General features: G+C 46.0%; 5 protein-coding genes across 9 annotated transcripts; 3 read left to right on the forward strand and 2 right to left on the reverse strand.

Moving 5' to 3' along the window:
• Positions 1-11286: 11286 nt before the first annotated feature.
• LOC146009969 (gastrula zinc finger protein XlCGF66.1-like) lies at positions 11287-19441 on the forward strand. Its single transcript, XM_083150664.1, has 5 exons — positions 11287-11491; positions 14162-14304; positions 15388-15570; positions 16955-17081; positions 17377-19441. The coding sequence occupies exons 2-5, from the start codon at positions 14233-14235 to the stop codon at positions 18387-18389; spliced, it is 1395 nt and encodes a 464-aa protein (XP_083006790.1). The 5' UTR covers positions 11287-11491; positions 14162-14232; the 3' UTR covers positions 18390-19441.
• Positions 19442-25469: 6028 nt separating this feature from the next.
• On the forward strand, positions 25470-37412 carry LOC146009916 (uncharacterized). Of its 4 annotated transcripts, none has more exons than XM_083150543.1 (5): positions 25470-25676; positions 26451-26568; positions 27119-27280; positions 30593-30671; positions 35283-37410. In XM_083150543.1, exons 2-5 carry the CDS (start codon positions 26491-26493, stop codon positions 37115-37117), a joined length of 2154 nt encoding a protein of 717 aa, XP_083006669.1. In that variant the 5' UTR covers positions 25470-25676; positions 26451-26490; the 3' UTR covers positions 37118-37410. The 4 variants fall into 4 exon arrangements, with proteins under 4 accessions (XP_083006669.1, XP_083006668.1, XP_083006670.1 ...); XM_083150542.1 differs by having other exon boundaries at positions 25586-25704; XM_083150544.1 differs by having other exon boundaries at positions 25617-25728.
• A 3081-nt stretch (positions 37413-40493) lies between these two features.
• Positions 40494-77075, forward strand: LOC146009515 (uncharacterized). Its single transcript, XM_083149958.1, is given in 9 exon segments — positions 40494-41103; positions 43018-43135; positions 45804-45992; positions 49199-49274; positions 60155-61623; positions 66210-66380; positions 70039-70206; positions 70291-70372; positions 73231-77075. Coding segments are annotated over 8 exon segments (3315 nt in total). The 5' UTR covers positions 40494-41103; positions 43018-43057; the 3' UTR covers positions 74313-77075.
• Positions 77076-85962: 8887 nt separating this feature from the next.
• Positions 85963-126578, reverse strand: LOC146007444 (uncharacterized). 2 transcript variants are annotated; one of them, XM_083145795.1, is made up of 3 exons: positions 126448-126578; positions 121612-121814; positions 85963-89547 (listed from the first exon to the last, which is right to left on the reverse strand). In XM_083145795.1, exons 2-3 carry the CDS (start codon positions 121640-121642, stop codon positions 87725-87727), a joined length of 1854 nt encoding a protein of 617 aa, XP_083001921.1. In that variant the 5' UTR covers positions 121643-121814; positions 126448-126578; the 3' UTR covers positions 85963-87724. The 2 variants fall into 2 exon arrangements, with proteins under 2 accessions (XP_083001921.1, XP_083001920.1); XM_083145794.1 differs by lacking the exon at positions 85963-89547 and adding an exon at positions 103438-106801.
• A 7598-nt stretch (positions 126579-134176) lies between these two features.
• On the reverse strand, positions 134177-139914 carry LOC146007450 (uncharacterized). The gene is made up of 3 exons (XM_083145806.1): positions 139775-139914; positions 137689-137892; positions 134177-136284 (listed from the first exon to the last, which is right to left on the reverse strand). Exons 2-3 carry the CDS (start codon positions 137717-137719, stop codon positions 135356-135358), a joined length of 960 nt encoding a protein of 319 aa, XP_083001932.1. The 5' UTR covers positions 137720-137892; positions 139775-139914; the 3' UTR covers positions 134177-135355.
• Positions 139915-144179: the final 4265 nt, after the last annotated feature.

Raw genomic sequence — 144179 nt, forward strand, 5'->3', positions numbered from 1 at the left:
TCGCACCCAGATTGCGCCGTGCAGCAATCTCCACCAGACCTGCTTCCAGGAGATGCAACCTTTCCCTCAAGGTCTTCAGAAAGATGGAGCTTGCACAGGTGATAGCCAGGACTCTTTCATTGCATGCCAGAATGTCATTACCATACTCTAGATAAGCGTACTTACAGCATGGCATTTTAGACTCTTCTATGTCAGCTTAGTTCTATAATTGCCATTAAATTCTCCCAAAGGTCCTCTAACGGGATGCAGTCAAAATCCGACAGGCAAAATCCCGACAAGGACAAAATCCCGACAAGGACAAAATCCCGACAAGGTCAAAATCCCGACATTTAAAAATCCCGACAAGGACAAAATCCTGACAAGGTCAAAATCCCGACATTTAAAATCCCGACAAGGACAAAATCCCGACAAGGTCAAAATCCCGACATTTAAAAATCCCGACAAGGACAAAATCCCGACAAGGTCAAAATCCCGACATTTAAAATCCCGACAAGATCAAAATACCGACGTATAGGTGAAACAGTCAACATGACTTTCGGTCGGGTTTTTTCACGTGTGCCGACAGGTGGTATTTCATGCCCTACCATCCACTAGGGCGTGGTGGGAGAATATAATAGTGTGCCCGAAGCATTGAGAGCGAAGCGAGGGGCTGCGGTTCAGTTCCAACTGTGTCCATGTCGACTGTGTCGACATTCGGGTCAAAATACAGTGAAAAAACCGTTGTTGACCTCGCGACCTGTCGACCGAAAGTCATGTTGACTTTTCACCTGTACATTCTATATGTCGGGATTTTGTCCTTTTAGGGATTTTCAATGTCGGGATTTTGTCCTTGTCGGTATTTTGATCCAGTCGGGATTTTGACCGTCGGTATTTCATACCGAATCCCCACTATTAGAGAAATCTTCTCCTGGACTTCAGGGCCCCCAGAAAGACTTTCAGAAAGTTTGTTGGCAGGCTACTACAGATGGCGCCGGCCTTATTATTGCTGGCGGAGCGCCAGGACCGTGTCCCTGGCGATCCGCCAGCAATCTGGCGCTCTGGCTGAATGAGACGCTCGTGCGTCTCCCACGCACGAGCGTCTCAATAGCCGGGCGGCGAGGCGGCGCGGCGGGTGCAGTCCTGCCCGTCTCCAGCTTCAGGGAGACGGGCAGGGCTGCGGGGGGCTGCGGGGGGGCGGTGTGGACCGGCGGGGACCCGGGGAAGCCAGCGGGGACCCGGCGAAAAGCACCGTCGGAACGGGACGCGCGTGCACCTCGTGCACGCGCGTCCCCTTCCGACATACAGATGGCGCGGGGCGGGGGATGGCGGGTGGCGAGTCCTCCGCCATCCCCAGCAAAGACAAGCCCGGCGCCATCTGTATTAAGCAGTTCCCCAGTTCCACCGGGGATTGTTATCAGGCCCATCTCCACCATTGGGAACCGGATTTGAGCTTAACAAGTAAGTTAGCCATCAAGTCTCAGGATTTAAGCTTAGCCCTTAACCTGATGGTGTGGCTTGGTGGCAACGATGGTGCTCCAATCCCGATGTGGTGACCACAATAGCACTGTGCTAGTTCCTGGCTGTGGGTAGCTGGCGGATACAAGCACTGTGTTAGTTCCTGGCTGTGGGTAGCTGGCGGATACAGGCACTGTGCTAGTTCCTGGCTGTGGTAGCTGGCGGATACAGACACTGTGCTAGTTCCTGGCTGTGGGTAGCTGGCGGATACAGGCACTGTGCTAGTTCCTGGCTGTGGGTAGCTGGCGGATACAGGCGCTGTGCTAGTTCCTGGCTGTGGGTAGCTGGCGGATACAGGCGCTGTGCTAGTTCCTGGCTGTGGGTAGCTGGCGGATACAGGCGCTGTGCTCGTTCCTGGCTGTGGGTAGCTGGCGGATACAGGCGCTGTGCTAGTTCCTGGCTGTGGGTAGCTGGCGGATACAGGCACTGTGCTAGTTCCTGGCTGTGGGTAGCTGGCGGATACAGGCGCTGTGCTAGTTCCTGGCTGTGGGCAGCTGGCGGATACAGGCGCTAAGCTAGTTCCTGGCTGTGGGTAGCTGGCGGATACAGGCGCTGTGCTAGTTCCTGGCTGTGGGTAGCTGGCGGATACAGGCACTGTGCTAGTTCCTGGCTGTGGGTAGCTGGCGGATACAGGCACTGTGCTAGTTTCTGGCTGTGGGTAGCTGGCGGATTCAGACACTGTGCTAGTTCCTGGCTGTGGGTAGCTGGCAGATACAGACACTGTGCTAGTTCCTGGCTGTGGTAGCTGGCGGATACAGACACTGTGCTAGTTCCTGGCTGTGGGTAGCTGGCGGATACAGGCACTGTGCTAGTTCCTGGCTGTGGGTAGCTGGCGGATAAAGGCACTGTGCTAGTTCCTGGCTGTGGGTAGCTGGCGGATACAGGCGCTGTGCTAGTTCCTGGCTGTGGGTAGCTGGCGGATAAAGGCACTGTGCTAGTTCCTGGCTGTGGGTAGCTGGCGGATACAGGCGCTGTGCTAGTTCCTGGCTGTGGGTAGCTGGCGGATACAGGCGCTGTGCTAGTTCCTGGCTGTGGGTAGCTGGCGGATACAGGCGCTGTGCTAGTTCCTGGCTGTGGTAGCTGGCAGATACAGGCGCTGTGCTAGTTCGTGGCTGTGGGTAGCTGGCGGATACAGGCGCTGTGCTAGTTCCTGGCTGTGGGTAGCTGGCGGATACAGGCGCTGTGCTAGTTCCTGGCTGTGGGTAGCTGACGGATACAGGCACTGTGCTAGTTCCTGGCTGTGGGTAGCTGACGGATACAGGCACTGTGCTAGTTTCTGGCTGTGGGTAGCTGGCGGATACAGGCACTGTGCTAGTTCCTGGCTGTGGGTAGCTGGCAGATATAGGCACTGTGCTAGTTCCTGGCTGTGGTAGCTGGCGGATACAGGCACTGTGCTAGTTCCTGGCTGTGGGTAGCTGGCGGATACAGGCACTGTGCTAGTTCCTGGCTGTGGTAGCTGGCAGATACAGACACTGTGCTAGTTCCTGGCTGTGGGTAGCTGGCGGATACAGGCACTGTGCTAGTTCCTGGCTGTGGGTAGCTGGCGGATACAGGCACTGTGCTAGTTCCTGGCTGTAGTAGCTGGCGGATACAGGCACTGTGCTAGTTCCTGGCTGTGGGTAGCTGGCGGATACAGGCGCTGTGCTAGTTAATGGCTGTGGGTAGCTGGCAGATACAGGCACTGTGCTAGTTCCTGGCTGTGGGTAGCCGGCGGATAAAGGCACTGTGCTAGTTCCTGGCTGTAGGTAGCTGGAAGATAGAGGCACTGTGCTAGTTCCTGGCTGTGGGTAGCCGGCGGATACAGGCACTGTGCTAGTTCCTGGCTGTGGGTAGCTGGCGGATACAGGCACTGTGCTAGTTCCTGGCTGTGGGTAGCCGGCAGATACAGGCACTGTGCTAGTTCCTGGCTGTGGTAGCTGGCGGATACAGGCACTGTGCTAGTTCCTGGCTGTGGGTAGCTGGCGGATACAGGCGCTGTGCTAGTTAATGGCTGTGGGTAGCTGGCAGATACAGGCACTGTGCTAGTTGCTGGCTGTGGGTAGCCGGCGGATACAGGCACTGTGCTAGTTCCTGGCTGTGGGTAGCTGGCGGATAGAGGCACTGTGCTAGTTCCTGGCTGTGGGTAGCCGGCGGATACAGGCACTGTGCTAGTTCCTGGCTGTGGGTAGCTGGCGGATACAGGCGCTGTGCTAGTTCCTGGCTGTGGGTAGCTGGCGGATACAGGCACTGTGCTAGTTCCTGGCTGTGGGTAGCTGGCGGATACAGGCGCTGTGCTAGTTCCTGGCTGTGGGCAGCTGGCGGATACAGGCACTGTGCTAGTTCGTGGCTGTGGGTAGCTGGCGGAAACAGGTGCTGTGCTAGTTCCTGGCTGTGGGTAGCTGGCAGATACAAGCATTGTGTTAGTTCCTGGCTGTGGGTAGCTGGTGGATACAGGCACTGTGCTAGTTCCTGGCTGTGGGTAGCTGGCGGATACAGGCGCTGTGCTAGTTCCTGGCTGTGGGTAGCTGGTGGATACAGGCGCTGTGCTAGTTCCTGGCTTTGGACAGCTGGCGGATACAGGAGCTGTGCTAGTTCCTGGCTGTGGGTAGCTGGTGGATACAGGCACTGCAGTGGCGTAACTATAGCTCCGCAGCCCCCACGGTGGCGGGGGGGCGCAGAGAAATTGGGGGCGCCGCCGGGGGGGCTGCGGGGCTATAGTTACCCGCGGTCTGCGTCTCGCCCGGCTCTCTGTCGGGACTTTCCTGACGTCACGGTCCCGGCCGGCTCCTGCTGCAATGAAAACTGACAATTAGAGAATGGCTGCCCCCATACTGCAGACAGTTTTCTGTCTGTAGTATGGGGGCAGCCACTTTCTAAGAGTCCGTTTTCATTGTAGCAGCAGGAGCCGTCCGGGACCGTGACGTCAGGAAGGTCCCGACAGAGAGCCGGGCGAGAGTCGGACGCAGACCGCAGGTAAGAAGGGGGGGCAGGTTAGGTGGGGGGCGCCGAATAAACGTGCGGCGGGGGGGAGATAAATAGTTAGTTACGCCCCTGAGGCACTGTGCTAGTTCCTGGCTTTGGACAGCTGGCGGATACAGGCGCTGTGCTAGTTCCTGGCTGTGGGTAGCTGGCGGATACAGGCACTGTGCTAGTTCCTGGCTGTGGTAGCTGGCAGATACAGGCACTGTGCTAGTTCCTGGCTGTGGGTAGCTGGCGGATACAGGCACTGTGCTAGTTCCTGGCTGTGGTAGCTGGCGGATACAGGCACTGTGCTAGTTCCTGGCTGTGGGTAGCTGGCGGATACAGGCACTGTGCTAGTTCCTGGCTGTGGTAGCTGGCAGATACAGGCACTGTGCTAGTTCCTGGCTGTGGGTAGCTGGCGGATACAGGCACTGTGCTAGTTCCTGGCTGTGGGTAGCTGGCGGATACAGGCACTGTGCTAGTTCCTGGCTGTGGTAGCTGGCGGATACAGGCACTGTGCTAGTTCCTGGCTGTGGGTAGCTGGCGTATACAGGCACTGTGCTAGTTCCTGGCTGTGGTAGCTGGCAGATACAGGCACTGTGCTAGTTCCTGGCTGTGGGTAGCTGGCGGATACAGGCACTGTGCTAGTTCCTGGCTGTGGGTAGCTGGCGGATACAGGCACTGTGCTAGTTCCTGGCTGTGGTAGCTGGCGGATACAGGCACTGTGCTAGTTCCTGGCTGTGGGTAGCTGGCGGATACAGGCACTGTGCTAGTTCCTGGCTGTGGTAGCTGGCAGATACAGGCACTGTGCTAGTTCCTGGCTGTGGGTAGCTGGCGGATACAGGCACTGTGCTAGTTCCTGGCTGTAGGTAGCTGGCGGATACAGGCACTGTGCTAGTTCCTGGCTGTGGTAGCTGGCGGATACAGGCACTGTGCTAGTTCCTGGCTGTGGTAGCTGCCGGATACAGGCGCTGTGCTAGTTAATGGCTGTGGGTAGCTGGCAGATACAGGCACTGTGCTAGTTCCTGGCTGTGGGTAGCTGGCGGATACAGGCACTGTGCTAGTTCCTGGCTGTGGGTAGCTGGCGGATACAGGCACTGTGCTAGTTCCTGGCTGTGGGTAGCTGGCGGATACAGGCGCTGTGCTTGTTCCTGGCTGTGGGCAGCTGGCGGATACAGGCGCTAAGCTAGTTCCTGGCTGTGGGCAGCTGGCGGATACAGGCGCTGCGCTAGTTCCTGGCTGTGGGTAGCTGGCGGATACAGGTGCTGTGCTAGTTCCTGGCTGTGGGTAGCTGGCAGATACAGGCGCTGTGCTAGGTCCTGGCTGTGTGTAGCTGGCGGATACAGGCGCTGTGCTAGTTCCTGGCTGTGGGTAGCTGGCGGATACAGGCGCTGTGCTAGTTCCTGGCTGTGGGTAGCTGGCGGATACAGGCACTGTGCTAGTTCCTGGCTGTGGGTAGCCGGCGGATACAGGCACTGTGCTAGTTCCTGGCTGTGGTAGCTGGGGGATACAGGCACTGTGCTAGTTCCTGGCTGTGGGTAGCTGGTGGATACAGGCACTGTGCTAGTTCCTGGCTGTGGGTAGCTGGCGGATACAGGCACTGTGCAAGTTCCTGGCTGTGGTAGCTGGCGGATACAGTCACTGTGCTAGTTCCTGGCTGTGGGTAGCTGGCGGATACAGGCGCTGTGCTAGTTAATGGCTGTGGGTAGCTGGCAGATACAGGCACTGTGCTAGTTCCTGGCTGTGGGTAGCTGGCGGATACAGGCACTGTGCTAGTTCCTGGCTGTGGGTAGCTGGCGGATACAGGCACTGTGCTAGTTCCTGGCTTTGGACAGCTGGCGCATACAGGCGCTGTGCTAGTTCCTGGCTGTGGGCAGCTGGCGGATACAGGCACTGTGCTAGTTCGTGGCTGTGGTTAGCTGGCGGAAACAGGTGCTGTGCTAGTTCCTGGCTGTGGGTAGCTGGCAGATACAAGCGTTGTGTTAGTTCCTGGCTGTGGGTAGCTGGTGGATACAGGCACTGTGCTAGTTCCTGGCTGTGGGTAGCTGGCGGATACAGGAGCTGTGCTAGTTCCTGGCTGTGGGTAGCTGGTGGATACAGGCGCTGTGCTAGTTCCTGGCTTTGGACAGCTGGCGGATACAGGCGCTGTGCTAGTTCCTGGCTGTGGGTAGCTGGCAGATACAGGCACTGTGCTAGGTCCTGGCTGTGGGTATCTGGCGGATACAGGCGCTGTGCTAGTTCCTGGCTGTGGGTAGCTGGCGGATACAGGTGCTGTGCTAGGTCCTGGCTGTGGGTAGCTGGCGGATGCAGGTGCTGTGCTAGGTCCTGGCTGTGGGTATCTGGTGGATACAGGTGCTGTGCTAGATCCTGGCTGTGGGTATCTGGTGGATACAGGTGCTGTGCTAGTTCCTGGCTGTGGGTATCTGGTGGATACAGGTGTTGTGCTAGTTCTTGGCTGTGGGTATCTGGTGGTTACAGGTGCTGTGCTAGTTCCTGGCTGTGGGTATCTGGTGGATACAGGTGCTGTGCTAGTTCCTGGCTGTGGGTATCTGGTGGATACAGGTGCTGTGCTAGTTCCTGGCTGTGGGTATCTGGTGGATACAGGTGCTGTGCTAGTTCCTGGCTGTGGGTATCTGGTGGATACAGGTGCTGTGCTAGGTCCTGGCTGTGGGTACCTGGTGGATACAGGTGCTGTGCTAGTTCCTGGCTGTGGGTATCTGGTGGATACAGGTGCTGTGCTAGTTCCTGGCTGTGGGTATCTGGTGGATACAGGTGCTGTGCTAGTTCCTGGCTGTGGGTATCTGGTGGATACAGGCACTGTGCTAGTTCCTGGCTTTGAACAGCTGGCGGATACAGGCGCTGTGCTAGTTCCTGGCTGTGGGTAGCTGGCAGATACAGGCACTGTGCTAGGTCCTGGCTGTGGGTATCTGGCGGATACAGGCGCTGTGCTAGTTCCTGGCTGTGGGTAGCTGGCGGATACAGGTGCTGTGCTAGGTCCTGGCTGTGGGTAGCTGGCGGATGCAGGTGCTGTGCTAGGTCCTGGCTGTGGGTATCTGGTGGATACAGGTGCTGTGCTAGATCCTGGCTGTGGGTATCTGGTGGATACAGGTGCTGTGCTAGTTCCTGGCTGTGGGTATCTGGTGGATACAGGTGTTGTGCTAGTTCTTGGCTGTGGGTATCTGGTGGTTACAGGTGCTGTGCTAGTTCCTGGCTGTGGGTATCTGGTGGATACAGGTGCTGTGCTAGTTCCTGGCTGTGGGTATCTGGTGGATACAGGTGCTGTGCTAGTTCCTGGCTGTGGGTATCTGGCGGATACAGGCGCTGTGCTAGTTCCTGGCTGTGGGTAGCTGGTGAATACAGGTGCTGTGCTAGGTCCTGGCTGTGGGTAGCTGGCGGATGCAGGTGCTGTGCTAGGTCCTGGCTGTGGGTATCTGGCGGATACAGGTGCTGTGCTAGATCCTGGCTGTGGGTATCTGGTGGATACAGGTGCTGTGCTAGTTCCTGGCTGTGGGTATCTGGTGGATACAGGTGCTGTGCTAGATCCTGGCTGTGGGTATCTGGTGGATACAGGCGCTGTGCTAGTTCCTGGCTATGGGTAGCTGGTGGATACAGACGCTGTGCTAGTTCCTGGCTGTGGGTATCTGGTGGATACAGGTGCTGTGCTAGATCCTGGCTGTGGGTATCTGGTGGATACAGGTGTTGTGCTAGTTCTTGGCTGTGGGTATCTGGTGGTTACAGGTGCTGTGCTAGTTCCTGGCTGTGGGTATCTGGTGGATACAGGTGCTGTGCTAGTTCCTGGCTGTGGGTATCTGGTGGATACAGGTGCTGTGCTAGTTCCTGGCTGTGGGTATCTGGCGGATACAGGCGCTGTGCTAGTTCCTGGCTGTGGGTAGCTGGCGAATACAGGTGCTGTGCTAGGTCCTGGCTGTGGGTAGCAGGCGGATGCAGGTGCTGTGCTAGGTCCTGGCTGTGGGTATCTGGCGGATACAGGTGCTGTGCTAGATCCTGGCTGTGGGTATCTGGTGGATACAGGTGCTGTGCTAGTTCCTGGCTGTGGGTATCTGGTGGATACAGGTGCTGTGCTAGATCCTGGCTGTGGGTATCTGGTGGATACAGGCGCTGTGCTAGTTCCTGGCTATGGGTAGCTGGTGGATACAGACGCTGTGCTAGTTCCTGGCTGTGGGTATCTGGTGGATACAGGTGCTGTGCTAGGTCCTGGCTGTGGGTACCTGGTGGATACAGGTGCTGTGCTAGTTCCTGGCTGTGGGTATCTGGTGGATGCAGGTGCTGTGCTAGGTCCTGGCTGTGGGTACCTGGTGGATACAGGTGCTGTGCTAGTTCCTGGCTGTGGGTATCTGGTGGATGCAGGTGCTGTGCTAGGTCCTGGCTGTGGGTACCTGGTGGATAGCTAACACCCTTGAAGGGTTGATACGAAAACTCTGTTGTCACTTTACCTGTCAACATTCAGACTGTATACCCTAAGCAATCCTGTGCCACATCAGCGATATACTTCACATTTGCCATGAGCAGGAAATCTAAAGGAGCCCATACACGGTCCGTTGTGGACCGGCTCCGTTCTGTACTATGCGATGCGCGCTCCCGCGCATCACATAGTACGGTACAAAAAGTATGTGCTGCACACACCTTTTGTACTAGGTACACATCGTATCGGATCGCAGTGCATGCACACTGCACGCACTAGGGATGCGATCCGATACGATGTGTGCTGTTTAAGTCCCAAACGGATCCGTTAAACGGACCGTGTATGAGCAGCTTAAGAGGAGTGATGTATGTCTCAACTCATCCTAACAGGATACAGATAATCTGGGTCCTAGTGACAGCCGTATATTCCTATGTTCCTCCCAGTAAAGTGAGAAAATCTCTCCACATCCCACTCACGGGCTGAGGGGCAGGATGTGGGTCTTGAAAATGCAGTTCGTTAAGAATTAACTTAGAGTTATATGATGGAAGGAGCAGAGTCCCCCAGCAGCACAGAGTAGTGATGTGAGGAGGGGAATGAGGACAGGAGGAAGCCACAGACTGGGAGTTATATGATGGAAGGAGCAGAGTCCCCCAGCAGCACAGAGTAGTGATGTGAGGAGGGGAATGAGGACAGGAGGAAGCCACAGACTGGGAGTTATATGATGGAAGGAGCAGAGTCCCCCAGCAGCACAGAGTAGTGATGTGAGAAGGGGAATGAGAACAGGAGGAAGCCACAGACTGGGAGTTATATGATGGAAGGAGCAGAGTCCCCCAGCAGCACAGAGTAGTGATGTGAGGAGGGGAATAGAGGCAGCAGGAAGCCACAGACTGGGAGTTATATGATGGAAGGAGCAGAGTCCCCCAGCAGCACAGAGTAGTGATGTGAGGAGGGGAATAGAGGCAGCAGGAAGCCACAGACTGCGAGTTATAAGATGGAAGGAGCAGAGTCCCCCAGCAGCACAGAGTAGTGATGTGAGGAGGGGAATGAGGACAGGAGGAAGCCACAGACTGGGAGTTATATGATGGAAGGAGCAGAGTCCCCCAGCAGCACAGAGTAGTGATGTGAGGAGGGGAATGAGGACAGGAGGAAGCCACAGACTGGGAGTTATATGATGGAAGGAGCAGAGTCCCCCAGCAGCACAGAGTAGTGATGTGAGGAGGGGAATGAAGACAGGAGGAAGCCACAGACTGGGAGTTATATGATGGAAGGAGCAGAGTTCCCCAGCAGCACAGAGTAGTGATGTGAGGAGGGGAATAGAGGCAGCAGGATGCCACAGACTGGGAGTTATATGATGGAAGGAGCAGAGTCCCCCAGCAGCACAGAGTAGTGATGTGAGGCGGGGAATAGAGGCAGCAGGAAGCCACAGACTGGGAGTTATATGATGGAAGGAGCAGAGTCCCCCAGCAGCACAGAGTAGTGATGTGAGGAGGGGAATAGAGGCAGCAGGAAGCCACAGACTGGGAGTTATATGATGGAAGGAGCAGAGTCCCCCAGCAGCACAGAGTAGTGATGTGAGGAGGGGAATAGAGGCAGCAGGAAGCCACAGACTGGGAGTTATATGATGGAAGGAGCAGAGTCCCCCAGCAGCACAGAGTAGTGATGTGAGGAGGGGAATGAAGACAGGAGGAAGCCACAGACTGGGAGTTATATGATGAAAGGAGCAGAGTCCCCCAGCAGCACAGAGTAGTGATGTGAGGAGGGGAATGAAGACAGGAGGAAGCCACAGACTGGGAGTTATATGATGGAAGGAGCAGAGTCCCCCAGCAGCACTCAGTAGTGATGTGAGGAAGGGAATGAAGACAGGAGGAAGCCACAGACTGGGAGTTATATGATGGAAGGAGCAGAGTCCCCCAGCAGCACAGAGTAGTGATGTGAGGAGGGGAATAGAGGCAGCAGGAAGCCACAGACTGGGAGTTATATGATGGAAGGAGCAGAGTCCCCCAGCAGCACAGAGTAGTGATGTGAGGAGGGGAATAGAGGCATACAAACATGGGCAGCCGAGGCTTAGAATTTCTAAGCCTCGGCTGCCCATGCATAACTCCCAACATGACCCTCTCCAGGAGGGACACACATTGCTCTATTCCTGGAGTTCCCTCTTAATTTACAATTATCCTCACCTGTGGTGAAACACCTTTGTTATCAATAAACCTGATTAAAACAGGTGATGGAATTCATTAATTAGAAGGATGTCCAGAAACAGGGCATTGTGTCCCTCCTGGAATGGGTCATGTTGGGAGGTATGCCGTGTTTGTATATACTGTAGTCCCACAGAGCCCACGGTGACACTCCCCCCACCCCCTTTCTGTTTGGTCATGTGACACTTTCTGTAACTAGAACGCTGCCGGGAGCAGAGCAATGGAACGCAAGACCAGAAAGTGGGCGTGGTCTCCGCCATGCATCTGGCGCCCTGGGCTCATACAACCTTATGCGGGAGACGGGAAGATGGCGGCCGCCGCGCAGTGAGGACAGATGTTATGGAGAGGCTACTGGAGGCTGTTAGGAGCAGAATGATTCCGGGGGATGGTTTCCGCTCGTTGTGTCTGCCCGGTGATCAGAGGAGAGGAGCGGCTGCAGGTCAGTGCGGGCTACCGGGTCCCTGTGTGTGCTGTGTCCTGTCCTGCAGAGCCCAGGGGTCCTGTAGCCTGGGCTCATAGATACGGGGGAGGCTTGTACCCGGCTGACACGGGCTCTCCCAACAGCTGTCATGGAGTCCTCACAGTCCTGCCCCCTTTGTGTTGACATTGTACACCCCCCACCCTCTCCTCACACATGTCATCTCCCAGTCCCCCAACCTGCTGACAGAGGGTCTCTGGTTTCCCCCCTGCTGCTGACATGAGACCTCGCCTGCCCCTCATACTGAGATGGTGTCCCCCCCCTCTGCTGACATGTATTCCCCCACCCCCCTGCCGACATGTATCCCCCCCCCTCTGCCGACATGTATCCCCCCCCTCTGCCGACATGTATCCCCCCCTCTGCCGACATGTATCCCCCCCTCTGCCGACATGTATCCCTCCCTCTGCCGACATGTATCCCCCCCTCTGCCGACATGTATCCCCCCCTCTGCCGACATGTATCCCCCCCTCTGCCGACATGTATCCCCCCCTCTGCCGACATGTATCCCCCCCTCTGCTGACATGTATCCCCCCTCTGCTGACATGTATCCCCCCCCTCTGCCGACATGTATCCCCCTCTGCCGACATGTATCCCTCCCCCTCCTCTGCCGAAATGTATCCCTCCCCCTCCTCTGCCGAAATGTATCCCTCCCCCTCCTCTGCCGAAATGTATCCCTCCCCCTCCTCTGCCGAAATGTATCCCTCCCCCTCCTCTGCCGACATGTATCCCTCCCCCTCCTCTGCCGACATGTGTCCTTCCCCCTCCTCTGCCGACATGTGTCCCTCCTCTGCCGACATGTGTCCCTCCTCTGCCGACATGTATCCCTCCCCTGCCGACATGTATCCCTCCCCTCCTCTGCCGACATGTGTCCCTCCCCCTCCTCTGCCGACATGTGTCCCTCCCCCTCCTCTGCCGACATGTGTCCCTCCCTCTCCTCTGCCGACATGTGTCCCTCCCCCTCCTCTGCCGACATGTGTCCCTCCTCTGCCGACATGTGTCCCTCCTCTGCCGACATGTGTCCCTCCTCTGCCGACATGTGTCCCTCCTCTGCCGACATGTGTCCCTCCTCTGCCGACATGTGTCCCTCCTCTGCCGACATGTGCCCCTTCCTCTGCCGACATGTGTCCCTCCTCTGCCGACATGTGTCCCTCCTCTGCCGACATGTGTCCCTCCTCTGCCGACATGTGTCCCTCCTCTGCCGACATGTGTCCCTCCTCTGCCGACATGTATCCCTCCTCTGCCGACATGTATCCCTCCCCCTCTGCCGACATGTATCCCTCCCCCTCTGCCGACATGTATCCCTCCCCCTCTGCCGACATGTATCCCTCCCCCTCTGCCGACATGTATCCCTCCCCCTCTGCCGACATGTATCCCTCCCCCTCTGCCGACATGTATCCCTCCCTCTCTCTGCCGACATGTATCCCTCCCTCTCTCTGCCGACATGTATCCCTCCCCTTCCTCTGCCGAAATGTATCCCTCCCCTTCCTCTGCTGACATGTGTCCCTCCCCCTCCTCTGCCGACATGTATCCCCCCTCTGCCGACATGTGTCCCTCCCCCTCCTCTGCCGACATGTGTCCCTCCCCTGCCGACATGTGTCCCTCCCCTGCCGACATGTGTCCCTCCCCTGCCGACATGTGTCCCTCCCCTGCCGACATGTGTCCCTCCCCTGCCGACATGTATCCACCCTCTGCCGACATAGTTATTATTAGAAGAGCATGCATACAAATAAATATGATTATAATGTCAATTAAAAAAATGACAATATGGATTTTAAACACACATGGGGCCTTATTCTGGTTCACTCGCAGAGGCAAGTTCCTTCTCAGATGGACAAAACCATGTGCACTGCAGGGGAGGGGTAGATGTAACATGTGCAGAGAGAGTTAGATTTGGGTATTACTTTAAAGTAAAGACCCATACACACTGGGCGACTTTGAGTTGAAAGTCGCTTAAAACAGCAGGTTCCTGAGCCGCCGCTTGGAGATTACATCATCTCCGCCGCCGGGACCCGTACCACTAAGTTAATCTGCTGGGCTGCCCAAGCCCCTGTCCGGGAGGTGAATGGATGCCGCACACAGGCATCTATTTACCTCCTCCGCTGCTGCTGTTTGCAGAGAATAGCAGACAGCAGCGCAGGCTGTGTGTGCCCCTCCGTCCAACCTGCAGACGCTGGCTTACCCATTTACACCACCCTCTAGGTCCTAGCCGTGTTCTACCCAGGTCAGGACCTGGGTAGAAGTCCTGTGTAAAGGGACAGGCGTGACCCATTTATACTGCCGCTGACCTGGGTCTGACTCGCCGATGACCTGGAATTTTGTGGCGGTAATAGCCTACATCACATATCACCCTGCAATGGTAACTGGTCTCGTACCCTGCCCACCCTAGAGTCCATTTCATGTCCTGCCCGCACCATGTGTATATAACCATATAAGTCCCTCTGCTTGCTGAGTACAATGATGGTTCATGGGAGCGGCAGCCTGTATATTGGTGTGGTTGAAGCGACCAACAGAGTTGTCTCCTAAGCTCTTGGTACCAGTCACCAATGGAGCTGCAGAGCGATCAGGTGTGGATCCGTTATAGGAAATTATTTTGTAATTTGTATTAAATTCATGTATTTTCTATTACTGCAGGTGGGAGACACAAAAGTATCAGATACCTCAAGGGAAACATCAATTAGGGGGGTCCTACTGATTTACTAAGGATGGACAAAAATCAAATTCCTGAGAGGATATTAAACCTCACCCTGGAGATCATCTACCTGCTGACTGGGGAGGTGAGGTCACAGTGACATCACTCTTATCTCTATTACTGACACAGGGACCTGACTGGGGAGGTGAGGGGGTCTGGGAGCGTCACAGTGACATCACTCTTATCTCTATTACTGACACAGGGACCTGACCCGGGGAGGTGACGGGGTCTGGGAGCGTCACAGTGACATCACTCTTATCTCTATTACTGACACAGGGACCTGACTGGGGAGGTGAGGGGGTCTGGGAGTGTCACAGTGACATCACTCTTATCTCTATTACTGACACAGGGACCTGACTGGGGAGGTGAGGGGGTCTGGGAGCGTCACAGTGACATCACTCTTATCTCTATTACTGACACAGGGACCTGACTGGGGAGGTGAGGGGGTCTGGGAGCGTCACAGTGACATCACTCTTATCTCTATTACTGACACAGGGTCCTGACCGGGGAGGTGAGGGGGTCTGAGAGCGTCACAGAGACATCACTCTTATCTCTATTACTGACACAGGGACCTGACCGGGGAGGTGAGGGGGTCTGGGAGCGTCACAGTGACATCACTTATCTCTATTACTGACACAGGGACCTGACCGGGGAAGTGAGGGGGTCTGGGAGCGTCACAGTGACATCACTCTTATCTCTATCACTGACAAAGTGACCTGACCGGGGAGGTGAGGGGGTCTGGGAGCGTCACAGTGACATCACTCTTATCTCTATTACTGACACAGGGACCTGACCGTGGAGGTGAGGGGGTCTGGGAGCATCACAGTGACATCACTCTTATCTCTATTACTGACACAGGGACCTGACTGGGGAGGTGAGGTCACAGTGACATCACTCTTATCTCTATTACTGACACAGGACCTGACTGGGGAGGTGAGGGGGTCTGGGAGTGTCACAGTGACATCACTCTTATCTCTATTACTGACACAGGGGCCTGACTGGGGAGGTGAGGGGGTCTGGGAGCGTCACAGTGACATCACTCTTATCTCTATTACTGACACAGGGACCTGACTGGGGAGGTGAGGGGCTCTGGGAGCGTCACATTGACATCACTCTGTTGTTTCTCTTTTTGCACAGTTTATGTTTACTATTCTATTTCATTCCGTAGGATTATATTGTTGTGAAGAAGTTTGGTGACAGTGTCACACCGAGTAATTGTCCCCGTGTGTCAGGAGGACTAAGCAGGACCCAGAGCCCCATCACAGTGCCTCCGTCTTACTCACATGAGAGGCACAATGAGCAGAAGATCCTGGAACTCACCAACAAGATCATTCAGCTGCTGACCGGAGAGGTGACTGCTGGGAATGGGATGTTATACAGTAACACCGGGGGATGTGACCGGAGAGGTGACTGCTGGGAATGGGACATTATACAGTAACACGGGGGGATGTGACCGGAGAGGTGACTGATGGGAATGGGATGTTATACAGTAACACCTAGGATGTGACCGGAGAGGTGACTGCTAGGAATGGGACGTTATACAGTAACACCAGGGGATGTGACCGGAGAGGTGACTGCTGGGAATGGGGCGTTATACAGTAACACTGGGGGGATGTGACTGGAGAGGTGACTGCTGGGAATGGGGCATTATACAGTGACAGGAGAGGTGACTGCTGGGAATGGGATGTTATACAGTAACACCGGGGGATGTGACCGGAGAGGTGACTGCTGGGAATGGGATGTTATACAGTAACACCGGGGGATGTGACCGGAGAGGTGACCGCTGGGAATGAGACGTTATACAGTAACACCGGGGGATGTGACCGGAGAGGTGGCTGCTGGGAATGGGACGTTATACAGTAACACCGGGGAATGTGAACGGAGAGGTGGCTGCTGTGAATGGGACGTTATACAGTAACACCGGGGTATGTGACAGGAGAGGTGACTGTTGGGAATGGGGCGTTATACAGTAACACCGGGGGATGTGACCGGAGAGGTGACTGCTGGGAATGGGGCGTTATACAGTAACACCGGGGGATGTGACCGGAGAGGTGACTGCTGGGAATGGGACGTTATACAGTAACACCGGGGGATGTGACCGGAGAGGTGACTGCTGGGAATGGGGCATTATACAGTAACACGGGGGGATGTGACCGGAGAGGTGACTGCTGGGAATGGGACGTTATACAGTAACACTGGGGGATGTGACCGGAGAGGTGACTGCTGGGAATGGGACATTATACAGTAACACCGGGGGATGTGACCGGAGAGGTGACTGCTGGGAATGGGACGTTATACAGTAACACCGGGGGATGTGACCGGAGAGGTGGCTGCTGGGAATGGGACGTTATACAGTAACACCGGGGAATGTGACCGGAGAGGTGGCCGCTGGGAATGGGACGTTATACAGTAACACCGGGGGATGTGACTGGAGAGGTGGCCGCTGGGAATGGGACGTTATACAGTAACACCGGGGGATGTGACTGGAGAGGTGACTGCTGGGAATGGGACATTATACAGTAACACCGGGGGATGTGACCGGAGAGGTGACTGCTGGGAATGGGACGTTATACAGTAACACCGGGGGATGTGACCGGAGAGGTTACTGCTGGGAATGGGACATTATACAGTAACACCGGGGGATGTGACCGGAGAGGTGACTGCTGGGAATGGGACATTATACAGTAACATCTGTGGAGGTGTCTGACTGATAACTGAATCATTTTTCATTTCAGGTTCCCAAGGGAAATGAAGACGTCACTCTAAATTTTTCAATGGAGGAATGGGAGCGACTGGGGAGAGACACTGTACATAACCTGGATGACTTGATGATGGAGAATCACCAGTCTCTGAGATCACTGGGTAAGACCCGATTACATGTAATAAGTCTGTGGACAGGACGATATTCACCATCTCCATAGTCTGTGTAATGTAAAAATCTTAATAGTTAACCTTTTGCGTGCCAAGTGAATTTGTCGAAATTGATGTGACAATTGCCCATCAAACATTTATATTCATCATATGATCTGTAACGTTACCTTATATAGGAAATATTCTCTTTTATTACACAACATTTTATTATTTGCGTTTATATAACAAATGTGAGCGGTTGCCCCTTTGTGTTGTAACTATTGTTGTGTTGTGTGTCTCTCGGCAGATTTAAGGCAGTCCCTCAATGCAGAAGCTTGTGACCCGAAAAGTCTCCTCGACCTCACTCAAGGGGGACAGTGTGCCACAATCTGCAAGACCAGAAAGAGAAAGGGTCAACCGGTGAGATACGTGGCGGAGAACTCCGGTTCCGGCGAAGAAGTCGGGGTCTTTGCGGACTCCGACACACGTACGGAGCACACGCAGACGGAAAGCAGCTCCGATTACATCAAGAATGACGACCGCCCCAAGATCTACACCCGCTCCGAGCACACCCAGACAGACTTCCCATCGGTCCAAGTTAAAGGAGAACCGGCAGGAGACGGCGCCAAAGGTCCACAGACAGACTTCACGCGTATCGACTATGACTCGATATTTGTCAGCAATTCCGGCTCCGCCCCTCAAGAGTCCACACGGAAGTTGTACGATTGCACCCTGTGCGGGAAAACCTTCACCAGCAAGTCGGGCATCGTCAAGCATCGGCGGATGCACTCCGGCAGGGTGGTGACGTGTGCCGACTGTGGCAAGGAGTTCACCTGCAACTCGGAATTGGTGGCTCACCAGAGGACGCACACCGGGGAGAAACCGTTTCCCTGCTCTTCCTGCGGGAAGTGTTTTTCCACCAACACCAATCTGGTGGCGCACCAGAGGATCCACACCGGCGAGAAACCGTATTCCTGCACGGAGTGTGGGAAATGTTTTACCAGCAGCTCGGACCTTGTCAAACACCAAATCATCCACACCGGGGAGAAACCGTTCTGCTGTTCAGACTGCGGGAAAGGTTTCACCAGCAAATCAAATCTGGTCAAGCACCAGAGGATCCACACCGGGGAGAAGCCTTTCCTGTGCTCCGAATGCGGCAAGGGTTTCGCCATCAAGTCCAACCTCATCAAACACCAAGTGGTCCACACCGGGGAGAAGCCTTATCCTTGTCCCGAGTGTGGGAAATGTTTTTCCAATCAGTCAAACGTCTCGAAACACCAGAGGATTCACTATGGGGCAAAGAGGTTACTCGTCGACTAAATAAGAACCCCCAAGAACCCGTTTGCACATCGGTGGTTGGTCTTCGGGAGTTGGTTGTCAATCCTTGTGGTTCTTTCTCTGTTTTAAATGAATTTTGTGAAACTACAAAGTCTTATTCCCTCACTGACGTGTCATAATATTGTAGCTTATCCCAGGCCGATATTGTACAATATCAACATTTATTGGGTTTTCATTTAAACACCAGAGATGTGAATCATGTGAAGGCTTTAATTCTTGGGTGGAGACTCGTTGTAAATTATAGGAAATGTCGTTTGTTCTATGATGTCATTGAACACGTTGCGGATATGTCACATGTAAGACCTCCCCCTGATATTTGAATGAAGTCATATCCTGTTGAAGCTTCCTGAAAGGCAACAGAGACCAGGGAAGTGGTACTGTGCCTCCGAACGATGGTTATTACGGGACCAGAGACTGTCCTGCAAAATGAATTTTGTGGATCCCGACCAATGATCTGTTAGCCCCCCCAGTCCGCATCTGTTCAGACATTCGTGGTCGTTGGTGTGAAATCATGTGAGGTTCCACTGCCGCGGTGGTCTGTGGGTGTCTTTGGTTCCTGGGCATTGACGTGTTGCTACTCCGATAGATTGGCATCTCATTCTACGTTCCTGCTGTCCGTGTACTATATCACGCGCCCTAATCTACAATGACACTGGTTATCTTGAGCTTTCTTTGTTGTGGTGCTTCTAGCACATGTCTAGTCTGTATATCAGTGCTGAGATATAGACCACACTGTGTTAGAAGCGTCACAGCAAAGTGCAACACCTTCAGGAACTTCATGGGTTTTGAAAGATGTAGTGTGCTACAATGAACACTAGGTGTCGCTCTTAATACATGTCCATACGTTATTTGGGGTATAAAACAGGATTCTAGTGAATTTGGTGTGTTCCTCCCATGTCTCTCTCTCTCGTATCTGAAACTACTGTCGCAACCCCTCTGATCATTGTACATTTTCAATATTACGGAACATTATACAGAATGCCAACTCAGCTTACGCGTGCAACATTCAGTAATAAATAATGCATGAATCATGATTACATCTAATTTATATGTTACAGTCGGGTACAAATCTGGTATATCACTAGTGATCATTCTAGCACCCGCCATATTAAAAAACCCATGCAGTTCCTCTTCCCTGCCTGGGGTGTCGCTGTCTGCTGTAGTGCTTCTAGCACAGTTTGGATGGTATATCAGCACTGATATGCAAACCAGACCCGTGCTAGAAACACCACAGCAGACAGAGACACCCCAGGCAGGGAAAAGGAACTGCAGGGGTTTTCAAAGATGGCGGGTGCTAGAATGAACACTATATCACGAACTATCTGATTACACGTGGTTAGCTAATTATCGAAATATCTGTACTTTGACAAATGGTTGAGTAAATTCCACTAGTGACATCATAGGTACGTGACAACAGGGGGAGGAGCAAGGTGGGAACATGTGACAACAGGGGTAGGATCAAGGTGGGAATATTGCACCCCATATGCACCATTGTGGCTAACTTCTCTCCCCACGATTTGTGTATGGCACCTTGCTTCACTTCGCTCGCCACCTGGTTACTAAGGGGAATAGATGTTGACGTGGATAGCCACTGATCATGCTCCTCCCCCTTTTATCGCGTTTCACAGGTTTGTGACATCACTGGTCCTTTAGCCCACTAGGATCTGACGGCTACAAAAGAGGCAGTCTGGTGTTTATGTTCCCGCGCTGCCTATGCTGCAATGTTGAATGTAAACAGGAATGGGCGATGCAGTAACCAACGCGTTTCGAGTGCACCCTAACTTTTATGTTTGAGAAGGAGAAAGTGGAACCTGCAAATAAGTATCAAATTAAGTGTGCGGGCCAGGCATGGATACACAGCAATATGCGTACACTTGTCCGATTTTGGTGAAATAAGCCCAAATCGGATGTGTTACACATGTGATCCAGTGCGTGTGGAGACGGCAGACCATAAAATGGGTCATAATAGCACCCATCAAGGTGCTTTTTACCACCCGTAATGTATCGCATCCAATCAGGTCCACCTAGGGAACATTCTGTGCTATGGTAGCGGTGGGCGGCCAGGAGATCTCAAAACTCCCAATCAAATGAGTATGTAGCTGCTGATTGGCTGAGAGAGATATCTAACTTTTATCCAAAAGGGGTAACCATCGATGGTTACCCCCTTTGACGAAGATGGTTTGGGCATCCGATTGCGATGGTTTCCAACCCTGCTTCTGATGGCTGGTGATGTAATACACAAACTCATACGCTGACATAGGAGGTGCAGTCAGCGGCAGCCTTCTCGTCTCCTGTATGTATGAGGGTAACATGGGGTAAATTATTATATATCACACTAATATTATTACATGGGAGTTACCACTATGACATGCGCCATTCTCTATTGTACAGAGATTATTATGCAATATACCAAAGTTACATGGGAAATGTTTTACAGTGTATTGTGTTACACAGAGGTTGGTACATGGGGTAAGTTATTATATATCACACTAAGATTATTACATGGGAGTTACCACTATGACAGGCGCCATTCTCTATTGTACAGAGATTATTATGCAATATACTAAAGTTACATGGGAAATGTTTTACAGTATATTGTGCTACACCGAGGTTGGTACATGGGGTAAGTTATTATATATCACACTAATATTATTATATGGTAGTTACCACTATGACATGTGCCATTCTATATTGTACAGAGATTATTATGCAATATACCAATGTTACATGGGAAATGTTTTACAGTATATTGTGCTGCACAGAGGTTGGTAAGTTATTATACTGTATATCACACTAATATTATTACATGGGAGTTACCACTATGATATGCGCCATTCTATATTGTACAGAGATTATTATGCAATATACCAATGTTACATGGGAAATGTTTTACAGTATATTGTGTTACACAGAGGTTGGTACATGGGGTACGTTATTATATATCACACTAAGATTATTACATGGGAGTTACCACTATGACAGGCGCCATTCTATATTGTACAGAGATTATTATGCAATATACCAAAGTTATATGGGAAATGTTTTACAGTATATTGTGCTACACAGAGGTTGGTACATGGGGTAAGTTGTTATATATCACACTAATTTTATTACATGGGAGTTACCACTATGACATGCGCCATTCTATATTGTACAGAGATTGTTATGCAATATACCAGTTACATGGGAAATGTTTTACAGTATATTGTGCTACACAGAGGTTGGTACATGGGGTAAGTTATTATATATGACACTAATATTATTACATGGGAGTTACTACTATGACATGTGCCATTCTCTATTGTACAGAGATTATTATGCAATATACCAAAGTTACATGGGAAATGTTTTACAGTATATTGTGCTACACAGAGGGTTGGTACATGGGGTAAGTTATTATATATGACAATAAGATTATTACATGGGAGTTACCACTATGACATGCGCCATTCTATATTGTACAGAGATTATTATGCAATACAGGTCGAGTATCCCGTATCCGAATATCCGTTATCCGAATTATTCCGAAATACGGACATTCCAGAAAGTGAAAAAAAAATTTTTTTTTGCTAAAAACTCACTGGAGACATTTGTAACAGCATCACTGGGGACATGATATGTAACTGGCACTATATATGTGCAAGACAATGATTGCTTGGCATTCAAATTCAGTGCTGAGATAGTACACACATTTTGTTTCACGTTTTGAAACCTTGTTTTTTGAACAATTAAAATATATTTGTGTGTATTTTATGTGGTAATAAAATATATTTGTGTGTATATTATGTGTTTATACAGCATAAATGCAAGATACTTCAAAATACATCATTGAAATATTAAAATATTCCGAAATACAGAATAATCCGTTATCCAAAATTCTCCTGGTCCCGAGCATTTTGGATAAGGGATACTCAACCTGTATACCAAAGTTACATGGGAAATGTTTTACAGTATATTGTGCTACACAGAGGTTGGTACATGGGGTAAGTTATTATATATGACAATAAGATTATTACATGGGTGTTGTGGTTGCTTATTACAGTGACTACCGCGCAGGCGATATTAGATTTCATGTAGATTATTACATGGGAGATAAAATATGTTTAGGAGATTATTACATAAGAGTTATTGTTGTATATCACAAATGATTATATTATGTAGCCATTATTAGGGTAGTTATGTATTACACAGAGGTGATTTTGGTACTCTTTACCTAGCACGGCGCCCACGATGTCCATCGCGGTCATCGGGGGTAAAAAATCGCGGCCATCGCATGCACTAAAAAAAGGGTGCGACGCGATGCCCGAGATTTCCCATAGGGATCAATGTTAAAAATGTGTTCAATGCCTCAATGCCCACGATTTTTCCATAGGAAACAATGTTAAATGGGCCACAGAGCCCTAATAGTCCCCCTGAAGTCTTAAATGGCCCCCATAATTGTTAACGCCACCCCACGATCAACGTGAACGCGGTACGCGTCCTCCAACCTTTTCATACCCCCACTATCCACGTCGGCGTGGAGTTGAGAATAGAATAGTGTGGCGAGCGCACGCGGATACCTGTGAAGCCCGCGAAGGGATGCGTTTACCTGTGAAGGTATCCGCGTCCCCTCGCGGGGCTCGCTGCGCTCGCCACACTATTCTATTCTCAACGCCACGCCGACGTGGATAGTGGGGGTATGATAAGGTCGGAGGACGCGTACCGCGCCGCTCGCCACGCTTCGGGTTCACGTTGAGCGTGGGGTGGCGTTAACAATTGTGGGGGCCATTTCAGACTTCAGGGGTACTATTTGGGCTCTGTGGCCCATTTAACATTGTTTCCTATGGAAAAATCGCGGGCATTGAACAGTAAAATCGCGTCCAATCACACTTTTAACATTGTTCCCTATGGGAAATCGCGGGCATCGCGTCGCACCCGTTTTTTAGTGCATTTGATGGCCGCGATGGGCGCCTTGCTAGGTAAAGAGTACCGTGATTTTTTTCATTTGTGATTGGGCCCGAACTACATTAAATGCTGCAGTTCGGGAAACACTGATGTAATCTGTGTGTGTGTGCGCAGCGCACATGATGACGTTTTTCTCCATACACGAAACGCGTTGGGCCTGTTATCCTGTGCGTATGGTTCTGTCTATGGTCAGGTAAGTGCATACCATCTTTTATCACTTTCATATCTCATAACATCGGCCAGGCATGGAGAGGTGTACCCATGTGTGGGGGGCGTGGCTTAGCAGGACAGGGCATGGTCTATTCCCAACAGGCCACACACCCATTTTAGCTGCTGTGGAGGCATGGCTAGTGGCTCTCTGAGCTGCTGGCTATTTCCCCAGCCCCTCAGGCCGTGAATACGCAGCACAGCGTCTATTCACAGGTGACAGGGGGGACTCCCCTGCCACGGGACACTCCCGGCCCCGGGCGGGATGTGGGGAAGTCCTCATAAAACAGGACATTCCTGCAACATGTGGGACAGTTGGGAGCTATGAGTTGTACTTATGTTACTTACTGTTTGGGGTTTTTGAATACCCTGTTACAATGTAGGACCGGTTGAATACCGAGTGTCGGAAAATCCATAAATTGTCAGAAACGGCGGAGTGAATTTGACAATCCGCGGTGGTTTAAGACAAATAGGATATTTTCCATGTCGGGAAGTGACACAGATTGAATACCCCGCTAATCTTTGGGAAGTTTCCAGTGTGCAGATTATATCGTGGTTAAAGCCAGCCTAAAATAGTCATCTCTTGGTATTGCCCCCCCCCCCCCCCCAACCAGCGCACTGACAGGGTATAAGTGTAATCTAGGCACACACCGGGCAATTCCCAGCACCGCCAATAATGCCAACTTTATATCAGCGGTGTCGCGGGAGAATAGAGAGAACGATATCAGTCAGTGATGTCCGCTCCGTACATGGACTTGCTATTGATATCATCAGATAGATTTGCATGGACAGTTATAGTGGGAAATTGCATTGGTAACCAGCATAGGCACTGACCAATGTACCTGATGTATCCTTAATGATTTTAGTATTGTGCCTCATGGTGATGGTGGGTCCTTATTACCCTGGTACAGCTCTCTCCTCCCGTCCTCCTTATCTGGATATGGCTCTCTCATCTATCTATACTGTCCCTTTACACTGTGATACTCATGAACTACACAGGTGCTGGGGGGGCTGGTTATATCCCAGGTAAAATGCAGTTTCATTTAGCTACATCATAAGTGGACTGGATTATGAGGCAATTATCCCAATCTTAGCTGTGTTATAGGTCAGGTTACCAGCACTGGGTATTACTATAGAGCTGAATTGTCAGGATTTCAATTCGAGTTTCTAATCCTGGGATTCGGGGATTATATTGCGCATTTCATGTTTTTTTGTGGGCAGTGCTGCGCACCACCAGTGCTCGGGTCAGACGTTGCCTGGCAACCAGGTTGCGTGGTTAAGGTCCATACACATTGGGTGACCATGCCCGGCGTGTATGGACAGCGATGATAGCGTTCATTGCTGGGAGGAAAGCAGCTCAGTGCATACACACTGAGAGGCTTTCCCCCTTGCCGGCACCGTCAGTGGGGGAAGGACAGCTTTGCGTAGCACAGAGCTATGCAAAGCCATCCTCAGAGTCGCTCATCTGCTGGTAATACCAGCAGATGAGCGGCTTTCCTAGTAATGTTGCGGGAGCGCGCAGCAGCAGCGCTCATCACTGGGCGGCTTTGAGATAAAAGATGCTCAAACCTGTTGTTTTGATTGACTTTCAGCTCAGTCGCCCAGTATGTATGGACCTTTACACACATGGACTGATTAAAGGTTGCAGCCGCTCTAGGCTAATACAGAAGTGGACTTTACAATAGCGATAAGATGTAGGCGGCCATTTTGTAAACAATACTTATATTAACTTCATAATGCAGCCTGCAGAGAGAGAGAATGTGTGTGTGTCTCCTGTGCTTGCTGGGTCTAGTAGTGCATTAGTTCTTCCTCTTATTCACAGTGGAACCAGTGAATGAGAGGTACAGTAGTGTGGCTGGTGGAAATTGACAGCAGCTTCCTAGAGTCCACAAAGCAGGTCATAAACGCGTGGAACGCACAAACAGGAAGTAGGAAAGGGGAATAAAGTGTAAGTGGCACGCAAACTCGGAAGTCTCGCTGCTGGAACGCACAACGCGGAAATAACGCTCTTGGAGCGCACAACGCGGAAGTTATGCTGTTGGAACGCACAGACAGGAAGTGGCGCTGTATTATTTCCGGGGAAACATTGCTACTTGATGTATCCGATTTATTCTGGTGGTGAGCTAATGTGATACAATTACTGCAGGTGCCTGAGATGTATCAGTAGCTGGTGGGATATTACATTAATGATTCTATGTTACTATATTCTATATATCAGTGGGAAATGAGACTGGGGAACAGTTATAGAGGCTATTATTAATTATATAACGGTGTCATTATGTGTGGGATTGTCATCCATTGTCATGGTAACATTATTTATATATTGCTATGTCAATTATTCCTAATTTTCTTCATGCACTAGTATATCAGTAACTGTATAGTGATTAATGCTTTAATGGTGGGAATGTGTACTGATGGATATTACATCATGAATACTGTATCCATGGATTGTACATTTATTTATTAGCAGTTACTGTATATCGCTCCAGGATATTCAGTTTTAGTATTTTAAGCAAGACTACATAAGAAGCAATACCAATAAATTAGTGTTCATTTGCTGTCTTCTGTAGTGCTTCTAGCACAGTGTGGTCTGTATATCAGCACTGAAATGCAAACCAGACTTGTGCTAGAAACACCACAGCAGACAGCGACACCCCAGGCAGGGAACAGGAACTGCAGGGTTTTTTAAAGATGACAGGTGCTAGAATGAACACTAATAATTGCCTATTCAGTTTCTCCGCTTTGGATTGTATCACAGTTATATAATGAGTTTTGTTCTGCATTGGATATACTAGTACTGAGTCACCCTGGGTTCTTGTTGGTGCAGATAGATTTATAGGAAATATGTAAAATTGTATGTTCTCTTTCCCACTATGCCTATTCCATGTTTAGGCTGGAATCCTGAATACATAATCTGACTGAGTCACAGAGGATGGGGAGGAACAAGAAATACCGGACTGAGAGGATAATAAATCTCACTGTGGAGATCATCTGCCTGCTGACTGGGGAGGTGAGGTCACAGTGACATCACTCTTATCTCTATTACTGACACAGGTACCTGACCGGGGAGATGAGGGGGTCTGGGAGTGTCACAGTGACATCACTCTTATCTCTATTACTGACAGAGGGACCTGACTAGTGAGGTGAGGGGTCTGGGAGCGTCACAGTGACATCACTCTTATCTCCATTACTGACACCGGGACCTGACTGGGGAGGTGAGGGGGTCTGGGAGCATCACAGTGACATCTCTTATCTCTATTACTGACACAGGGACCTGATCGGGTAGGTGAGGGGGTCTGGGAGCATCACAGTGACATCACTCTTATCTCTATTACTGACACAGGGACCTGACTAGGGAGGTGACGGTTCTGGGAGTGTCACAGTGACATAAATGTAATATCTTTGAATAAAACCAGGTATTATTATTGGTTATATTGAAGTAAAAGATTGTTTTTGTTTATAGAGACCCTCAGAAATCATGATTTGTATGTTATGATATGTTTGTTGTGGGGTCTTGGTCTTTTTCTTTTTGTTATTCTTTAATATGTCCTTATATGTAGGATGAAATTGTTTTGAAAAAATCTGGTCAGATCATATCACCCAGCAGCCAATCCCGAGGGCTGAGCAGGACACTGAACAATAATTCACTGATACATGAGAAAGACAATGACCAGAAGATCCTGGAACTCACCAACAAGATTATTCAGCTGCTGACCGGAGAGGTGACTGCTGGGAATGGGACGTTATACAGTAACACCGGGGGATGTGACCGGAGAGGTGACTGCTGGGAATGGGACGTTATACAGTAACACCGGGGGGATGTGACCGGAGAGGTGACTGCTGGGAATGGGACATTATACAGTAACACCGGGGGATGTGACCGGAGAGGTGACTGCTGGGAATGGGACGTTATACAGTAACACCGGGGATGTGACCAGAGAGGTGACTGCTGGGAATGGGGCATTATACAGTAACACCGGGGGATGTGACCGGAGAGGTGACTGATGGGAATGGGACATTATACAGTAACACCGGGGGATGTGACCGGAGAGGTGAATGCTGGGAATGGGACATTATACAGTAACAACGGGGGGGGTGTGACCGGAGAGGTGACTGCTGGGAATGGGACATTATACAGTAACACCGGGGGATGTGACAGGAGAGGTGACTGCTGGGAATGGGACATTCGATAGTAACAACAGGGGGTGTGACCGGAGAGGTGATTGCTGGGAATGGGACATTCGATAGTAACAACGGGGGGTGTGACCGGAGAGGTGATTGCTGGGAATGGGACGTTATACAGTAACACCGGGGGATGTGACCGGAGAGGTGATTGCTGGGAATGGGACATTCGATAGTAACAACGGGGGGTGTGACCGGAGAGGTGATTGCTGGGAATGGGACGTTATACAGTAACACCGGGGGATGTGACCGTAGAGGTGACTGCTGGGAATGGGACATTATACAGTAATACCGGGGGATGTGACCAGAGAGGTGACTGCTGGGAATGGGACGTTATACAGTAACACCGGGGGATGTGACCGGAGAGGTGACTGCTGGGAATGGGATGTTATACAGTAACACCGGGGGAGGTGACTGGAGAGGTGACTGCTGGAATGGGACGTTATACAGTAACAACGGGGGATCTGACCGGACAGGTGACTGCTGGGAATGGGTCGTTATACAGTAACACCGGGGGATGTGACCAGAGAGGTGACCGCTGGGAATGGGACGTTATACAGTAACACCGGGGGATGTGACAGGAGAGGTGACTGCTGGGAATGGGACATTATACAGTAACACCGGGGGATGTGACATGAGAGGTGACTGCTGGGAATGGGGCATTATACAGTAACACAGGGGGATGTGACCGGAGAGGTGACTGCTGGGAATGGGGCGTTATACAGTAACACTGGGGGGGATTTAACCGGAGAGGTGACTGCTGGGAATGGGACATTATGCAGTAACACCGGGGGATGTGACCGGAGAGGTGACTGCTGGGAATGGGATGTTATACAGTAACACAGGGGGGAGGTGACTGGAGAGGTGACTGCTGGGATGGGACTTTATACAGTAACACCGGGGGGATGTGACTAGAGAGGTGACTGCTGGGAATGGGACATTATACAGTAACACCGGGGTGTGTGACCGGAGAGGTGACTGCTGGGAATGGGACGTTATACAGTAACACCAGGGGATGTGACCGGAGAGGTGAATGCTGGGAATGAGACATTATACAGTAACAACGGGGGGTGTGACCGGAGAGGTGACTGCTGGGAATGGGACATTATACAGTAACACCGGGGGATGTGACAGGAGAGGTGACTGCTGGGAATGGGACATTCGATAGTAACAACGGGGGGTGTGACCGGAGAGGTGATTGCTGGGAATGGGACATTCGATAGTAACATCGGGGGGTGTGACCGGAGAGGTGATTGCTGGGAATGGGACGTTATACAGTAACACCGGGGGATGTGACCGGAGAGGTGATTGCTGGGAATGGGACATTCGATAGTAACAACGGGGGGTGTGACCGGAGAGGTGACTGCTGGGAATGGGACGTTATACAGTAACACCGGGGGATGTGACCGGAGAGGTGACTGCTGGGAATAGGATGTTATACAGTAACACCGGGGGAGGTGACTGGAGAGGTGACTGCTGGAATGGGACGTTATACAGTAACAACGGGGGATCTGACCGGACAGGTGACTGCTGGGAATGGGTCGTTATACAGTAACACCGGGGGATGTGACCAGAGAGGTGACCGCTGGGAATGGGACGTTATACAGTAACACCGGGGGATGTGACATGAGAGGTGACTGCTGGGAATGGGGCATTATACAGTAACACCGGGGGATGTGACCGGAGAGGTGACTGCTGGGAATGGGGCGTTATACAGTAACACTGGGGGGGATGTAACCGGAGAGGTGACTGCTGGGAATGGGACATTATGCAGTAACACCGGGGGATGTGACCGGAGAGGTGACTGCTGGGAATGGGATGTTATACAGTAACACAGGGGGGAGGTGACTGGAGAGGTGACTGCTGGGATGGGACTTTATACAGTAACACCGGGGGGATGTCACCGGAGAGGTGACTGCTGGGAATGGGACGTTATACAGTAACACCGGGGGATGTGACAGGAGAGGTGACTGCTGGGAATGGGGCGTTATACAGTAACACCGGGGGATGTCACAGGAGAGGTGACTGCTGGGAATGGGGCGTTATACAGTAACACCGGGGGATGTCACAGGAGAGGTGACTGCTGGGAATGGGACATTATACAGTAACACCGGGGGATGTGACATGAGAGGTGACTGCTGGGAATGGGGCGTTATAAAGTAACACTGGGGGATGTGACATGAGAGGTGACTGCTGGGAATGGGACGTTATACAGTAACACCGGGGAATGTGACCGGAGAGGTGGCTGCTGGGAATGGGATGTTATACAGTAACACCGGGGGATGTCACAGGAGAGGTGACTGCTGGGAATGGGGTGTTATACAGTAACACCGGGGGATGTGACCGGAGAGGTGCCTGCTGGGAAGGGGCCGTTATACAGTAACACCGGGGGATGTGACAGGAGAGGTGACTGCTGGGAATGGGACGTTATACAGTAACACCGGGGGATGTGACCGGAGAGGTGACTGCTGGTAATGGGACGTTATACAGTAACACCAGGGGATGTGACCATAGAGGTGACTGCTGGGGATGGGACGTTATACAGTAACACCGGGGAATGTGACCGGAGAGGTGGCTGCTGGGAATGGGATGTTATACAGTAACACCGGGGGATGTCACAGGAGAGGTGACTGCTGGGAATGGGACGTTATACAGTAACACCGGGGGATGTGACTGGAGAGGTGACTGCTGGGAGTGGGACGTTATACAGTAACACCATGGGGATGTGACCGGAGAGGTGACTGCTGGGAATGGGGCGTTATACAGTAACACACGGGGGATGTGTCTGGGTGATGACTGTATCATTGTGTGTCAGGTTCCTATAAGGTGTCACTGTCTATTTGCTTATATAGGAGGAGCTGGACTATATAGGACACAAGGGACTGTATGAAGATATAATGATTAAGAATCACCAGACCTATGTATCGCTGGGTAAGTGTTACTTCTAAATAAGTCTTTGCTAGTGATTGGAATGGATTGGTCTAGATCAGGAAGAGCCACTCTCACTCTCACTGCAGAATTAATTTGAATAAGGATAACTTTATTTAATGTCAAATAGCAGGACATATTAGCAAGAGACGTTATCTTAAAATTGTCTGATGTGATCATTTTGAGATTTTATTGTGGAAGTCACTTTAACAGGCTTGGAAGCAGGGAACTGGCACACCTCTTGTCATATATATATATAGGTGTACAGGCTTCCCTTTTATCGCCATCTTCTGATACACAGAATACCTAGGCGCGCCTCCCACTTCCCTCACCGTGGAGCTGAGAGCTTACACCTACTTGGATAATAACCAGCAGTTCCCCTAACCTTCATCAGCCTGGTGTCCTCATGTGGGTGTGGATCGTATTGTTGTCCAAACTTACGTCGACAGGCAGCAAGGTCGACAGGTGTCTCTGTCAACATGGGACAAGGTCGACAAGGGTTGGGTTAGTTTTTTGACCCAAATGTCGACATGGACACAGTTGGAAGTCAACCACAGCCCCTCGCTTCACTCGCGATGCTTCGGGCACGGTGCCTCGCTGCGCTCGGCAAACTATGTTATCCTCCCACCACGCCATAGTGGATGGTAGGGCATGAAATACCGCCTGTCGGCACATGTCGGCTCAAAAAACAGTGAAAAAACCCATGTCGACCTCAGTCGTTCCCACCATCACCTTGAGTGTTGTCCACCTCCGGATTGATGAATCGTTCTCTCCTTGGGTCACAGTCTACCCTCTGTAACCTCCTGTCTTGGCCTGTTCCAATGGTGGCCACTTCCTCTATCTCATCGTGATGGCCACTGCCTTGTTCCTCTCTTCTCTATTCCTTTGTCAACTTACTCATTTGTAAAACGCTCCATTCCCTGACTCATTCCATCAATGTATACCCACAATTCTTTGCTCCACAGCCTCGCAGTCTATGTCAACGGAGACTTGAGATGTCTGCAGATATATCTTGCTTAGGGCTTTGTCATCCACACCCAGGAGCGTAGCCTCATTGTGGGAGTGCTAGATGTAGTTCAGCTCTTGAATAATGTAGGTGGTGGAGTTACGGTTCCACCATCTTGGAATTGGCCAGGATGAGCACCTCCCAGGTCTGAGGTTCCACCATCTTGGGGTTGGCCAGGATGAGCACATCCCAGGTCTTGGTGTCAGTGAGTCACTAGCTACTTCACAACGAAAAATACCTAGAATGTGACGGTATATAGTCTGCTCTTTTTTCTAACCATATTTGTTACCTTGATCCCTATTTGATCCTTATTTCTCTGTAAGGATATCCTCATGTCTATCCCATGCATGTATAAGTTGTTCTACTGTCCTATCCTCTACCACCTCTGTTGGGAGGCTGTTCCGTGTGACCACTACCCTTTCTGTGAAGTCATTTTTCCTCAGATTTCCCCTGAGCCTCCCCTCAGTATCAGTGCATGTCCTCGTGTTCTCATACTTCTCTTCCTCTGAAGAATGTTTCCCTCCTGCACCTTGGTAATTCCCCGATATATGTTATAGTATCGATCATATCCCCCCTTTTCATTCTTTGCTCCACACTATACCTAATGAGATTTTGGGGGGAGTGGTTAACAACCAGCTCTTAACTGTCATTGTTTTCAAATCCAGAGTGTAACATGGCAGTTAGGAGCTGATCGCAGTTTTATATACTAGTTAAAAGCTTGTCAAAATGATGGCTTCTGCTATGTACTTTCACTTTGAGCTGTGACAGTTTTTATTTTCAATTTGAGCTGTGTTTTTATCCCACACTCTCCACCCCCACCCCCAGTCCCTATCTGCTCCTATCTCCCATCTCTGTCATCACAGCTCCCTCTCTCCACATCTAGTGATTTTCAAACAGATCAGTGTGCCTGCAAAAATTGCTTTCACTTTCTGTTATGACCTCTTTTAGCGCACAAAAGGAGTAATTTGGTCCATTGAGTGTTCACTGGGCGATACTTCACCTCATAGAGGCGAGGAGTAGTTAACCTTTTATATAAAGAGAGAGGTTTCATATTTTCTCTTGCAGCAAGGAAGGGGGACACTGGTCCATGGTGGTATTGATTGGGACTGCTGGAGCTGGAGATTAGGTTGTAGCTTTAGTTGTAAGCTCCTCCCCCTTGCAACCTCCGCATGCCTGCGTACTTTAAGTGGTGGGTGGGGATGGGTGACGGTGGTGCAGTTATGTCATCATTTCCTCTCTTCTTCAGCGGTTATTTAAGTATTGGAGACTTATTGTCTTTTCTTGCCTTTTGATTTCTCCAGCGATTGCGCACTTGCTCAGTGATCTGTGTTTAAGGTTTGAGTTTTTTTGTTCTGCCTGCATCTGCCACAAACAGCGGGAACAAGTCAGGACTATGACGAGCAAATCAAACCCCATCAAAGCAAAAAGTTTTTCTGTAGCACCATTTTTCACTGTATGTAGTATCAACTTACAAAGTGGAAAGGTGGACCCTAGGGTGTTGCGTGTGTACAACCTGTCAGACGTGGTCTATCATTTGCTGCATCATTTGTCGATATTGTTGTGCATGAAGTTGTTGGGTATGATGGTCTCCACCTTAGGGACCAATCAGTATGTAGGAATTCCAGAGGGAAATTCTCAAAAAATTTAATGGAACATTTCATCAATCTCGCCACTGATGGCTGGTTTCTAATCATCTCCAGGTATGAGATCCTTGGTCCTCAAGATTGGGTTATTGTGAGCGTGGATGCGAGTCTCCAGGACGGATGGTCGCTGCTCTGCCATCTTTATGCTCTCTTGAGGAACCAGTCCATCCTGGCTGGCCAGTTTGTATTCAGTTGGACAACACCATGGTGGTAGATTATGAAAATGTTCAGAAAGGTACAATGAGCTCAGAAGTGATGATAGAGACAGCCCAAATCCTCGTGAGCATAAACCTTTGTTCCGGCACTCTCAGAGCGTATACAATTGGGAAGAAGGCTTCCTCAGTAGAACCTGGTTTCTCCCAGAGGAGTGGCCTCTCAATCCAGAAGTCTTCCAACAGTTTGTGTGGAAGAGGAGCTTTCCACAGAGGATCACATGGCCTCACAACGGACGTTTGAGGATTTCCAATGTTTTGTGCAAGATTCAGATAACTGCTAGCTTTCCCAGTGGATGCCATGACAGTTGTAAGGGTTGTCCATCTGGCATATCTGTTTCCACTGATCCCAATGTCAACTTGGGTATTCAAGTGCATGAAGGATCAATGAGTGATGGAGATCTTAATGACTACAGATTGGTCGCACAGGTTGCAGTCGGCCAACATTCTCAAAATGTCAGTAGATCTTGGGTGGTGTCTTCCACTTGATCCAGACCTGCTGTTATAAGGTCCATCTCTCTCTATTGGAAATAACAGCTTGGCTTTTGAGACTGTGCTTTTGAAAGCAAAAGGTTTTTTCCCTCTGTAGCCTGTACTATGCTGCGGGCCAGGAAACAAGTCTAGTTACTCAATTACCACAGGATATGAAGCATCTTGAGAGACCCTTCTTCCAAGTGTTGTCGCTCTTGCTTCTTGGCCTTTCTTCAGGGGTTTGAAGGACAATTAAAATCTTAGTTCTTTGAAAGTACATATTTCAGCCCTGTCAATTTATTTCCAGTTGCATCAGAGATCCCAACCTTGTGCATATTCAACCAGCTGCCTGTCTGTTGGTAGAACCATAGGATTTTAATCTGGTCCTACCAGCTCTCAAGCCTCTGGATTCAGGAGATCTTCAGTTCGTTACTTGGAAGGTAGTTTTCCTTGTGGCTATTGCCTTAGCTCAGCATATTTCTGAGGTTGGTGGCTTTGTCTAGACGTACGGTTCCTTGGTTTTTCCTTTCCACAAACCAGGAAATTGTCCTTCCGTTTTCCTCCTTTGGCGACTTTTTTGGGACTGGAATGATCAACCTTGGCTAGACATACAGTAGTCGGATCTCTGCTGATTTACTTGGACTTTCTGTCACACAGATTATTGGCATGTTCTTTACAATACATATAAACGTGGTTGGCCAGCTACAAGGCAAGACCATTGTATGTTGGATCCATTCTGTCATCACTAAAGTCTATTCTAGTGCTGGACAACTGGTTGTCACTGTATTCCACTAGGGTGGTGGTGATCTCCTGGGCATCGTAACTCTGGGCTTCAGCAGAACAAGTAATTTGTGCGGTGGCCTGGTCCTCTGTTCACACTTTTGCTTGTTTATAATCGTCTTTCTGTTTTTTCCCACTGGTGACACCAACTTGGGGAATACGGTTCTCCATTCAGACAGCCTAATGTTCCTATGCCTAGAGGTGGCTGTTGTGCTGGGTTTTGGTTCTGGCCTGTCTTGATCTGCTGGTTTGTGTTGTTGATCTAACAGTTTCACTGGGTTACTGCTTATTGGACTTTTTTAAGTAGTCCTGGCCTCCTGGGGTTGCAGGGGGGATGAGCTTACAATTAAATCTAGAGTTTCAGAAGTCCCAACCTAACAATCCCCATTGTCAAGTGTCCCCGATCCTGCTTAAGCGAAAAGGATTATACGGTAAGTGACCAAAATCTTTAGGTTTTAAACTTTAGTGACTAAAATCCTGTTATTCTTGATTATTTCAACAGATTTATCGGAGACCTGCAATAATCCTGTACAGTTCAATGCTACCATTTCCCGTGTTAAGGAGGAACTGGGCTCGTGTCATGGTGAAGAATCCACAGACGTTGACCATTATACACCCACAGATCATACACCGTATACAGCTACTCATATTAAGGAGGAACCAGCCTCACTTGATGGAGGAGACCTCAGACAGATTGATAATTATAGTCCCACAGGTCATACACAGTATAAAGCTACTCATATTAAGGAGGAACCAGTTTCATGTGATGGAGAAGACCTCACAGACACTGACATGTATACACCCACAGGTCATACACATTATACATCTCATATTAAGAAGGGATTGGTCTTATGTGATGGAGGAGACCTCACAGACACTGACATGTATATACCCACAGGTCCTACGCAGTATATATCTACTCATATTAAGGAGGGATCGGTCTTATATGATGAGGAAGACATCACAGACACTGACACATATACGCCCAAAGGTCATACACCGTATACATCTACTCATACTAAGGAGGAACCAGCCTCATGTGATGAAGGAGACCTCACAGACACTGACATGTATACAGCCACAGGTCATACACAGGATACATCTACTCATAATAAGGAGGAGCCAGTCTCCTGTGATGGAGGAGACCTCACAGACACTGACACATATACACCCACAGGTCATACACAGTATAATTCTACTCATATTAAGGAGGAACCAGTCTCATGTGATGAAGGAGACCTCACAGAGATTGACAATTATAGACCCACAGATCAAACACAGTATACAACTATTTATATTAAGGAGGAAAGTGTCTTTCACGATGAAGAAAAAATCTCAGTTCGTCCAAAATGCAGAGAGAATCTCAATATGAGTCCAACTTATATCAATCATCGGATAATTGACACAGGATTACCACCATTTTGTTCTTCGGGAAGTGGTGGTGGTTTTGGACAGCCTGAGGACCATGATGTGAATTCTCGACGTAATATGCGTGAGAGGCCATTTTCGTGCTCTGAATGCGGTAAATGTTTCACCCAGGAAATACATCTTACCCGACACCGGATAACTCATACCGTCGAGAAACGTTATCCGTGCTTGAAATGCGGGAAACATTTTGCACAGAAGATGCATCTTACGCAGCATATGAAGATTCACACAAGCCAGAAAAAACATTTGTGTCCTGAATGTGGAAAATACTTCAGACAAAAGACAGATCTGGAACGTCATATACTAACCCATACGGGAGAGAAGCCATTTTGTTGCACAGAGTGTGGGAAATGTTTTAACAACAAGGCTTACCTCACCATTCATCTGAAAAACCACAGAGGAGAGAAACCGTATTCCTGTGTCGAATGCGGAAAATGTTTTAGTCAAAGATGCCGCCTAATTGAGCATTTCAACAGACACACGGGGGAGCGGCCATTTCCTTGCCCCGTGTGTGGTAAAGGATTTACACGGAAGTCTCACCTGGTCCGACACCAGACCATTCACACAGGGGAGAAGCCGTTTCCTTGCTCTGAGTGTGGGCGATGTTTCAGACATAGCCACGCTCTTAAGCAGCATTTATCATCTCACAAGGATGAAAAGCCGTTCCCTTGTTCATTTTGTGGGAAATGTTTTCCCCGTAGGTCAGAACTCTGCAAACATGTTAAAGAACACAATGGAAAGAAGCCCTACTCTTGCTCTGAATGTGGGAAATGTTTTCCGCAGCCGTCGTTGCTCACCCGACACCAGACCATTCACACAGGGGAGAGACGGTATTGCTGCTCAGTATGTGGTAAGAGTTTTCAAAGGAAAGATGTATTGATTCGTCATTCACGATCTCACACGGAATAGAAGCCTCTTTATTGTGGGAAATGTTTTACCGCGATTCCAATTTTTAGATGAAAGCAAATATTCATGAATTAAATATATAAAACCAATTTACAATTATGCGTTTCACAGATCTCTGATAGGAAATAAATGTGGGTACTGGAGGTAAATGATCGTGGAAACTGTATAAATATGGAGTTCGCCCCCCATCTACCAAGTTGTACAAAGTGAATCGATTACTGTCTAATAAACTGTTGCGTGCGTTGGAAATGTATTATGTTCTGTATATGGATGATTAAGTTTTGTGATAAACCTGGGGAATATTGAAGTCTGCCTCTTACATACAGACAGTGGAGTAGGTAATGAAGTGTTTCACTCTGTGAAATGCGTTGGTGGTGTGGAATCTGAGGGGCAGATTTATTAAGCTCTGTGAAGTGATAAACTGTTTTTTATCACCGGCCAATCAGCTCCTAACTGTGAAGTTACAGGCTGGGTTTGAACAATGACAGGTAGAAGCTGATTGGCCGGTGATAAAAACCAGACACAATGGGGTATATTCAATCAGTGTTGAAACTGCCGTCTTGCAGAAAAGATGGCAGTTTTCGACATGAATACATCGGAAGGGGTTCCAATCTATTCAATCTTAGTTGTTTTTTTTGACATGCCGAAAAGCAGGTGGATTGACGGAAGAGCCGCTAATGCACCTGCTTTTGATGGAAACACAGCCAAAACTGCTGTGTTTCCGTCATTCTAAATCCGGCATAACAAAATGCCGGATTGAGGCAGGGAGGACCGTGCCAGGTGAGCAGCAGGAGCTTACACGGCACCGTCCTGTCTGCCGCACCCTCACACCGCCGCCCGCACCCTCCTGTACATACACGCTGCCGAGCCGTGTGGAAGCAGCTCACCCAGCTCCATCCAGGCTCCCTCTCAGTCTCCCGCTGCCGCGCTCACCCGGTCCGAGCGCCGGCCGGTTGAGTGTCAATCATCGGCCAAATCCAACATCCGGATTTGGCCGATGAATTGAATAATGGATGCCGGATCCATTTCGGCAAAATGGATCCGGCATCAATTGAATATTGCCCTTTATCACTTCACTGAGCTTAATAAATCTGCCCCTCAGTGAGGACGCCAGAGCTCCAAGCTTCCCTCACAGGCCTCCGTAAGGACACGTTGCATCTCGGTGTGCAGGAAGCTCTAAGAAGCATAGGATGAGACAAAGGGGGGGATTCTGTGTTAAATGCAAGTTTGGCCGCCATTGCTTCGGAGTTCAGCCTTTCCACTGAGTACATCCGCACCTCGATCTGTGCAAGAACTGAGATGTCTGCTGCCAATGGACGTACACACTGACATACAACCTAGTGCATCTATAGACACACCACTGAACCTGGCACCGGCCCTCCCTCTGGTAGGCGCAGATCCTCCGTCTCTATATGTCACCCTATAAGCAGCTGAGTCTTTGTACACCCATAAGGTACAATATCTCTGCGCATCTGCTTATCCCCCCGCTATTATTGGCCAAGGACACCCCATACATCTCTGCTACCATGCGTCTGAATGTCTTCTGCGTCTCGGATGGGAGACTATTCCGCGTGTCCACTACCCTTTCTGTGAGGGAATTTTTCCTCAGACTTCCCCTGAACCTCCCCCCAGTGTCAGTGCATGTCCTCATGTTCTAATTCTTCTCCTTGTGGAACAGATTTAGGGGCAGATTTATTAAGCTTGGAGAAGAGATAAAGCGGAGAAAAGGTAAAAGGAGATAAAGCACCAGCCAATCAGCTCCCAACTGTCTTTTTCAAACACAGCCGATTGGCTGGTGCTTGATCTCCTTTTACCTTTTCTCCGCTTTATCTCCAGTTTATCTCTTCTCCAAGCTTAATAAATCTGCCCCATAGACTGGAGATGAGGTAAAAGGAGATAATGCACCCGCCAATCAGCTGTGTTTGAAAATGACAGTTGGCAGTTGATTGGCTGGTGCTTTATCTCCAGTCTATCTCTTCTCCAGGCTTAATACATCTGCCCCACTTTAGAGGAATGTTTCCCTCCTGGACCTTGGTAAAACCCTGTGTATGGTTGAAAGTTTCAGTCATGTTGCCCCTTGTCTTCTCGGTGCCAAACTATACATATTGGGATGTTTTAGTCTTTCCGGGTCATTTTTGTGATGTAGGCTCACATTCAACAGCATACATTGCCTTTAGATCTGGTTTGTACCCACATAAATGAACTGCTAAAGTCCCAGCAATATAAGGCTTCAATCCAGGTCGGCCATTTTGAGGTCCAGATGATCCGCAGCAGTTTTGGCTGTGGATCTTTGGTACTGGTGTGTCTGGACAAGATGAAGGACTAATTCATGGCATACTTTTCCTACTCTCCTGGAATGCCCGTGACAAAAACTGGTCCCCCTCCCGTCCCCCAGGAAGAGTGGGAAAGCATCCCTCATTTACCACACCAGCTCCCTCTGCCGGTCAAATACCGGCATTCGCTGGACTTTTTGGAGGGGGGGGCAGAGCTAAATGGCGCAAATCACATCATTTAGTGCTATCCCCTCCCTGAACTGCGGTGAATTACAGCATTTACAGGGCTAGGGGTGGGGCTTAATGGAGGAGGGGCTTAATAATTGCAAACCCCACCCCCTGGAAAAGCTGCAGAGAGTCTGCAAGTCTGCTTTTTTTTCTTTTATCTGTTTTTATTGTTTTTGTTATAACATTTTATTTCGCCGGACAAAGACATGTCTGTTGCATATGTCTCAGGATACTGGGCCTGATTCAGGGTCGCAATGCCCATTTTAACGCAGTGGAGCGATTATCAGCCGATTGATGGCACATGTGCTCAAGGTACTTTTGCCTTGCTGCTGACAAGAACTGGCCATTTGGGGGAGGCAATGGGGTGCGGAGACCTAAACGCAGGTGCGTTGCCTGTTGGGGTGTAATTTTTTTTTTTTATTCATCACAATATTTTTTATTACTGACTATTTTCTGTAGATTGTTTTATTTTATTAACCAGCTACTTCTGGCCGATCCCCTATAATACACAATATTTATCACATGTTATCTAGCCTCACACATCACTGACAAAAGGGACTGTATACACCTTACGTCCGTGCACACAACATAAGTGCCCTACCTCTCGTGAATAGATGATGGGAGCACATTTGCACCACTGCAGCAAAGGTCTTTGCGGGTAATACCCACAACCACTGGGGTGCTATTGTAACCGGGCGAGGGTTAAGAAGCTGTAAGGCACCCTTAATGGAGCCGTGTAATACATAATAACAGTTACACCCTTATTCAGGCATGTCCAAACTGTGGCCCTCCAGCTGTTGTGAAACTACACATCCCAGCATGCCTTGCCATAGTTTTATAATTCCCTAATAGCAAACTGGCAAGGCATGATGGGACTTGTAGTTTTGCAACAGCTGGACGGCCATAGTTTAATCAGCGTCTCATTCAGGAGAACTGCAAAATCATGAGCACCCCCTTCTGAAAAGAAAGAAAAGCAAATAAAGTGTGCACTCCACACCCAATATGGCTTCCCCCTCTATAGAGACACGGGAGCAGCACTGTATATGATTGGTGTAATGCATTGGGTAAACTCGGATTTTACTGGAGCTTGCTCTTATTCACAGTGGAAACCTTAAAAATATGCTCAGCAATCAGTAATAGCCCCTTCTTAGTAACAGCAATTCTGTGCTCAAGCAAGGAGACCCCGCAGGACTGTAAACACTCGTGGAACGCAAAAACAGGAAATGGAACCGGGGAAAATCTGGGTGGAACGCAAACTCCGTTAGCTATTCAAGTGGAAAGCAAGGAAACGAAGAGCAGATGGAACGCACACCGCGCAGGTGACGTACATGGAACAACGCGGAAGTGATGCAGCTGGCCTGGAACGCACAACACGGAAGTGATGCAGCTGGAACGCACAACACGGAAGTGATGCAGGTGGAACCCACAGACAGAGACAGGAAATAAGAAGCTATTCTTTTCGGAGTAACCTCGGTATCCTGGTGAGAGGTGATGTGAATCAAATAGGATACTATGATTTCTAAGCAGATGATGGGATTTTATATTATTAAACAGTAATGCATTATAGATATAATTATATATGCAATCTATATCAATGTACAGATATCTATTGTATAGTCATGGGTTATTTTACTTGTGGGTATACCAATGACACAATGTCACTACCTCTGTGGTTATCGATGGCATTATTTGTAGGAATGCAGATAATGCTAAATTTGAATTTATAGATTGCTATATCATTCATCATGTATTATGTAGATGCTGCAATGTTATATTAATGGCATAGTCAGGATTGTATATTGGTAGGAACACAGGTTATGGGATATTATCATTTTAATCGGTACTTGTTTCCTAGAACGGCCACAATCGCGGGCATCGTGTACCTTAAAGTTAAGGTACACGATGCCCGCGATGGACCCGATTTCCTTTGAAATCAGGTCCATTTTGCCGGCAAAGGCAAAATCAGTTGCGTGCATTAACATGGCCCCCGACGCGATGCCCGCGATTTTGCCATAGGCTTCAATGTTAAAATATTTTTAACATTGAAATCGGGAGCGTCGCGTCGGTCTTGTGCCATTATAATGGCACAAGATGAGATGGACTTGATTAAGTCCATCTCACATAGGAAACAATGTGAAATGGGCCAATATGACCCATTTCACATTGTATATGGCCCCGTCGTACCCCACGATTGACGCCAACCCGAAGCGTGGCGAGCGGCGGCGGTGCGCGTCCTCCGACCTTTTCATACCCCTACTATCCACGTCGGCGTGGAGTTGAGAATAAGTGTGGCGAGCCACCGAGCCCGAAGCGTGGCGAGCGGACGCGTATACCTGTGAAGTTATACGCGTCCCCTCGCGGGGCTCGCTGCGCTCGGCACGCTTCAGGCTCGCTTTATATTCTCAACTCCACGCCGATGTGGATAGTAGGGATATGAAAAGGTCGGAGGACGCGCACCGCCGCCCCTCGCGGGCTTGCTGCGCTCGCCACGCTTCAGGTTGGCGTCAATCGTGGGGTGGGGTTGAGGGGGTAAAATTGGGGGTCTGGGGAATAGTTTACATTCAATCCAATGTAAAATAGGGTCCCAGGGACCCTATTCACATTTGATTCAATGTAAAACTCGGGTCGATCGCGTGGGTCGCATCGCATGCGACCGACGCGATTTTTTCCGACACGATCACCCTGATGCAAATCGGTGTGGCCGTGCTAGGAAACAAGTACCTTTTAATCCTATAGTTACAGATCACATGTTGGTAGGAGAACACATTATAGACTTTACGTTGATGAATATCTTGTTGGCAGGAATATGCATTGTGAGACATTATACTATGATTGTACATTGATAGGGATGCTAAGTATAGTCCGTTACAAATGTGTCCTCGTAATTCAGCCTCTATACGCCATGTAGTGCGATATTCCAGGTGACGGTGAGCGGGAAGGCCCTGTGCAACTCTGCTAATGTTTGGCGTCTTTTTTTTTTTTTTTTCAATACTGTATCTTTATTACAACATAACACAATCATAAAGCACAAACGATTGCACAGAGCAATGTGATCTCATGACCCCTGTATACTGTGCATTGCTGAGGCTGTATACGGAGCAGAAGAGATCTATTGGGATAAAGATGTCTAGCACAGTCTCCTCCTGCATCCTAGTCACATTGATGTTAGAAGGTTCTCACGTTACTTGGCATCGCCAGGAGGAGCTGTTAGGCTTCTCTGCATGTGTGTAGATTACTATTATATTTAGGTTTTATTACAATTAGGCATTGGGTCTTTGTCCAGAGTTGGATATACTAGTACTGTGTCCCCTTGGGTTGTAATATGTGCAGATAGCTTTATAGGAAAAATATCTATGAATGAAGATGTATGTTCTCTTCCCTCTTTGGCCCTTCCATATTTAGGCCGGTATCCTGAGTACATAATCTGAGTGAGTCACGGAGGATGGGGAGGAACAAGAATTACCGGACTGAGCGGATATTAAACCTCACCCTGGAGATCATCTGCCTGCTGACCGGGGAGGTGAGGTCACAGTGACATCACTCTTATCTCTATTACTGACACAGGGACCTGACTGGGGAGGTGAGGGGGTCTGGGAGTGTCACAGTGACATCACTCTTATCTCTATTACTGACACAGGGACCTGACCGGGGAGGTGAGGGGGTCTGGGAGCGTCACAGTGACATCACTCTTATCTCTATTATGGCACAGGGACCTGACCGGGGAGGTGAGGGGGTCTGGGAGCGTCACAGTGACATCACTCTTATCTCTATTACTGACACAGGGACCTGACTGGGGAGGTGAGGGGGTCTGGGAGCGTCACAGTGACATCACTCTTATCTCTATTACTGACACAGGGACCTGACTGGGGAGGTGAGGGGGTCTGGGAGCGTCACAGTGACATCACTCTTATATCTATTACTGACACAGGGACCTGACAGGGGAGGTGAGGGGGTCTGGGTGCGTCACAGTGACATCACTCTTATCTCTATCACTGACACAGGGACCTGACCGGGGAGGTGAGGGGGTCTGGGAGCGTCACAGTGACGTCACTCTTATCTCTATTACTGACACAGGGACCTGACCGGGGAGGTGACGGGGTCTGGGAGCGTCACAGTGACATCACTGTTATCTCTACTACTAACACAGGGACCTGACTGGGGAGGTGAGGGGGTCTGGGAGCATCACACTGACATCACTCTTATCTCTATTACTGACACAGGGACCTGACTGGGGAGGCGAGGGGGTCTGGGAGCATCACACTGACATCACTCTTATCTCTATTACTGACACAGGGACCTGACTGGGGAGGTGAGGGGGTCTGGGAGCATCACACTGACATCACTCTTATCTCTATTACTGACACCGGGACCTGACTGGGGAGGCGAGGGGGTCTGGGAGTGTCACAGTGACATCACTATTATCTCTATTACTGACACAGGGACCTGACCGGGGAGGTGAGGGGGTCTGGGAGCATCACAGTGACGTCACTCTTATCTCTATTACTGACACAGGGACCTGACTGGGGAGGTGAGGGGGTCTGGGAGCATCACACTGACATCACTCTTATCTCTATTACTGACACCGGGACCTGACTGGGGAGGCGAGGGGGTCTGGGAGCATCACACTGACATCACTCTTATCTCTATTACTGACACGGGGACCTGACCGGGGAGGTGAGGGGGTCTGGGAGCGTCACAGTGACATCACTCTTATCTCTATGACTGACACAGGGACCTGACCGGGGAGGCGAGGTGGTCTGGGAGCGTCACAGTGACATCACTCTTATCTCTATTACTGACACGGGGACCTGACTGGGGAGGTGAGGGGGTCTGGGAGTGTCACAGTGACATCACTCTTATCTCTATTACTGACACAGGGACCTGACCGGGGAGGTGAGGGGGTCTGGGAGCATCACAGTGACGTCACTCTTATCTCTATTACTGACACAGGGACCTGACCGGGGAGGTGAGGAGGTGAGGGGGTCTGGGAGCATCACAGTGACATCACTCTTATCTCTATTACTGACAAAGGGACCTGACCGGGAGGCGAGGGGGTCTGGGAGCGTCACAGTGACATCACTATTATCTCTAGTACTGACACAGGGACCTGACTGGGGAGGTGAGGGGGTCTGGGAGCGTCACAGTGACATCACTCTTATCTCTAGTACTGACACAGGGACCTGACCGGGGAGGTGAGGTCACAGTGATATCACTCTTATCTCCAGTACTGACATAGGGACCTGACTGGGGAGGTGAGGGGGTCTGGGAGCGTCACAGTGACATCACTCTTATCTCTATTACTGACACAGGAACCAGACTGGGGAGGTGAGGGGGTCTGGGAGCGTCACAGTGACATCACTCTTATCTCTATTACTGACACAGGGACCTGACTGGGGAGGTGAGGGGGTCTGGGAGCGTCACAGTGACGTCACTCTTATCTCTAGTACTGACATAGGGACCTGACTGGGGAGGTGAGGGGGTCTGGGAGCGTCACAGTGACATCACTATTATCTCTTACTGACACAGGGACCTGACCGGGGAGGTGAGGGGGTCTGGGAGCGTCACAGTGACATCACTCTTATCTCTATTACTGACACAGGGACCTGACCGGGGAGGTGAGGGGGTCTGGGAGCGTCACAGTGACATCACTATTATCTCTTACTGACACAGGGACCTGACTGGGGAGGTGAGGGGGTCTGGGAGCGTCACAGTGACATCACTATTATCTCTTACTGACACAGGGACCTGACCGGGGAGGTGAGGGGGTCTGGGAGCGTCACAGTGACATCACTCTTATCTCTATTACTAACACAGGGACCTGACTGGGGAGGTGAGGGGGTCTGGGAGCGTCACAGTGACATCACTCTTATCTCTATTACTGACACAGGGACCTGACCGGGGAGGCGAGGGTGGGTCTGGGAGCATCACAGTGACATCACTCTTATCTCTATTACTGACACAGAGACCTGACCGGGGAGGTGAGGGGGTCTATGAGCTACAGTTACGTCCATAATTATTATCAATGTTAGTGGTGGTCCGCAAATTGTCAAGACTCACTCTTCGCAGATCTGAAAAAAAAGAAAAAATCAACTAGAGAAATAGTACATTTTAAGTATTGTACTTGTGTCCAGGAAGGCATGTTTTTCTTTTTGCACGGGTTATATATACTATTGTTTTTCTATACTTAGGATTATATTGTTGTGAAGAAGTTTGGTGACCATGTCGAATCGAGTAAAAGTTCCCATATGTCAGGAGGACAGAGCAGGACCCAGCGCTCCATCACGGTGCCTCCACCTCGCTCACTAATGCATGAGCTGCACAATGACCAGAAGATCCTGGAACTCACCAATAAGATCATTCAGCTGCTGACCGGAGAGGTGACTGCTGGGAATGGGGCTTTATACAGTAACACCGGGGGATGTGACCGGAGAGGTGACTGCTGGGAACTGGATGTTATACAGTAACACCGGGGGATGTGACCGGAGAGGTGACTGCTGGGAATGGGACGTTACCCAGTAACACCGGGGGATGTGACCGGAGAGGTGACTGCTGGGAATGGGACATTATACAGTAACACCGGGGGGATGTGACAGGATAGGTGACTGCTGGGAATGGGATGTTGTACAGTAACACTGGGGGGATGTGACAGGAGAGGTGACTGCTGGGAATGGGGCGTTATACAGTAACACCGGGGGATGTGACCGGAGAGGTGACTGCTGGGTATGGGACGTTATACAGTAACACCAGGGGATGTGACCGGAGAGGTGACTGCTGGGAATGGGGCATTATACAGTAACACCTGGGGATGTGACCGGAGAGGTGACTGCTGGGAATGGGAGATTATACAGTAACACCGGGGGATGTGACCAGAGAGGTGACTGCTGGGAATGGGGCATTATACAGTAACACCTGGGGATGTGACCGGAGAGGTGACTGCTGGGAATGGGACGTTATACAGTAACACCGGGGGATGTGACCGGAGAGGTGACTGCTGGGAATGGGATGTTGTACAGTAACACTGGGGGGATGTGACAGGAGAGGTGACTGCTGGGAATGGGGCGTTATACAGTAACACTGGGGGATGTGACCGGAGAGGTGACTGCTGGGAATGGGACATTATACAGTAACACTGGGGGATGTGACTGGAGAGGTGACTGCTGGGAATGGGACGTTATACAGTAACACCGGGGGATGTGACCGGAGAGGTGACTGCTGGGAATGGGACATTATACAGTAACACTGGGGGATGTGACTGGAGAGGTGACTGCTGGGAATGGGATGTTATACAGTAACACCGGGGGGATGTGACCATAGAGGTGACTGCTGGGAATAGGACATTATACAGTAACACCGGGGGATGTGACCGGAGAGGTGACTGCTGGGAATGGGACATTATACAGTAACACCGGGGGATGTGACCGGAGAGGTGACTGCTGGGAATGGGATGTTATACAGTAACACCGGAGGATGTGACCGGAGAGGTGACTGCTGGGAATGGGACATTATACAGTAACACTGGGGGATGTGACTGGAGAGGTGACTGCTGGGAATGGGATGTTATACAGTAACACCGGGGGATGTGACCGGAGAGGTGACTGCTGGGAATGGGATGTTATACAGTAACACCGGGGGATGTGACCGGAGAGGTGACTGCTGGGAATGGGACGTTATACAGTAACACCGGGGGATGTGACCGGAGAGGTGACTGCTGGGAATGGGACGTTATACAGTAACACCTGGGGGATGTGACCGGAGAGGTGACTGCTGGGAATGGGATGTTATACAGTAACACCGGGGAATGTGACCGCAGAGGTGACTGCTGGGAATGGGATGTTATACAGTAACACCGGGGAATGTGACCGCAGAGGTGACTGCTGGGAATGGGACGTTATACAGTAACACCGGGGGATGTGACCAGAGAGGTGACTGCTGGGAATGGGATGTTATACAGTAACACCGGGGAATGTGACCGCAGAGGTGACTGCTGGGAATGGGACGTTATACAGTAACACCGGGGATGTGACCAGAGAGGTGACTGCTGGGAATGGGATGTTATACAGTAACACCGGGGAATGTGACCGGAGACGTGACTGCTGGGAATGGGACGTTATACAGTAACACCGGGGAATGTGACCGCAGAGGTGACTGCTGGGAATGGGACGTTATACAGTAACACCGGGGATGTGACCGGAGAGGTGACTGCTGGGAATGGGATGTTATACAGTAACACCGGGGAATGTGACCGGAGAGGTGACTGCTGGGAATGGGACGTTATACAGTAACACCGGGGGATGTGACCGGAGAGGTGACTGCTGGGAATGGGACGTTATACAGTAACACCGGGGGATGTGACCAGAGAGGTGACTGCTGGGAATGGGATGTTATACAGTAACACCGGGGAATGTGACCGCAGAGGTGACTGCTGGGAATGGGACGTTATACAGTAACACTGGGGGATGTGACCAGAGAGGTGACTGCTGGGAATGGGATGTTATACAGTAACACCGGGGAATGTGACCGCAGAGGTGACTGCTGGGAATGGGATGTTATACAGTAACACCGGGGATGTGACCGGAGAGGTGACTGCTGGGAATGGGATGTTATACAATAACACCGGGGAATGTGACCGGAGACGTGACTGCTGGGAATGGGACGTTATACAGTAACACCGGGGGATGTGACCGGAGACGTGACTGCTGGGAATGGGACGTTATACAGTAACACCGGGGGATGTGACCGGAGACGTGACTGCTGGGAATGGGACGTTATACAGTAACACCGGGGATGTGACAGGAGAGGTGACTGCTGGGAATGGGACGTTATACAGTAACACCGGGGGATGTGACCGGAGAGGTGACTGCTGGGAATGGGACGTTATACAGTAACACCGGGGGATGTGACCGGAGAGGTGACTGCTGGGAATGGGATGTTATACAGTAACACCGGGGGATGTGACCGGAGAGGTGACTGCTGGGAATGGGACGTTATACAGTAACACCGGGGGATGTGACCGGAGAGGTGACTGCTGGGAATGGGATGTTATACAGTAACACCGGGGGATGTGACCGGAGAGGTGACTGCTGGGAATGGGACGTTATACAGTAACACCTGGGGGATGTGACCGGAGAGGTGACTGCTGGGAATGGGACGTTATACAGTAACACCGGGGGATGTGACCGGAGAGGTGACTGCTGGGAATGGGACGTTATACAGTAACACCGGGGGATGTGACCGGAGAGGTGACTGCTGGGAAAGGGACGTTATACAGTAACACCGGGGGATGTGACCGGAGAGGTGACTGCTGGGAAAGGGACGTTATACAGTAACACTGGGGGATGTGACCAGAGAGGTGACTGCTGGGAATGGGACGTTATACAGTAACACCGGGGGATGTGACCGGAGAGGTGACTGCTGGGAATGGGACGTTATACAGTAACACCGGGGGATGTGACAGGAGAGGTGACTGCTGGGAATGGGATGTTATACAGTAACACCGGGGGATGTGTCTGGGTGATGACTGTATCATTGTGTGTGTCAGGTTCCTATAAGGTGTCAGGATGTCACTGTCTGTCTCTCCATGCAGGAGGGGGAGTATATAGAGGAACACAAGAGCCAGTACAAAGATATAATGAAGAATGACCAGAACTACATATCACTGGGTAAGTGAAAGTTTAACCATTCAGAGCAGGTCAATCTAAATAAGAAGACTCTAATATTTCTTAATTAAAAAGTGACCACAACACATCGGTACACACAGGGCCGTCCCTCAGTCCTCACTCACATAGCACAGGATCACCACATGGGGCACCTATCTCCATGTTATACATTCAGAGTTTTCCCATAGAGAATATCTAGGTAGGCTTTTCCCATTCTGGAAAACATCCAGCTGTTCCCTAAACCTTTGTCAGCCTGGTTCCCCCACGTTCTATCCTCTGATATTCCCATCATCACTTGTCCACCTCCAGACTGCTCATTCTCCTTCTGTCTCTATCTGCCTCTCTAGGCGTCTTCCTGCGGTGGCGGTTTTCTCTATCTCCTCAAGATGGCCGCTGCCTTGTTCCTCTGTGTCTATTGTTCTTTGTTCGGATTCTGGATTTTTAACACTCCATTCCTTCTCTCAGACCACAACCTCATTACCTCACATCTTTCCTCCACAGCCTCGCAGTATGACTCAACCAAGCCTTCATATATCTGCAGATATATATAAGATGTGCCCAAATGAAAAAGGTTGCGGGTTGTGTGTAATCGCAATGGGTTGATGTGTTTGCCGATAGATGGTGTGTCGGGTTTCCCAGTTGCGCAGGTGTAGTGAACGCTTCCCCTCAGTTTCTTCATTGCTCACACGGTGCACCATATTCCGGTGGTGTCAGCATTATGAGGCGGGATGCAAAAGCATCAAGGACTTGCCACGGCCTGGGCAGGCGGACGTTGCCACCAACACTACCACCATTCCAGCTGTGAAGGATATTATTCCCAACGTGCCAGACACTGCTCTCCGTACACCGCTTTCCTCCTGCGATAAATGCGCTGGTGGAATCCATCATGCATCTGACCGCGCGAAACACCTGTCCAGGAATGAAGAAACCGAGGAGAAGCGGCTCACTACACATGCGCAACCGGGGAGAAAAACGCTGCACCATCTATCGGCAAACACATCAACCCGCTGCGATTAGATACAGCGCCGCTACAGCAATAGTCTCCAATCCTTATATCTTCTGTTACGTTTCAACAACTTCGTACTGGTCTCCCATTTTTTTAACCGTCTCCTCTCCTGATGTGGCAGTCCCAAAATGTTATTAACACCCTTGAAACAGCCATTGATCAAGTGGTTCGAGCATTGTTCTCAGCGGTGGCACACAAAGAAAAAGCGGTTCCCTCAGGGGTTTTTCCTGCAAAATGGAATGTAGTGGATAAAAGTTTTGTCATTTTAATGACTGAACGGTTCCAGACTGTCATTCAGGACTGGGCATTGGTCTATTCCTCCCCACGTCCAACATGTCTACAAATTCTGCTAAATTTGGCACGTATAACACAAACCTCCCAACAGTCCCTATTTTAGCGGGACAGTCCCGATTATTAGGGCCTGTCCCGCTGTCCCACCCGCGGGCGGCAGTGTCCCGCGGTGTGGGGGGGCTGTGGGGAGTCCCCCCCGTCAGATGCTAAGCAGCGGGGAATAAACGCTGTGCGCATGTGCACAGCGTCTATTCCCGCAGCCAGGGGGCTGGGGGCATGGCTAGAGGCTCACAGAGCCTCTGGGTCATGCCCCCATAGCGGCAAAATGGAGGCATGACCATGTTAAATTAAGCCACGCCCTCGAAATTCCCAGCGCGCCTTCGGCGCGCACCAGCAGTGTCCCGGGTCCGGCGAGATAAAAGTTGGGAGTTATGATAACATACTACACCTACTGTATGCTCAGGATATTTTCAAATTAATATGTGTCCCCTCTCTCATCACTGTTCAACCCTTTTTAAAGCACCGCTTGTGACTTCCACCAATGACCTTAGATCAGGGGTGGCCAAAGCGGTCCTCAAGTTCTCCCAACAGGTCATGTGTTCCAGGCCACCTGTGGATCTGTAGAATGTATCGCTTAGGAATGAATGCAGCAGGTTTGAAAATGTGACGGTTAGTAATGACTACACCTGTGCCTCAGCTGGGTATTCTGGAAAAAGTGACCTGTTGGTAGGATCCAGATTGGCCAACCCAGATAAGATGTCAAGATTCAACTTGAAATGTTGCCCTGTACCACTCCTGCACCTTCTGGATCTTCTATTAGTTTGGTTCCACAAACTAAGTTGAATTTTCTGATCTTTTCTCCTTGTTACAACTAGCCCCTCACAAATGTTCATCTTGTTTTTAGCATCTGTAGTCATGGTAATTACTTTTAATCAGAACCAGATTCTACGATTAATTATGTACATTTTGAGTGATGGAATCTTTGGTAGAACTGTTTATGTGAAAAGTTGGAACAGTAATATTCTAACTTTACCTCTTTTACTGTTACCAGGCCTAGAGGTGCGTGTGAAGTGGAGACCACCATGTGACAGTGCTGTGTGAATGTGTGAGCCATGTTTCTGTTATAGCCACTAGGTTGAGGTTGTTAGAGATGAAAAAATCATGGATGGATGTTATTTGTTACCATTAGAGCATGCAATCAATAAGGCACATATTAGTGATTTGATGGGCGACGTGGCAAATGGATGGGACCTGGATTTGGTGATAATTCACCAGCTAATAAAAGCAGGAGAGATAGATTAACCCCTTCCTGACAGAGCTAGTTTTGGCGTTCCTGACAGAGCCATTTTTTTCAAATCTGACATGTCTCACTTAAGTGGGGATAACTTTTTTTTGCTTTTACTTATCCCAGTGATTTTGAGATTGTTTTTTCGTGACACATTGTACTTCAAATTAGTGGTAAATTTGGGTCGATACAGTCTGTGTTTTTTTGTGAAAAATACCAAAATGTCGTGAAAAAATGGAAAATTTAGCGATTTGCAAAATGTTAAATTTTCTGCTTGTGAGACAAATAATCATACCACTCAAAATAGTTAATAACTAACATAGACCATATGTCTACTTTATATTTCCATCATTATTTCAACTTCCTTTTCATTTTTTTGGACACTAGGAGGCTTACAATATGAATAGCAAATTCTCAAATTTTCAAGAAAATTTCAAACACTGATTTTTTTAGGGACCAGTTCAGTTCTGATGTGACTTTGAGGGACTTGTATGTGAGACACCCCCATAAATGATGCCATTTCAAAAACTGCACCCCTCACAGTATTCAAAACAGCATTTTGGAAGTTTGTTAACCCTTTAGGTGTTTCACAGGAATTAAAACAAAGTGTAGGTGAAATTTCAAAATTTCTTTTTTTTTGCAGATTTGCAATTTTAATACATTTTTCTAAGGAACACAGTACATTTTACTAGAGAAATGTGACTAAAAATTGATTCCCCCAATTCTTTTGTTTTCATAAATATCCTATATGTGGCCCTAGTGTGCACGTTGACCAAACCACAGGCTTCATAATAGAAGGAGCACCTACTTGATTTTGGAGACTCCTTTTTCTGAGATTATTTTTTAGGCACCATGTAGGTTTCTAGGCACCATAAGATGCTAAAATTTAGGAACCCCCCCACAAGTGACCCCATTTTGCAAACTACACCCCTCAGGGAATTCATCTAGGGGTATAGTGTACATTTCAAACCCCCAGGGGTTTCACCAATTGTGGTACAACTGGGCATTGAAAATGAAAAATTAAATTTTTTACACAAAAATGCAGTTCTGGCTCAAAATTTTTAATTTTCACAAGGAATGAAGGAGAAAAAGCACCCCAAAATATGTGCCCCAATTTCTCCCGAGTACGGCAATGCCTCACATGTGACCAAAAAATACCAGTTGGGTGCATGGCAGGACTCCGAAGGGAAGGAGTGATTTTTGGATTTTGCAGCTCAGATTCTGGTGGAATTTTGGTGGGTGCTATGTCGCATTAGCAAGACCCCCCAAGCACCAATACAGTGGAACCCCCCCACAAGTCACCCCATTTTGCAAACTACACCCCTCAGGGAATTCATCTAGGGGTATAGTGTACATTTCAAACCCCCAGGGGTTTCACCAATTTTGATACAAGTGGGCAGTGAAAATGAAAAATTACATTTTTTTACACAAAAATGCAGTTCAGGCTCAAAATTTTTAATTTTCAGAAGGTATGAAGGAGAAAAAGCACCCCAAAATCTGTGCCCCAATTTCTCCCGAGTACGGCAATGCCTCACATGTGACCAAAAAATACCAGTTGGGTGCATGGCAGGACTCAGAAGGGAAGGAGTGATTTTTGGATTTTGCGGCTCAGATTTTGGTGGAATGAATGGTGGGTGCTATGTTGCATCAATACAGTGGAACCCCCCCACAAGTCACCCCATTTTGCAAAGTACACCCCTCAGGGAATTCATCTAGGGGTATAGTGTACATTTCAAACCCCCAGGGGTTTCACCAATTTTGATACAAGTGGGCAGTGAACATGAAAAATTACATTTTTTTACACAAAAATGCAGTTCTGCCTCAAAATTTTTAATTTTCAGAAGGTATGAAGGAGAAAAAGCACCCCAAAATCTGTGCCCCAATTTCTCCCGAGTACGGCAATGCCTGACATGTGACCATAAAATACCAGTTGGGTGCATGGCAGGACTCAGAACGGAAGGAGTGATTTTGTGGATTTTGCAGCTCAGATTCTGGTGGAATTTTGGTGGGTGCTATGTCGCATTAGCAAGACCCCCCAAGCACCAATACAGTGGAACCCCCCCACAAGTGACCCCATTTTGCAAACTACACCCCTCAGGGAATTCATCTAGGGGTATAGTGTACATTTCAAACCCCCAGGGGTTTCACCAATTTTGATACAAGTGGGCAGTGAACATGAAAAATTACATTTTTTTACACAAAAATGCAGTTCTGGCTCAAAATTTTTCATTTTCAGAAGGTATGAAGGAGAAAAAGCACCCCAAAATCTGTGCCCCAATTTCTCCCGAGTACGGCAATGCCTGACATGTGACCAAAAAATACCAGTTGGGTGCATGGCAGGACTCAGAAGGGAAGGAGTGATTTTTGGATTTTGCAGCTCAGATTCTGGTGGAATTTTGGTGGGTGCTATGTGGCATTAGCAAGACCCCCCAAGCACCAATACAGTGGAACCCCCCCTCAAGTCACCCCATTTTGCAAACTACACCCCTCAGGGAATTCATCTAGGGGTATAGTGTACATTTCAAACCCCCAGGGGTTTCACCAATTTTGATACAAGTGGGCAGTGAACATGAAAAATTACATTTTTTTACACAAAAATGCAGTTCTGGCTCAAAATTTTTCATTTTCAGAAGGTATGAAGGAGAAAAAGCACCCCAAAATCTGTGCCCCAATTTCTCCCGAGTACGGCAATGCCTGACATGTGACCAAAAAATACCAGTTGGGTGCATGGCAGGACTCAGAAGGGAAGGAGTGATTTTTGGATTTTGCAGCTCAGATTCTGGTGGAATTTTGGTGGGTGCTATGTGGCATTAGCAAGACCCCCCAAGCACCAATACAGTGGAACCCCCCCACAAGTCACCCCATTTTGCAAACTACACCCCTCAGGGAATTCATCTAGGGGTATAGTGTACATTTCAAACCCCCAGGGGTTTCACCAATTTTGATACAAGTGGGCAGTGAACATGAAAAATTACATTTTTTTACACAAAAATGCAGTTCTGGCTCAAAATTTTTAATTTTCAGAAGGTATGAAGGAGAAAAAGCACCCCAAAATCTGTGCCCCAATTTCTCCCGAGTACGGCAATGCCTGACATGTGACCAAAAAATACCAGTTGGGTGCATGGCAGGACTCAGAACGGAAGGAGTGATTTTTTGGATTTTGCAGCTCAGATTCTGGTGGAATGAATGGTGGGTGCTATGTTGCACCAATACAGTGGAACCCCCCCACAAGTCACCCCATTTTGCGAAGTACACCCCTCAGGGAATTCATCTAGGGGTAGAGTGTACATTTCAAACCCCCAGGGGTTTCACCAATTTTGATACAAGTGGGCAGTGAAAATGAAAAATTACATTTTTTTACACAAAAATGCAGTTCTGGCTCAAAATTTTTCATTTTCAGAAGGAATGAAGGAGACAAAGCACCCCAAAATCTGTGCCCCAATTTCTCCCGAGTACGGCAATGCCTCATGTGTGACCAAAAAGTGGCAGGACTCAGAAGGGAAGGAGTGATATTTGGATTTTGCAGCACAAATTCTGGTGGAATAATGGTGGGTGCTATGTCGCATTAGCAAGACCCCCAAAGCACCAATACAGTGGAACCCCCCCACAAGTGACCCCATTTTGCAAACTACACCCCTCAGGGAATTCATCTAGGGGTATAGTGTACATTTCAAACCCCCAGGGGTTTCACCAATTTTGATACAAGTGGGCAGTGAACATGAAAAATTACATTTTTTTACACAAAAATGCAGTTCTGGCTCAAAATTTTTCAATTTCACAAGGAATGAAGGAGAAAAAGCACCCCAAAATCTGTGCCCCAATTTCTCCCAAGTATGGCAATGCCTCACATGTGACCAAAAAATACCAGTTGGGTGCATGGCAGGACTCAGAAGGGAAGGAGTGATTTTTGGATTTTGCGGCTCAGATTCTGGTGGAATGAATGGTGGGTGCTATGTGGCATTAGCAAGACCCCCGAAGCACGGTGAAATTATGAACCTAATATTCCATAGATGTGTGGTATAATTTAAAACACTCCTTTATACATAGGCCGGGTTTGTCGGGGCAAGTGTCACACTGGAAAATAGTTTGCTTTCTTATTCCCTTTTTATAGCAAACTTTGCACCTTTTTTGTGTCCTGCCCTTTTTTCCAGTGGAGGGGATTTCATCAGGAAAATGCTGCCCTGGTACAATACGGGGGCCAGTACTAGAAGTACTGGGGCCCTCTGCCTGCTGGTTCCCAAATATTAGGCCCTTTATGACTTCCTCTTGAAAGTGCATAAATGTCCCCCTCTGGCCGGTAGAACGGAATAGCACGTAAGCGTTATACAGTGCCATCTGGATGATATACACGGCCACCTTCTTGTACCAGATTTTTGTTTTCCGCAGGGCACTGTACGGCTTCAGTACCTGATCTGAAAGATCCACTCCGCCCATGTACCTATTGTAATCCAGGATACAATTAGGTTTGGAGGTGTGGGTACTAGCACCTCGTACAGGGACGGAGGTGGTACTGTCTCCGTGAATTGTTGTCAGTATAAGGACATCCCTCTTGTCCTTATATTTGACCAACAACATATTTTCGTTGCATATTCCCCTGCTTTCACCCCTTCTCATTACTTGGGCAATGTGCGTTTTTGGGAGGCCTCTTTGGTTCTTGCGCACAGTACCGCAAGCTGCTGTACCTCTTGAACCAAGGGCCTTAAACAGGGGGATGCTAGTGTAATAGTTATCCACATAGAGGTGATAACCTTTATCCAGGAAGGGGTGCACTAAATCCCAGACAATTTTCCCACTAACACCTACGAGGGAGGGGGGGCATTCTGGCGGTTCAATTCTTGAATCCTTCCCTTCATATACCCTAAACCTGTGAGTGTACCCTGAGGTGCTTTCACACAGCTTATACATTTTTATGCCATACCTTGCCCTCTTATTGGGAAGGTACTGGCGGAATTTAACCCTTCCTTTAAAATGTATAAGGGACTCGTCGATACAAATAAATTTTTCAGGGATGTACACCTCTTCAAATTTGGCACTGAAATGATCAATGACCGGCCTGACTTTGAATAGCCGGTCAAAGGTGGGATCATCTCTGGGTGGGCACTGTGCATTATCGGTGTAATGTATGAATTTAAGAATTGTCTCAAATCGAGTCCGGGGCATGGCCATACGGTAAAATGGAGTACTGTACAGAACATCTGTACTCCAATATTGCCTAATTTCTGGCTTTTTTACTATGCCCATATGAAACACCAGACCCCAAAACGTCATCATCTCTACTGCATCTACAGGGGTCCACCTAGCAAATGATGACGTGGGGTTTTGAGCAATAAACTGCTGGGCATATAAATTAGTTTGGTCCACCATTAAATTTATAAAATCATCAGAGAAAAATAATTTGAAAAAGTCAATTTCTCTGAGACCTGTGGAATCAAATTGGATTCCTGGCATGCCCAAAAACTCAGGAACCTGGGGCTCAAAATTGTCTGGTGGTGGGGTCCATACTAGATCAATTATTGGGGGGGGAATCTCAGCTGATCTACGGGGGCGTCTTTGAGGGGGTCCCTCATCAGCAGAGGAGGAAGAGGAGCTTAAGGCAAATCCTTCAAATTCCCCGCTTGCATCACTGCCTGTGTCAGAGTCAGAAGCAAGCATGGCATATGCCTCCTCCACTGAATACATTCTCCTGGATGATTGGGAGGACATTTGGGAGGACATTTGGGAGGACATTTGGGATGCCATTTGTATTTTTGTGTTACCGGTAGTGAAATGTTTCAACACGTGTATAGTGTAGGGGGGGGCACAAACTTTATTTCAATCCGGGGGGTATGTAGTGTGTAGTGTGTATGTAGTGCAGAAAAAAAAAAAAATGCTTTATACCAATAAAAAAAAAAAAAATGAAGGGGTAAAAAAAAAAAAAAAATGAAGGGGTTAAAAAAAAAAAAAGGAAGGGGTTAAAAAAAAAAAAGGTCCTGCGCCAAAAATTGAGCACAGATGTTGGTCAGTAACGTCTGTCACTGAACAGCGCTCAAAGGCAACAGGAATTTGATCAAAAAAAAAAAAAAATAGATCAACCCTGTGCCGAAAAAGATGATCAGTGATGTACGTCACTGATCAGCGCACAGCGGCCACAGGACACCCACAAAATCACAGTGTGTGTAAAAAAAAAAATTAAAAAAATACCCCACAGCACACACACAAAAAAAAAAGGTGATCAGTGATGCGACACTGATTACCAGTGAGGTGCAGCAGGTGCACAACCTTTGGTGCAACTGACAGGTATATATAAAAAAAAAAAAAACCTCTGTACCCCCAAAAAAGTTGCTGATCACCTCAGATATAGTGATCAGCACAAAAGGCGGGGACAGCAGACACAAAATTTAGCACTCTCTATCACTATCTCTCTCTATCTCTCTATCTCTCACTATCTAACACTATCTAACACTCTATGACACTGCAGCAGCAGCACTCACAGGTATATCTATATATAAAAAAAAACCTGCGCCCCCAAAAAGTTACTGATCAGTTAATTTATACTGATCAGCACAAAAGGAGGGGGCAGCAGTCAGTTATATAAAAAATATATAGCACAATCTGTCACTATCTCTCTCTATCTCTCTCTCTCTATCTCTCTCTATCTCTCTATAACTATCACACTGCAGCAGCACAAAATATAGCACTCTGTCAGTAGGCCTCTCTCTCTATCTCTCTCTCTCTATCTCTCTCTCTCTATCTATAACTATATCACACTGCAGCAGCACAAAATATAGCACTCTCTGACACTATCTCTCTCTCTATCTCTCTCTATCTCTCTCTATCTCTCTCTATCTCTCTCTCTCTATCTCTCTCTATCTCTCTCTATCTATCTCTCTATCTATCTCTCTATCTCTCTATCTATCTAGCTAATACAGTGCAGCAGCACAATTTCACAGGCACAATTATTGAACAGGATCCAGTAATCAATCAGCAGCGATCAAGTAAGTATTGCAGGCAGCAAGGTTCTGGTCAGTATGGCGGCAGGGGGGTACGGTGACCGCACTGCACGCTTTCCAGACCGGAATGGCGTCTGCAGTGCAGTCACCGTTAGTTTAAATCCCCCTCCTTGGCTGTGATTGGTCCGTCGGTCCGACGGACCAATCACGGCCTTTGGGGGCGGGCGGGGTGAGGTGGGGTGACACCAGTGTCACCCTTACACCCCGCGGTGATTGGTGCTGTACTTTACAGCACCAATCACCTCTGATCCCGTGTCACCGGCGAACGTTATTCGCCGGTGACACAGGAAAACGCTGTGAATGGCTGTTCACACTGAACAGCCAATCACAGCGATCGCCGACGGGGGGGCGGCATCGCAGCCCCCCCGGGGCATGCACGGACATGTCTGCTGTCAGGGACAGCAGACATGTTGAAACTGTCACCGCGTCTATAGACGCGGTGACAGTTTAAAGCCATGACGTACATTTACGCCATGTGTCGGAAAGTGCTTCCCGGCCATGACGTAAATGTACGTCAAATGTCGGGAAGGGGTTAATATACTTTTAGGAGGTTTGCAAATGTTTTTTTTTTTATGGTGAAAGGTTGTGGATGTTACTATTAATAAATAGAGATCAGTAAAAAGATCATGTGTTAATAAGAGGGGAGTGGATAATTGAGGCAGCAATGTGTAAAGAGGGGTGCGTTACAGGGAGAGTGACGGATGTAATAGCCTTGAAGAAAATACTGTGAAGTGATATGAAAAATAGCAATTTGTAATATATGGTGTGTTTGAAATAAAACAAATGTTTTTTTTAGAACAAAAGTTGCAATTATTAAAGTTCCAATACCAAATAACGGTTCACTGCGGTTAGTGTTAAATAATTTGTTTATTTGAAGGAACAGTTGATCAGCACAGTTGACCACAGACGACATCTATAAAAGTGAATATGGTTAATTAACACAGGCTAAAAGTTAGGCAATTATTTAGCTGTTGAATCGTTGTAAATGATATCTGCAAACTCCAGCCCAGTATGCTTCACTGGCAACATTTTCCAATACAGGTATTTCCATTTGCAAGCAAATTCTTACCTTTAAAATGTTTCACAGTGATCACAGAGAGAGAGTGTGAGTAATACAAGGTGATAGACAATCTTCCTGACTAAACAGCTTGCACTTCCATTGTAGAAGCCTCATTTCCTATAATATAGTCCTCCACTATTTTGGCATTAGCTGGAAAAATGTATTTTAAAAAAAATTATTGTTTTTCTCCTTCCGTTGGTTTAAAATTTTAGTTGGTTAATAATATCCTGTTTTCCTTGGTCCTTCCAACAGATTTATCGCAGAACTTAAATAAACCTGGACAGTTTAATGCTACCATTTCCAATAATAAGGAGGGATCTGTCTCATCTGATGGAGGAGACCTCACAGACGCTGACATATATACAGCCACAGGTCAAACACCGTATACATCTACTCATATTAAGGAGGAACCGGTCTCATGTGATGGAGAAGACCTCACAGACGCTGACATGTATACACCCACAGGTCATACACAGTATACAGCTACTCATATTCAGGAGGAAATAGTCTCATGTGATGGAGAAGACCTCACAGACGCTGACATGTATACAGCCACAGGTCATACACAGTATACAGCTACTCATATTAAGGAGGAACCGGTCTCATGTGATGGAGTAGACCTTGTGAACAATGACCTGTATACATCTACTCTTATTAAGGAGGAACCGGCCTCATGTTATGAAGGAGACCTCACAGACACTGACATGTATATTCCCACAGGCCATACACAGTATATCGCTACTCCTATAAAGGAGGAACCGGCCTCATGGGATGGAGAAGACCTCACAGACACTGACATGTATACACCCACAGGTCATTCACAGTATACATCTACTCATACTAAGGAGGGACCAGTCTCGCGTGGAGGAGACCTCACACTCAATGACATGTATTTTCCAACAGATCTGACCGTTCACACAGGAGGGAAACCATTTTCGTGTCCTGAGTGTGGAAAACGTTTTAGACAGAGGACAGATCTGGAACGACATTTACGAACCCACACTGGAGAGAAGCCATTTTGTTGTACAGAGTGTGGTAAATGTTTTAACAACAAAGCTTACCTCACCGCTCATCAGAAAAGTCACTCAGTAGAGAAGCCATTTTGTTGCACCGAATGTGGTAAATGTTTTAAGACCAAACCTTGCCTTACCATTCACCTGAAAGGCCACACTGGACAGAAGCCATACTCCTGTCCCGAATGTGGAAAAGGTTTTGTTCAAAAGTGCCGTCTTAATGAGCATTTGAGCCGACACACGGGGGAGCGGCCATTCTTGTGCCTTGTGTGTGGTAAAGGATTTACACGGAGAGCTCACTATATCCAACACCAGACGCTTCACACGGGAGAGAAGCCGTATCACTGCTCTGAGTGTGGGAGGCGTTTCAGACAGAAGAACGCTCTGAAGCTGCATTTAAAGGCTCACACAGATGGAAAGCCGTTTCTTTGTCCACTTTGTGGCAAATGTTTTACATGTAAGTCAGAACTTCGTCAACATACTAAAGAACACACTGGAAATAAGCCATATTCTTGTTCCGAATGTGGGAAATGTTTTCCACAGTGGTCGTTGCTCACACGGCACCAGACCGTTCACACAGGGGAGAGACTGTATAGCTGCTCAGAATGTGGTAAGTGTTTTCAAAGGAAAGATGTATTAATTCGTCATTCACGATCTCACACGGGATAGAAGACATTCTCTTTCAATGAATGTGGGAAATGTTTTCCAGTGGAAAAACAAAACAAAAAAAACATTTGAATGCTCCACATGTACAGGAAATTTTAGATACAAGCAAAAATTCATGAATGAAAAACAAACCGTAATAAATACTTGGCGCGTTTCCAGATTGGAAATTGGACATTGCAGCAGGAGGCAAATTAAAAGTTATTAGGTTGATGACCAGTTATCCCTCAACCCCTTTAAGTTATACAAAGAAAGACTCTGTCAATGTCTAATAAACTGTTGAGTGCTTTGGAAATGTGTTGTGTGTGTATGTGTGTGTGTATATATATATATATATGTAAAATGTTTTCAAAGAAACAAAGTAAATTTTGCCGCATTATCCAGTAGCGTGTATAGTAATCTCCAGTGATATCAACCAGTCAACTGTGTTATGATACTGGGCCGCAACTGTCCGTATAATGGGGGACTACTGAAGTCTACATGTTACATACAGACAGTCCGGGAAATAAATGAAGCGCAGGATTTACATGCTGTAAAATGTGTTCCACATGCCAATGAAGGGGTGTCCCCCTCCAGAATTTACCTGACCTGTTCGCTCCAATTTCACACACTAAGGAGAAACCAGTTTCATGTGATGGAGGAGACCTCACAGACACTGACATGTATACACCCACAGGTCATACACAGTACACATCTACTCATAATAAGGAGGAACCGGCCTCATGTGATGGAGGAGACCTCACAGACACTGACATATACACACCCACAGGTCATACACCGTATACATCTACTCATACTAAGGAGGAACCGGTCTCATGTGACAGAGGAGACCTCACAGACACTGACATGTATACACCCACAGGTCATATACAGTATTCTGTACATCTACTCATAATCAGGAGGAACCAGTCTCATGTGATGGAGGAATGTCACAAACCAAAGAATATTTGCCTCCGATGATTCTGTGTTTATACAAAATATCGCCCTTGGAATCACCCAATACATTGAAGACCAAGCACAGAACAGAATCCATTTTCTTGCTCTAAATGTGGAAAACCATTTACCCAGGAGGCTGCTTTGAATGACCATTTAAAAAGCCACAAAAAACATTCGGAGTGTGGAAAATGTTTTCGCCAAAAGACAGATTTCACCAACACACACAGGAGAAAAACCATTTGCCTAACACTCCCCTTCCGCAGCCTAACCCTAGTACTCTGCCTCCTAATCCTTTCCCTATTGGCAGAAGGCCCCCATACACTATGCGATATGGGAACGATTTCACCCGATTCGGATGAATTGGGCAGTGAAATCGTCCCAAATCGCACTTGTAGACATCCGATGCGCGGTCCCGTGCACATCGGATCGGGAGGTCGGACGGGCTGCACATAAGATTTGCCAAATCTTATGTGCAGCCCAGCCAGGGAGCTGTGCAGGGGGACAGCAGCGGGCGGGGGATGCCGGCTATAGAGAGCCAAGCAGGGGGAGGCTGCATATGGCACCGGGCTGGAGGAAGCTGTGTTGCGGTGGGGTGACAGCGGGAGGCGAGCAGGGAGAACTTGATGACATGACGCTGGCTGCCGGGCAGCGCCGCAGCGGCGGTAGCCGGGAGAAACATATAACTTAAAAAAAAAAACGCCCATAGAGATGACTAGCAAGCCATTGATTGGCCAGCGTCATGTCATCAAGTTCTCCCTGCTCGCCTCCCGCTGTCACCCCACCGCAACACAGCTTCCTCCTGCCCGGCGCCATATGTAGCCTCTCCCTGCTCGGCTCTCAATTAGCCGGCATCCCGCTGCTGTCCCCCGCACGGCTCCCTCCTCCTGCAGCTCCCCGGGGACTGCATATGATAAATCCATGAGATTTATCATATGCAAACCTTGACACATCAAGTGTCTAATCGTGCTTCCCCCTCCCGGGGAGCTGCAGGGGAAATCAGGTCCGACTTGTCCCTAGGACAAGTCGGACTAATGTATGGAGGCCTTAACACTCTCCTTCCACAGTCTAACCCTAGTGCTCCGCCTCCTAATCCTTTCCCTATTGCCTACCACTCTCCTTCCGCAGTCTAACCCTAGTGCTCCGCCTCCTAATCCTTTCCCTATTGCCTAACACTCCCCTTCCGCAGTCTAACCCTAGTGCTCCGCCTCCTAATCCTTTCCCTATTGCCTACCACTCTCCTTCCGCAGTCTAACCCTAGTGCTCCGCCTCCTAATCCTTTCCCTATTGCCTAACACTCCCCTTCCACAGCCTAACCCTAGTGCTCCGCCTCCTAATCCTTTCCCTATTGACTAACACTCTCCTTCCGCAGTCTAACCCTAGTGCTCCGCCTCCTAATCCTTTCCCTATTGCCTAACACTGTCCTTCCGCAGTCTAACCCTAGTGCTCCGCCTCCTAATCCTTTCCTTATTGCCTACCACTGTCCTTCTGCAGTCTAACCTAAACCTTCAACAGAATAACCCTAGTGCTCCGCAACCTAACCCTCCCCCTGATGTCTAACCCTTACCCCCACCTTTTGCCTAACACTACCTATCCGCAGCCTAACCCTTCCACAGCCTAACACCCTAGTGCTCCGCAATCTAGCCCTCTCCCTATTGCCTAGCACTCCCCTTCCGCAGCCTAACCCTAACCCTTCCTTTCCACAGCCTATCCCTAGTGCTCTGCAACCTAACCCTACCCCTGGTGCCTAACCCTTCCCTTTCATAGCCTAACCCTTCCCTTCCACAACCTAACCTTAATGCTCCACAAACTAACCCTCTTCCGCAGCCTAACCCTCCTCCTAGTGCCTTATCCTCCCCTCCCCAGTCCCTAACCCTCCGCCTTAACTGCCAAACCCTAACCTTCTGCAAAGTGCCTAACCCTAACTGTCCCCTGTGCCTAACCCTCCCCCTAGTGCCTGGGGATGACCTTCCACAGCCTAACCCTCCTCTTAGTGCCTTACCCCCCAGTCCCTAACAATCCGCTTCCGCTACCTAACCCTAACCTTCTGCCAAGTGCCTGACCCTAACTGTCCCCTCCGGCAGCCTAGCCGTTCCCCAAGTGCCGAATCCAACTCTTACCCTGACCCTAAAAATCATGAAAAACAATGTGTTAACTTTTGACCTCTCGTGTGACCTATTGACAGTCCTTCTATTTAATGTTTATCTTCCATCTGGAAACAGAGGACTAATAGGCCCTTAGCGCAAACTCTTCCTTAGCATAAATTACACAGATTTATCAACAAAGTCTGCATCAGACCTTCTGTCATACGTGTTCGACATGTAGCCCTCCAGCAGCGATGGAACTACAAATCCCAGCATTCCCTGTCACAGTGTTGTTACAGGGCAGGACATGCTAAAACTGTGGGGTAGGGCATGCTGGGATGCTATGCTCACAGACTGTGCCAAGTTTCTCCTTACCACATATTATATATAGTAATAGAAAAAAAGGCATGTAAACACACCCGGAAGTACAAGGTGGAGCGCATATCGGAACGCACAACGCGGAAGCGTCTATGGAACGCACGCTTTAGACATGATATGGAACGCAAAAGCCGGAAGTGGCGTGTAGCGGTTCCGGGTGGCCGCTTCCGCTCGTTGTCTGTGCTATTGAGGAGGAGGGGACAGGAGGTGTTGCAGGTGAGAGCCGGGTATAACCGGCAGCTATAGGTCATAATGTCACTGGGTGAGGGCTGGAGGTGGCGGGCACCAGGGGGCGCCATGCTATGGGGGGCAAGTGCAGTGCTGGTGGGTTAGGATTAAATTGGCCACATAAATCTAAACACCACACTATGTGCTTATTATACTGGACACACCACTAGGTGATGATATGGTCAGAGGCTGCCATTAGGGTGAGGGGTTTACAGCTGCTGAGCATGGGCGCCTTGGGGTCTGTTTATTTACTGTCAGCACGTTGTGACAGCCCTAACAGCAGCGATGCAGTCTGTCACGTAGGAGCCAATCAGGATTCCTCCATTAACAGTGCAACTCTAGCCACAGCTGTTGCTATGGGTTACTGCACACCACCCCATACCATATTAGATTACATGGTACCCGTATTGATCTAATGTGTCATGTGCTTCCTAACTGCAATCCTCAAGGCACCCCAACAGTCCAGGTTTTCCGGATATTTCTGCTGGTGCTCAGATGGTATAACCAAACTGACTGAGGTGCTAATTTAAGTCACCTGTTGGTGCCTTGAGGATTGTGTTTGGAAACCGCTGGTGTAGGGTAATAACTCGTATAGTAACCAGAAGATTCAACTCCAACATGGCTTGGTCCCAGGAAGCTTGTGTCTACGTCACTGCTCTTGGTGAAGGCAGTGCCACTCTTGGTGTTGGCCACCCAAGAGAGAATGTAACACCACAGTAAATTGCCCACAGTGATTGCATTAATGCTCACATATGATTATGACCTGTAATAAAGTGTACCTAGAGATCACCATGATAAAGACAAGTTCATGCATTGGTGGGAAGCAGTATGTCCACAAGGTGTTGGTTGGCAGAGATCGTGTGGTCTTCTGCAAGGGCGGAGGCATTATCAACCACCATGATCAAAGCACATTTGCTGGTGCTAGGTACATGTTGATAAATACTGGTCAATAACTTGATTGATCCTCTTCCACTCTAGTTCATTCTCTCTTATTTCTCCGTAGAATAAAGACAAATACTCTGGCACCAGATGTCTTCTAGCTTGGAGAAGCAATCACGAAACAGAGAGTCCCCTATGGAGGACTCGACTGTATCAGTAACGATGGAAGAGGACGTGGGTCAGGTTTCTGGAAGTATCCTTAGACTGACTCTGGAGATCATTCACACGGTCACTGGAGGGGTGAGATTCTCGGGGATATTGTCTGTATTGTATCATTGATGAGGTGGTTGTGGTTAGATGTCCTCGTTGGCAGCCAAGAGTAGAACACAGTCCGGGTTGGACGGGGTTATTCAGGGCCTACTGGTAAACCAGTGGTTTCAGAAGAATATATTTCCCCATTCAATGTGTTTTTCCCATATTTGCTCATATATGTAGTTTTAATGAATAGTAGACAAATAAATTGACCAACAATAAATGATGGTGGTTTTGTGCGGTGGAATCATCTGAGGGCATCAACAAAAGAGGTTATATGGAGGATCTTGGAGACTTGGTGGAGGATGTATGTTAGAATAAACCCATCACCCAAGAGGCTGGTTGTGTAGAATCTAGAGATGGATGGATGACACATAGACCATATATACATACGTTTCTCATGAACTTGATACTTATACCATAAACATTGTACCCAGGCAAAGAACCATTTTGTTGGTCAAAAACATCAATGACTTTTTTCAATAGTGAACATGTTCTAAGACATCTATCGCATCCGTGTAAACCTGGTATTTGTAATCAACTTGTGAAGTCAATAGAAAGACACTTTGCTTCCAGACAGTGCTATATATAGCAGTTACGAATTCAGACACATTAGGAAAAGGCTGTAGCAAACGATTACTAATAACAAATCTATATTTTGTTAAAAAAAAGGTATCACATGCTAAATGTGTCCTATATATCTGGGATATATAAATAATAATAAAAGGTGGGTGATAAAGAAGCCCCCCCCCCCCCTCTATCCCACTTCTGATATCCCCCAACTTTTCCCTTCCATTTCTCCTGCTCTCTCTTCAACTAATACACATTATGGTACTTGTGTATTATAGCGGCGCCCCCGATGTACATTGCGCAATGTTTTTATCGCATCGCATGCCATGCACCCGATGGCATGCGATGCAACGCGATTTTTGCCCCCTATGCGATGAAACATTGTATGAGCACCCTAAAGGGTGCTTTTAAGCACCCAAATGGGTGCTTACAATGTTAAATGCACCCCCACGCCACCCCCCCCCCCACTATAAACGTGAACCCGAAGCGTGGCGAGTGCAGCGGTACGCGTGGCGAGTGCAGCGGTACGCGTCCTCCGACCTTTTCATACCCCCACTATCCACGTCGGCGTGGAGTTGAGAATAGAAAGTGTGGCGAGCGCAGCGAGGCGAGGGGACGCGGATACCTGTGAAGCCCGCGAGGGGACGCGGATACCTGTGAAGGTATCCGCGTCCCCTCGCGGGGCTCGCTGCGCTTGCCACGCTTTGGGCTCGGAGGCTCGCTGCGCTTGCCACACTTTCTATTCCCAACTCCACGCCGACGTGGATAGTGGGGGTATGAAAAGGTCGGAGGACGCGTACCGCCGCCCCTCGCCACGCTTCGGGTTTACGTTTATAGTGGGGGGGTGGCGTGGGGGTACATTTCACATTGTAAGCACCCATTAGGGTGCTTATACAATTTTTAATCGTATGGCATTGTATGCCATACACAATGTCATACAATTGTAAAATTGTATGTCATTGTACAATATCGCGTGATATCGCGTCGCATCGCATACCGTCGCATGCCTTATGGTATGCAATGCGATGGGCGCCGCTATAATACACAAGTACCCACATTATCTCCTGAACTATAGCTGACATTTCTGTTTATCCAAAGTCCCTTGTCGAGGGTAAACCAATAGCGTGGCCATTCCCGGGAAGTTCTCAATATTCCACACCAATCACATCATTTTCAGTAGCGCTCTTAACGTATTAAGAATATAGAGGGTTAATTGACTTTTGCAGAAACTTATGGTGTCCATAGACATATGTGATCGGATGTGATGCCACATCGGGTGCTGTAAGGGTGCTGGCGTCGGTGTAACACAGTGCGGGAGGGCTGGCGGGCTGCAGAATTTTGAAAAAAAAAAAACTATTTAAAACACTGGACGGCAATCTGATTGGCTGAGAGAGCTCTATCTCAGCCACTCAGAGGGCCGCCCAGTGTATTAAATATTTTTTTAAAATGTAGGAGCCAGAAAACTAACAATTAGTGACAGTGCACGCCGAAGGCACGCATCATAAATGTACACACGCCATAATGCCCATTACACATTATACCAAACATCATAATGCTCATTACACATTATGCCACACACTATAATGCCTATTACATATAATACCACATGCCATAATTACATATTATGCCACATACTGTAAATTCTGCTTAACTACGTGCTCATTGCTATGGGTTTCATGCTTGATGCCAGGGGTTAACATGCTCATTGCCAATGGTGTTAAAATGCTTGTTGCCAATGGGGTTAACATGCACTGCCATGGTTACATGCTTGTTGCTATGTGGTTACCATGGTCTGCCAGGGGTAAATACTTCTTGCCATGAGGTTAACCTACTCATTGCCAAGGGGTAAATGCTTGTTGCTATGGGGTTAACCTGCTCTGCCAGGGGTAAATGCTCGTTGTCATGGGTGTAACCTGCTCGTTGCCAAGGGGTTACATGCTCTGTCAGGGGAACATGCTCTGCCATGGGTTTACCTCGTTGCCAAGGGGTAAATAGCAGCCTTCTCTTTCATGCCAGTCAGAGCGGTCGTCAAACCCCCTCCGCCCCTGTATAAGAGCAGGTCCGCCCCGTTATGGCTATTTTAAAACTAGCGCCAGATCGCAACGCATTCGGAGCTTGACTGCCAATCAGGAGCCGAGCTACCACTGCCGCTCCTGATTGGTTTCCGAACTGCACACGTCAATTGGTTCGCGATGCTGGCTCGAGTTTTGTTATCGCCGCGCCAACACAGACCTGCTCTTGCCTCCTATACAGCCGTGGGGTGTGTGTGTGTGGGGAGGGGGGGGGGGGGTTGATGACCGCTCCAGTCTGCCCGGCTGTTACTGCAAACCCACTCAGCCAAAACCAGATTCTGCTTCCTCCCCTAAAAAAATGTGATCGCCAGGAAGCAGAATCTGGTCGCCATGGCGACCTAACGCCTGGGGTCTGTCGTGCCGGGCTCATGCAATTCGATAAATTTTATGTGCAGCACATAATATCTACCGACGCGACATTTGACCGTCGGCCCGCACATTACGTCAGGTGACCCATTCGACGTGCAAACAACCCTTCCATTTATCGCACAGAAGGATTGCATGCAATATCGCCCTAGTGTATGGGCACCATAAGACTTTCCTAACAATTTTCATGTTTTTTTTTATACTTGTTCGTCAGCGTTATAAATGCAGGGTTTCCGTTTTCCAGATACCCTTGGGTTTAGAGTTACACAAAGCACCATACATACAGGATAAAGATACATTGAGATATGCAATAATTGGGATTGTGAACTACAAATAAATCAACAGCCACATCTATAGAAGTAACACTATTAACATATTCATCTATACAAACTTTAGCCATTACCTTGGTCCCACAAATACTAGCGATGGCGAAATATAGGTTACCTTTAAAACTTATCCCTAGCCAAGAGTCTACTTTTCTGCCCTTTAAATAGTTTATATCTGACTGTAGGGGTATCCCCAGCCTAAGAAATGCAGCCAATAAGTGGCCTCACCCTTCAGTCCTCTCCACTTGGTCAAGAGGAGAGGAATCTAGTGCGGAGTCCAACGTCATTTCTCTTGTTTATGTCGATTTGTAGGACTACGTCATTGTGAAGAAAATGGGTGATGAAAATATCTCCGCAGGGTTGAATAGGACCCAGAGCTCCATCATGGTGCCTTCACCTCACTCACTGATACATAAGAGACACCATAATGAGAAGATCTTGGAACTCACCAACAAGATCATCCAGCTTCTGACTGGAGAGGTGACTGCTGGGATTGGGACATTATACAGTAACCCCGGGGGGGATGTGTCTTGATGATGATGACTGTATCCTTGTGTGTGTCAGGTGGCTGTTGGTTTTTCTGATGAGTGGAAGCATCTAGATGGACATGACCATCGCGAAAGTTCTCGATGCATCAAATTACTTGGTAAGCAGACATTATCTCGTGTTTTCCTTTCACAGTTGCCACACATGTTGTAAAGCTACTCTTACGCTGGTACCAATGATATATCTATAGCTGAAATAACTTTGCAACGCGTTTCGTGGTTGTGTGAACTTCATGAGGAAGCTTTCACATATTGTAAGACTATTTTATAATTTGTTTTGTACCTTTTCATTTGGTTGCTCTTACGTAAATGTAGGTGCCCACTCTAAGCCCCAAGAATCAAAAACATTCTAGTAAACTCTACAGTTAACATGGAGCATAAACAAAGTTCTTATCACTTCTTATTGGCCAAAAATGTATGCCCAGCTACCAGGTCACGGTGACCCTCCTCTGGTGGGTTCCTAACATTCCTTATACCTTGCTCTGGCCAAGGAATCCTACTTTAAGTCCCTCATCCTTTCCCAATCATCCAATCCCCGCATGCTCTTCGCCACCTTCAACTCCTTGCTCTCCCCCCCTCCTCCAGCTCTTCCGTCCTCCATCGTAGCCGCTGATTTTGCTACCTACTTTTCAACCAAAATCTCCTCTCTCAGGACTGCTATCACTGCTGCCATGACCTCACCTTCTCCCTCCTCCCCTCCTACATCTCCACTCCCCTCCTTCCAACCCCTGTCCTCATTTTACCCCACCACTGCTGCTGAAGTCCACTCTATCCTTCAATCCGCTTCTCCCTCCACCTGCCCGCTCGATCCTATCCCCTCCAATATTATCCATCATCTCAGTCCGTCAGTCTGCTCTCACCTGGCTCACCTCTTTAATCTTTCCCTATCCTCTGGGATCTTCCCTTCCTCCTTCAAACACGCTCTTGTCTCCCCAATTCTCAAAAAAACAAATCTGGACCTCAACTCTCCATCCAACTACAGGCCCATCTCCCTCCTTCCTTTTGCCTCCAAGCTCCTAGAACGTCTGACCTATAATCGTCTCCTAAGCAACCTTACTGCTTACTCCATTCTAGACCCCCTCCAATCCGGGTTCCGCCCTTTACATTCCACTGAAACTGCCCTGACCAAAGTCACTAACGATCTACTATCGGCTAAATCCAAAGGCCTCTTCTCTATCCTCATCCAGCTTGATCTGTCGGCTGCCTTTGACACTGTTGACCACCCTCTCCTGCTCAACACCCTCCGCTCCTTTGGCCTCACTGGCACGGTCTTCTCCTGGTTCACCTCATACCTCTCCAATCGCTCCTTCTCCGTCTCCACTCCGAGCTCCTCCTCTCCTACTACCCCCCAGCCAGTCGGTGTTCCCCAAGGGTCAGTCCTTGGCCCTCTCCTCTTCTCCCTCTACACCACCTCTCTGGGCACCCTCATCAGCTCCTATGGTTTTCATTACCACCTTTATGCTGATGATACCCTAATCTATCTCTCCTCCCCCGACTTCCCCATCACTCCTGTCCAAGGTCTCTGAATGCCTCACGGCCATCTCAGCCTGGATGACCCAACGCTTCCTGAAACTAAACATGGCTAAAACTGAACTTCTAATCTTCCATCCCCCGAACATCCCCTCTTCTCCCACTATCTCCATCAGCATTGGTGAAACCCAGATCACGTCCACCGACCAAACGCGCTGCCTCGGTGTCATCATTGACTCCTCCCTCTCTTTCACCCCCCACATTCGTGCTCTCTCACAGTCTTGTCGCTTTCACCTACACAACATCTCACGCATCAGACCATTCCTCTCCACTGACGCGACCAAAATTCTCATTCACTCTCTTGTCATCTCCCGCCTTGACTACTGCAACATCCTTCTCTCTGGGCTACCTCTCACCCGCCTCGCACCTCTCCAATGCATTCTTAACGCTGCTGCTAGGCTCATCTTTCTCTCCCGCCGCTCTACCTCCGCCTCCCTCCTCTGTCTATCTCTTCACTGGCTCCCCATTCCTTTCCGAGTTCTCTTTAAACTCCTCACCACCAACTACAAGGCTCTCTCCTCCTCCACAGCTCCCTACCTCTCTTCACTGATCTCTATCCACACTCCCTCCCGTCCTCTTCGCTCCATCGCTGACCGCCGACTGACCTCTCACCTTATCACCTCCTCCCACTCCCGTGTCCAAGACTTCTCTTGCGCTGCCCCCCTGCACTGGAACAACCTCCCGCCACCCATCAGGCTATCTGATTCCCTTACCTCCTTCAAGCGCTCCCTCAAAACCCACTTTTTTCGACTAGCCTATCCCTCCTCCTAACCTCTTTTGATCCTCCTATCCTGCCTCCGTTCCTACTTATCCTATTGTATTTCGTTCATCCACCCACCTATTTTTAGTATGTTAACTCTTATGAGCAGGGCCCTCCTTCCTCACATACTCACCCTACCTCTTTACCTCACCTGTGCTCCTGTCCTGTTCGTCCCTTCCTCAACTTCATCTTCAGCCTCCTTGACAATTTTGACACCTACTTCTGAACTGATGCTGATTTTAGTTCTACCAGCTATACTCCTATTTATACTGTATTTTTCAACACACCCTGTACGTTACCTTGTAATTTGTTTTTTTTTGTTTGCTATGTACGGCGCTGCGGACACTTTGCGGTGCCTTATAAATAAACGTACTACTACTACTATATAAATGTGATGAACCTTCTGGTTGGACTTCAAGGTTGCCTTGTCTACAGTCCTGCTAGATACCTTCATGGGATCTTGTTTGACTCTTGATGACTGCGATCCTGCTACTTCTCTGCTGCTAATGTTTCTGGGGTAGTCTTTTTTTATTGTGTACATACAGCTAAAGTTCCTCCTTCCACATAAGAATCCTGTCCTCTTGCCCCAAGAACTTTTTACTTTTATACCTGAAAATAATGCCTGTGTCTTATGAAACAACTTTTACCCTATTTGCTTGCTTCTAACAGGTTCCGGCAAGAGAAATGCTTGCAGTATCAAGCAAGAGCAGGAAGGTGACTGCAAACAGGGCCTAAGCAGGTTCAGGAGAAAGTTCAAAGACGTGGCAGTACAAACTCACCCTGAGCTTAACCCGGAGCTTACCGCCAATGAAAATGGGATTCTTCCAGACGCTTGTACCACCGTTGAGCAGTCGCAGTACATAACCACCCGTATCAAAGAAGAGCTGGTGTCTGATGAAGAAGGGAACCTCACAGACACCTCTACGCCGACCGATAATGCACAGATAGACTATATTATAACTTACATCAAAGAAGAGGATGAGTCTTGCGATGATGAAACCCTAACTGATACCGACGTGTACACCCCTAGGGAGTACTCCTCCATCTGCAAGAGAGCGGGCGAGAAGAACATGACGGTGATGTACACCGGAACGGACAAGCAGGCCAGCAAGTCAGCTTCTACCTCCCACCGCCAGTTCCTGGAGGACACTAAACTGATGCACAGCTTTGCCAAATGTGAAAAGTGTTTCACCTGCAATAAACACCAGAGGATCCAGATCAGGGAGAAGCCCTTCGCCTGCTCCACCTGTGGGAAGTTCTTCACAACCAACTCCAACCTCGTGACCCACCAGAGAATCCACACCGGAGAGAAACCATTCTCTTGCTCTGAGTGCGGGAAGTGCTTCACTAGCAGCTCGGACCTGGTCAAACACAAGATCATTCACACTGGGGAGAAGCCGTTTCCTTGTTCCCTATGTGGGAAATGTTTTACCAACAAGTCCAATCTTATCAAACACCAGAGAATCCACACGGGGGAGAGGCCGTATTCCTGTCCGGAGTGTGGGAAGAGGTTCACCAGTACATCTCACCTGGTCACGCACCGTAGAACTCATACGGGGGAGAAGCCCTACCCTTGCCCCGTTTGCAGCAAGTTTTTTAGCAGTAAGTCTCATTTAGTCGAGCATCAGAGGATTCACACGGGAGAGAAGCCATTTACTTGCCAGGAATGCGGGAAGTGTTTTACACAGAAGAGCAACCTGAATAATCATTTCAGGATTCACTCCAGGGAAAAAACTGTTACTTACCACTAGATGCCGGAACATCTCGTTGCTGCATGGATTACCAATGGCCACACATAGGCATGAGAGCACGGTAGTAGATCACACATTTTTATTCTTTCTTGCCTACCGAGGTTAGTCAAATGTATGGCATTCAAAATGGCTGCTTCATTAATGACTTGGCTATCCTAAACATTTCTTCCCTGACAGCCTAGAGTTGAGTGCCAACTGAGTGGCTTGACATTGACTCTCATAGTCGAGCGGGCTAGAGTTGAGCACCGACTGGGTGACTTGACTCTCAAACTCGGGCAGCCTATATTTGAGTGCCAACTGCGTGGCATGACATTGACTCTTGAACTCGGGCAGCCTAAAGTTGAGCGCCGGCTGGGTAGCTTGACATTGACTCTCGATCTTGGGCTGGCCAGAGTTGAATGTCAACCTTGTGGATGGAATGGAGTGTTTGGCTTGAGCCGCTTGAAGTTGAGTGCTGCCTTGGTGGCCCAAAATTACCTCTGGCTCATTGAACCCGGGATCTGCACAGCCTTAATATAAGTTAATGGTCTTAAGCTATTTTATATCATATTTTAGTAATTTTTGGGGGGTTTTAATGAAGTCAAAACCAACACTATAAAGGGATAAAGGAAACTTGTTCGTAAACAAATATTTATTGAGGCAATAGGGATTATGGGGACACTAAAAATCTTCAAGAGATGGAACGAGAAATCAGATGAAATCCAATTTTCTTCAAGTGTATATTATATGTAGCGGTCACTGTATAATGCCAACATACAGCAAATGATAAACTGGACATTCATATTTAGCTCCTAAACTGGTTTATTAAATCTAAACTTCAGAATTTTTGTTATATTTTGTAAAAACTGTTGACCTATCACCACCACGAATGATCAATTTGCTTCTTTCTTTTCTATTTTGAGTAATAGGTTCACTACGTATGAATTTGAACTGTCGTTGTATTTTTGTGGAAAGCTATACCTTTATACATACAATGTTTCCATTTGCCTTGATACATACATGGCCGCCATCTTGGAATTCACAAAATGGCTGCCGGAACCAATGTTTTCGGATTCTATCCTAGAAATTGGATTTTCGCAGCTGAACTAACATTTTCAGGGCCAAAGAATCTAATGGTACCAGAGTAGATAAAGTAGATTCAACCACAAACCTATTAGGCTGATATTTTTCCTTTTATTCAATGTTCTACAAGCGATCATGAACATTGCACTAAGGAAGTGACCATTAAGTACCGTAACACTCTACATGACAGAAATGGTTTCCATTTTGTATTATTATACTTATATATAATAATAAATGTATATTTTGTATAATGTATAATTATTTTTTTTTACCAATTTCAATGCAATAATACAATGAGTCTTTACATTAGGCATGTTCAACCTTGGCCCTCCAGCGGTTGTGAAACTACAAGTCCCTTAATGCCTTGCCACAGTTTTGCTATTAGGGAATGCTAAAATTATTGCAAGGCATGCTGGGATGTGTAGTTTCAAAACAGCTGGAGGGCCATAGGTTAGAGACGCCTGCTTTACATATTGTCGCCATCTTCGACAAGGCAAATGGAATCATTGCTTTTCTGATTGCTTATGCAATAGCGCTTACAGCAATGTATAGTGTTCCTACTATCCACAAAAATCCAACGGAGTTACAGAGTGAACCGGACTATACATTTATACATTTATTAAATCAAACACAAATGTAGCTATATAAGCATTTAAAGCAATAGTTAACCCTTTGAGTACCAATTGAATGCGTCAAAATTGCCAAGCAAACATTTTTATTCATCAGAATGACCTGTAATGTTACCTTTTATTTATATATATATATATATATATATATATATGAAATGTTTTTTTTATATGAATTTATATAACAAATGCGAGCACCGCTGGTATTTTTAGTGCATATTTTGCACATCTCTGACATAACTGTTGGCATTCAAAGGGTTAATAAGTCCTAAAACAATACATGATTGGTTCCGTAAAATAAGTTTGTGGGTTCCGCTTTTGTGAAAAGTAACAACGCACAATGGATTGGGGGGTGCCCCTTTATGTACGGTAGGAATGTACTGAAGACTCCGGATTAAAAATAACTCAATTGGGATGTTGCAACAGCAGTACTTGAAGTAAGATAAGCTGCCAGTGCAGGTCTGACGCGTTTCACCGATAACCACTTCCTCAGCTGGATTTCTTTGACCTTTTTTAAAAGACGTTTTCTTCAAGAACTTTTCCAGTAATTGATTGGACATTTTCTTATCATTCTACAGGAATGGCTTGTCATTTAGGGACAACTTCCACTGAGAAATTGCGCTACATTCTATCTGCTGACAATATTTTTAGGTTTTAAAGTTTTATTAACTATTGTTTTAAATACTAAAGGCGAAGGGTATATATGTCATATTGATACATATGTGTTTGATTTAGTAAATGCGATTTTGTTTTACACAAAGACCAGATGGATGAATTGCTTGCAGCATTGTTAGGTCCGGTGCAAAAGCACAACGGTGCTCATGGCACCTAGTGGATGGATAGGGTAATGCAGCCACATAAATGCGCCAAGCTCTGCGTAAAGGCGTTGACTTGCATTTGTTTCTGTGGCTGAATTTGCGCTCATTGCGTGTGAGCCCCTGAATGTATGTATTCTTTTCCGTGGTGCAAAGTTGTTGGCTATTTTAAGTGGCACACATTTTTTTTTTCTTTATGGCGTGTCCTTCACAGACTGACCACATGGAGGCGATAATGAGTATAAAGAAATTTTTCAGCCCTTCTGCTCTCTGTCATTTACTATGCTGGTGGGAAAAAACACTTCATATATTTATATCTGTACTAAAAATAGTGCCACCTCCCAGTGACCGTATACAGCAGTGATGGCTAACCTTGACACTCAAGCTTTTGTTGAACTACACATCCCAGCATGCCCTGCATCAGTTTTAGCATGGCCAAATAGTACCATATAATGGAGCCACCTCCCAGTGACCATATACAGGATATTTTCACTTCCTGACGTTATTGTAGCAGGCTGGGGGCTCTTGTTTGCTCCTCCGTCATCCCCTAATTGGATTTGGCTTCAATAAAGATTTTGCTACCGTTGGTACACTGTTTCAATGTTTGCATAAGATTGACTGTACCACACTTACCATGCCATGCCATTTACCATACCAGCAGGGGCGCTGGCTTATGTTTTTGCCGGTGGGTGCTCCCCCCAGTCCTGGCAGCGCCGCAGAGGGTCCTGGCAGCACCGCAGCGGGGTCCCAGCAGCGGATATGCCATCAGCAGCAGGGGTCCCTGCAGAAGTTGGGAACTAGCAGTGGTATTAATACCGCTACTAGTTCCTATCCGCTGCTGACGGCATATCCACTGCTGGGACCCCGCTGCAGCGCTGCCAGAATTCCTGTGGGGGCTCCTCACCTTCCGTGGGTGCTCTGGCCCCGGAGCACCCACGGTTTTGGCGTCTATGCATACCAGGCCATTTAATCACCGCATGGTTGTGTTGTTCATAAGGGCCCCCAGGTGGATTGCAATCAGTTAAAAAATATTGTAAAAACTTTATACCATATTGCATTTATTTAAACTGCTCCGGTTTGTGTGACTCAAAAGGAGTGGAGCCAATGTGGTGGAGAATGATCTTGGATTGGGGGTGGGGCTTAATTTGCCTTGGTTTTGCATGTATACATGGTAGGCATAGGCAAATCTAAGGGGGGTGCGCTGGACCACCCATTAGACCGCCGGCCGTCCCAACCATTAAGAAATTTAAAGCTGTGACAGCCAGGTAGAGAGAGCTGTGCACTGCCTGGCTGTATACTCAAAGCAGGTCCGCTGCTATTTTCAACTCTCCCATTGGACTGCGAGCCAATAGGAGTTTGCTGTCCAGCAGCCAAACAGGATTGGTGTCTGCTGATTGGCTATTGACTCGCGGTCAGTGGGAGAGATGAAAATAGGAACAGACCTACTTTGAGTATACAGCCAGGCAGCGCACAGCTCTCTGCCCAGCTGTCATTGCTTTAAATTGTGCTTGGAAGTAGGGATGCCAATCCCGGGGCATTTTTTCAATCCCGGGAATCGGGATTGAAAAATGCTCAATCCCGGGATTGGCATCTCTAATCAGTTTAGGCAAAAAAAATGCTACAAAGAAGCCCAGTCCCCCGCGCTACAGCCGCCCCGCACATTCATTTACTCACACCGGCGGCCGGGAGCAGGGCAGACAGGGCAGGAGGTGTCAGCGGCGGTAGCAGCAGCAGAGCCGCCCGGAGGGCGGGCGGCCGACGCTGCCAGGTCCGGTCCAGGTCAGAGATGATTCTGGAGCGGGTATGGGCAGTCCGACCTGCGCAGCGTGATGGTCAGAGGTCACGCTGCGCAGGTCGGACTGCCCATACCAGCTCCAGACTGCAGTCTGGGGATCAGGAACTCCTGGGTAGCGTCTGAGCACTCGCTCAGACGCTGCCCGGCATTAGATATGCGCATGCGCATATAATCCCGAAATCCCGGGATTGAAAGATCCAATCCCGGGATTCAAATCCCAGCGTTTTTTAGGCCAAATCCCGGGATCCCGACGATCCCAATCCCGGGATTGGCCACCCTATTTGGAAGGCGGCTGTCGGTCTCACTCCCCCATGGCAATGAGCAATTCCCTCCACCGCGGCAACCAGCAATTCCCTCCCTCTTGGCAATAAGCAATTCTCTCTCCTTTGGCAATCAGCAATTCCCTCCACAGTGGCAATGAGCATGACTTCCCCCTTGGCAACAAGCATGAAGCCCCCTTGGTATCGAGTATGAATTCCCTGGCATCAAGCAAGCACCCCCTTGCAATGAGCATGTAGGTAAGTGGCACTAATGTATCAAATATGTAATGGGCATCATGGTGTGTGGTATAACGTGTGATGGGCATCATGGTGTGTGGTATAACATGCGATGGGCATCACAGTGTTTGGTATAACATGCGATGGTGTATGCATCATGCGACATCATGGTGTATGCATCACGGTGTGTGGTATAACGTGCGATGGGCATCACGTGTGTGGTATAATGTGATGGAAAAAAAGGGGGATTTAAACACAGTGCTCTAAGTGGATATTAAGCTCTGGGTATACCCTACTGAAGAAATGCACACTGGACACACTGAGTAAATTTACATTTTATAAATAAAAACATAAATAAAAAACATGAATTATGCCATCATAGAAATAGGCATTAAAAGCCATATATAAACCATACATTTTAGAAAAATAGTATAAAAGTATAGCATAAAAATACATGAATCAAAATAACACGTTTGTAAGAAAGGCTCCGTATATATAGATCTGGTGAGTTCAGTCAATATGGGGTGAAGGTCAGCAATGCTGAGGTTAATGCCAGAGAGGCTAGGGGTAAAGCTAGCAGGTAGCAGAAATACAGCCAGTTAGCATGTGAGAAAAAAGATGCATATGGCAGTCAACTGGCAGTATTCAAGTCAAATCGGCAGGTTTATTATTAGTAGCGGGGTAAAGTTGTGTAGCTCACCCTCAGCCTCAATGCTGTTGGCAGATAGGGTCGAGCTTAAGGGCTGTTTCGCAGGCTCCAGCTGACGCCGGGCAGCGAAACTCTGCAAGGCCAAGAAGCTGTGCTGTTCATAGTAGTTTACAATGGTCGAGATGGCCACAGCCTGGCAGCCAGTGGCATCCAGTTGCAACCGGGCGGCCAGGCCGTGACAGTCCCGTTGAATGGACACAATGCTGTCCATTGTTAACTACTGTGTACGGCATGGCTTTTGGCCGTGTAGTGTTTTGCTGCCTGGTGTTAACCGGAGCGGGTGAAACAGCCCTAAGGCCCCTTTCACACACACTGGCAGCCGCCGGGCGGCTAAAGCCCGCAGGACAAAAGCCGTGTCTTGCACAGAAGTTAATAATGGACATGATTGTGTCCATTTACATAGAACAGCGCCGGCCGGTTGCAGCCGGATGTCACCACTTGAAAGGATGGCTGCCAGGCTGTGGCCATCCCCACCATTGTAAACTTCTGTGTGCGGCACAGCTTCCTGGCTGTACGGGGTTTCGCTGCCCGGCGGCTGCTGGTGTGTGAAAGGGGCCTACGACTTGCTGGGCTCCCCTCTCCAATTAATGGCAGCGTGTGTCCTGGGATGTTCACGCCTGGATAGATAGAGGCGGCTGGGGGGCTTCCTTAGCTGCTGGGGGTTGTGCATACAGGGAGCTGGTCACGGGGGGAGGAGGCGCGGCAAGCCGGCTCGCATGTCCGAAGACAGCGTAAATTACTCCTTTGCGTGCTAAAAGATGTAACCGAAAGTGAAAACAAGTTTTGCAAGGACATATATTTGTTTCAAACTTGGTGAAGACAAAGATTGGAGGTAGGAGCAGATAGGGAATGGGGGGGGGGGGGTGGAGAGTTTGTGGACTAAAAACGGTCACAGCTCAAAGTGAAAATGCATTGCAGAAGCTGCCATTTTGACGTGCTTTTAACTAGTAAATATATAAATGACTTCCTCATGCCTTATAAAGTGTGCAGTGAAATGCTTGTTCCTTGCTTAAAAACAATCCCAGGCAGTTTGGGAGGGGTGCTAATCCACACCGAAGACCTCTCAACCTTCAAGTGCACATATGCTCAAGTAAGTGTAGGGTGACCAACTCATCCCTTTAATCCGGGACACATATTAATTACACAATTAGTGTAATTAATATGTGTCCCCAGGGCTATTTTTGTGCAGGCTCCAGCAGGAACTGTGGCCCTTATTCTAGTTCACTCTTTCAGACAAAATATTTCTTAGATGGACAAAACCATGTGCACTGCAGGTGAGGCAGGTGTAAAACCCCACCCAAATCTAATTATCTCTGCACAAGTAACACCTGCCTCACCTGCAGTGCACATGGTTTTGTCCATCTATGAAATATTTTGTCTGAAAGAGTGAACTAGAATAATGGCCTCAGTTCCTGCTGGAGCCTGCACAAAAATAGCTCTGTGTGTCCCGGATTAAAGGGATGAGTTGGTCACCCTAAGTAAGTGCTTTATATATTTGTTTAGTAATAATGGTAATTCTCAAACTAGCTGGGGAGCTAAAGCGGAGATTGTAGTGAATTCCTAACCCATGGCAAGTTCATAGTAACGACCACAAGATGGCGCTGTGGCAACAAGAAATGACTTGCTCCGCACAGACTCTCGCTGCTCAGTGCACTGTAGAAAGCATTTTGCTGCTATTGATTTATTCCAGCATAACATATGAATGTATATGTATGCTGGGCCTGGTTATGGAGTAGGAATTCAATGCAGATGAAAACTGTATTCAATTGCATTTTTTTCCAGATGAGATGCGGTTTGTAGTGAATAGATCTGGTGTCGATCTAAGTTAGAGGGCATGCTGATCCTTGTAGTGCCTTGGCTTCAGGAGAATTTTCTCTCAATTTAGAAATACATAAATGTTTGTGCTATTATTATGTTTTGCTGGTCTGGCCAACCTGTGTGGTCCACAGCTGTTTTGAAACCACAAGTCCCAGCATGCACTGCCACAGTTATGCTATCTGGGAATGCTGATAATGTGGCAAGGCATGCTGGGATGTGTAGTTTCACTACCAGTGTTAGATGAAAATTTGAACTAAAATATTTTTTTCTGTGACCTAATCACCCATACACCTTGTATTTACTGTAGTCTTTAATTATTTCAATTAACAAAATGTAATTAAAAAACAACCTGAACTGATATTTGCAGACAATAAATTACCTGACGTGAAGGACACAGCATTTGTGTTGACCTTGCCTGATACCTAGATTACTAATCACGGGCCAATTAAGGCCTGTCCCCGTCCCCGATGGTGGGTAACTGCACATAGGCAGTAATGGGTGTATGCAGACCCCCACAATATTTTCAATTGCCCGGGCACTCGCTGCCTGATTGACAGGCAGTGGGGTGTTCCTGGGCGGACCCCCGGCGTTTCATGGGCGTACAAAAACAGTGGGCACACCCATAGAAATGTTGGGCAGGCACCAATTGGGCAGATGACATCACATGACATCAGCCTCCAGTTCGGACCAACAACGTGCAGCAGAAAGGTAAGTCCTGGGTTACCATTCTGCTGCAACCAGAGGAACAGTCATTCGGGGCACCGTTGTCCTGCTCACTGGACTCAAAGTATATGCAGCCTAGAGCAGGGCTGAATCACCCCCACATAGTGACAGTTATACAAAGTATTCAAGGGAACGATAGAGAAATGATCTTCAGCAAAATCCATGACAGCATCATTATACTGCACCGCTGTGACTAAATCAGTGACTAGAATTACACTAAAATGTTATCTGAGATCACGGAATAAATATGGGGCGCCGGACAGTTTCCCGACAGTCAGGATCCCTACAGTCAAAACCCTGACACTCGGGGTCCCGGCGGCCACCAGCTATTCTCCCTTGTGGAGGTCCACGACCCCTATAGAGGGAGAATAGAATAGGTGGCGAGCGTAGGGAACCACCGTGCCCGCAATGGGCTTTTTTGCGTTCGCCACGCTGTGTGAGTCCGGCCAGTCGGGATCCAGACGTCGGGCTAATAACTGTCGGGATCCCATATACCACACCCATAAATCTGGACTAAGACAAAAAAAGGGAAAATGCAACATTTAATTTAGTCATATATAAAGAAAATGACGAAGACTAAAACTTTATTGAAAATCCCTGACAAAATGAACACTGTTCCCAACCGCTGGGGAACCACAGGTTGGCTGGACCTCATGTAACATACAGTAGGAGCCTAAAAATAGTGGGCACTAAGCCATGCGAGCGTAGCAAGCGATGCGAGGGGGTGCGGTGCACTTTAAACTGTGTCCATGTCGACTGTGTTGACATTCAGGTAAAAAAAAAACAGTGAAAAACCCCATGTCGACCTAGACATTGTCGAACTAACGACCTGTCGAACTAATGACCGTTCGACCTATAACCATGTTGACCTTTTCCCATGTCGACCTAATGGTGTTGACCTAATGACTGTCGACCATCATGCTGTAGACCAACTGATTCCAACCCCTATTTATTGATACTGGTGTGGGAATCTATTTCTCTGGGATAACTGGCATAAACCCCACAAGTGAGGTATGTGTGCCATAGGGCACATTAGAAAGAACCTTTCACGTTGTGCCAGGTTACCTGACGGCCAGAGGGGCACCCAGGGGCTCAGCAATTATCTTGTTGAAACCAAGAGAGGAAATCACAGAGAAATCTTCTTGTGCAAATACAATTTTAAAACTTAATATGTAATAGATTTACCTTAACATGAATTTAGATAGTTTCCTTGTCACGAACAAAAACCCAACGCTGCAGAAATATTTCGCTAATGTTACCGCTATACAGCAGATGCTGGTACTACAGGTCGGTCTCGGCACCAGAGTCTTATGTCTATGTAGTGACCCTTATTATTCCTGTTATTTATATACCAAGGGATAGGTAATGGTATGTAGGATCATTGGTCACCCATGGGCATTACCATGTGTCCGGGATACCGCCACAAGGTCGACATGCATTAACCCCTTGAGTGGTGGGTTTTTCTGGGGCAGGACATACCTACCAGGGCAAGTTTTTCCTGCCCCAGAAATACCCACCACAGACGGGGCAGACCCCCCTCCCCATCCCTCCTGTCGCTCCCTCCCCACCAGCAATTGTACGCCAGAGTTCCCCTGCTGCCACCATTCACGGCAGTGACCAGGCGGCAGGCTCGGGGATGGTCGGGGGCAGCTCTGGGGGACTCGGGCACCCAAACATTCCCGAGCAGGGATTGTCGTTGCCGGTGCATACTCAATGCAGTGAATGGCAGTGGCAGGAGAGTTCCGGCATACACCAGAGGGACAAGTGAGAGCGACAGGAGGGGAGGGGATAACGACCAATGTGCCGACCACATGTCAGCACATGAGCCGACATGTGCTGACAGGTGGTATTTTTTGCCCAACCATCCATTAGGGTGTGGTGGGAGAATAAAGTGTGTTGACAGTAGCGAAGCACCGTGCCCGAGGCATGGCGAGTACGAGCCATGTGAGGGGACGTGCTGGTACGTTTCGGTGTCCATGTCGACTGTGTAGAAATTCAAAAAAGTGAAGAACCCCATGTTGACCTTTTGACCGTCAACCTTCCCCATGTTGACCTAATTTGTGTGTCAACCTAATGACCTGACATAACCCATGTGGAGCTTCAGTCATGACAACCTTCCTGCATGTTGACCACGAGTCATGTCGACCTTAATGCATGTTGACCTAATGATTGTCGACCCAGTTGCTGTCTGTCTAATGATCCATGAATGAGAGAGTGACACCCCGATAACAGTTTGAAGGGACAGACACAGAGAGAAGTATCAAGTTTGCAAAAAGAGGTTTCAGTTCGCCCTCTGGTGCACCATTGTGTATTGCAGAAGGCTAGGACCTATGCCCCCTGCAAACGAAACATCCCATGTAAAAGCAGGCATGCACTCAATGACCCTCTCACCTCCAGGATTGGACCCAAGCCACCCATTTCCCATTTGTCAATCTAGACATCCATTCACCAGACCACCACCCTTGCTACTGGGACCCCTCCTTGAGATCCATCTCCAGGTGAGCCATCCACCTCAGCCACCTGTCATTCCCCATCAACAAATCCCAGCACGGGACCACTGATTAAGTTCTCTCCAGGTGGGCCCTTACATCTTAGCCACCTGAAAATGTCAAGTCCATCCTGGAACACTCTGAGGATCACCCAGCCATCTGTTGCCACAACCTCCATCTAGGACGACAACATGGGACCGCTGACAGAGATCATTCCAGGTAGGCACACTCAACAGAGCCACCTGTATAGTCAAGTCCCCCCGGGCAACTTCGAGGAGTACCATCATCTTTGGACATCTTCGGGTGCCATTCAAAGGAGGATATCCCCAGACACTTTCTTGCCCCATCCCAGTAGCCACGGCCTGCCCCTGGACCCCCCCTCACAAAGATTGGACCCGCCACTTCAACCCCATCCATCTCTGACGGCCTAGTCTGGATTTTCGCAGCACTACACCTTCCAAACTGTGGAAACACAATTCATTGGCCACGGTAAAGTGCACTTACCATCAGGACTCACATCCAAGTCCCAAATCTTGGTGGCTCTACATCCTTCCTGACAGTGAGATTTTATATTCTATATATTTTTTATTATTTAATTTTATTTAGTATCAGTGAATGTACTAGGGTTATGTGTTTTATAATAAATTCGGTACTTGTGTATTATCTGGGCGCCCAATTTTTTCATTGCATGCCACTACTTAAGGCATGCGATGCAATGCAATTTTTCATTGTAAAGACCCAATTTTTAAATGTATAGTCAGCCATGGGTGATTTCATACCCCCAGTATCCAACTATGCATGGAGTTGATTTTATATAGTGTGGCGAGCGCAGCGAGCCCCCGAGCCCGAAGCATGGCGAGGGGACGTGGATTACTTAACATGTATTCTGCATGCGCTCGCCACGCTTCAGGCTCGGTGGCTCGCTGCGTTTGCCACACTATATAAAATCAACTCCATGCGTAGTTGGATAGTGGGGGTATGAAATCACCCATGGGTGACTATACAATTAAAAATCGGGTCTTTACAATGAAAAATCACATTGCATGAATTGTATGCCACTATATTGCATGCAATGCGATGCGATGCAATACAATGGCAAAATCGAGCGCCCAGATATTACACAAGTACCATAAATTAATTTAATTCCACATCCCATGGTGATTATTCCTCCTCAAACAGCGCTGTGCTTCTCTTGTTGTTTTTTCCTTTTCTGTTGGTGGGACTAACTACCCCACCCTTGCACAGCTGCTGGGATCTGAACCATCACCAGCGCCTGTCAGTCCCCAAGGGGTCTACCCGTTGCAATGCCCTCAATGAGATCACAAATATCTGCTTTCCAGCAAAGAATTATAGCCTATTGTATACAAGTACATCTCTTCATTGGTTACCTTAAACCATATGTGATCTGGGTTGTGGCCCAATTCCTAGTTTCCTGTGTGCGTCTCTCTGTCGAGGTCCGGGCCTGTAGCAGCCGGTCACGTGATTGCACCACAACGTGATTAGCCAACACAACGTCCCAACGTACGTTTCGCAGTGCTTGGTCACGGCGTGCGTTTTCTTTTCCGCTCTTCCTCTCTTCGCTTACCATGTTTGCAAATATACTGTATACAATGGAGATCTCTGCATTCTATTATGCTGTAGTTAGGATGGAAAAGTCATTTTCTGTGTTTTTTTTTTTTTTTGCAGTGCAACCTGTGAAAAATGTCAGAAGCTGATTGGTTGGTGCTTTATCTCTCTCCAAGGCTTAGTACAAAGAACACTAAAAAACAGATGTACTAAGCCCAGGAGAACGGATTTAGTTACACGCATAATGTTATTTTTGATAAACACTTTTCTTATTAGCTTCCAGTTGTGCAGTGAGAGCTGGAGGAAGGCCCCGCCCCCTTCCCAGCTCTCACTGGCTGCCTGCGTCCGGCTCACTGCCTCTCTGCTCCCCCTCAGTACGGTTTTGATGCACAGGATTATATTTTGTCGATTTTTACTTATTGCATTCTTGTCTAATATGTAGCACTTCAATAAATAATAATAAAAAAACTAAACAATAGTAAAATGCTATTTGTCCATAACATGTAAGCATAGTCATTACCTTTATTGGCAGCTCAGAAACCAGCTGACTGGATGGACCACAAAAAAAATATATATATATATATACACATCATATAGCTTTATTGATGTTACCCAAGCACAGTAATATTAACACAGTATTATTAATTCAAATCTAGTGGGTAGCTAGATGGTATTCTTAATAGAATATAGTCCATATTTTACAGGCAATTGCACAAATATACATAAATAAAATATAAATATCGAGTCGTCCCCATTAACCCTTTGAGCCAACATCTGTGAGAGATGCGCAAAATCTCTGCTAAAAATGCCGGCGTCGCTCACATTTGTTATATAAATTCGAATAAGAAATGTTGAGTAAAAAAAGATATTTCCTGTCTAAGGTAAACGTTACAGCTCATTATGATGAATAAAAATGTTTGCATGCCAATTTTTACACCAATTTTGACAAATTCCCATGGCACTCAAAGGGTATATGTCTAACCTAATCGGTTTCCTTTTATATATAGTATGACGTCTGTAAGAGATCTTGTTTTTAGGGTTCCTAGTTGGAAACATCCCACATAACCAATGGCCACTGTGCATTGGTGGATCAACTGCTTTTCGAGGTGGGCAGCCATTAGTGGACCACATGTGACGGTGTAACTATAGTACTTCAGCCACAACCCACACCCACTAAGATCTGAGCGCATGCAACAGTGAGGCCCAAATGGAAGAGAAGATAGGTGGCTGCAAGAAGACCGACTCACTGCAGGAACCAAAAATAGCAGCCATTGTTCATTATTTCTATGACTTTCTTTCCTACATTCAGTCACTATTGAGCATCATCAGAAATATTAGCTTCATGAATTTTTAAATGCTCTTTTAGTTGACTTTTATAGGGAAAGTGCTTAGCGCATTCAGGGCATGAAAGTTGCCTCCTAACTGTGTGAATCTTCCGATGTATGTTGAAGTTGGACTTGGTAGTAAATCCTTTATTGCAGTCAGCACAGGTATAAGGTTTCTCTCCTGTGTGGACCCTCTGGTGGATGATCAGATGGTTTTTCTGCTTGAAACTGCTGCCACATTCAGAGCATTCAAACGGCTTCTCTGTAGCGTGGATTTTTCTGTGGTTTATAAGACCAGAACCTGTGCTAAAAGGTTTGCCACAACCAGAGCACACAAATGGTTTCTCTCCAGTGTGAATCCTTAGATGCTTCACAAGTTCACCGTGCCGAATGAAACATTTCCCACAGTCGGAGCAGATGTACGGTTTTTCGTCTACGTGGCAGCGCTGGTGCCTGAGAAGAACTGCATTGTGGGTAAAGCTTTTGTCACAGTTGGGGCAAGAGAATGGTTTTTTCAAACGGTGGAACCTCTGGTGCTTTACAAATTTGCGGCGATCGATGAACCACCTCCCACAGTCAGAGCAAGTCAACGTTTTGTCACCCTTATGTTTTCGTTGGTGGCTGATTAGGTTGTCTTTTCTAGAAAAAGACTTCCCACAGTCTGGGCAAGGAAATGGCTTATTTCCTGTGTGAACTCTCACATGTTCTGCAAGGTTTGATTTATTAGAGAATTGTTTCCCGCAGTCAGGACAGGCAAAGGGCTTTTCCCCGGTGTGGATTCTCCGATGGATCACCAGTTGGGAGTTGCAGGAAAACTGTTTGTTGCATTCGGAGCAGTAAAGATGTTTATCAATTTTGTGCACTTTTCGGTGAGCCAACAGGTCACTCTTGAAAGAAAACTTGGCTCCACACTTTGAGCAAGTGGATTTTCTCGGTTTCGGAGGATCTTGCTTGGATTTGTCAATTTTGTGGGACAGGATTTGATGGACTGACAGGTCTGACTGGGACAAGAACTGCTCCCAGCAAATAGAACAAGTCGGCTTTTTCCCTTTGTGGGCTTCCCGGTGTTTCACAAGGTTCCCGTGGTTACTAAAACCCCTCTGGCAGACTGGGCATGTGTACATTGTCTTAGGGGTTTCAGAAGGTGGAGCTGTGAATTTAATATACTTGCTTCCATGAGCTAATTGTGGGGGCTTCATTATTTGTTGGCCAGTTCCACTCCCTTCAATATATTCCCCAGTAAATGTAAAAGCATAAATGTTATGTTCTATTAAATTTCCTCCATCGCATGAGACCGATTCCTCCTTAATAGGAGTAGATGGATATTGTGTATGATTGTCAGTGCCTGTGAAGTTTCCTCCTTCACGTGACATTGGTTCCTCCTTAATATGAGTAGATCTTTGATCTGTGGGTGTATACTTAAAGGTGTCGGTGAGATCTCCTCCATCACATGTGACCGGTTCCTCCTTAATATGAGAAGGCGTACACTGCGTATGATCCGTGGCTATATAAATGTCAGTGACTGTGGAGCTTCTTCTTTCACATGGAATGGGTTCCTCCCAGTTTCCTCCTTCACAGAAGGCTGAGTCTTCTTTAACTTGAGTCGATAAACAATGGTCGTTGCTTTTGAGACTCTTTCCATTGAGTGAGGTTGAATCTTGGGACATGTGTTTCACAACATCTGACTGGTCAGGATTATGTTTTGTGGAGTCGCTTATCTCTTGAGTGTTTTTACTTAACTGATATTTTTCATTAACAGGCGCCAATGTAATATCCGAGCTGTCCAGTTTTCCATTATTATTTGGAAAATCTGTAAAAAGAAAATATTTATATAAAATTTATTTAAACAGAAAGGAACAAAGTACATTAATACCATTACAATTTTACTGTTGTCTTATATCAGACTAGTTACCACCCTCCCAAAATGATGGAACAACATAACAGTAATGTCAGCCTTGGCGCCCGCAAGGAGCAACACCTGAAAATAATGTGTTTTGGACTTTAAGGGGGGTATTCAATCCTTGATATTTCCGACGGGGGAAATATCGGAGGGCGCCTATTCAATGCGGTCTTTCCCGACTGCATTGAAGAGGCATCTTGTCAGAACGGACACGACTTTAAAAGCAGCTGGGCCCGTCTTGGCGAGAACGGCCATGGATTGTTGAGATCATGGCCGTATCTCGACAATCCACGACCGTTTATTTGGACACACCCCATTTTTCACCAAATGGCAGGCAGGACATTGAATCCCACCTGCTGATAAACAGCTGAACGGGCCAACAATAGGCCAGGGTCCAGACCGTCGGGATGTACCGACAGTCAGAACTCGGAATGGATAACCCCCATAGTAGTGATACTGTATTATATAGATTCAAGGGGAAAGGAAGGCAAAGTACTCTCCTTTGTTTTTGCTTTCCTTTCCCCTTGAATCTATATGTTTTCTACTCTCAGGGGTGCACCTCCACACTAATGATTTTTTATCACTGCATTGAAAAATCCCCATGTTAATGTGTAATGGTTGAAAAGTTATGCCATGAAATAATTTAGCAGGATAAAATAAAAGGTATATATTTATATACTAATATGGTACACTAGACAAGGCAACATCCATTTTCACAGCACTGTAAAAAGTATGAAATCTGCTGTAAAATCTTTGCGATTATAAAATGTTAATCTATATCTATATAATAAGTTGAAGAGTGTGTGTGCGTGCGTGTCCGTTGCATTGTGGGCACACCGTGGCATTCAGGGCTGCCAGATTTGGAAACAAGGTACCTCTGGACCTGTTGGTGTGCACCTCGAAGCCATTTTGGGGAAATTTCACTTAGAAATTTAAAAAACACCAAGTTTTAATTTGCCTTCATTGATGATCTGGGAAAAGATTGACGATCGGGGAAACCGTTGTTGAATTAACAACTCCACACCTGATATCATTGCTGTCATTGAGTATGCATGACATATTCTAACATTATGGTGAAGGCTTTAAACAATTAGGAATAACTGAGGATATACATAGATCACACACACACACACGTACATATTGTACACACACACAGAGTGCACCACATATGCACACAACACACATATATATAGGTAGCGCACCTCACACACTTACACAGTGGACAGATACACACAACAACACACACACACACACACACATAACACACCACATACAGTACAACACAAAGCCATATACACTACAACACACACCCAAAAACAGTACAACAAACACGCAGAACACACACACTTAAACATTGTGTAGATACAGAAACACACAGAACACACACACTTAAGCATTGTCAGGATACGCACAGCACACTACATGCACATATATATGTAGCGCACCTCACAGTCAGCAGATACACATAACACAACACACACACACATAACACACCACTCACGGTACAACCCACACCCACATTCACTACAACACGCACCCAACAACAGTACAATACAAAGAACACACACAAACATTGCACAGATACACACAGCACACTACACACACACATTTACACGTAGCACACCTTACGCACTTTCACATTGGGCAGATACACACAACACACACAACATACCTCTTAACAGCACAACACACACCCACATTCACCACACACACCCAAAAAACAGTACAACACACAAAACACATACTTAAACACTGCACAGATACACAAAGGCACAACACACACATACTGTATATACATAGCACACCTCACACACTTACGCATTGGACAGATACATACAACACACACAACCACATACACTACAACACACAACACAAAAACAGTAACAGACACATAAAAAAAATTGCTGTTTATTTAACAGTCTGTACCGGCTAATAAAAACTGTACCTAATGTACCGGCTTTTCTTTTTTCCCATATCCGTCTCTGCGCTCCCCGGCCAGTTGCACTGAGAAATCTTTAAACATAGAAACATAGAATTTGACGGCAGATAAGAACCACTTGGCCCATCTAGTCTGCCCCTTTTTTTAAACATGTTACCAGGGCCAAAACTAGGGTTTCCGGCGCCCGGGGCAAGGCAGTCTTTTGGTGCCCCCCCCCAGCGATGTTTCGGGGGGCGTGGCCTAATTTGGGGGGGCGTGGCCTATAATCGCTGCTCTCCCGCGAGGCCATGCCCCCATTTTGCCGCTATGGGGGCATGACCCAGAGGCTCTGTGAGCCTCTAGCCATGCCCCCAGCCCCCTGGCTGCGGGAATAGACGCTGTGCGCATGCGCACAGCGTTTATTCCCCGCTGCTTAGTTAGCAGCTGACAGGGGGGACCGACCAAATGACGCCTTGTCCCTGGTGCCGGAGACCCCCCCCCTCCCCGCACAGTCCTCTCACCGTCCATCTCCTACTAGCGCGGCTGCAGGAAGCGCTGATGACTTCAAAAAGACTTGCCGGACGCTGATTGGCTGAATTCAGCCAATCAGCGTCCGGCAAGTCTTTTCGAAGTCATCAGAGCTTCCTGCAGCCGCGCTAGTAGGAGATGGACGGACTCCGACGGAGTCAAAGTAACATGCCCGCCGCTACACTACAGCGTCCACATACACCGGACCTCACAGCGCCCCTCACCTCCAGCGCCCGGTGCGCGTGACCCCCCAGCCCCCCCCCTAGTTACGGCCCTGATGTTACCTCAAACCATATTTGATCCTTATTTTTTTGTAAGGATATCAATATGCTTATCCCAAGCATGTTTAAATTGTACTACTGTATTTGCGTCTACCACCTCTGTTGGGAGGCTATTCCACTTATCTACTACTCTTTCTGTGAAAAAATTCTTCCTCGCATTTCCCCTGAATCTTCCTCCCTCTAGTGTCAGTGCGTGTCCTCGTGTTATGCTGTTCCTCTTCCTGTGAAGATTGTCTCCCACCTGTACCTTCCTCCCTCTAGTGTCAGAGCATGTCCTCGTGTTCTGTTGCTCCTCTTCCTGTGAAGAATGTCTCCCACCTGTACCTTGTTAAAGCCCTTGATATATTTGAAAGTTTCTATCATATCCCCCCTTTCCCTTCTCTGCTCTAAAGTATACATATTAAGATCTTTTAGTCTTTCCTGGTACGTTTTGTGATGTAGGCCATGCACCATTTTAGTTGCTCTTCTTTGTCCTGGCCAATGCACCCATTGATCAATACAAAGTGGGTACACTGCACTCACCCTGTTAGTCAGTTGGATATCAGGCACTGCTCTGCCTTAAGGGTTTCCCAGACTTTTTTGGTTCATAGATAATGTTTGGTCGATGGGCATGAGCGCTGCATGCATTTGTTTGAATGTTATGAGTGTAAGAAGTGGAAGAATAAGACTGAGATGAAGATTTGTCACGTTATAGTGTACAATTTACTCAATAAATCGTGAAATAAATATGTGTACATAGAAGTACAATCAAGAAATGAAAGTAGGATTAAAAAATAAATTCTGATTCAAACTGATAATTGATTGGATGGGGGTGGGTTGCGAAACAAATCTATAGGTGGAGGGGGTATGGATATTGTGGGCATAATTAGTGTTTTATACACCCACAGGGGGTCCCCAGTTGATGAGAAATTTTCACTTCAGTGTCACCATAGGGCTATATACACCACTGGCCAAGCCTCATCTTGCACTTGAACCATATATCATTCTGTGATTCTCTTCATCCGCTGTACATCCTGTTATAGCCATGTCTCCTAAAAAAGAGAAAGAACTGCTTGGAGTTCCCCCGGTCAGCTTTTTAAAATCCTCAGCTCAGTCGCCTAGCTCAAAGCACGCTTCAAAAAAAGACTCTGGTATATCTACATTGTCAGCACTCAGCGCACCATCTGACCCCATCCTGGCAGGCAACGGTCAGCAACCCCTTAAAGGGGACGATGCTCCACTCACAGTGGGGTTGATGAAGCAACTACTGGCCTCGTTTAAAATGGACATGTCAGCGGAATTCAAATCCGCGCTTCAAACTTGCCAACAGGATATAGAGGAGGTCGAACACCGCACTGACCACCTTGAAAACAAGATAGATGAAGTGGTCAAATCACACAATGAACTTATTGTTTTCCACGAGGGAGTTAAGGCTGAAGTAAGGGCCTTGCAGACTAAGATTTGCGATTTACAAAAATAAAATACATTGGCCCTTTTACTTGAAAAGAAGAGACCAGTCAATAACAGCTGAACTGGTGGTGGCTGTAAACTGGTTTGGGCATCTCTAGATATGGGGGTACACTTGAGAACAGCTCAAGGAACACTAGTGTGCCACGGCACAGTGGTTGAAAAACACTGTTCTAGAAGGTGCTAAATAAATAAGTGGAATCTGATTGGTTGCTATGCCATTTTCAACAGAACTCACAGCTTAGTAAATTGACCCCATAGTGTCTAGAGCATTTTTCCAATCTTTTCCCAAAAACCATTTGGAAAAAACCATCCAGGAGGTTACATAGAGCTTAGCTTGCATATAAGCAAATGGTTGGTGACGCACAGAGGCAAATTTATCTGTTGCTTCCATATAGGAAAGAGGACACTGATATTTTATCCAGGAGAGTATCAATTTTGGTCAAACCTTCCTTGTAAACATTCGTTAAGGTAAATTACGTCTGCCCATCCTGAAACTCTGGGCTCCTCAAAAACAGTCGTGTCCATGCCATGAGTATAAACTACAACCACTGAGTAGACCATAAAAGAGGGTTATTGCGTAAGTGTTCTGAGAGGTTGCTATTGTGCATGTGCAAAAATTTTAAGAAACTCCAACGTCCCAAAAATTGTTGTTCATTTGAGGCGTTAGCAGAAAGGTCTTCATCTTGCAGCCAAACTCATTGAAACTGTAAAATGGCCGCATGCTTAGAATTCAACATATGTGGAAAATGGATACCTCCGTTAACTTTTATTTGTTGGAGTTTTATCAATCCTATGCGTGGTCGCTAAGTACCATAAATACATTTTCTAAAATAAGAGATTAATATTTGCAGGTGTTTTTGAGAACGCAAAAGTGGTAGAAACTATGTATTTGAGGAAAGAAAGTTGCCTCCTACCTCTGACTCTTTCGATGTATATCAAAGTTAGACTTGGTAAATCTTTTCCCACAGTCAGAGCATGTCAACATTTTGTCCGCCACATGCGTTCGCTGGTGGCTAATTAGGCTGTATTTCCTAGAAAAACACTTCTCACAGTCTGGGCAAGGAAAGGGCTTAGTTTCCGCGTGAATTCGCATATGTATTGTAAGGTATGACTTTCTAGAGAAATGTTTCCCGCATTCGAAACACGCAAAGGGCTTTTCCCCGGTGTGGATTCTCCGATGGATTACCAGTAGTGAGTTGCAGGAAAATGGTTTGTTGCATTCAGAGCAGTAAAGGTTTTTGTTACTTTTGTGCACTTTTTGGTGAGCCAACAGGTCCCTCTTGAAAAAAAACTTGGCTCCACACTTTGAACAAGTTGACTTTTTCCGTTTGTAGGCTTCCCGGTGTTTCATAAGACTCCCGTGGTTTTTTAAATTCTTTTGGCAGACTGGGCATGTGTACATTGTCCTAGAATTTTCAGAAAATGGAGCTGCAAATTTAATATCCTTGCTTTATAGCGGTAATGGTGGAAGCTGCATTATTTCTTGGCCAGTTCCACTCCCTTCTATATATTCCCCAGGAAACATAAAAGCATCAATGTGATTTTCTATGAAATTTCCTCCATCACATGAGACCGGCTCCTCCTTAGTATGAGTAGATGTATACTGTGTACAACCTGTGGATGTAAACATGTCAGTGTCTGTGAGGTCTCCTCTATCACGAGGCAGATTCCTCCTTAATATTAGATAAATATTGTGTACGATTGTCAGTGCCTGTGAGGTTTCCTCCTTCACATGACATTGGTTCCTCCTTAATATGAGTAGATCTTTGATCTGTGGGTGTATACTTGTCGGTGTCTGTGAGATTTTCTCCATCACCTGATTCCTCTTTAATATGAGTAAGTATATGAAGGTCAGTGTCTGTTGAGCTTCCTCTTTCACATGGAATGGGTTCCTCCTTAATATGAGATGTATAATGAGTGGGTGTATAAATGTCAGTGTCTGTGAGGTTTCCTCCTTCACAGAAGGCTGATTCTTCTTTAACTTGAGTCGGTGGTTGTGCCTGTGAGATTCTTTTCTTTGAGTTTGGTTGAGTCTTCGGTAATATTTTTCACAACATTTGACAAGTACATTTTATGTTTTTGTGTTTTTGAGACAAAGTAATAGGAGAGCTGCCCAGTTTTCTATTAGAGTTATTTGGAAAACCTGTAAAAAAATAAATTATAAACCATTAATGAAGAGTACATTATAATTTTTTGGTTTTCTTTTATCAGACTAGTTACCAACCCGTCAAAATGATGGAACAACATAAGTGTAATGTCAGTGTCCTGGGGTGTGCGCACTCAAACAGTGCTTGATACTCCGTCGTGTGTCAATGGGTGCCCCCCGGGACACAAAACACAACAATGCCCCCTATAATGTTGAGGACCAGAGTTTGCCTTCTGTGATTTAGAATGATTTATAGAAGTTTTGATAACATTTCACAAGTGACTTAAGATAATTAATACGGACATCGGTAGAGGATATTAAAAATTTGATTGACCTCTCAAAAGATCTTATCGAATTCAATAATTATGTATTGTACTTACCTAATTGCAATTTTAATACTCAACTGTCGTGAAATGAATTACATAGACTGCACAATGCGATTTATGAAAAGACAAATATCAAATCAAGTGCTGAATCTATATATACACGTGTATGTTACCTAGGCTTACGTTAATTAAAAAAATGTTTTTCCTTTTTTGAATCTCTCTCATATATTTAGCTACATCTGTCAATCATGTGTGTGTGTATATAACGCTGGGCGGAGTTACACAGTCAATCCCACCCAGCATTATACACACAAATCTGGCTAAATACATAGGAGACAAGCTGCATATGCCCCTGTCCACAGGCCGCCCCCCACCCATATACACACACACACACACACACGTACGTTAGCCCTCCGTGAAAGGGGTAAACGTCCGGCAAATATCGGAACATCAGATGGATAGTAAAATATGAATGTTAATCACCTGGCAGTAGCAACCCCGCACAATGATTGTCGGAACTTTTATAAGAAGGCACAGTCATGCCTCCCACTAGGTCCGGTCTCCGGCAAAAACATGCCCGCAATGGGAGCCAGGACAGGGATAGGAATACAGGTATAGGAATGCGCGGCCACGTCTCTCATCCGCGGCTGAGAGTACGGCGTCTTCCACTGGGTCTGGTTTCTAGCATTTTTCTGAATCCACAATGGGCAACAATAAAGGTATCAGCAGTTGCCTGTGTGGAATCCCCATGGGAAACGGGCAAATGCCAGTTGAGGTGCAAATTTTCCACCTGTAGGCAAGGTTCCCCGTACCTCACTCTGTAGGAGCATTTTGATTTAAGTCTAAATTTAATAAACAGAATGTATTTAACATTATATAAAGTCTTTTGTTCTTAATTCAGACCTTCAGGTATATAATGCAATTTATTTTACATTTCCTGCCTAGTTGCCCCAGATCACTCACACCATTAAACTGTATGACTAAAATTAATCGCATGTAGAACTGTTCTTAAAACAGCAAATATAGAGGAGGTACCATCAGATAAATGCCTTTAGTGTACCAATGAAAGACGTTAGCGAAGTGTGGCGCTCTGGCACATCAAGTACCCAATAACCTGAATTATCCAACCGATAATGGTGATATATTGCTATTTGGATAAATTCACACCGTTAAGGGGTCTATTTACCAAGCCTTGGATGGAGATAAAGTACCAGCCAATCGGCTACGAATTGCCTTGTTTACAGGCTGTTCTTGAAAAATTACAGTTTGGAACTGGTTAGATGGTACTTTATCTAAAAAAAAAAAAAAAAAAAAAAAAAAAAAGACCCCTAAATCTTTTTGTGGATAAAGTTAAAGTAGAACTATAAAAAGACCAGTGGTACCTCAATTTTTGTCAATTTATCCTTTCAGTCCACCTTTCAAAAGATGTCCACGCTTCCTAGCATATGTCGTTTTGACAATACCATCTAGATACAGTTAAATCCTAGACCAGTGTTTTTCAACCACTGTGCCGTGGCACACTAGTGTGCCTTGAGCGGTTCTCAAGTGTGCCCCCAGATCTAGAGATGCCCAAACCAGTTTACAGCCACCACCATACCGAAAGAAAAGTAAGATATCCAAGGGAGGATATCTAAGAAGTCTCCCGGGTGGGGCACAGCCTTCTTAGTAATGGTAACTGTTAAGACTAAATTTTATTAGTTAAAACATGACCCTAAAGTTGGGTCAGGTGAGGACAAAAAAGACAAAGACAAACAGATAACACTTATGACGATTTCTATATAAGAGAAAGTAGTGAAATATAATAGATAATTAGGTTTTTCTCTATGTCTGTGGGTTGAGAGAGGAAAAATGCCTCTAACTTTAAATAGCAGTATATAATATACTTCTTGAGTGATCCTATCAGACAAGAGAACGCCTCTGCTAGCCTTTAACAATAGTGCTCCCTGTTTAGAACAGTAATTGACTGCTGAATTCCACCAAAGTATCAGTAGATAAAAAATGGAGTAGTATTATAGAAACCTGAGTTGTTGGTTGCTAAAGGAGTGGCTGCTGCCTGTGCATGTGACAGATGTCAGTGAATGCACAGTTGAGCGGACCCCAAGAGCGTCACAGGTATCAAAATATAGGTAAGATGGTTTCTGCTGTTTCCAGGGGTGACCTGCCTGGCTCTGTTATCAATAGACAGTGCAGAGTCGGGTCTCGGGTCCCCTGAAAATGAGAGAACCCTGAATGGATAAAGGCGGTAGATAAAAGAGTACTCCCTCACTTATTCCCTGGTGTATGCTGCTGTCCTCTGTGTACAGAAATAACTGTAGTGAACAGAGGTTGAGCGATACTGCCTGGGTGGTGAGGTGTGGAAGAAAGTGTAGTCTGCACACTGATTGGAAGTAACACGGTTGCCTAGATCTTCTCCTGTTTTGTCCAAAATGACATAACAGAAAAAATAAACACTAGGGATCCCACTTACGCTGCTGGGATATCGTGCAGGGAGCAGTGGAATCAAGAAAATAGTGAAAAAAGGAGAAGAGTGGTGGAAGATACTGATTTTATATAATATTTAGCAGTTCAAAAAGATTTTTTCATAATCATGGGTAAGCTGTTTAATTTATTCTTTTTTCAGTTGCATATAGTACTGCAATGTTTAGGATGGATAATAGGTAAAAAGTTTAGGCGAGTGTGTTATAGTACAGCCATGTGGCTGTGTTGATACACTCTTTAGGTTATAATTGAGTGCATACAACACTGTAACAGTTTAAATGACAGGCACTGATTTATTGCTACTGTGAGCTAATGCCTTCACAGAGCTAAATGTAAAATGTATACAAAGCTATAACACTTTAAAGTATGTAAATCATGTCAGTATGGGCTGATATACTCCCGACAATATATGGGAATATAGTCATATGACTGTATGGGTACACTTTCAAATATTAATAATGCTTTTGACAATAAGGTTCCTTATTAAATACATATAACATTGACAAATGCAGTTGTGAACTAAAGCGCTCATAGATCTAAGCATTCAATGACATATAACATTGACAAATGCAGTTGTGAACTAAAGCGCTCATAGATCTAAGCATTCAATGTACAGTACTATATTAGTTAATTGGCGTGTATGCCGCGCTACAGTGATACAGAGTTACTGATATAGACTGATAATAATGCTTTTGACAATAAGGTTCCTTATTAAATACATATAACATTGACAAATGCAGTTGTGAACTAAAGCGCTCATAGATCTAAGCATTCAATGTACAGTACTATATTAGTTGATTGGCGTGTATGCCGCGCTACAGTGATACAGAGTTACTGATATAGACTGATACACTCACAGATCTAAGTACATATACACATGCAGTACTGTGACAAATTAAGTGAGTTAGATAGCGAATATTTGTATGCTGCCGCTAAGGGCTGATAAACTCACGATACTGGACCGCAGGCAATCGTTTTGCACGTGGTAGGGGATCAATATGGTAAATCCTAGCCAGATGGAGACCGCTGTAGCAGTAGAAGAGGGCTGGTGTCTTAAATATAGACACCGGCAGTTGAGGCGTATAACGCCGTATTGTCCAGGCGCCGGAGTCCAGGCACTGTGACAGGATGCAAAACGCTTTATGTCCAGACACCGGCAATGGGAGCGTGTGTCACCGTTTGTGTCCAGGCGCCCGGGTCCCAACAACTCAGGTTTCTATAATACTACTCCATTTTTTATCTACTGATACTTTGGTGGAATTCAGCAGTCAATTACTGTTCTAAACAGGGAGCACTATTGTTAAAGGCTAGCAGAGGCGTTCTCTTGTCTGATAGGATCACTCAAGAAGTATATTATATACTGCTATTTAAAGTTAGAGGCATTTTTCCTCTCTCAACCCACAGACATAGAGAAAAACCTAATTATCTATTATATTTCACTACTTTCTCTTATATAGAAATCGTCATAAGTGTTATCTGTTTGTCTTTGTCTTTTTTGTCCTCACCTGACCCAACTTTAGGGTCATGTTTTAACTAATAAAATTTAGTCTTAACAGTTACCATTACTTAGAAGGCTGTGCCCCACCCGGGAGACTTCTTAGATATCCTCCCTTGGATATCTTACTTTTCTTTCGATACTTACCCTTCTCCCCGGGAGCACCTCCACAACTTTATAACGTTATATATTTGATTGTGTTGACTGGAGTATGCCTTCTTACCTGTTGTCATAGTAGCCCAGTGCACCTCGGCCCTCCCCTCCCCCCTTCCCCTTTGTTTAGCCACCACCATACGACAACATTTTTTGTAAAGCTGATATACAATTAGGCGCAGAAAGATACTTAGAAAACCCGTAGGATATAGTCCTCTTTTTGTTGAAGGTGTCCCTTTTCAGTTATATTGGAGTCCAGGCCGTTTATGTCCGTTGCCGTATATGTTCGTGATGATCCAAAAAAGATAAACAGAACAATAAAGGTTTTACAATGTGTACAATATGTGGTTCTAGAATTTCTTTCAAGCGGATGTGCAAGATATCGTGTGCGTACCAAACTCACGTTTGTCTACGCTGATGTGACGCTTATAAAGGTATCTTTTAGTGATGTTTGAAGCAGAGGATATTTTGCTTGAAGCAGAAGATATTTCCTCTTAAAGTGTACTCAAAATAAAGGAAAAAGAGAGTGCGACATGTGTAGATTTGACATGTACCAAATGTGAAGTTTATATGTGAGGAGCTGAATTAGCGTACCTCACTCACCAAATAGTGAAGAAAAATAAACATATAAAGGTTTCTTTTATTGAAAATATGGGCGTACCCCAACTCACAATGAAGATGTTGTTCAAACTCGTAAGGGTTTCTTTATCCTCTCGGCTTATCGTATGGGAATCACCCAGTTTATCTCAAAGGAAAGTTTGATAAACCGAATATTAGAATTTACCAAGGTTATTATATAATTTTTTTATACCATTAGAAACAGCTGTATGGGGTGGGCGTACCCTAACTCACACTTGTGTGCTGGGCAGTCCACTCATAAAAGGTTTCTTTGTTTCTCTGGAACATAGGGTTTTCTCCCAACTACCATTCACCGTATATCATCCAGGGTACATATAAAGAGAGAATATATGCCCAATGTAGATGTTGTTTCTATCATACACAAAATATAAGATAGGCCAAAAATTATTGGCGTACCTTACTCACCACTTTAGGTGGCATCACCAGGCCTGTAGCGGTTTCTTTAGAGTTTCCCAAGGATGGATACCAATCAACGTTTTTTTTTAAAATACGTGAAAAAACTTTAATCCAATGTAGAACAAAACACCCAACAAGGGCTCAAAACACGTTAAAAACAAGTCCAATGTAGACACCAGAATGGCGTAAAAATACAATTTAAAAACAAGACAAAATCCGATACATACATCCAGGGGGTGGTGGCTGTTCACTCCTCTCCAGTAGCATCAACGCGTTTCGGTCATGGACCTTTCTCAAGAAAGATCCATGACCTGGATGATATACGGTGAATGGTAGTTGGGAGAAAACCCTATGTTCCAGAGAAACAAAAAAACCTTTGATGAGTGGACTGCCCAGCACACAAGTGTGAGTTAGGGTACGCCCACTCCATACAGCTGTTTCTAATGGTATAAAAAAATTATATAATAACCTTGGTCAATTCTAATATTCGGTTTATCAAACTTTCCTTTGAGATAAACTGGGTGATTCCCATACGATAAGCCGAGAGGATAAAGAAACCCTTTGAACAATATCTTAAACATCGTGAGTTGGGGTACGCCCATATTTTCAATAAAAGAAACCTTTATATGTTTATTTTTCTTCACTATTTGGTGAGTGAGGTACGCTAATTCAGCTCCTCACATATAAACTTCACATTTGGTACATGTCAAATCTACACATGTCGCACTCTCTTTTTCCTTTATTTTGAGTACACTTTAAGAGGAAATATCTTCTGCTTCAAGCAAAATATCCTCTGCTTCAAACATCACTAAAAGATACCTTTATAAGCGTCACATCAGCGTAGACAAACGTGAGTTTGGTACGCACACGATATCTTGCTCATCCGCTTGAAAGAAATTCTAGAACCACATATTGTACACATTGTAAAACCTTTATTGTTCTGTTTATCTTTTTTGGATCATCACGAACATATATACGGCAACGGACATAAACGGCCTGGACTCCGATATAACTGAAAAGGGACACCTTCAACAAAAAGAGGACTATATCCTACGGGTTTTCTAAGTATCTTTCTGCGCCTAATTGTATATCAGCTTCACAAATTTTTCGTCGGTATGGTAATTTAAGTGTTGGTGACACTTACGTAAGTTGTAACATCAGGGCAGCATAGCGCCATATATTATTCTGTCATTTTTTTCTTTTGTGTTCAATACAGCCACCACCAGTTCAACTGTTATTTACTGGTCTCTTCTTTTCAAGTAAAAGGGTCAATGTATTTTATTTTTGTTACCTGTAGGGACCAGTGTAATTGTTTTTTATATGGGGGCCAATAGGTTTGTTTGTTAGTTTTTTTTTCCTGTGGGGGCCAATGTGTTTTGCCCTGTGGGGATTTCATGGTGTGCCTTGGCAATTTTATTTAGTGTGCCGCAAGGTAAGAAGTTTGAAAAATCCCTGTCCTAGACTGTTAGGGAAACTTGTGGACAGAGGTTTCGACATGGCTATGGTCAACACTTTACCATCCATGTGGACTACGATTGGAAACCAGACCCAAAAGCACGGTGAGCATAACTTCTGTGATTGGAATTGACTTTCTCATATTAGCCTCCAAATATAATCCCTCATCATACTCTGATTGTATTGCCCCTGATAACGACAATCAAAGTCCATCATATCTTGATGAAAACATTCACCTCTACCGAATAGGCACCCATATAATCTTTAAATTGGCCAAAGTGATCATGTAACATATGCATGATTGTAATGATCATTGTAAAAGGGACAAAAGCAAAGTTTTTTTGTGTTGACTGGTGTTATTTGTATTTCATTGTCCTGAAACTATGCTACAATATCGTCCATCTTACTTTTCGATCTACTAAACCGTTTCGGACTCATCCCTCTTCTCGGACTCTTGAGCATATTGTGCTTGAGACCCTTTCCCACGACGATCTTCAAAAGGATGACCACAATACAAAACAAATTGAGGACAAGTGTTGCGTAACAAACCGAAACTTTTATTTTTTATGTTCTGCAACATTGGCACAGTTGAAAGAAATCAACTCAAAACTGGCCTAATTTGATAAATATGGAAATTTATTAAGGATACAATACATATCTTTGACCTTATAAAATTACCTTTAACTATAATATAAAAAAAAAAAAAATCATCGGAGCATAAAAAAGGTGGACTATAAAGAGCAGAGGAAATTGTTTAATGAAATGCCACCCAAACAAAGAGGAAAAAAGTTCTCAAGTTTTCTTAGACTATTAGTATATAGACAGCATAAATAAGTCACAATATTTTTTTTAGCAGTGTGAATTGTCGGAGGTATGTTAAAGTGGGATACGGTCGCTAGGTCGATACTATAAAGGTCAAAAGAACATTAGGTCAACAGGAATGGAAGGTCTACACAAGCATTAGGTCGACATGATTTTTTTAAGTTTTTTTTTCCAAAACAGGCGGCATTTCATACCCTACTATCCACTAGGGCGCAAGGGAGACTATAATAGTGTGCCTGAAGTATGGCGAGCCATGCGAGGGGACACGGTACACCGATAGGGTGTCCATGTTGACCAAAAATCGTGAAAAACTCATTGGTGACTTAATGACTGCTGACCTTCCAACCCGATCGACCTTAGCCATGTCGACTTATTTCATATGTCAACCTAAGCACTGTTGAAATTTTGTGGTGGACCTGATGTATGTTGACCTTCATAGTATCAACTCTATGACCCATAACCATTAAAGTTGGACTTCATGGTGAACGTTTAAACGCACTCAGAACAAGTCTACTCTGTGGAGACTCTGATGTCTAATGAGGCTGTTTTTCCGCTTGAAGTTATGGTCACACTAGGAAAATGCAAATGGCTGCTCTGTGCCGTGGCTTTTCTTGTGGTTGATAAAGCCTGATCTGCTGCTAAAACCTTTCTGACATTTGTCACAGAAAAAAAGCTTCTTGCTGGTGTGAGTCCTCTGATGCCTGATTAGCTCGCGTTGCCTCGAGAAACATTGATCACACTTGGAGCAAGTGTACGGTTTGGCCTCTATGTGAGCACGTTCGTGTCGGAGGAGCACAGTTTTAAGTCTGAAGCGCTTCCCGCAAAGAGTGCAGCAGAACGGCTTCTCCAATGTGTGAAATTTCTGATGTCGAATGAATTTATGCTCATCGACAAAACACCTTCCGCACGGAGAGCATGTGAAGGTTACGTCTCCCTGATGGATCCTCTGGTGACTAACGAGATTATTCTTTCGAGTGTAAGACTTTCCGCAAACCGTGCAACAGAACTCTTTCGACACGGTGGTGTGAACCCTCATGTGTCCAGCAAGGTTTGATTTACTGGAAAAACATTTATGACAATCGGAACACGCAAATGGCTTCTCTCCGGTATGGATTCTCTGATGGATTATCAGGTGAGAGTTGCTTGGAAACATCATATCACATTCAGAGCAGTAAAGGCTCCTGCTCGCTTTGTGGCTTTGTACGTGTGCAGAGAGATCGGCTTTACTGCAGAAGATGGCCCCGCACTCTGAGCAAGTCTGATCACCTGTGTGCGCCTCTCGGTGTCGAACAAGATTGCCGTGATTATTGAAACTCCTCTTACAAACAGGGCAAGTGTACATGGTCTTGGTTGTTTGGGGAGATGACAAAGCACGTTTCTCTTGTGGGGGCTCCTGTTTTATAGGAGGTTTACCAATGCCTTTAATATACTCACCAGTAATTGTAAAAGAATAGATGTCCGTCTCCTTACTAGAAGTCAAATTATGACATGTGGATGTGTGACTGTCAGTGTCTGTGATGTCATCAGACGAGTCTGATTCCTCCTTAATATGAGTAGAAGTATATTTCCCCTGATCGGAGGGTGTACACATTTCAGTGTCTACAGGGTTTTCTTCATCACATGAGAGAGGTTCTTCCTTAATACGAGATGCATGTTGTGAATGATCTGTGGGTGTATAAAGGGCAGCGCTGTCAAAGCAGTTCAACATTTTGTCCTTCTCATGGTTCTGCTGGTGACGGATTAAGTTGGATCTCCTAGAGAAATACTTCCCACAGACTGGGCAAGGAAAGTACTTAGTTTCTGTGTGAACTCTCATATGCTCTGCAAGGTCTGATTTATTAGAGAATTGTTTCCCGCAGTCAGGACAGGCAAAGGGCATCTCCATGGTGTGGATTCTCCAGTGGGTCATCAGTTGAGATTTGCAGGAAAACTGTTTGTTGCATTCGGAGCAGTATAGGTGTTTATCAACTTTGTGCACTTTTTGGTGAGCCAATAGGTCATTCTTGAAAGAAAACTTGGCTCCGCACTTTGAACAACTGGGTTTTATTGCTTTCGGAGGATCTTCGGTGGATTTGTCAATTTTATGGGACAGGATTTGATGGACTGACAGGTCTGACTGGGACAAGAACTGTTCCCAGCAAATAGAACAAGTCGGCTTTTTCCCTTTGTGGGCTTCGCGGTGTTTCACAAGGTTCCCGTGGTTACTAAAACCCCTCTGGCAGACTGGGCACGTGTACAGTGACTTAGCATTTTCCAAAGATGGAGCTGTGAGTTTAACATTCTTACTTCCTTGCGGTAATTCTGGGGGCTTCAATATTTCTTGGCCAGTTCCACTCCCTTCAATATATTCCCCAGTAAACGTAAAAGCGTAAATGTCATTTTCTATTACATTTCCTCCATCACATGAGACCGATTCCTCCTTAATATGAGTAGATGGATATTGTGTAGGATTGGCAGTGCCTGTGAAGTTTCCTCCTTCACTTGACATTGGTTCCTCCTTAAAATGAGTAGGTATTTGATCTGTAGGTGTAAACATGTCAGTGTCTGTGAAGTTTTCTCCATCACATGAGACGGATTCCTCCTTAATATGAAAAAGTGTACACTGCTTAAGATCTGTGTGTAGATGAATGTCAGTGTCTGTTGAGCTTCCTCTTTCACATGGAATGGGTTCCTCCTCAAGAGAAGTAGATGTAAAATGTGTGGGTATATAAATGTCAGTGTCTGTGAGGTTTCCTCCATCACATGAGATGAATTCCTCCTTAATATGAGAAGATGTGTCTTGTGCATGATCTGTGGGTGTAGAAACATCAGTGCCTGTAAGGTTTCTTCCTCCTCCTTCACAGAAGACGGGGTCTTCTTTAACTTGAGTAGATTTACAATGGTCGTTGCCTCTGAGATTCTTTTCTTTGAGTGTGGCCGAGTCTCCGGTAATATTTTTCACAACATTTGACAAGTCAGATTTATGTTTTGTTGAGTATATTATTTCTTGAGTGTTTTTACTTAACCTAGATTTTTCATTATCAGGAGCCAACGTAATATCAGAGCTGCCAAGTTTTCCATTAGAGTTATTTGGAAAATCTGTAAAAAACAAACAAAAAACCACAACAATTAATCACAATTGACACTTAAAAAGGAACAAAGTAAATGGCACCATAATTTTACTGTTGTCTCATATCAGAGTAATTACCAGTCCATAAAAAAAAAAAAAGACAGAACTTAATAGTGATGTCAGTGTTGGCACCCGGACAAAGAAACAATGAAATTACTCCTTTCATTAGTGACCTTACATGATACAAGGACATAATTGCACCAATAAAACATATATAACAGTTCTTAAAATTCTTAAAACAGCAAATATAGAACAGTGCCAGAAAATACCTTCTTTCTACTAATGACAGATATAAGCAGTGTTAGATTTGGGCAAGTTATATTTGTTTCAGTACAGGTCAAATACTTTGATTTATTTTTACACTGCAATTTGAATTTCAGTTTGAACACACCTCAGCAAAATCAAAATCTCTTTGCCCATACTACATTTGCACTAACTGCAGCACAGCATAGTTTTGCCTGTTAGAGAATAAATGTGCTTTGCGATACAGTCTGAATTAGTACCTTAATCAGGAAATAAAATAAAATTACAAATTATATTGATTTTATTAAGTATTTAAAAAATAATACATTAAACTTGTGCAATATACAAATATATATATATATATATATATATATATATATATATATATATATATATATATATATATATATAATATTCCACTGCACACTTGTATGGAAGCCCAACAGAAACGGCTGACCTCTCTTATCTTTCATTGAAACGTTGCATTCAAGAGAAGAGAGGACAGCCGTTTTTGTTGTATAGTCGAATATTAGATTATAAAATCTGTTGTTCAATGGAGGATATGCACCGGGTGAAAGTATGAACAGTATGCGTGGAGTGGCGGTTATTACCTGGATAGATTATATATATACACCAATGAGTGCCAGGCTGACTTCCTCATCAGAAAATTCAAAAGTTTACAAAAAAAAGCAAATAAAAAATTCCCCCAAACTTGTAAAACAGTGGGGATGTTAACCAAGTTTTCTAAACAGTCTTTAGAAATTCAAAAAAATATTATTTAGTAATGTTTAAATTACTGTTGAAATTGTTTGCAAGTTTTGATAATCCTTTTTTACTTGACTAACTGAATAGTTTGAATCATTTTTTTCAATGAATGTTATTCTTAATAAATTATATTTGATTTAATACCATGTGTAATGGTTGAAAAATTATACCATGAAATTATTTAGCAAAATATAAAATCTATTATATTTATATACAAATATAAATGCCAATATAAAAGCCTACTCACGTTAAATGTACAGAGTTTGAAATCTGCTGTAATATTTAAGCGATTATAAAATGTAAAATAAAATCATTTAAATTTTATTTAAGGAGTTCCACTTTTTATTTATTTTTGTAGACGTTAACCCTTACATATCACAGACATTTTTCAAATCCAGTCACATTTACACAGGTGCTCGAACACACAAAATGGACACACAAAATGGAAACCCTACTTAACTCTCCATTTCTGCCTGACTAAAGCCACTTAGAAAAATAATGAGACTAAAAGCAGATTTTGAAGACTACAATTGCATTAAAGCGATTGTATAATATAATTCAAACTTACTTTTCTCTTGACTCTTGAGCATTTTGTGCTCGACACCCTTTCCTATAGCATTTCCTCGGAAATAATCAAGAAAATTATTCCGATAATAAAAAAAACAAAGACGAGGACAAGTGTTGCCTAACAATCAAATACTTTCAATTTAAGTCATAGAATCAACATTCGCAAGATTGAAAAGAATCAACTCAAACTGTCCTACATTGATAAATATGGACATTTATTAAGGGTACAATATATGTTTTTGACATTCTCTAGTTACATGTAACTATAATAACAAAATCATAGAAGCATGGCAAGGTAGGCTATACAGAGCATAGAAAATGATTTAACCCTTTGAGTCAATTTGTCAAAATAGGTGTAAAAATTGGCAAGCAGACACGTTTATTCATAATAATGGACCTGTAATATTTACCTTATATAGGAAATATAATCTTTTTTTACACAACATTTATTATTTGAATTTATATAACAAATGTGAGCGACGCTGGCATTTTAGCGGATATTTTGAGCATCCCTCACAGCAATGTTGACACTCAAAGGATTAAATAAATGCCACCCAATGAAAAAAAAAAAAGTGCTCAGGGTTTCTTAGACAAATAGCATATAGATGACATAAACAGGTCACAAGATGTTTTTTAAAAAAATTAAAAAATGTAACTGTTACTGAGGCTCATCGGAATGACTTTGCAAATGTTCTTTTAATTTACTTTTGTAAGGGAAAGGTTTACCACATTTAGGGCAGGAAAGTTGCCTCCTAACTGTGTGAATTCTCTGGTGTATGATAAAGTTGGACTTCGTAGTGAACCCTTTACCGCACTCAGAACATGTGTAAGGCTTCTCTACTCTGTGGACTCTCTGATGTCTAATGAGGTTGTTTTTCTGCTTGAAGCTATTGCCACACAGGGAACACGCAAAGGGTTTATCCGTGGTGTGGATTTTCTTGTGGTTGATCAGGCCTGAGCCAGTGCTAAAACTTTTCCCGCATTCGGCACAGGAAAAAGGCTTCTCGCCGGTGTGACTTCTCTGATGCTTGACTAGCTCACCTTGCCTCGGGAAACATTTATCACACTTAGAGCAAGTGAACGGTTTCTCGTCCATGTGGGTTCGTTCGTGTCGGAGGAGTAGGGATTTATGGGTGAAGCGCTTCCTGCAAAGAGTGCAGAAGAATGGCTTCTCCAATGTGTGAAATTTCTGATGTCGAACAAATTTGTGCTCATCGACAAAACACCTTCCGCACGGCGAGCATGTGAAGGTTACGTCTCCCTGATGAATCCTCTGGTGACTAATGAGATTATCCTTTCGAGCATAAGACTTTCCACAAACTGTGCAACAGAACTCTTTCGACCCGGTATGAACCCTCATGTGTTCAGCGAGGTTTGATTTATTGGAAAACCGTTTATGGCAATCGGAACACGCAAATGGCTTCTCTCCCGTATGGATTCTCTGATGGATGACCAAGTGGGAATTGCTAGCGAACATCTTATCACATTCTGAGCAGTATAGGCTCCTGCTCGCTCTGTGGGTCCGTATGTGCACTGAGAGATCAGTTTTATTGCAGAAGTTGGCCCCGCACTCTGAGCAAGTCATTGTCTTCCCTTTGTGTGTCTCTCGGTGTCTTACAAGATTGCCGTGATTATTAAAACTCCTCTTACAAACAGGGCAAGTGTACATGGTCTTGGTTGTTTGGCGAGATGACAAAGCAGATTGGTCTTGTGGGGGCTTGTTTTTTATTGGGGATTTACCAATGCCTTCAATATATTCACCAGTAATTGTAAAAGAATAGATGTCTGTGTCCAAGAGATTTATTTTTTTACAAGAGGTCACTTCTTCCTTACTAGGAGTCAAATTATGATGTGTGGATGTGTCACAGTTGGTGTCTTTGATGTCACCATGTGACACAGATTCCTCTTTAATAGGATTTGATATTTGTTTGTTTGCTTGTACCTGATCTGTGGGTGTATAAAGGTCAGGGCCTATGAAATTTCCGTCATCAAATGAGACTGATTCCTCCTTAAGATGAGTTGTAGGTTGCATATGATCTGTGGGTGTATACATGTCAGCGATTGTGAGGTTTCCGCTTTCACCCGACATGGCCTCTTCCTTAATACGAGTAGAAGTGTACGGTGTTCGATCTCTGGGTGCACAAATAGTGTCTGTGCCATTTTCTTCTTCACACGAGCCTGGTTCCTCCTTAATATGAGTAGATGTATACAATGTATGACCTGTGTGTGTATCCATGTCAGTTCTGTGATGATTCCTCGATTTAGGTCACTTGAACAGTTGGATGAAGAAGTAGTTGAAGTATGGGTAATAAATCCTCCAGATCATTCGCGGCATCTCAAGGACCTGTTAGAGAGAAATACAATGTAAGTACTTATCTTTCACCCGCTGCATTTCCCTAGCAACACACTTAATTAATAATATACCATAGAGCGCTGAATTATAATAGTAAACCAATCATGACTAAATATATTGAGTAGGCTGCAGTAAAGACGTTAAAAAAAGAATTCTCATGGACAGCATAAGGGTTTGCGTCTTTGGCGTAACGGAATAACGGAACAAGGTTCTTTCCATTGACCAGCATCGGTCACCTGAAGCTACTGTCATCCAAGATCTTCATGTGGGCTTTCATGGCAAGGGAACTTTATCTCAGTGTTCCTTGAAAAAGCGGTCGATGCCTGTTTCTGGTAATGTGGGAGTGTGGTGGGGGGCGGGGGAGACAAAATATCTATTCTGAATTGAAAAAACAAACAAACAAACCAGTAAAAAGTAAACAGGGATATCTATAAATGTCCTCTGCAGATTACTTGCAATAAATTATATACCAACAACTACTTCACATTTCTTAATATCAGTCATATTGTTACAAGCCGCCTCCGGCGGTGTCATTCATGTTCTGTTTGGAGTTTTAGGTTCTCTCCTGATCAGCACTGTGGGTTTTGCTGATCTACCTTGCCTGGTTTTCATGCATACCTTGGTCTTTGGGTGTGGCTGCCTGCTAGGCCTCTTGGTATGTAGGTATCCTGTCTGCACTGAGAACCTGCTGGTTTTAGTCTTGTCAGAGTCTTGTTCGAGTCTGGTTAAAGTTCTCATTATTCCCGTGATACCCATTGTATTCTGCTGGTTCCTGGTTATTTCCATGTTCCTAGACATTCTCAGATTCCTAGCAAACAACTGTCTGTATATACTCCAGAGTCCAGGTTATTCCAGCCTGTGTCTGAGGAGTCCTGCTAGCATACCTGCAGTGTGCCTAAAATCCTGCCTGTGTCAGAGAGCCATTATTTCCAATCCTGACGGAGTTCAGGGTCTTGGACCCAGCCCAGTAGATGCCCTTGTTCCAGCCATGGAGATGTTATCTTTCTGCTATTTCTTGATTCTTCCACGGTTGCATGTGCAGCATCATCTGTGTGAAGTTTTATTGTCTCTCTTTCATGCAGAATCTTTCCAATAGCACTGCCTGGGTTATTTTCCCGATTCTGAATATCTTCATGCATTGTTGCATACATGTGCCTAGCTTAAAGGAATTATAGATATGTTTAACACCTTTATGCATTGTTACATTTACAGTAGTTTGGTTAGCAATTTTATCACTGTTTCCTACTTCACGACCTTTGTTAGTAGACCTGCTTAGGGGTTACCTGTCCAGTGATATTTGTACGTTGGACTACTGGAGGATCCTTTCCTGTGGGGAACTGCTGTGCCACATTTTGTTTAGTTTCCCATTTTTACGGGTTTGGTTAGTTCTCCTCTTGTCCGCTCTGGAGGTGTTGGGCACCTTGTCTCCCTGCAAGGCCTGGTGGCACAGGAGTTGGGGCAGACCTAATTTGCCCCTTAAAACGTGGCTATTATAGGTGAAGTCTTAGCTCTGCAGCTGCCTCTAATCTCTGGAGGGATTAACACAATCAGGGTTGGGATTGTGGCCTGTGCTCACCAGTAACCTCTGCTTGGGTTTTCTCCCAGAACCGTAACACATAGACATAAAGAAAACTCCAACTACCAAACTATTTGACTTTATGAAGGTACTGTATATAAAGTTTGAAAAACTGTCCTTGTTTCTTCTGACAAGTAGCTTTCCAGTATGGTTTTAGGAGAATGCACTTTAGAAAGTACTAGTTGTAAATGGTCTTCTTCTACTCTGTGTATATTGGCCACTAGTGTCCAGTCACTTCTTATTTAGATTCCACTGTCTGGAGAGGTGTTACTGCCTCTTTTTCGACTTATGATCACTTTGTATCCTATGATAAAGGACTAAGGGAGTGTTCAAAATCAGTTAATTCTCTTCTCTGTACTAACTCCAGTTGGTGACCTTATTTTATTTATTTTATTGGGGCAGTACGGATGGTGTAATGGTTAGCACAGGTTTGATCCCCACCATGGCTCTAACGGTGCGGAGTTTGTATATTCTCCCCGTGCTTGCGTGGGTTTCCTCCGGGTACTCCGGTTTCCTCCCACAATCCAAAAATATACAGGTAGGTTAAATTGGCTTCCAACAAAAATAAACCTAGAATGTCTGTGTGTGTGCGTGTACATGTGGTAGGGAATATAGATTGTAAGCTTCTCTGGGGCAGGGACTGATGTGAATGCTCAACTATACTCTGTAAAGCGCTGCGGAATATGTGTGCGCTATATAAGAAACTGTTAATAAATAAATACATTTAGCTGTGTAATAATTTTTTCTACAGTATAGGTATAAGATATCTATCTATATATCAAGCGATATGTGGCCGTCACTCCGTATGCTTGTAGTAAACCTGGGTGCCATCCTAGGCGAAGAAAAAGAGTCACTTCTCATGTACAGGTGTAGAGGTATCGCGGCACTACAACCTTAAATATAGTCACAGGATACTTCTTCAGAACCAACATTTCAAATGTATCTATCACATTTTTCGTCAGGGCGTGACACGTGATAAATACATTTGAAACGTTGGTTCTCAAGAAGTTGCCTGTGACTTTATTTAAGATTGTAGTGCCGCGATACCTCTACACCTATATATCTATATAGATGTTCACCTCAAATCTTTACAGAGACCATTGTCTCAGAGTTCCTCCTAAATTATTGAGTTCATTGAAATGAATATAAAGTGTAGCTCGTACTTTGAGCACAAATAAGCAAGACCATATTGATCCATGTCATGATATTTTACAAGGGCAATCCAGATTAGAGGTATTAAATCTGCCTAGCATCAAGAGTCCACTAAATCATCCCCTATCAATCCTATCCGACAGTAGGAAATTACGACTAGCATTCTCAATCTTAAACTGTAAACAAGTCCAACATATTATAGAGGCAATATACAGAAAAACACCTTATGGTTGGATCTCAACATTTTTTTAATTAAAGGGTATTATTCAAAGTTGATAGTTATTGTGCGAATTCTCAATCTGTTTTGGCGGACTGCACATGCCTACTGTTCGTATGCGAAATAACGACAAAAATATCTAAAATCGCAATGCCCTTGCCATTTGACAGACAGGAAGACTGTGTGTGTTGGTGGTAGCCGGCCATTTTCTGGGAGTGTCGGGGAAAAATGAAGGCTTGCCAGGAGGTTTTCAGGGAGGGCCTGTGACATCGGCGCCGGCATCGATCATTCTGTCGCTGTTGAGAAGTTGTGGGAGGGTCATAGTTACGTGTGCGCAGACTGGAAAAATCATTCGATATGGATGGATTGGTATGGATTTGCAGCAGATAGTGAATAGCGATCCATTTTCAAATAACACACAGATTTACAAGAGGTGAGTTTACTTTCTGTCTGGGTGGCAGCTGCAACTTTGCAGCGCAGTCAGGCACTAAATTCAAAACCATCAGTTTTATTGAGATGTTCTCGTTTGCTTGTGTGTATGTGTGTGTATGTGTTTTTCTCTAAAGTGTCTTCACAGTTTCCTTTTTGTTTTGCTATTCAGTTTTATTTAATGATATAATAATTAATAAGTAGGACTAATGCGTAACATTAACTTGAGGCCCATACACGCTAGAACCAGGCAGGGGGCAGGCGTTGGCAAGTGCAAACACAGCGGCATGACCGTTGTTAACAAGATTTCCCTCGTTCAAACACATTTGGACGAGGGAGCGGTTCGTTAACAATGTACAGCGTACACACTAGGCGATATTGTTATTTGCAATTATATCCAGCTTTTTGTGTACTTTGTATGTTTTAATATGTTTAATCTATCTACATATATGTAGATTTAATATGAATAAAAAGCAATAAAAAAAAAAAAAAAGTTACTTTGACTGAAAGATCAAAGCATAAAATACTTTGGATTGCAGCCCTAGCAATTTAAAACGCATCAATCGTCTCCAGAGAAGGCAGCCATTTTGTGTAAGACATTATGGGGGAAATTTACTATGATGTGTATTCTACTTCACATGTGATGTTGCTATGGTCAACCAATCAGAATCTACTTATTTATTGAGCACCCTCTAGAAGATAGTAGACAGGATCTGATTGGTTGCCCACAGCAGCATCACATGTGAAGTAGAATACACATCTTAGCAAATTTCCCCCTATGATTTCACGGTGTACTAGGGACATCAGTAATATTCCTGAGGTTGGCTAGTTGCAGACAGTGAAAATGGTAGGAGGGCCCTGCTCGCAAGCTTACAATCTATAGGGAAATAGGCATTGAGGATAGGTGCCATCTACTGCATACTAGTCCACCAGGTTGCAAAGGTTCTTGGTGGGCTGTAGGATACGGTGACCCAGCAATGCTGGCCAGGGATCAGGAGGATGTTAAACTGAAGAAAGATAACTGAAGTGGGGGTGGTATAGGGTTCCGACAGTCGGGATCCCGACAGTCATTAGCCCGACTGGCTGGACTCAGACAGCATGGTGAGTGCAACAAAGCCCCTAGCGGGCTCGCTACGCTCGCCAGGAACCCGTCTATCTGTGTTTTGACAGTCGGGATCCTGACGTCGGGTTAATGACTGTCGGGATCCCAACTGTCGGGACCCCGTCCGGCACCCAACTGAAGTGAGGATATGTGAGGGCTGTACAAATGGGAAGTAATTGGATAGGAAAGGTTATGTGGGCGGTTCTAGAGTTTCATAGGCTGCCTGAAGAGGTGAGTTTTCAGGGAACGCTTGTAGGTTTGGAGACTGGAGGAGAGTATTATTGTGTGTGGGAAGGCGAACAGGCAAACGCCGCTCGCCAATCGAATCCCCTCACTAGCATGCGAGGGAATGTGTGCACTAACACATCCACTGGCATGCAGCTGCACGAAGGAAAAAGATGGTCACTCATCAGCGAATGATTTTTCCTCCAATCATAATTTGGATATTCACGCATGTGCAACCATCAACCTTTGGGGACAAGGTCAAAGTCAGATGTACTTCTGGTCCATTGACGCCAACAGCTCTGCCCTGGCGCCCTAGTGACATCTTCAGCCAGAGTACTGCAAAGTCATTACTAGTTTGATACAAACCTGCTCATCTATCCAGAGAGGGGTTTCTTATATAAGTGGGTTCATGGGAACTCTAACGTCTTCCTCATAGAGCTGTGACCCGGATTCTTATACAGTAAAAAACATCGGCTTCATTTTTATTTCCGGTGTAGGGTCAGAAATCAATTCAGCTGAATAACGCCGCAGAATACAGGTGGAGCCGCGCTCATCTACCATCCCGCCGTCCGCCACATCACAATACCGGGTGTGGCTCCATCTGTAGGGCCCATTCTAAGCTGCGCGCAGCATCATATATATGGCCGCAAACAGCGATGAAGGTGGGGAACAAAGGACATTTCAGAGTCAAGGAGGACACCCAACTCTACAATCAATCCAGCCGGCAGGGAAACGGTCTTCTCAGTACATGTATGTATGCATGTACAGTATGTATGTATGTATGTATGTATGTGTCCAGAATAGCTACATCTCCCAGCAGGCCACTCGCCCACCAGTAATCACCTCGGCAGAGGAAATATGGAGGACAGATGACCGGGAGTTGCGGAGTCCACCGGGTGCAGGGTCTGCAATGGTTTTGTTTTTTTAACATAAAAAAAAACCTTGTGCCCAATAATTCCCCAACAAGTTCAGTGGCCAATGGGGCCGATTACGATTTCCATTGTAATATTACCAAGTGAATCATTATTGGCAACACAGATGGGCAGTATGGATGGTGGTGATGGCGCCTCACAGCACTGAGGTCATGGGTTTGATTCCTACCATGGCCCCAACTGTGTGGAGTTTGTACATTCTCCCTGTGCTTGCGTGGGTTTCCTCCGGGTACTCCGGTTTCCTCACACATTTCAAAAATATACTGGTAGGTTAACTGGCCCCCAACAAAATTAACCCTAGAATGTCTGTGTGTGCGTGTACATGTGGTAGGGAATATAGATTGTAAGCTCCACTGGGGCAGGGACTGATGTGACTGTTCATCTATACTCTGTAAATCTCTGCAGAATATATAAATAACTGGTTATACATAAATATTATAATTCTTGTCAGTGTCTTGCACCTTAGCGCTACCAGTTATACCATCTCCCGGTACACCCGTGCCACAAGTATTACCAGTTATACCAACTCCTGTTCACCTGTGCCTCATTATCCCCAGTGCCTCATGCCCCAAGATCACCAGTTATAATATATCCATGCCTCAGTATTAATATTACCAATCCTATGAAATTCTGGCGATCCGTTGATGTGCCGCGCACCTCACTACAATGGGTAAAAATCCTACATCACAGAAACAGAATTGTGGCATAATTACTAGTGGGGGATGACCGCAGGTACACCATTTGGGAGGCGTGTCCCTTGCAGGTGAACAGGCAGTGGCCGAGACAGCCACTATGTCGGCAGTGATATGTCGATCTGGGAATGCAGGCGCTAGCATGTCGACAAGGTAACCGGATTGCAGGGACAACTTGCGGTTTTACTAACCCTCTGTAAGTAGCACGTTAACCTTATCAACACACCCACGCCTTAATTCTAGGATTGACACTGTTTTTGACAGTTGGCCCCGGTAGTATTATATGCGAATGGCAGAGGCACGGCAACCGTAGCCTGTGGGGAATGCATCTGTAAGGCAGAAGCATGATTAGTTATCATCGGCGGCTGGCATCTTTGTGCAACTTCCACTTGTGTGGCACATCTGGAATGAACGGACCCCATAAATGGTGGTGACATGAAAGATGACCAAGTCTACGTAAAGTCCTCACCTGCTGGCAATTGAACATCCTTCCTCAATTCCGTGCGGTGGTGATCCAAAAGCCAGGTAATAGCTTTTTGACTGGTATCATGGCATCATGGTCAAGCCACAGAGACAAGACCACTCATCGTCTTCGCCAATGTCCACAGAAGTTGTCAGCAAAGGCCATCACAAAGGTTGCTTAGGAGGCCTCCAAAGAAAGAGCAGAGTTTGGTAACGGCATTGCCGGTTGACCTCTCCAGATCCAGCAGCGTACGCCTGGCACAACTGTTCCTACGTTCTTGAGATGCACAATTTTCTTGTGCGCGGCTTTCCTACACACAGATAAGCCTACTACAGAATGAAGCCCTTTGTGGGGCTCATTTAAAAATTGCACGCTGCTCCAACCTCTTCATCGCCTTGTGCTGGAATGGTGTCTTTAGACGCCCCTATCAGAAGCTCAATGAAGCTTGCCCCTGTCCCATGTTGGGATCTCAAGCCCGGTATGTACGTTGCATGTAAAATATAGACGTAAGTAATCAAATTTATGAGCAAAATTGATCAAAGAAAAAAAAAAAAAAGTACAAAATAAGTAAAAAACAAACAAAAAAAATGTATATATATTTTAAAGTTGGCAATTTATGTCAAACAATTTCAAAGTGCAAACTCATTTTTAATTGCGGTGATAATCTAGAAACGAAAACTGCAACAACACAGAGTAGCAAATGGGAAACTCAAACTCCAATGGGATCTGGATGCGTATCCGGTCCACGGAATCTAGATCGACAATCACATATGTGGTCGACCACTCACCCGACCATTTCACAGTAACAAAAGCGTTAGATCGACAGTCACATTATCGACACAACTTTTTCATGTTTTTTTTTTTGCTTTAGACCGATTTGATTCATACGTTACCATCCAAGCGGGCATAGTGCGAGATTATAATAGTGTGCTGAGCCATGCAAGGGGACACTGTACACTTATTTGGGGTCCAAGTTGACCTATGTCGACATATGCACCAAAAAAAGTGTGAAAAACTTGTGACTGTCGATTACGCCCCCATCAATCCAACGTGTGCGTCTACTTTTCAGTACTGTCGATATAGACGCTGTTGACTATCTTTTGGCATCTAACTAAATGCGTTCGACCAAGATTGGTCAACTATGCGATTGGCGATCTAGATGCCATCAATCCGCTATACCAGAACCATCCGGATGATAGGTCAACACACTATGTCGACATTGCCAAAATACACATGAAAAGATCGACATCACATTTTTTGCCTTTTTTTCATTGTGTACAATCTACTTGGAGTCCGACTGGGAACGGTGAGGTGTGCCGAGCGTAGCAGTAGCAGAGCGAGTCACCTGGCATGGGGAGCTAAAAACTCATGTTGACCTTTTATGTGTCAACCTTCTCCATGTTGAACTAGTGCATGTCGACGTTTTAGGTCCCATAGCTTTACCCCAGATCAAGTAATGCCACATAGTTTTAATAATGGCTGCAAGACTGAAGGAGGCTTAGAACAGCCACTCCCAGGGGAGTCCAAAATTCAAATAGGGGAGCCACAGCAACGGCCATTCCAAACTGACTCACTGGCAGTTGGTGTTTCTCCCCTATTTGAATTTTGGACTGTGCTGCAGCCCCTCCTCTGGAGACACCGCTGATGCATCGGAAACAGGTAAAATGTGCCCAAATCATACTAGTGTATGGTCACCTTTGCCCTCTCCTCCAAACCATACCCTCCTCCTTACAATTTAACCTAAAATGACGACCTATTGCAGCTGTTGTTGAACTACACATCCCAGCATGTCCTGCTACAGTTTTACTATTTGGCCATGCTAAAACTGATGCAGGGCATGCTGGGATTTGTAGTTCAACAACAGCTGGCGTTTCTAACAATACTTCTAATCTTCAATTTTTACCTCAGTAAAAAAAATAGGAGCACGTCGTGATTTTTCACGTCTCACTCAATTAAGTTAATTCTATATCTACTTGTGTGCGAATCTGAGGTAGTTTAAGGCCAAATTTCAGCAGAAATATAGTTTTACGAAATTAATATACAAACTGAAAGTTGCCGGGTATTGATTACAACAGGCCAGGTTAGTCAGGAACGCTGCTTTAGCCTCGCCACATACACATTTAATAAAGAGGGAACTGAACATCCTGGTGCTATAGTTACAGATGTAGTGCCGCTCATTCAGTGCTGGGGCTCGCCAGACCACCCCCACTGGGGAACGGACTGATACATCTGATTGGGACGCGCATCCCAGTTTCCTATCGGCGGGGGACCGCTGGCGGGGAGCTCCGTTGTAAGGGGACGCGGTTGGCGAATCTTCCACCAGGGTGCTCCATCTGAATGAAGGGCGCTCCATCTGTACTATGTAATATCATCCAGTCCGCAGCACTATACTCTAGTCCAGGGGTGGGCAATAATTTCAGCTGGGGGGCCGCTTAACACTTCCAGTAAATGTTAGAGGGCCGCACTCAGGAAAAGTGGGTGTGGTCATGCAAAAGGGGTGTGGTCACGCAAATGGGGGGTGTCCTTGAGTGTAGTTTACCACACCATATACCCCTTATACATATTATGCAACACAATAGTAGACCCCTTTATACTTGCCCTGTACACATTATGCCACACAAAATGATACGTTAGGTCACCCGGATTGATCCCAAAATTACGTTATGGGGAGTGGAGGGGCTGCACTGGGCAGAGTATACATGGCAACATGTGGGTGATGGCAGCATGTGGGTGATGGCAGTAGGATGGTGACAGCTGCGGGAGGCTTGACAGCAGTGGGAGCGTGACGGCAGTGTGTGGGTGAAGTAGCGTAAGGGTGTGGCATCAGGAGGGTGATAGCAGTGTGTGGGTGACAGCAGCGGGGGGGGGTGACGGCAGTGGGAGGGTGACGGCACTGTGTTTACAGCAGCTTGTGGGTGGTAATTCTTCACCCCACATACCTGCCTGCACCTGGGTTACCTCCTTAGTCTTCCACGATCTCCTGCAGCAGCCCAAACCTGATGGCCTCTTCCCAGCCTCTCAGCATCAAGGTCAGCTTCACATAGGGTACCCCCGGGAGCCGGACAGGAAGCACATAGCTGCGGAGCAGGTGCTGTACTTTCTGCACAATGCCCCATATGAGGCTCCGGGGAGCAAGTGCTGTGCGCTGCTGTGGCCCCAGCAAGGGGAACTTCCTCTGCCCTCTCATGCCTGCAGCTGGGAGGGAGGACGGAGCTGCTGCAGAGAGAAAGCTGCTACAGCCCGGCGGCAGGGAAGACGGAGGTCCCGATTTCGGCCGCCCCGCACAGCATTACTGGGAGTGTGGGCGAAACGCGGTCACACAAATCAATGGCGGGGAGGCGGCTGCCACGTGACCGCGTCCCCTCCTACACTAGACTCCCAGTAATGCAGCGCAGTTAGAGATAGTCGGCAGCACCGCACTATTTAGCCCTGCCGGTTAAATGACAAGCGGCTCAGCTAGTCGGGCCGCTTGTCATTGTGATATAGGTCAGGGCAGCGGGCCAGACCTGAGCGTCTCACGGGCCGCCTGTTGCCCACCCCTGCTCTAGTTACTGACCGCAGCACATTCACAGGAAAACTGCTTTACAACAGGACAAAATGTTCGGAAAAAAGCCAGGCATGTCCAAACTGTGGCCCTCCAGCTGTTGTGAAACTACACATCCCAGCATGCCTTGACACAGATTTAGCATTTCCCTAATAGCAAACTTGCACAAGGCATGATGGGACTTTCACAACAGCTGGAGGGCCATGGTTTGGACATGCCTGGTCTAAGGCCAACATTATACAGTCGATATTACATAAGTCGGCAGCGGTTAAGAAGACGTTTTCTGGGTTTTTACATGTCTTCCCAAAGTTTACTCGATTTACTATTTACTACAATGGGGAATAGCGAGTCTGCGAGGGTACACGTATTTACTAATGGTTGGTCATATATTATATAAAAAATACAAGATTTCCCCCCAAAAAACGGTAAAAATATATAAAAAATACATATGTTGCAGTTTGACATTTGTCATGTTGACCACCACACCCTCAGGTAAGCATTAAAGAAATATCCTCTTACCGGGTGACGTGAGGGGCCGGTGATTCTCCATCCTCAGCTCCTGGTACAGACCCGGGGTCGTCCGATATACTCCCACCCCACCTCATGTGTCAGGACCGATAGAGGTTGGGCTCCGGATCCCGATCAGACCACCAGGCCCCGGGGGGTGTCTGATGGGGTACGGGGTGGTCACAATCCCCAGGCGTCTCCACAAAGATATGTTCCTGTGTATTAAAAGATGTGTGCGTTATATAAATAACTGGTAATAATATTCTCTGTACAGCGCTGTGGAATATGTGTGCGTTATATAATAACTGGTAATAATATTCTCTGCACAGCGCTGCGGAATATGTGTGCGCTATATAATAACTGGTAATAATAGTCTCTGTACAGCGCTGCGGAATATGTGTGCGCTATATAATAACTGGTAATAATATTCTCTGTACAGTGCTGCGGAATATGTGTGCGCTATATAATAACTGGTAATAATAGTCTCTGTACAGCGCTGCAGGATATGTGTGCACTATATATAACTGGTAATAATATTCTCTGTACAGCGCTGCGGAATATGTGTGCTCTATATAATAACTGGTAATAATATTCTCTGTACAGCGCTGCGGAATATGTGTGCGCTATATAATAACTGGTAATAATAGTCTCTGTACAGCGCTGCGGAATATGTGTGCGCTATATGATAACTGGTAATAATATTCTCTGTACAGCACTGCGGAATATGTGTGCGCTATATAAATAACTGGTAATAATATTCTCTGTACAGCGCTGCGGAATATGTGTGCGCTATATAATAACTGGTAATAATAGTCTCTGTACAGCGCTGCGGAATATGTGTGCGCTATATAATAACTGGTAATAATAGTCTCTGTACAGCGCTGAGGAATATGTGTGCGCTATATAATAACTGGTAATACTAGTCTCTGTACAGCGCTGCGGAATATGTGTGCGCTATATAAATAACTGGTAATAATAGTCTCTGTACAGCGCTGCGGAATATGTGTGCGCTATATAATAACTGGTAATAATAGTCTCTGTACAGCGCTGCGGAATATGTGCGCGCTATATAATAACTGGTAATAATATTCTCTGTACAGTGCTGCGGAATATGTGTGCGCTATATAAATAACTGGTAATAATAGTCTCTGTACAGCGCTGCGGAATATGTGTGCGCTATATAATAACTGGTAATAATAGTCTCTGTACAGCACTGAGGAATATGTGTGCGCTATATAATAACTGGTAATAATAGTCTCTGTACAGTGCTGCGGAATATGTGTGCGCTATATAATAACTGGTAATAATATTCTCTGTACAGCGCTGCGGAATATGTGTGCGCTATATAATAACTGGTAATAATATTCTCTGTACAGCGCTGCGGAATATGTGTGCGCTATATAATAACTGGTAATAATAATCTCTGTACAGCGCTGCGGAATATGTGTGCGCTATATAATAACTGGTAATAATATTCTCTGTACAGCTCTGCGGTATATGTGTGCGCTATATAATAACTGGTAATAATATTCTCTGTACAGCGCTGCGGAATATGTGTGCGCTATATAATAACTGGTAATAATATTCTCTGTACAGCGCTGCGGAATATGTGTGCGCTATATAATAACTGGTAATAATCTCTGTACGGCGCTGCGGAATATGTGTGCGCTATATAATAACTGGCAATAATATTCTCTGTACAGCGCTGCAGAATATGTGTGCGCTATATAAATAACTGATAATAATAGTCTCTGTAGAGCGCTGAGGAATATGTGTGCACTATAGAATAACTGGCAATAATATTCTCTGTACAGCGCTGCAGAATATGTGTGCGCTATATAAATAACTGATAATAATAGTCTCTGTACAGCGCTGCGGTATATGTGTGCGTTATATAAATAACTGGTAATAATATTCTCTGTACAGCGCTGCAGAATATGTGTGCGCTATATAATAACTGGTAATAATAGTCTCTGTACAGCGCTGTGGAATATGTGTGCGTTATATAATATCTGGTAATAATAGTCTGTACAGCGCTGTGGAATATGTGTGCGCTATATAAATAACGTAATAATAGTCTCTGTACAGCGCTGCGGAATATGTGTGCGCTATATAAATAACGTAACAATAGTCTCTGTACAGCGCTGCGTAATATGTGTGCGTTATATAAATAACTGGTAATAATATTCTCTGTACAGCGCTGCGGAATATGTGTGCGCTATATAAATAACAGGTAATAATATACTCTGTACAGAGCTGCGGAATATGTGTGCGCTATATAATACCTGGTAATAATAGTCTCTGTACAGCGCTGCGGAATATGTGTGCGCTATATAATACCTGGTAATAATAGTCTCTGTACAGCGCTGCGGAATATGTGTGCGCTATATAATAACTGGTAATAATAGTCTCTGTACAGTGCTGCGGAATATGTGTGCGCTATATAATAACTGGTAATAATAGTCTCTGTACAGTGCTGCGGAATATGTGTGCGCTATATAATACCTGGTAATAATAGTCTCTGTACAGTGCTGCGGAATATGTGTGCACTATATAATACCTGGTAATAATAGTCTCTGTACAGCGCTGCGGAATATGTGTGCGCTATATAATAACTGGTAATAATAATCTCTGTACAGCGCTGCGGAATATGTGTGCGCTATATAATACCTGGTAATAATAGTCTCTGTACAGCGCTGCGGAATATGTGTGCGCTATATAAATAATGTAACAATAGTCTCTGTACAGCGCTGCGTAATATGTGTGCGTTATATAAATAACTGGTAATAATATTCTCTGTACAGCGCTGCGGAATATGTGTGCGCTATATAAATAACAGGTAATAATATACTCTGTACAGCGCTGCGGAATATGTGTGCACTATATAAATAACTGGTAATAATAGTCTCTGTACAGCGCTGCGGAATATGTGTGCGCTATATAATAACTGGATAATAATAGTCTCTATACAGCGCTGCGGAATATGTGTGCGCTATATAATAACTGGTAATACTAGTCTCTATACAGCACTACGGAATATATGTACACTATATAAATAACGTAATAATAGTCTCTGTACAGCGCTGCAGAATATGTGTGCGTTATATAAATAACTGGTAATAATATTATCTGTACAGTGCTGCGGAATATGTGTGCGCTATATAATAACTGGTAATAATATTCTCTGTACAGCGCTGTAGAATATGTGTGCGCTATATAATAACTGGTAATAATATTATCTGTACAGCGCTGCGGTATATGGGTGCGCTATATAATAACTGGTAATAATATTCTCTGTACAGCGCTGCGGAATATGTGTGCGATATATAAATAACTGGTAATAATAATCTCTGTACAGTGCTGTGGAATATGTGTGCGCTATATAAATAACTGGTAATAATAGTCTCTGTACAGCGCTGTGGAATATGTGTGCGCTATATAAATAACTGGTAATAATAGTCTCTGTACAGCGCTGCGGAATATGTGTGCGCTATATAATAACTGATAATAATAGTCTCTGTACAGCGCTGCGGAATATGTGTGCACTATATAATAACTGGTAATAATCTCTGTACAGCGCTGTGGAATATGTGTGCGCTATATAATAACTGGTAATAATAATCTCTGTACAGCGCTGTGGAATATGTGTGCGCTATATAAATAACTGGTAATAATATTCTCTGTACCGCGCTGCGGAATATGTGTGCGCTATATAATAACTGGTAATAATAGTCTCTGTACAGCGCTGCGGAATATGTGTGCACTATATAATAACTGGTAATAATCTCTGTACAGCGCTGTGGAATATGTGTGCGCTATATAATAACTGGTAATAGTAGTCTCTGTACAGCGCTGTGGATTATGTGTGCGCTATATAATAACTGGTAATAATATTCTCTGTACACCGCTGCAGAATATGTGTGCGCTATATAATAACTGGTAATAATATTCTCTGTACAGCGCTGCGGAATATGTGTGCGCTATATAAATAATTGGCAATAATATTCTCCGTACAGCGCTGCGGAATATGTGTGCGCTATACAATAACTGGTAATAAATAAATAATAAATCAATATTAGGCAATATTATAATAGAACAAATGCTTCTGTATTGTGATAGAATATATATAATATAAAATGATAAGAAATATTAGTACAGACTGTACTATTATATGATAAAATGTCATATTTAAATAATATACAATAAGAACACTGATCTCAGGAACAAGGCTTCCTATAATGTGATACACACACACACGCGCAACAGAAATATCAGAAACAGGCATATGATAACAAGATATAATATTTATATAATCCGCAATCATAACAATAAGATATGAACCATATAATAATAATACCAAGACCAGACCCTCCTATGATCGGATATATGTAAAATACAATAACAACAATACCCTCCTATGAAGGGATATATGATGTAATATTATATCATTTACAATAATAACATATAATATTAGGCTCAGACACTCCTACAATGTGATATATGTAATATACACAATAACAATGCCAGGACTATACCCTCCTATGATGGGATATGATGTAATATTATATAATACACAATAATAACATATAATATAAGGATCAGACACTCCTACAATGTGATATATGTAATATACACAATAACAATGCCAGGACTATACCCTCCTATGATGGGATAGAACATACACTATGTATATAATGTACAGTAAGAACACTGATAGCAGGAACAGAGCCTCCTATGGGGCAGATAACCTGCAGTAATACCCCTGGTGCCATGCACAGACCCTCCCATACTATAATATGCATATAATACACCATAATAACCCCGGTAATAATCATTACCCCCTCTCACCAGCATATGACAGCGCTGCTGTATAGGGTTACATGGGACACATCAGCCGTATTGTCCCCGCTTTTGTGCCCGAAAGGCCTGAACCGGAAATGTTTACCCGTCTGCTCATTTACATCCTGGTTTGCGTTCCACAGCGTTTCCGGATTCTGCGTTCCAAAGACCTGCGTCTTCCGGCTCATGCGTTCCTTTCGGCGCCTGCGCGGTGCACTCTCTAACAGCCAGACGCTTGATTTTGAAGTGCGGCTTGTCAGAGAGCGTACTGCGCAGGCGCAGACTGGAACACAGTACCCGGAAACACCGTGAAACGCAGAGTAGGCTTTAAATGAGAGAAAGGCTAACCATTTCCGGGTCAGACCTATCTGGCACAAATTAAGGGGAAGAAAAGAAGACTCTTTTTGTGGGGCACTCTTGAACTATGTATCGTTACATACCTCCCAACATGACCCTCTCCAGGTGGGACACATTGCTCTGTTTCTGGACTTCTCTCTTAATTTATGATTGCCATCACTTGAGGTGAAATTCCTTTCTTGACCATTAACCTGCTTAAAACAGGTGATGGCAATCATTAATTAAGAGGAAAGTCCAGAAACAGAGCATTGTGTCCCTCCTGGAGAGGGTCATGTTGGGAGGTATGTCATTTTATATATATATATATATATATATATATATATATATATATATATATATATATATATATATATATATATATATATATATATATATATATATATATATATATATATATATATATATATATATATATATATATATATATATATATATATATATATACCAGGATATGGAACCCGGCACTCAAACTGTGTAGAGGCAATGCTGCTCCGGTGCCTTCCCAGGGGAGTCACCCCAAATATACACGGTCCAAAGGCTTGGGTCAAGCAAGGGCGTCACACGGAGATCCTTTTCAAAAGTGCTTTATTGCAAATGCAAGTGTTACATCCAACAATTGTTTCGAGCCTCCTGGCTCGTCCTCAGGAGGCTCGAAACAATTGTTGGATGTAACACTTGCATTTGCAATAAAGCACTTTTGAAAAGGATCTCCGTGTGACGCCCTTGCTTGACCCAAGCCTTTGGACCGTGTATATATATATATATATATATATATATACTAGGTGATTCATCGCGCCCTACGGGCGCTCTTCACACCGTCGTAAGGGGCTGCGCCCCCTTAATTTGTGAACATTTGCATATGAGAAAGATGGTTAGAATTGTATGAAAGATGGCCTGTATTGCAACTTGAGTTATATGTGAAATGTGTTAAATAGAGAGCATATGATGTGGAAGGGGGTGTGTATTGTTTTGTTTAATTAAAAAGCGGTTACAGAGTAAGATGTACATTGATAGTGTGGATGGTACAGTGACATTTGTGGGTGTGGGGGGGGCTGTGTGTGCATGTTGTTTAGGTGTATGTGTGTGCAATAGTATAGTAGGGTGTTTCTGAGTCAGCGGCTCCCCACTGGCGGAGGTCAAGACACAGGAAAACAGGAGGCTGGGTAGTGATAGGGGTGTGTGGGCATAAGGGGGACTAAAGAGGAGGGTGGGAGATACTGTGCAGCTTCTGCCAGTGGGTGAGGGTACAGTGTGGCAGTACAGGAGTACAGGATGGTGGCCCTTAGTCAGTGTCTCCTCCTACTGGGTGGGAGTTCGGGTGCATGAGAGCAGGAGGCTGGGCTATGAGGCATGATAGGGGCATGTGGGCAAAACAGCATCAGTGACTCCCCAGTGGTGGAAGTTACAGTTCAGGAGAGCAGGAAGCTGGGTAGTGATAGGGGTGTGTGAGTATACGGGGGACTAAAGAGGGGCTTAGGGGTGCCGTGAATTGCGGGAGGGGCGCGGGGGGTGCCGTGAATCAAGGGAGGGAGGGGCGCAGGTGTCGGCAAATCGCGGGAGAGGGCGGGGGTCCGCAAAGCGTGGGAGGGGGCGTGAATTGCGCGAGGGGGGGTTGCGAATCGCGGGAGGGGGGTGCGCGGGGGGTCCGTGAATTGCGGGAGGGGGAGGCACGGGGCGCGATGAATCACCTAGTTGGTTATATATTATTTTAGAAGGATGGTAGGATGTTGCTGTCATTCAGAATGCATTTACATAAACAGTAATAGTAGCAGTAAAAGGTCTGACTTAAAACACCTACAGTAAAACAGAACAGGTGTTATATATTATACAAACAATTGGTTGATGATGTGTAGGTTGACGTGCACATAGTTCATAGTTGTCACTGGAAAAAAATTGCTACAAGAAAAAATCAACACAGAAAGTTCAACACATGTAAATGTTGACATAAGTGTGGCACTTCATCGGTGTCCATGTCGACACATGAGAATGAATATGAAAACATTAAAAAAAAAGAAAAATAAATCTTCAAAAACTCATGTCAACCTTTTTCATTGTCGACCATAGCCGTGCCAGTGTTTTGCATGTGCCATTTAATCCTGGGGTTGCCGTGAATCGCGCGCGGGGAGGAAGGAGGTGAGGGGTGTCCGCGAATCACGGGAGGAGGGGTCGTGGGTGGATGCAGTGAATTGCGGGAGGGGGGGTCGCGGGGGGGTGTGGGTGCCGCGAATTGTGGGAGGGGGGGCGCGGGGGGTTGCAGTGAATCGCAGGAGGGTGGGTCGTTGGGGGCACCGTGAACCGCGGGAGGGGGGGCCCGGGGGGTTGGCGCGAATCGCGGGATGCCGCGAATTGCAGAAGGGGGGGGGGGTGTCACGGGGTGGGGCCGCGAATCGCGGGAGTCACCGGGGTGCCGCGAATTGCAGGGGGTGTGCTGCAAATCGCGGGAGGGGGGTCGCGGGGGGTGGCGCGAATCGCCACAAGAAAAAATCAACACAGAAAGTTCAACACATGTAAATGTTGACATAAGTGTGGCACTTCATCGGTGTCCATGTCGACACATGAGAATGAATATGAAAACATTCAAAAAAAGAAAAATAAATCTTCAAAAACTCATGTCAACCTTTTTCATTGTCGACCATAGCCGTGCCAGTGTTTTGCATGTGCCATTTAATCCTGGGGTTGCCGTGACTCGTGCGCGGGGGTGGGGGGGGGGGAGAAGGTGAGGGGTGTCAGCGAATCAGGGGAGGAGGGGTCGTGGGTGGATGCCGTGAATTGCGGGGGGGTGTGGGTGCCGCGAATTGTGGGAGGGGGGGGAGCGCGGGGGGTTGCAGTGAATCGCGGGAGGGTGGGTCGCGGGGGCGGGGGGTTGCCGCAATGACAGGAGGGGGGGTCAGGGGTGGGGAATCGCGGTAGCAGGGGTCGTGGGGGGTGCCGTGAACCGCAGGAGGGGGGGCCCGGGGGGTTGACGCGAATCGTGGGAGGGGGGGGGTCGCAGGGTGCCGCGAATGGCAGGAGGGGGGGGGGGGGAGTCACGGGGTGGGGCCACGAATCGCATGAGTCACCGGGGGTGCCGCGAATTGCGGGGGGTGTGCTGCAAATCGCGGGAGGGGGGTCGCGGGGGGTGCCGCGAATCGCCACAAGAAAAAATCAACACAGAAAGGTCAACACATGTAAATGTTGACATAAGTGTGGCACTTCATTGGTGTCCATGTCGACACATGAGAATGAATATGAAAACATTGAAAAAGTGAAAAATAAATCTTGTCAACCTTTTTCATTGTCGACCATAGCCATGTCAGTGTTTTGCATGTGCTATTTAATCGTGGGGATGCCGTGAATGGGGGGGGGGGGAGGGAGGGAGGTGCATACCCAACATGACCCTCTCCAGGAGGGACACATTGCTCTGTTTCTGGACTTTCTTCTTAATTTATGGATTACCATCACCTGTGCTTAAACACCTTTCTTATCAATTACCCTGTTTAAAACAGGTGATGACAATCATAAATTAAGATGGAAGTCCACAACCCAGCATTACAGCTCCAGACACACTTTGAGTGACAGATGTAGCCAAATATATAAGAGATATATATATATATATATATATATATATATAATATAAAACCAATTTTATTAAAAAGAAGGAGGTATGTTGGACGATTACAAATCAATCAATGAGTTGTGACCAAACTATTACCTAGTTTAAGAATTAAGCTTTAGAAACATATATAAAGCTGTAAACTGGAAGTTTGGTTGAATGTTTCCTTCTTGCAGTGAGCTAGTAAGTATACGCTGTGCAGTGGAAAAATAAGTTCTTACAATAGAACAATATATAGATGTGTATCTAGTGGAGCTTAGGAGCTTCGTTCACTAGGGCTCGTTAGGAGAAAATGATAAAAAAGTATCTAGATCCCCAGTTTTGACAATTTTCCCATCATGCCTTGGGTCCACGTATACTTACCCTATTTGGACTGCTGTGTATTAGTGCACTAAATGATATAGACCAGGTTGTAACGCTTTCTGTCCTTATAGCTTACCTGTATGCTACTATGTAGGTAATGGATTTCCAAAGAGTTTAACAGTGAGTAGTATTTCACTTCACGGTTCTAGGTGTGCAGCAAGTTATCTCAAATAATCTGAGCATAGAGCAACGTTGATACCATTTTTTTTTTATCTTTTAGCCAATAGAAAGCTTTGGATAAATAGGTTGCTTAGTATTCAATGAATCTGGAGTGATAGTGTGACCCTTTAACCCCTTGGGTGGTATGCCCGGAGGTGATGATGGAGAAGTATCAGACACTGACATCACCGGGTAAGAGAACATAGGGGTCTGTATAAGGAGGTGATGATGGAGAAGTATCAGACCCTGGCGTCACCAGGAAAGAGGACATAGGGTCTGTATAAGGAGGTGATGATGGAGAAGTATCAGACACTGACGTCACAGGAAAGAGGACATCGGGGTCTGTACAAGGAGGTGATGATGGAGAAGTATCAGACCCTGACATCACCAGGTAAGAGGACATCGGGGTCTGTATAAGGAGGTGATGATGGAGAAGTATCAGACCCTGACATCACCGGGTAAGAGGACATCGGGGTCTGTATAAGGAGGTGATTATGTGGAAGTATCAGACCATGACATCACCGGGGAAGAGGACATCGGGATCTGTATAAGGAGGTGATAATGGAGAAGTATCAGACCCTGACATCACCGGGTAAGAGGACATCGGGGTCTGTATAAGGAGGTGATGATGGAGAAGTATCAGACCATGACATCACCGGGGAAGAGGACATCGGGGTCTGTATAAGGAGGGGATGATGGAGAAGTATCAGACCCTTGCGTCACCAGGTAAGAGGACATCGGGGTCTGTATAAGGAGGTGATGATGGAGAAGTATCAGAACCTGACGTCACCGGGTAAGAGGACATCGGGGTCTGTATAAGGAGGTGATGATGGAGAAGTATCAGACACTGACATCACCGGGTAATAGGACATCGGGGTCTGTATAAGGAGGTGATGATGGAGAAGTATCAGACCCTGACATCACCGGGTAATAGGACATCGGGGTCTGTGTAAGGAGGTGATGATGGAGAAGTATCAGACCCTGACATCACCGTGTAAGAGGACATCGGGGTCTGTATAAGGAGGTGATGATGTGGAAGTATCAGACCATGACATCACCGGGGAAGAGGACATCGGGGTCTGTACAAGGAGGTGATGATGGAGAAGTACAGTATCAGACCCTGACATCACCGGGTAAGAGGACATCGGGGTCTGTATAAGGAGGGGATGATACCCAGTGACGTCAGTGTCTGATACTTCTGTATCATCACCTCCTTATACAGACCCGATGTCCTCTTACCCAGTGACGTCAGTGTCTGATACTTCTCCATCATCACCTCCTTCTACAGATCCAATGTCCTCTTACCCGGTGACGTCCGTGTTTGATACTTCTGGAAGAGTACATCGGATCTGTAGAAGGAGGTGATGATGGAGAAGTATCAGACACTGACGTCACTGGGTAAGAGGACATCGGGGTCTGTATAAGGAGGTGATGATGGAGAAGTATCAGACCCTGACATCACCAGGGAAGAGGACATCGGGGTCTGTATAAGGAGGTGATGATGGGGAAGTAGCAGACCCTGACATCACCGGGTAAGAGGACATCGGATCTGTATAAGGAGGTGATGATGGAGAAGTATCAGACACTGACGTCACAGGTAAGAGGACATCGGGTCAGTACAAGGAGGTGATGATGGAGAAGTATCAGACCCTGACACCACCGGGTAAGAGGACATCGGGGGTTTGCAGGTGCACTATGCCCGCATTACTGCTAACATATATTCCTTTTATAATTCATTTATGAGGTTGTTAGCATACATTTGGCCAAAGATATGTACCTGCCCACCAACGTTAAGGTCACCTCTTTAGAGCAGGTCCCTAGCACTATGGGGTTCATGCCTGGGGTGCAGGGCACCCCCAAACCAGTCCAGCAAAACTACCCCAGGGCATCACATAAATAAAATCTAGCTGTGAAGTGTAGTAGAATGTATAGTGTCATAGAATGTAGGGTATGTGTAAGCAACTAATAGTGATAAAGGGGGTGTCAAAAGTAAGAAATAAAAAATATGGGGAAAAATACATATAAAAAAGACATACACAGAAAAATGATGATATGTTTATGTGAGTTACACATCTCAAAGATCAATTGTTTATCCTATGGGAACACATTGACAATGTTCCACATATATAGATATTTCCAACAGGAGTTCAGTCTTTTCAGCCTAACAACAGCAGGTCTCAATATTATTCTAAGTTTCTTTGTAGAAAGTGAGAACACGTCTATAATCCGACTCTCCCCACTGCTTCGTTACTCATACAGAGCTTTCCCTCATACAAGTGCAACGAATGTTGCTCAACTGTTTCAGTGGATACAGAAATAACTAAATAAAAACTGTAACTGGGTATTGACCGCAAATGAGATTTACGAGTATAACGATTCTACACATATCCGGAAGCTCATGAATATGGAAGAAAATACAAAAATTGGATATACAAATGAGACGCTGGTAATTCCAATAAATGAAACCGATAGATCCAGTGCACACACACAGTCCTTTTAACAATTTATGCTGTTTTGTTTCACTTCTATGTATGCACGTGTGTTCTTTTATACTCCGCATTTTATTTCTAATAAAGATTATATTTTAGGACTGACATCATATTTCTATGGTGCACTACAACGTGCCAAAACTTTTCTTTCCTTTGATGTATTTGTCCTGTTCTCTGTCCAGTGGTAGCACACCCCAACAATCTCCAGTACATGAACCAAAGCCATGAATTAGAGATAATAAAGTGGGCCGTATAATACACCCTAGTGTTCATTCTAGCACCCTCCAGATTTGAAAACCCATGCAGTTCCTCTTCCCTGCCTGGGGTGTCACTGTCTGCTGTAGTGCTTCTAGCAGTGTGGTCTATAGATCAGCACTGATATGCAAACCAGACCTGTACTAGAAACACCACAGCAGACAGCGACACCCCAGGCAGGGAACAGGAACTGCATGGGTTTTCAAATATGGCGGGTGCTAGAATGAACACTACACCCAATGAGTAGGGTATATGTAATGATTTATTTGTCTTGTGCGACAGACCTACCAGCCCGAATTCTATTTAAAAAAATAAAATTATGATTGACCACAACTGCTCCTTGTAATGTTTTTGGACACAAATTTATGTGGAGTATGACTTTCTGAATCTCAACAAGGGAATATTGATCCCGTTTTATTAATCCGTTGCGGTTACAACACACATCCTAATATTACAGGCTTCTGTGTAAGTGCCTATAACGCAACAAATGATAACAACAACAGTGAGCATTGACCACCTCAAATCGAAATATACCGTTTTCTTTTATTTATTCAGCAACATGAAGTCTTGTCCGAAGAGCCAAGACTATTGAGTGTTTTAATACAGTCTCGGAATTACACATGTACATATGACACAAAATACATCTGTGTTAATAACCAAAAAGAACCAAAGAAATGCTATTTTGTCTTGACAAAAGTGGCATTTGTCGGAAAGCCAACAAAGAAAATGTTTTGGGCTGAAAGAAGTTCAAATACATATATCCCAATATTTCTATGATACACCTCTTTTTGGCAGATACATAGGTTTAAATGGCCTAGTAATATGCTCTCTGCGTTACGATGAGCTCAACGATGAAGGTTCAGTCTTCATCGGTGGCCTGGTCTGTGCTTGCGATGGGCTCCAAGCCATCCAAGCCAAGTGCCATATCATAGTCATCATGATATTGTAGACTTTTTTAGAGCGTAGATGCCATCACACGGATGCAAGCCGAATGTTTAACTGGTCAATGGTGAAAAGATGCGATGACCTAATCACCCACACTGCTCCCTGCTGGTTACAACATGAAGAAAGGGCTTACGGATAAGAGGTCTACGGTCAAGGTTCATGACATGACCACCACTGCCGATAACATAAGCAGAACATCCAAAAACCCATAAACCGCTTAAGTTAAAGTCAAACCTTTTGGATAAAAATGGCGATAACCATTTTTAAGGAAGATTTCTGTTGCCTGATTCCAAGGCTTATTTTAGTCCTATATGACACAAACTTGACCTGTTCTCCAATAAATTGAAGGTTCCTGTTCTCGGACATCAACCGTTCAGTCTGAGGGATGTAGCGAAGCATTTCTTAATATTTTTTTTAAAGATTTTTTTTTTTCCCCCAACCCTTATTCCTACAACCATGGTCAAGATTTACCAGAAAACAAACAGCCATGAACATCACAAAATCTTGACTTCTTGTACACGCACAATCTCAATCATCTCGCCTGGTCGTAAGTGATCGCTAGTGGTCAGAAGCACCACTAAGGATAAAAACACCAGTTGCTTGATATAAAAGAGCTAAAGTCATCACAAATATACACGTTAACTTTTCAGGAACTTATCAGGAGTTAAGAATTTTTTAAATGTGGAAACGTGTCATAGTGAAATATATTCATGGGTCAATAGTAGCTCTTCTGTAGAAGCCTACTTGGGCTTTAGACTCATTGGTCCTTTAGCATTCTTTCACTAGTAATAAAGACGGGCGGAGGTGTTGGGTGGGTTTTTTGGTGTCGGAGAAGTTTTGAGTACTGGGTAAAGTCTTTGCCACAAACGGAACACAGAAAGAGTTCTTCCACGGGGTGGACCCTCCGATGGGCGATGAGCTCAGACTCAACTTTGAAACATTTCCCGCAATCGTTGCACGAATATTTTCTCTCTCGATTGTGCATCAGCTGGTGGTTAAAGAGGTCGTCAGTTTTGGCGAAACCCTTCCCGCATTCCGAGCAGGAATACAACTTTTCCCCAGAGTGGATCTTCCCATGCGTGACGAGACTCGATCTGGCATTGAAACATCTTCCACACTCGGTACAACTGTACGGCTTTTCCCCGGTGTGGGTCCTACGATGTATCACTAGAGCGGTGTTGTGCCGATAGTATTTCCCACACTCGGTGCAGGGATAGAGTTTGACATTTAAGGTATGCATGGGCTCATGCCGGGCAAAAGCCTCGCTGGTGGCGAACATTTTTTTGCACTTGGAACAGTAGGTCGGAGTCAGGACAGATGTAGACGCTAGGTCGGGATTTGGCTCACCCAGCTTTCTGCCCCTAGATCCCAAGAGGTGCTTGTTCTGTTCTATAATATAACTGCTGCTTTTGCTAAGGTCTGCCATAGTAGGCGGTGTGTACCGTGTCTGGGTACGGTGTTTGGGTGGCTGGATACTTGGGACTTTGAAATGCGCTTCATCGCTTGGGACCACGACCACCTTTTTCTGGATAGAAGTATAAATGTTTCCTTGTTCCGATGAGACTGGTTCCCCCTTTATGCGTTTAGATGCGTGCGTCATAGTATCTGTGGGTGTGATCTTATTGGAGTATTTAAGATCTTTTTCTTCACCGGAGACCGGTTCTACTTTCACATGAGTAGAGGAACCTGTGGAGAAGATAGCATTCAGATTACTTTGGCAATTAATAATCATTACAATGCAAGTTTCACCCTACTAAAGCCTCTGATGGACGGAAATGCCCATTGCTGGGAAAAATGGGGGTTTTCATTGGCGGAAGGCTTTTTAACCTTTCAAAAAGTAGATTTATTAAAGTTTTTATTTATTTACTAATAAACTTTCAATTTCATTCCACAGATCATTTTTAAATATTTTACTATGGGTTATGTCTATGGGTACCTGGCTTAGTAATGGAATCTCCCCAAGGTTGCAGTAGGTTGCCAATAGATATCAGGCTTAGTACCCGTAGACAAAACCCATATCTGTACTGATCTCGGGGACGATCAATACAAATATTAATGTCAAAAAGTGTCTCAATCAGACTACTATATAGATATAATATATAGTGCGATACAATAAAGAAGAGATTCTCTTCTTTTTTTGTTATTTGTATGACACATATAGGCTTAATTATTTTAATTGAGTTCCTTATTGTCATTGTGAACTCTTCAAATGCTTCAGCGTGGATTTACATGGCTCCAAATAGCCGAGAGCTTATGATTAGTGGATCCCAATAATTTCATTCATGTATCGATGAGTTTGTAATTACTGAATCCCATTATTATTATTATTATTGGAGCTGTGTATACACATGACTTTTTAAGACTCTCAAGCATGGAGATGTAGACAAACACAACAACAAGACGTGAGATAGAACATTACCACCTCCCTTAGTGCTGTGCTATTAGGATATATGGACACTGGGGAAATGTCAGTGGATTGGTCACACTTCTTCCAAAGGTTATTTGATAGATAAAACTACTGTGAGATGCATTGACGTCTATGAGAGAAAGTACTGTGAGATGCATTGACGTCTATGAGAGAAAGTACTGTGAGATGCATTGACGTCTATGAGCACTGTTTTAATCTACTTAAATGATAAGAGGCAGTTGCCTATTCCTCACCGGCTGCAAAATACAGATCCCTAGTATTATATTTCAAGACATATGTTATAAAAGTTGCTGGTTCATCCATGTAAAAATGGGGACTGTGCTACAAGGTTAGCCAGAGTGACGGATCTCCAGACACCGTACAATGCCCAAAGTGCGAGCCCAACTGTTGTCCCTTTTGCATCTATCGACAATTCACCCGTTGACCTATTTACTGTAGACAGTCTAGACCAGGGTTGGGGAACCTTTGGCCCTCCAGCTGTTGCTGAACTACACATCCCAGCATGCCCTGCTACAGCTTTGCTATTTGGCCATGCTAAAACTGTAGCAAAGCATTCTGGGATGAGTAGTTCAACAACAGCTGGAAGGCCAAAGGTTCTCCATCCCTGCTCTAGACCTTCTGCTCCTCACCCTAGAAAGAAATCAGTTAAAATGTCCTCTTACCAGGTGATGTGAGGACCTGGTGGTTCTCCATCCTCACCTCCTTGTACAGACCCCGGTGTCCTTTTAAATACTCCCACCCCACCTCATGTGTCAGGAACGATAGAGATTGGGCTTCAGCTCTTGATCTGACCTCCAGGCACGGGGGGACATGTGTCAGGGGACGAGGTGGTCACACTCACCAGGTTCCTTCACAACAATATGTTCCTGTGTATAGGGAGACATCAATATTAAGCAGGGACGTTTAAAGAGCAATCAACCAGCTTCACACCTCCGTATAGCAAACCCCTTCTTTCCACAGCGCAAATCAGGAGGGAAACAAACTGGTTCCTTATGGAACGTGTATAACCGGCCTTCAACATGTTACCTTCAATACCCTAAGGCTACAGAGGATCTTATGTTTCTAAATCAGCCTGTCTGCAGTAACACCGCACTAATTCTATGGGTCCCCGGTACAATTCATGGGCTCCGAAGATCTGACTATACAAGAAGAAGGTGTCGGAGGGCGATAACCAATCACAGGACAAACACACACATCAGGGAGGCAGAATTATAATAAGATAGAATATGGGAAGAGGGTAAAAGCCGGAATCACAGTAAATGCATTGAAAAAGCAGGAAACCATGTAAAGTGTATTAGAAAAGCTAATACACTATGATTTCCGGCTTTTCTAGTACACTTTACATGGTTTCCATCTTTTCTAGTACGCTGGGATACGGCCACTATGTCTACAAGCATTAGGTCGACACCACTAGGTCGAAATGCATTAAGGTCAACATGCAGGAAATATGGGTTAAGAATGGCGAGCGCAGCATGCCCTGCGAGGGGATGCAGTGCTACGTTTCAGTGCCCATGTCAACTGTGTCGAAATTCGGCCCCCACCCCCCAAAAAAGGTTAAAAGGTTAAAAACCCCATGTCGACCATTTGACTGTCGATCTTTCCTATGTCGATCTAACGCTTGTTACGAACTAATGACATGTCGACCTAACCCACGGAGACCTTCAGTCATGTTGACATTCCTGCATGTCAACCTAGTGGTGTCGACCTAGTGGCTGTCTATCGAATGATCCATACCCAATATACTTTATATGGTTTCCGGCCTTTTCAATGCATTTACTGTGATTCCGGCTTTTACCCACACCGAGGGCTATTTCACACACTCCGGCTCCTGCCAGGCGGCGAAACCCCGACCCGTGCAAAAAGCTGTGCCGCACACAGTAGTTAATAATGGACACAATTGTGTCCATTCACACAGGACTGCCACGGCCCGGTTGCAGCCGGATCCCACCACTGGAAGGGACGGCTGCCGGGCTGTGGCCATCCCCACCATTGAAAACTTCTGTGTGCGGCACGACTTCTTGCCCGTGCGGGGATTCGCCGCCCGGCAGGAGCCGGTGCATGTGAAATAGCTGTAATATGTAATATTTATAGGATATGCAATCATAGTAAGAAGATATGTATTATATAATTACAATAATAACAGTATCAGGAACGGACCCTCCTATGATGGGCTATATGATGTAATATTGTATAATATGCAATAATAACGCTGGTATAAGGAACAGACCCTCCTATAATGTGTAATATTACATAATATACTACAATAACAATTATATAAGAATACACAATGTTATATATATGATGTAATATTATTTAATACACATTAATATACAAATCACACACTCCTACAATGTGATACAATATATTATACACAATAATATATTAGAACTAGACCCTCCTATGATGGTATATATGATGTTATATTATATAATACACAATAATATAAGACCCTCCTACAATGTGAAATATGTAATATATAACATACAATAACAATATATAACATAATAACAATGCCAGGACTAGACCCTCCTATGGGGTTACCACCTAGTCCCTTTAATTAAAGGGACTAGGTGGTAACCCTACCCTCCTATCATGGGCTATAACACACACTATGTATATAATAAGATTCCTATGGGGCAGATAACCTGCAGTAATACCCCCTAGTACCATGCACAGACCCTCCCGTATACTATAATATGCATATAATACACCATAATAACCCCTGTAATAATCATTACCCCCTCTCACCAGCATATGACAGGGATATATCGGGAAGGGATAAATCTGACACCTCAGCCGTACTATTCCCCCCCTTTTGTGTCAGATAGGCCTGAACCGGAAATGTTTACCCGTCTGCTCATTTACTTCCCGGTCTGCGTTCCACGGCGTTTCCGGGTTCTGCGGTCCACGGCGTTTCCGGGTTCTGCGGTCCACAGCCCTGCGTTCCATCCGGGGCTTCAGGTTATTATGCGTTCCACACTGACTGTGCTGTCTGACTGCCAGATGCTGCATTCCAGGCTCATACCCAGCTGTGTGCTCTATACTAATATTATTCTACTGCTAGATCAGGCCACCGTATTCATCTATGGGAGGCAGATGCTACAAACAAGGTGCTAGCCAAAGACGTGAATATTATAGATGGCTGCCATCTATGGCCCATATAAGTAAGATGCACATAAAGGGCCCCTTCTCTCTCGCTGCGGGGTCTTCTGCGTGCATACAGGTCTCGGGTAACATGGCCACAGGGACTTTGCAGTGCTGGCATTGGATTTCAGAGAGGTGAGTATAATGTATGGGTGCAGGGTATGTGGTGTGGGCCCCCTTAGGATGGCCATCGGTATGCTCTCCAGCGATATGTTACTAGGGATGTCCATCGGTGAGTACCATTGATAGGCCACCTTGTGAAACCATCTGCAAGAGAACCATTGATGGTTTAACCCAGTGGTTCTCCAACCCTGGTCCTCAAGGACCCCCGACAGTGCACGTTTTCCAGGTCTCCACACAGAATCACAGGTGAAATAATTAGCTCCACCTGTGATCTTTTAAAAAGAGTCAGTGAATAATGAGTGCACCTGTGCACCTGCCGGATGAACTGTAAAACGTGCACTGTTGGGGGTCCTTGAGGACCGAGGTTGAGAACCACTAGTTTAACCCACCGATGGTCACCCCTGCTTTACAATACAGTAGGCTCAGGGGCAGAGCTTTGTGGGAGTGTCAGGGGCGGAGCCTGTCACTTTGTAAAAAAAATAAATTTGCTTCTGCATCGTCAATGGTAGGAAACATCCGGTTCTCCGCCATCGATAGCTTAAGTATTCAACATTAGTCATAGACTGTCAATGATTTTGAATTATCGGTGGTCGATGCCCATTCCTAATGGTTACCTTTGATGGCAAACTTAGGAATGGCCATTGATGGTAACAAACTATGATATGGAAGACCATTGATGGTTTCAACCACCGGTAGTCATCCTCGTTCTTTTACTGCTCTGGATCCCTGCATCGGAAAAAAAAAAACACCTGTTAGATGATTCTATCCAATCGATTGTGGGAGACTATTCGGTTTTCCTCCATTGGTGGCAAAAAAATTTTGACATCGGGACCAGGCCATAAATAGGTTTGTTATTTTTAACCATCAATGTTTCATGCCCGCTCCTAGGGCCTCCTGGACTCCGTTGGACTTCTTTCTGAACAGGTTATGATTCGCACCCAGGTCTTTCCACCCCATATTAGCATAAACACTGTCCCTTTGAATGACCACCCAGGAGGGTCCTGGATTAAAGGGTCCACCGTGTCTATATCAGGGCTGGGCAACACCGGCCCTCCAGATGTTAATGAACTACACATCCCAGGATGCTTTGCATTAGTTTTGCTATGTGGCTATGCCGAAACTGATGCAAGGTATGCTGGGATGTGTAATTCATCAACATCTGGAGGGCCAGTGTCGCCCAGCCCTGGTCTATATAGACAGTCGATCCTTCAACATAAAAAGGTCAACATGGAAAATTTTGACACGTGAAAAGGCCAACATGAGTTTTTCACTTTTTTGGGGTGTCAATGTCGACACCTGAGCACATAGACCCTGAATTAGTGTAATGTGGGGTACACACCAGAACAATTTGGCCCCAAATGACCCAATTCAGATACAATCTCGACCGATAGTATATAAATTGGGCATGTTTTGGGCCATTTCAGATGCAGTCTGATGCGCGGCCCCGCGCGTTGTTTGGTTGTCTTTCAGATCCTACCTGTAGCAGGTAGGATCTGAAAACGACCATTCAAGTGGATACAGGTTGCGATCGGATCGGGACTTGATCAGATGCAGATCGTGAATGGGTCGTAAGCTCCACTAGATCGTGAGGGGGTCGTACGATCGTCTTATGACCCGCTCATGGTCTGCATGGTTCTGGTGGGCACCGGGCATAATGTGTACTTCGAGCCCAAACTTTGATGTTCCCAATTGGAGCGAATATGCATGTTATAGTATGAAAAAATACAAAAAGACCCCAACATTTTGAAAAACTTCCGATGACGACCTATATAGACTCTGTTGACCTATCGACTAGAGATGAAGTTCAACAAACCTCTCCATGCTATGGAGAATTGTCAGCTCAGGGGATTCACTTCAAGCTGGGAGGTGGCCGTCTTATTCTGCCCTACCCAAGGTATACAGGTGATGTGAACTACATGTTATACCTCTGTCATTTGTATCCAGATCCCTGGACAGGACGGATTGTGTAATGTCGGCATTACTGCCTCACAGCACTGAGGTCATGGGTTCTAATCCTACTGTGTGTGTGGAGTTTGTATATTCTCCCAAATGCTTGAAATTCTCATGTGTTCTTTCCTGGTTTGTTTGCCCGGCAAAACCTGCTCCGACAGTGCTATTGTAGGTTCAGAAACCCTTGGGGGCGGCAGATGTGGACGGGGCTGTGTTTTTATGGGGTGGAGCTGTGGGTAATGTGGGTGAGACATATACGGAGAAGCATGGCCGCCGCCTATCCAAGGCTTCCACTGTGTTTCACAGCAATGCATATTTTGCACTGTGAGTTAAACGCTCTCGCAAATGATTTTCCTCCTACCAGCTGCTTACATCAGAGTCTTGTTGCAGTCTGAGCCGATGCGGTCTGAGCACGCCCTTAGTGTACCCTCTTATTCTTCTCCAATTGGTTCCAGTTGATAGGTCACCAGTCAGCAGGTCAGACACTAGGGTATGGGTCATTGGGTCAAACACTGAACGTTGATAGGTTAGGTGTTTTGCAGGAAAATATACTTATTATCTGCACCCTCCAGCCATTTATTCTACTGTGTTTATACTGTGTACTGCAATTTATAACTTCATTTATACTTACTGCTTATTGTAGTCCTGGTACTTGCATGTGGGGCGGTCTCATATTTTACCTATGCAGATGTGGTTGCATTTCGTGTCAGCAACCAACTCAGAATAGAAAGCAAAAATTACACATTTTCGATTCGTTTACAGTTGCACAAAATGTTGTAGATCTTGTATAACGTGACCCCTTTCCCCCCAGAAATGGTTGAACTATGGCTGTCTGCAAATAAGTAATAATGTAGTGCAAATCTATTTATATAAAATGCTAAATACTCCGCACCTCTGAGGTGCAGTACCACCAGTGACCACTCGACGGACCAAATTACTCCTTAAAAGAAAGTGATCTGTTTCATACTTCCTGGGTATAGACAGAGGGAGCTGTGAAGACAGAGATTGGAGGTGGTAGCAGATAGGGACCCAGCCGTCATTGTGACGGGTTTTTAGCCATTAGAAATATATTTGTGCAGAGAGACAGGTTTCTGAATAGGCACAAGACAGTACACGTTCCCAGAGGCGGGATTCAGCCGGTTCTGCAGAACCGATACCTAATATACTATCAGTTCTGCAGAACCGATACCTAATATACTATCAGTTCTGCAGAACCGTTTGCTAAGGAGCGCAATGCTGTCCCCACCTCAAAGCAGGTCCGCGAATATATTTGAATGCTACTGCTGGACCTCGAGCCAATAGGAGCTCACAATCTGGCAGCCAATAAGGAGCGGCAGTGATGGCTCCTTATTGGCTGCTGGGCCGCAAGCTCCTATTGGCTCACGGTCCAGCTCAAAATAGCCGCGTACCTGCTTTCAATATACAGCCGGGCAGCACGCAGCTCTCTGCCCGGCTGCCACAGCTTTACATTGTGTGCGGTTGGCGGCGGTTTTACTTACACAGTGCGGCAGCATTTCACTCCCACTTGACAACGAGTAATTCACTCCCCCTTGGCAACCAGCATGTATTCCCCCTTGACAACGAGCATGAAGCCCCCTTGGTATCCAGCATGAAGCCCCTCGCATCAATCAACCCCCCCCCTCCTTCCCTAGCAATGAGCAATTAGGTAAGTACTTATGTTTCAAATATGTAATGGGCATCATGGTGTGTGGCACAATGTGTAACGGACATCCTGGTGTGTAGCACAATGTATAATGGGCATTATGTGTGACCTTATGTGTAATTGGCATTATGGCGTGCAGCTTTATGTGCGATGGGCATTAGGACATAGAACTTGTTAATTTATTTGAACCCCACTACTGCACGTTCCCTTTTGCATATCTACAACCACAATGATTTCAACCATCTTTAAAAATGGGATGCAGTTAAAATCCCG

Source organism: Crinia signifera, chromosome 6 (genome assembly GCF_055691185.1).
Source record: "Crinia signifera chromosome 6, ASM5569118v1, whole genome shotgun sequence".
Lineage (NCBI taxonomy): Eukaryota > Metazoa > Chordata > Amphibia > Anura > Myobatrachidae > Crinia > Crinia signifera.

Excerpts from the sequence above, each read along its gene's own strand:
- LOC146009969 (XM_083150664.1), top strand. The coding sequence starts at position 14,233 with ATGGACAAAAATCAAATTCCTGAGAGGATATTAAACCTCACCCTGGAG. Across the intron at positions 14,305-15,387 it reads TCTACCTGCTGACTGGGGAG|GATTATATTGTTGTGAAGAA; the intron begins GTGAGGTCACAG and ends TTCATTCCGTAG. Across the intron at positions 17,082-17,376 it reads CCAGTCTCTGAGATCACTGG|ATTTAAGGCAGTCCCTCAAT; the intron begins GTAAGACCCGAT and ends GTCTCTCGGCAG.
- LOC146009916 (XM_083150543.1), top strand. The coding sequence starts at position 26,491 with ATGGGGAGGAACAAGAAATACCGGACTGAGAGGATAATAAATCTCACT. Across the intron at positions 26,569-27,118 it reads TCTGCCTGCTGACTGGGGAG|GATGAAATTGTTTTGAAAAA; the intron begins GTGAGGTCACAG and ends CCTTATATGTAG. Across the intron at positions 27,281-30,592 it reads TTCAGCTGCTGACCGGAGAG|GAGGAGCTGGACTATATAGG; the intron begins GTGACTGCTGGG and ends TTGCTTATATAG.
- LOC146007444 (XM_083145794.1), bottom strand. The coding sequence starts at position 121,642 with ATGGAGAATCACCGGCCCCTCACGTCACCCG. Across the intron at positions 106,802-121,611 it reads CCGGCCCCTCACGTCACCCG|ATTTTCCAAATAACTCTAAT; the intron begins GTAAGAGGATAT and ends TGTTTTTTACAG.
- LOC146007450 (XM_083145806.1), bottom strand. The coding sequence starts at position 137,719 with ATGGAGAACCACCAGGTCCTCACATCACCTG. Across the intron at positions 136,285-137,688 it reads CCAGGTCCTCACATCACCTG|GTTCCTCTACTCATGTGAAA; the intron begins GTAAGAGGACAT and ends TCTTCTCCACAG.